A 144179-nucleotide genomic window follows, 5' to 3' on the forward strand; every position below is an offset into this window, starting at 1 on the left:
GTCGGGGGAGAGGCGGTGCCCTGCAGAAATTTGGAAGGAATAACGAAGATTGAGTACATCACTACACAAATGTCAATGAACAGAGCACATGTCCAACAGCTAATACACATATGCTACATACAGAGTCTGTTCTGTGCGATACATCCAGGCCACGTATGGCAGCCAGGTGATACTCCTACCAAGAGTCAGCTACACACGTGGGTGCTCAAGGTCAACACGACATGCCATGAAACTAGCTGTGGGCCAGTGTAAGTGAAAAGCCAGACACATTACAGGAGTGACAGACATCCACATATCAGCATTTAAAGGATGTCATCTCATACAGACAGCTGGCGGGAGTCTAAACGCACAGGTCACATGTAATCTTGAAAAGGACAGACAACACACATTACCATGAAGGGGTACATGTAAAAAACTAATGACACAGACATTGAGAGATTGCAGATATTGCCTCATGTCAGGGAGTCATCTTCGAACCATCATGACACATGTAACGTGTGAGTCCACATGTGGCATGGTGTGCGTATATGTGTGTCATGCACATATGCACACAGACACATGTTGGATGCTACAACAGCAGATGGATTTGACGGAACACCAACGGAAAGCTCATGGGAACACATGACACACACTTGACATAGTCACATCGTGGCACGCTGGGAGTCACATGTGAGGTGTAATTATCCGTGTACCTGGCATCAGGGGACAGTTGTGGGTGTTGCTGACTGTGCCATACCAGTGATGCAGTGCTTGACACGTGTGTCGTACATGCACACATGTGCAAAGTGTGAATGGGAAGTGTGCCACGTAGTGCCCCATGACACATGACATGTGTAAACAGCTCATCACACATCTATTGTGCCACAACATGAGGAGACATGTGCCACATCACTGCCTGACACACCTAGGCCCTGCACATGAAGGACTGCACTGACAATGACTTGATGTACAGCCTTGTGCGAGTCTGACGCCTCCATTCCTTTCGTGTGCGCCTCCTATCACCAGTGTAAGCTGTGAAAGGCAGTACACACTCTCTGAGGGCGTGTGTAGGGCCCGTACTCACACGTGTACGGGCCGTACACGCGTGAGTACGTGCCTATCACTAGAACCTACGGTACCCCCAACTATAGTGATACGGGCCGTACTCACGCGTGTACGGGTCGTACACGCCTGAGTACGTGCCTATCACTAGGACCTACGGTACCCCCAACTATAGTGATACGGGCCGTACTCATGCGTGTACGGGCCGTACACGCGTGAGTACGTGCCTATCACTAGGACCTACGGTACCCCCAACTATTGTGATACGGGCCGTACTCACGCGTATACGGGCCGTACACGCGTGAGTACGTGCCTATCACTAGGACCTATGGTACCCCCAACTATAGTGATACGGGCCGTACTCACGCGTGTACGGGCCGTACACGCGGAGTACGGCCCGTATCACTATAGTTGGGGGTACCGTAGGTCCTAGTGATAGGCACGTACTCACGCGTGTACGGCCCTTACACGCGTGAGTACGACCCGTATCACTGTAGTGATGGTGCCCTAGGGGTACGTGCGAAACGCGCTGTACCTGTGTGGGGAGTTAAGAATTACAATGGGGACACATGAGGGACAAGTATTAGGGCCTCAATGCATGCAGGTTGTCATGGATACCGAGTTTCACGTTCAAAATTGAACATCATGTGGTCTGGAAAAATCAGTTGGCCACATTTAACAATGTTTCTAAGTGGTTGTTGACTTGACATCATGCTGCAAAGTCGAAAGATGCAAAGGCTGTCACTGGTGTCTGTTTAAAGGGATTGGAGGAAACGTATGATGCAAATGAGTCTGACCAATCACTCTGTCCTCCTGTAAATGAAATAGGCCAGCAAGGCAGATGTAAGGCAGCCAGAACCCATGAGAGGGCACTTGCCTGCACAACATGTCAGTCGATACCACTGCTGCTGAATTGTCTCCCTCTGGCACCATGTCAAGGACTGTGGAGAGGGCCCAGCCTTTCACCCAGGAGGAGAACGAGGCCCTGCTGGATGTGATCCTCCCACAGTACCCCATGCTGTATGGTCGACCAGGGAGCAGGTGAGTGCTGACTCCACTACCTTTGCCCGTGCACCTTTCTTGTGTCTGTCACTTCTGGCATTGTGGCCAGGTGTGACAGACATGCAATGTTGGTTGGAGTGGGTCCCAGGGAGGGGGGGCTTATGTCTCTCATGCAGGGCTTGATGTAGTTCATGTGTGCACTCCTCACTTGCATTGTGCTTACTGTGACATTCACTGCATAGTGCATGGCACATTCCGCCAGCCTAATCCTCTTGGGCATTCTTGTTCTATTGTCCTGCGGTGATTCAGTGGTCACCCCGGTGTGACAGGTGACTGCACCCACTGGTGTGTGTGAGAGTTGAGTGGAGCTGTGGTGAGAGTGTCCAAATGATGTGTACGCCCCCTGGACATTGATGTGTGTGAATGTTCCTTGTCATGTGGGTGAGTGTCCATGTGGAGTGTTGCACCACAGCTGCATGGAGGAGGCAACTGCTCAATCCATATGATGTGTGAAGTAAGCCGTGCTGTGTGTCTGACTTGCTGAGGTAGCCCCACACCTGTGACCCCCCCCCTGGCAAGTGGCACATGTGCAGAGTGAGGTGTGCATCTGCAGTTGGCAATGGCAGGTGATTGATGTGTGCCTGTGTGTGTCTGTGTACTCTGCTGAGGTTTTGTCAGTGGCCTGGGGCATGTGACTGATTTTCGGTGCTGTCCATCAGCCTTCTGTTGCTTGGGATGCACAGTGTGTGCCATGATCAGGGATTGTTTCGCACCCCTCATGCCACCTGTGCACTTACTATGCCATGTTGTGCATTGGTGCGCCCACAGTGGAAAAAGTCCCTATGACTAAGGTGCTATTACTTGCCAGCATACTATGCCCTGTTCAACAGATCAAAGATGTTCACATGTGTGTCTCTGTGACATGGTGCAGGTGTAGTGATGTTGTCCCACTTTGTCATCCACACAGGTATCCACCTACCACAAGGGGAAGATCTGGAAGGATGCCATCAAGGCCGTGCAATCGGTGGAGGGTCGCAGGCGGCGCCTGCCACAAGTGAGGAAGAGATGGCAGGACATCCGGTGCTGGACCCGGAAGATCGCCCGGGTCATGCTGAAGGAGGAGGAGCCTCGCAAGCATGGCGGGCGCCTGACCCACCAGATGCGGCGTGTCCTGACGGTGGTCTTCCCTGACCTGGATAGGCGGATACGGGAGTTACAGCAGCAGGAAGGGGGTAGGTACATGTGTGTTTGTTGTGTGTCGCCAGCTTTTTGATCTGCTCAGTCGCCTGGATACACTGCCAGGCTATATATGTGCAGTGCATATCCAGTTCCCCAAAGTCAACCTGTGCTGTTCTTCCTCCCTTCCCCTCCTTGACATGTGTTACATGGTCTGTGTGCCATCACTATTGCACATGGTCATCGAGGCTGCCAGTTTATCAAGGTGCACACTGCTTTCTGCATCATGTGTGGGGGTGGTCTGCCTGTGCCCTGTCCTGTTTGGTCATTTTGGGGTGCTTAATAGTTGGCACTGATGCTGAGTCTCAACATAGGAGTGTGAGGGTTCAAATGAACAGACTTGCAGCATGCATTACCAATGTTGTGGCCTCAGACATGATGTGCATGAGTGGGACATATGCTTAGTGCCGGGACGGTTGCTCCTGCGACAGTCAGCTCATTCCAGGACCATGGAGCAGTGTGCACACTACAGTCCCCTGACACAGCCTGCCCTCCTACTCATGTGTGTCATCCAACACTGTGCACATTCACTGTGGGTACATCATGGCTCTGCCTCTGTGGCATTGTTCCCTGGCCTAGGTTGTATTTTTCACATGTGTGATACATTTGTCCACTGGACAGGGATACACCAGTTTGCTTGTGCATACTCACACTGGGCAGTGCCTGTGTGGCTATTCACAGCAATCTGTTGATGTTTGTTTCAGACCAATATGTTTTGCCAGCCTTACAAGGTGATGTCGTGTTAATGAAGCTAGTTTTCAAGCACAGTTATTGTAACCCTGAATAAGAGGTGTCACTTCTTGATCGGTATCAGTCACATTGACTCAGGTATGGGTGGGTGTGTGCGGGAGGGGCGTACATGTTCAACCTTGATGTTTCATTGCCAGTTCTGACTTGTGTGTGATGAGTCGTAGTACAGACAGTCATCGTGCAGTGCCCCCGTGATGTTGGCCAGTGCTTAATGTTCGTGCGTCATTGCCAGTGTCAGTTTTTGACAATCATGTATCCTGGTTGTACATTTTTGCCACCTGTATGTGGTTCAGATGCTACACAGTTGTGACTTTGTGTGCTGACATCTGTGGGTACATTCTGGCTTGCCCTGAGGGGTAACCCACAGTACAGCTAGGCTTTTTTGCTACACAATTGCAGGCCCATTAGCTTATGCATTGTCCTGGGTGTGGACATGTGTGCCACTCCAGATGACAGTCAGTAGGTCATATGTGTACCAACTGTGTGATCAGGTGACGGATAACCATGTGACAAATGACATGATTCAAGTTGTTACACAGAGAAAATGTCCATTGGCACTCACTACACCTGTCAACATGTCTCAATGTTTCATATGCATGACCTTGTTGTTTTGTTGTGAAGGACAATGATGTGCCTGTATGCCAGATGTCTCCCAAGGAAGTGCACAAGACACCACCTTTACACTTTCCAGGGACACGCTGGCACATTTTACAGTAAGGCACAGTTTGAACAAAACTTGTTTGGAGTTCATACATATACATCTTCCCACAGTTTGCTAGCAATTGGGTTCGTCCTTGGTTGTTGCTGATACCAACTTACGAGTGTCAAGTCATCCAGACCACCCTGGTGCCATGTATATGTACTTACTGATACGCCATTTCTGCCTAACAGTGGCTGATTTGAATGAGTCTGGCAGCTCAAACAATGACTCTGTACATGTAGTTTGGTGTGCACCTCCTTGTGTGACTTCTGCTATACAGACACATGTGTGTTGTGTTCACAGAGTGCCACATTCACACATGCTAGACATGTCCATTATGTAAAGGGTTGTGAATCTCCAAGAGTCACAATGTATTGCTTTGGGGTGTCAAAAGTACTCACAGGTCTCTGAGTGTGGGGACACCTTCTGCATTGGCATGTGGTCTTTGGCCTTCGTTGCAACAATACTGTTTGTTTCACAGTGAACAAGAGGTGGCATGCCTTCATAGTCTCGCTGTGCTCAACTGATCCCAGACACTAGCTTCTCATGATCTTGTGATTTCAAGTTATTTGCTGTTGTGTCCTAATTTTATTTTTATCCAAGTGGCATGGTGGGTCAACCAACTGAGGAATGCAGGGCTTACATATGTGGGGAGTATCCTAGATGTTACTCATGATGCCTTTCCTGATATGCAGTGTTGCCTATTTTGTTTGGACTCATGTGTCAGATGTATACAGGTGACTGATTTTTTCCTGTCTCTTCACCTTGCCCACAGCATCATCTGAGGACACCGAGGGAGACACCGGCACGGACGTCAAGGAGGGATCGAGCAGTCGTGCCACCACTGCTGAGGAGTCGGTGGAATCCAGTGGCACTGAGGGCGAGGGGAGTGAGGCGGAGGACCTGCCCAGTACCAACACAGACTACGAGGCAGACGGGTCCGAGAGGGGGCGAAGGCTGCTCCCACAGCTGAAAGCAGCAGTACATCTCTCGCCGCCCCCTCCATTCCCATCACCGCCCTCCCACTTGCTCGGGTCCCTTCTGTCCGTGCTAGGCGCCCACATGTCTCCTTCGTGCCAGGCACCGCACCCCCTACCCCTGTCCCCCCTACTGCCCTCGCTGCCGAGTCTGTGGACATTCAGCGGCAGTTGCAAGTTGGGCAGACATCGATCCTGACTGTCCTCCATGGCCACACCAGACTGCTGAGACAGATGGTGTCGTACATGGAGGGCATGTCATCAGCGATGTCTGACCAACGGAGGTTGCTGAGGTCCATGGACTCAACACTGACGGCAGTAGCAAATCACCTGCAGCGCTGCGTCCCCCACTACCCCTGCCCCATCCACAAGTCCTACAACCATGCCTGTCCCAGTCACACCAAGACATCCACACACACGCACCCCACCAGACAGTAGCAGCACACCACCACATAAGGGCAAGCGCACACCTCCTGACACGCACACTCAGGAGGAAGCAGGCACACCCACTGGGTCTGGGGCACACAGGCAGGCACGCAGCCACAGTCCTCGTCCACATGACTCACTCCCCAGTCCCTCCGATGTCACTCCCCTTGGCTCCCCTGCCCCAGTTTCGGAGAAGGAGGCCTACTTTGCTGGGCTGGACCTCAGCCCCACTAGTTCACCTGGGCGGAAACGGTCAAGGCACTCCACGGGTAGGGGAGTTAAGTCCCCCAGCCTGTCCACCACCTCCCCCAGTAGCGCTGCAACCCATCCCTCCGACCCCCCCCCCCCCCCCCTCCTTGGGGCCTGTTTTTTCTCCGGGTGCAGGGGAGACGCTTGAAGAACTGTCAGAAGTGTGCAGCGCCGAGCTCGCCTCCACCTTTGGCGCTGCCCCACCCCCTGTGGTGGAGTCGTCTGTCCCTGCACCCACCACACCTACCCTTCCCCCTCCTGTCCCTGCGGTGCCTGGTCCTTCCCCACATGATGCCCCCTCCCCAGTCGACGACACAGTCTTGTGATGTGCAGGCAAGCTAGGGTAGACGCATGGCCATGTGGCCCCCCCAAGGACTGATGTAATGGACTGGCCATTGGCCTTTGTGAATAGTCATGTTTACACATTATTATTTTGCTGCTGAATAAAGCCTTTTCTTTTTCGTTTGGAAGGTCTTGCATTTCAGGTATTGATGTTGATGCTGATGCTACAGGAGTTGGGGATGTGGGCATGTGTTATGTTTCAGGGACATGTTGTACTCTGCTGCTCATGGGGTGGAACCTGGTATCTGCGTGCCATCATAAGGTCTCTGCATAGATTCTTTGTCGTGTTTGCTCTTTGTGTTTGGAGACATTGTCCCAAGGAGTGTTCTTTCCTCTGTGTCACCTGGCATCTCCCCTGCAGAGAGTTGCACACTTGTTGTGTTGCCCTGTGTCTACATATCCTTGGCTGGTGATGGATCCCTTCAACTCTGGCCATGCCTGCTCAGCAATGTGTCCGGCTGCATAGTCTGTGCCATCCTTGGTACTCACTGTACTCATGTATAGAGTGTTTTGCCATGCCTTCACAGAGACATTGTCCCTTTTCCGCAAAATGCATGTGTGTAATCCCAGCCTAGTACACATATGGAACTTGTCCTGCTGGGTATTTGAACACCTGACTCACAATTGTGGCCTTTGTATCTGTGGGAACTCCACCCGATTCCTTCCGTGACAGACAACATCTTGGTGGCTAGGCCAGCACCTGAACATTCCTATCAGTCCTGGGATGTACGTGTCAGTGTGTGTTCTCTTTGGCTCTCTTAGTTTATTAGGCAGTGGCATGACTATACAGTTTTGTGGCTTGATCTCAGTGTGTGTATTGTGCTGCATCTGCCAGGGGTGGTTATGCATGTGTTATTTGTCCTCACACCCACATGTGGTGTGTCATGCAGTGGGGGAATGACATCCATCCTCCTGGGAGTGGGACACTGCTGTCAGTGATGTATTGCTATTGCACTCTCATCATTGTCCTAAGTTATGGATACGTACATTGACCCATGGAGCTGTGGTCATCTGATAATGATGTACACCCCCCCCCATATCTCTGTCCATTGCTGGGAGTCCTCTGCACCCACTCCCATGGCTCTGTCCACTGCTGGGAGTCCTCTGCACCCACCCCTCATATGTCTGGGCACTGCTGGGAGTCATAGCCACCCACCCCTCATATGTCTGGGCACTGCTGGGAGTGATAGGCACCCACCCCTCATATATCTGGGCACTGCTGGGAGTGATAGGCACCCACCCCTCATATGTCTGGGCACTGCTGGGAGTCATAGCCACCCACAACTCATATGTCTGGGCACTGCTGGGAGTGATATGCACCCACCCCTCATATGTCTGGGCACTGCTGGGAGTGATAGCCACCCACCCCTCATATGTCTGGGCACTGCTGGGAGTCATAGCCACCCACCCCTCATATGTCTGGGCACTGCTGGGACACTGCTGGGAGTGATATGCACCCACCCCTCATATGTATGGGCACTGCTGGGAGTCATAGGCACCCACCCCTCATATGTCTGGGCACTGCTGGGAGTGATAGGCACCCACCCCTCATATGTCTGGGCACTGCTGGGAGTCATAGCCACCCACCCCTCATATGTCTGGGCACTGCTGGGAGTGATATGCACCCACCCCTCATATGTCTGGGCACTGCTAGGAGTGATATGCACCCACCCCTCATATGTCTGGGCACTGCTGGGAGTGATAGGCACCCATCCCTCATATGTCTGGGCACTGCTGGGAGTCATAGCCACCCACCCCTCATATGTATGGGCACTGCTGGGAGTGATAGGCACCCACCCCTCATATGTCTGGGCACTGCTGGGAGTGATATGCACCCACCCCTCATATGTCTGGGCACTGCTGGGAGTGATAGGCACCCACCCCTCATATGTCTGGGCAGGATGTATGACATTACAACGCGTGTCATTACAACGCATGCAGTTACATTGCATGCGTTACAACGCATGCGATGTTACAACGCTATGCCATTACAACGCAAGTCTTTACATCGACTTGCACTAGATGGCGTGCTAACATTAGAAAAGTGTAATTTACTATTCCAACTCCAGTCCACGTAACAGTAGGGAAGGTGTTTGGATTGTAAACTACACTATTTGTAATGTTAGCACGCTATCTAGCGCAAGTCGATGTAAAGACTTGCGTTGTAATGGCATTGCGTTGTAACAACGCATGCGTTGTAACGCATGCGATGTAAAAGCTGTGCGTGGTAAAAACCGCGTTGTAATGGCTGTTCCCCGTCTGGGCACTGCTGGGAGTGATAGGCACCCACCCCTCATATGTCTGGGCACTGCTGGGAGTGATATGCACCCACCCCTCATATGTCTGGGCACTGCTGGGAGTGATATGCACCCACCCCTCATATGTCTGGGCACTGCTGGGAGTCATAGGCACCCACCCCTCATATGTCTGGGCACTGCTGGGAGTCATAGGCACCCACCCCTCATATGTCTGGGCACTGCTGGGAGTCATAGCCACCCACAGCTCATATGTCTGGGCACTGCTGGGAGTGATATGCACCCACCCCTTATATGTCTGGGCACTGCTGGGAGTGAAAGGCACCCACCCCTCATATGTCTGGGCACTGCTGAGAGTCATAGGCACCCACCCCTCATATGTCTGGGCACTGCTGGGAGTGGTAGGCACCCACCCCTCATATGTCTGGGCACTGCTGGGAGTCATAGCCACCCACCCCTCATAGGTCTGGGCACTGCTGGGAGTCATAGCCACCCACCCCATATATGTCTGGGCACTGCTGGGAGTGATATGCACCCACCCCTCATATGTCTGGGCACTGCTGGGAGTGATAGGCACCCACCCCTCATATGTCTGGGCACTGCTGGGAGTGATATGCACCCACCCCTCATATGTCTGGGAACTGCTGGGAGTCATAGGCACCCACCCCTCATATGTCTGGGCACTGCTGGGAGTGATAGGCACCCACCCCTCATATGTCTGGGCACTGCTGGGAGTCATAGCCACCCACCCCTCATATGTCTGGGCACTGCTGGGAGTGATAGGCACCCACCCCTCATATGTCTGGGCACTGCTGGGAGTGATATGCACCCACCCCTCATATGTCTGGGCACTGCTGGGAGTGATAGGCACCCACCCCTCATATGTCTGGGCACTGCTGGGAGTGATAGGCACCCACCCCTCATATGTCTGGGCACTGCTGGGAGTGATAGGCACCCACCCCTCATATGTCTGGGCACTGCTGGGAGTGATATGCACCCACCCCTCATATGTCTGGGCACTGCTGGGAGTCATAGGCACCCACCCCTCATATGTCTGGGCACTGCTGGGAGTGATAGGCACCCATCCCTCATATGTCTGGGCACTGCTGGGAGTCATAGCCACCCAACCCTCATATGTCTGGGCACTGCTGGGAGTCATAGGCACCCACCCCTCATATGTCTGGGCACTGCTGGGAGTCATAGGCACCCACCCCTCATATGTCTGCGCACTGCTGGGAGTCATAGCCACCCACCCCTCATATGTCTGGGCACTGCTGGGAGTGATAGGCACCCACCCCTCATATGTCTGGGCACTGCTGGGAGTGATAGGCACCCACCCACCCACTTGCGCCCTTGCTGTGGTACACTGCTGTCCTGGCCATACACCACCCCCAATTTACAGCTGATGTGCTGCACCAAGCCGTACGCCTGCATCCGTGGCGTGTGTACGCCTTGTGTCCATCATGTAATGGGGCTGTAGGGGTATGCGTGTACGGACCGTACCCACGCTATGGGGGCGTGGGTACGGTCCGTACACGCGTACTCCTATATCACCACTACTATGGTGGTACGGACCGTACCCACGCTCCGGGGGTGTGGGTACGGTCCGCACACGCGTACCCCTACATCACCACTACTATGGTGGTACGGACCGTACCCACGCTCTGGGGGCGTGGGTACGGTCCGTACACGCGTACCCCTACATCACCGCTACTATGGTGGTACGGACCGTACCCACGCTCTGGGGGCGTGGGTACGGTCCGTACCACCATAGTAGTGGTGATGTAGGGGTACGCGTGTACGGACCGTACCCACGCTCTGGGGGCGTGGGTACGTCCCATAACACCATTATGGTGGTGACGGGTACGCGTCCACGTCCACTTCCGTTGTGGCGGGACGTGGGATTGGTGGACACGCCCCCCGAAGTGATCAGACCATGGAGGTAATTATTGTGCAGGTTGTATTTGTATTTTGTGGGGTGTGGGTTATGTTTCCTGCCCCTTGCACCCCCCCCCCCCTTTGCCCCTGGAGGTTGTTCAGACCCTCTGCGGCGTCTGCGTCGGTTTCTGTACACGAGGTGGTAGGCTATGAGGTCCGGGATGACGCGTAGGTTGGGGTCCATCGCTGTCCGTCGCGTACCGGTGCTCCTTGTTCGCGTCGTCCTCAATTTCCCGGCAGTTTTTGGCTCCCGTAAAAAATGCTACGTGCGGAGTGACGTAGGCACGAATCGTACTTGCTGGTCCGTGAAACACTGCCTGACTCCGTCCGGACGTCGCGTCTGTGCCGTCCAGTCTCAGATTTGTATGTATTTTTTTGCCGGTCGGTGTTTTTTACGACTCGTACGGAAATGGTGTTTCTGTACGATTCGTACTTGCGAGTTTGTAAGGTGTTTTTCCCGGGTACGGGTCGGACGGAGAAAACGCTCTGTACGACCATTTGTACCCGGGTTTTACCGGATCGGAATCGGCACCAGAGTGTTAATACATAAACCAATACTTATCCACAATCAATAATCAGTAAGCAATTTACAAGCAATAATCACCAAACCAAAACAATAAAAACCATCATACTGCTACCAGAAAAACTGATCCAGCGCAAGACTGGGAACGGGGAACAACATATACCGATATCCTCCCTGCATTGCAGACCCGATGTCACACTAGCGCATTCACACACACATTCATTGGTTGGGCCCATAACACCAACACTCATATGTCTCTCGCACGAGTCTGCACACAGGAGGGATGAGTAATTCAAGCACTGGACATGTGAGGGGAATACCTTATCACCTAAAGAGAGAAAAAGTTATTTTACAAAATATACGTTAACATCCTTCGCCTATAGATCCCTAGTCTCAAACATCAAGGCACTCCACCCACCTGGTCAATGGACCAATTTAGTTGGATTGGTTGATGGTGATTTAGAACCAGCTAAAACACATTTTAAGACTCAGAATCCTTATTTTCCTTAATGAAACCACAAACTCATATTTCTTGTTAATCAATATTTGTTTATCTTAAATTTTCATAATGATTAATATTTGCATTTGTCTCATCAAAGTTTAGAATTTTTAGATCAATTCAAATAAATCGTAGAACATCATATTTACCTAATCTGGCTATTTGAAGTCCTCTAATTCATTGGCTCTGCATAACCAAATTTTGTCGTAAATTGTCATGAAAAGCAGGCGAAAGCTCAAAGTCCTCTGCTCAGCACGCTACAGTCCCAATTTATCAAAGGACCAGTAATCGTGCAAGCATCTATCATTGCCTGTGGATTTAGAAAAAGTTTGCAGTCATCAAGCGGTCGGGCAGCATCTGGATCATCAGGAAAGGCGTCACGAACGAAGGTGAAAAGAGATGAATGGAAAAAGAGAGATCTGAACCCTCCCTATTCTACTACCCTTTTTTTAATAATTCAAGTCAAAGAAGATACAATTTTAAACTTTAGGACAGTCGTGATTGGCTGGTTGAGATCGTACAATTTATATTCCCAGATTTTCAGTACAGTTCGAGGGGTGAGGTCATTGGTCAGCGAAGTGTCGGCCTGTTCCGGTTTACTGTAAGGTTGATTGTTCCCCTGTCTTGGCGAATGTCCCGTTTCATATCCTTGACCGGGGACATGTTGTGCAAAGGTCGCTACGAGTTTTAGGAGATTTCTTGCACATGCGCAGCTCACTCCGCGCCTCATGAGACAGTGGCCACTTCTGCGTGTGGTGACAGCGGCCATATTGGATTTAGGCCCAGATGCCAACTTAAGCGAAACAAACACAAAAGAATAATTAATTCATAGAAATGGAGATTCTAATGTTAACCCCTTGTTAATACCTCTATGTGCTTGTATTTATCTAGCAAATAGCGACATTTAAAGCAATTCTATTCACCTTTTTCGATCCTCCTCGAGGGTGCAACATCACAAAGCAACATATATCATGCAGTATTCTATTACCACATATACTATTGTTAATATGCGTACAGATTTTAGTTATAAGAGTTATTTAGCCATGCAAATAGCAAATCCCATGTGTAGTTTAAGTTTTCAACAATATTGATTAGTATACATGCAACACTCGTTTAATAATATTATAGTTAATAGATTATATAATTAGTATTTTCATGCAAAATAGAGGAGGTATACAAAATTTTGCACTACCTGCTCCATCACACGCACCACAGATGCGCAGAGATGTGAAAGGAAGCACCTACCACGGCACCACAGCTGTGCACTATGCAGAGATGTCAAAGGTCACACATACCACAGCTGCACAGAGGTGTGAAAGGAAGCGCGCACCACGGTGCTGAAAAAACGTGAATGTTAAAAGGTGCGGTCAATTTATAAGCTGTGTACTGTGCAATGGGGGGAAAGGAAGCACTCACCACAGCTGTACACTGTGCAGAGATGTGAAAGGTAGCACGCACCACAGATAAGCAGAGGCATTATTTAGCAGCCGGTGCCAGCAAGCACGCACAAAAAGCAAGTGCTAATAATTAAGTGCCCATGTGCGCACCGGCAGACACCGGCTCAAATTAAACCCCCAGCAAGGGCCTGCGTTACGCCCCTGGATCGAGCAAGCACCAAAAGCAATGTGGGGAAAGGAAACACGCACCACAGCTGTGCACTATGCCGAGATGTCAAAGGTAGCATGCACCACAACTGCGCAGAGGTGTGAAAGGAAGCGCGCACCACGGTGATGAAAAACACTAATGTTAAAAGGTGCGGTTAATTTTTAAGATGGCACTGAAAAAGAGGTGACTATAGAGGCCAACTACAGAGTACAGCAAATGTCTTGACAATAACATACTTATACAAAGATAACGGTGAAGAGAGTGCTGACATAGATGAAATTTGAGTGCTGGAAAAAGAAGCGCGCACTCTTGTGGCGGTGGGGTCTGTCCCTTGGCCTGGGTTGGAGGGGACGCGCCTTGTAAGGAAAGCTGCAAGGTCTTGAAATGAAACATGATCCACAACAGATAGCACGCTGCGCGCCGCTGCTCGCTCCCGACAGCTAAACGCTGTGGGAGTAAACATTTTCAAAAAAGGTGGGACATGCACCCGCCTTTGAGCAATTGCGTGCTTTCATTTTTTAAAGCCACACGCAAAGGCCAATAGCATGTGTGGAAAATTGAACACCACATGCACGAGTTTGCAGAAAGTCTGAAGTGATTCCAAGAGGCCTTCTCCCAGGGCAGCACATGCGCACTGCGCTAGGCTCGATCTAAAAATAAAATAGTAATAGAGTGATTTTATTCCCATTTTACTTTCTGCTCTGCCAGCTGCTGGAGCTGAGTGTTAGGGCAGTGTGGGGTAGGGGTCATTGCTGCAGTGCAGCCAGGGAGCAGGGAGGAGGGGTGCCTGCCTACAGTACACCAGCCTGACATGCGCAGTTTAAACTTCTCCTGCCCAAAGTGTTATACAGCCAGGTGGATAGCCAGCACAGACCTCTAGTGTCAGTAGGAGCGGTGAGCCAGCCTGCTCCATCCAATCGAAGTGCTGCTTTCATGCTGGGTAACAACATGACAGAAGTGTGGGAATTAGTTAGGGGAGTTGGAGCCAGAGGACTGTAGAAAGCACTGGTCTCTGGGTAGGTGTCCCACTTTGAATAGAGTCGGTGCGATACCATTATGACAAACAGCGTTGGAAGGCCCTAAATGTTCCAAAACCTTTGGGTCGAATTCAAGCTATAAAAGTCTGCAAAAAGAAAAAAAAAAGAAGGCTTCCAGCTCTTCCCTCTGAGACCCTGGCTCATCACAGCTTCTGCCAGCCCCAGCCAAAGGAGGAAATCGCAATTATGTGTAAGTGTCCGCTTCCGCTCTCCATGCAGCCCTGCACCGTCCTCGTTGTTAATTTTCTGCAGACTTTGAACTTCGTCACACACGTTTACAAAGTATATTGTAGACACTTCATTCCAATGCAGCTAGGGGTACATTTATTTTAGTGAATTGTAACTGCCCTTCAAGACACCACATCCGGTGGAGTTATCTCCGGTCGCTTGATTTTGGACATCATAGTTTCTCGTGAACCAAAAAAACGCTCGACCTCATTACGGCCTATTAGGGAAGGACGCCGGGCAATAAGGGAGGGGGTATGCATTTGTCTCGGTTGTAATTTAATTGTGCAGGGAGTGGACCTTTAATTCCCAAACCCCCTGCCAATGACAGCATTTATATTTGACCCTGAAGCAGCCTCTTCCGTCGCAGGAGACCAGCGCCACGCGCCCGACTGCCATCGCTCTATTTATAGGACCTGCACTGTGATAATTGACTGTCTCCAGGGAGGAGGGGCTGTGCTTCCTGTGGCAACAGCCGATGCTGCGAGGTGACTGCTCTAACAACCCAATGCCTTGAAGTTTGTTATTCTATTAGAATAGTTCCCTACAGCGTGTTTTGCTGTTGTGCCCAGACACAGTCTGTGAGAGAGGGTGGGCGATATTATGTATGTTTGGGGTGCATACTGCAGAGTTCATCGTGTGCATGTAGCAGATTCTTTCTTACAGTAAACTAGGCCTGGCTCCAGGAATCTTTATTTGGGTGGGCCAAGGATGCATTTGGGTGGGCCACTGGGGGCTCGATTTGTTGCATATATGGCTAGGCAGGCCTGCTTCAGGGCCCTCCTTTATCTCTTCTTAGTCTTACAAGGCCCAGTAAAACACACTCTTTTCCAAATCTCTTTCTAAATATTATCACTCTCAAAAAGTGTTTTTTTCCATGTAATGTTCCTTTGATGGGAAGAGGAGGTTTCTGAGGTGGGAGTATCAGGCAAGTGACACTACTCGGGCTCCCTCTGTGCAAGCCTTCAGGGAGAATCCCTCTTCATTATTACATCCACCTGACCCCGGACTCTGCAACGCACTCCCTTACAGGCTTGATTATCCACTACTCCTCTCCAGTGCACCTTATCTCACAGCTGACCTTGGGCCCCAACCCCATATCAGGCACCATAGGACTCCACTTTCATTTTTCCCAGTAAAAAAATTAGTAAAATCACCTTCAAACTTTAAACATTGAATATAGCAGTAAATATAATAAGCACACACTTTAAAGTATGTTCCACAGTAGCCCTTATGACCCAACTGCTAATTAAACAAAAACAGAAAGGCCATGACAGGGCCGGCTTCAGCGCTGATGTGAAAGTCTTTTTTGGCGCCGTACCAATAACCTCTTTCTCCGTAAATAACCTTTACTACCACCTTCCAACAGTGCCCCTCATTCCTCATGCCCCCCCCATTGACCTCCTCCTCAGACTCCCTCACTGCCTCACGCCACAAGTGCCCCTCATCTCCCCATAGCCCCTCCCCCTCATGACCTCCTCCTCGGATTCCCTCACTGCCACCCTCCAGCAGTGCCCCTCATCTCTCCCTAGCTTTCCCCTCCACCCCATGACCTCTTCCTCGGATTCCCTCACTGCCACCATCCTCAAGTGCCCCTCATCGCTCCATAGCCCCTCCCCCTATTCACCTCCTCCTCGGATTCCCTCACTGCCACCCTCCAACAGTGCCCCTCATCTTTACGTAGCCCCTCTCTCATGTGCATTTCATTTGTTGTACAGCGCTACTCATATCAGTGTAGTGTGTGTCAGTCCTTTACACCACGCACACATTATACAGAGACAATGAATCAAACAAGTATATAAATCAGTCTACAGGGAATGTCACATAAGCCAATGAGGATTACAAGGTGTATGAATATCATGTCATCCATACTGGTGGGCCGGATATTTTAAGAGGGGTTGGTCTGGGGAAACACAACCTTAGGATTTAAAGAGTATTCCATGGGGGTCAGCTTTACTGATAAAAATGTATATCTGCCCAAACATACTAATTTTAGCAACATTAGAATAATAAAAGACTGGGGAAGTTCTAACTATATCACAAAAAAGAAAGCAACGTTCTAACTATACCATTCATGTTTGTATGCAGCTCTTTGATGACAGTTCATTGGTCACTGTCCTATGTTTGGATTGTAACTTCTGAACTGCAAGTAACAAAAGGATCTCTGTGACAAAGGCAGTAACCCAATGAGCTTCCACATAAAATACAGTTCATCTGCATTTAAAAACTACTAACAGACAAATGATTGCTCTCCAGCAGGACCATTTATCACCAGCGTTATCTGGGCATTTTGTATTGTCTTATTGTTGTCCTGCATCGGCCAAGATAATGATAAAAACTGTTTAAATGTAGCACTCACGAAGTATCTGTCCTTCTGGGCCTGCGCATATTTTAAAAAGAAAAACATATAGTAACACATTCTCTTACCTACTCCATTAGTCAAACTTTGTGTCACAGCCTGATGTGATAAGCAGCTGCAGGGATCAGGAAAGGTGAATAGGAATAAACAAACTTATTTTCTCCTGCGCTGCATAGAAAAAGAATTATCCATGTGACGCAGCAGAACATTGTGGCCTTTTCCACGTGGAGAGAAAGGGGTGAAAAAATAAACAAAGCCTCGTTAACATGTAAATGGTCTTGTAAAGACCTGTGAAGTACTCGGGTGCGGCTGCGATAATCTCTAAAACTGTCTGTGTGTGTGCGCGCCCGGGAAGCGGTCTCGGCCCAGGCTGACACACACGACGTGTGCTTTGCGCGCCTGCCTTCAAGCCCCCACTGCGAGGGCCAAGGCTTCTGTTTGGGTGGGCCAGGCTCATGTTTGCGTGGGCCTGGCCCACCCGGCCCACCCGCTAGATCTGGGCCTGCAGTAAACAGTCATTGTGCGGCACCCCCTTCATTCTCCCGGGCCTCTTTTGTCCTCCAGTGTAAGGAGATCCTATTTAAGTGCGGGTAACACGGGTGTCTTTTTTGCCACTTGAGCTGTCGAATCCCTGGGCCTACAGCAGCAGATTAATAATCGCCAAAACAGAAAAGTATAACACATTGACTTTTATATAGCGCTTCATACCGCCGTTCTTGCCATTTCTAAGCACTGTAAACGCTTGGAAACAAGCGTTCCTTTTATCCATTACATTGGCACTCAATTGGGGTTAGTACAAGCCAATCCGGGTATTTCTGTACAGCCTGTTTGTTCGCCTCACCACTTTGAAAGTCACCAGCCGCCACTGAGTTAGGGGTGTAGCCTACATCAAGGCATCTGTAATCGGTAGGACAAAATAAGATACCTTGGCGGTATCAATATTTAATGAGGGAGATCAATTCAAGATGTGCAGCTGGCTTTGCACTTAAAAGGCCAAGAAAGTTCTAGGATCTCTCGTATATTTTTGAGGAGGGCTAGTCTATGAATGATTACTGGTTGGGATATCACTGGTGGTGATTCTATCCCATTATCTTGTGAACTAGGAATAGCTACGAGAGAATCCACTGAGAAAGCTGAACGGGTCCCTGTAAAACCATGGTTTGATTCGAGAGAGGCAAAGGGATTGATGTTGGGATCCATGCATGACCAGGTAAAAGGTCAATATTCTTTAGCATGGATACTGATGTTGACCCCGCACCTCCCTACAAGTATGACTACAACTACTCAATAGAACAAGCACTAAGTATAAGAAGTAGGGAGAAACAGGGAAGGAGGATAAGGGAAGGGAGAAACCCCAGAATGGTCCCACAGACTTCTTAGGAATTCTACCCTCACTTTGTAGTTGTCCATTACCTATGGTGAGGCACAGTATATATTTTCATGTCTGGGCATCAATTGGAAATGAAATAATATTGTTATGTGCCAAGTTGGTAGTTCTCACCACTCTAGGCTAAGAGTAAGCTGTCACCCGCAGCATGATTAAAAACTCCCGCACTGGACTCAGAGCAGAGGAGGCGGTGGCAATAGCAGCACTCCAGGACCAGTGGTCGAAGTGGGGCAAAAAAAATAGAGGAACTGTGGGAGGAGAATCAGAGGGCGGGAATAACCTGAGGATTGGGTCAGTGGGCGGAGTCAGAGGTGTGGCCAGAAAGAGCAAATTAGTACAGTTTATTACGTTATTTAATTTTACAAATGGATATACGTTTGTTTAAGGGTTAATATGAGTTATTGACATAAAATACAATCACAAAGTGGGATATGTTTCCAATCACAGAATAGCCCAAATATGCTTAAAAGTGGAAGCACAAGCTATTTGACTCCGAGCAATGGAGTTTCTGTCATCAGCACTTCTCCTTGCTTTTTCCAGAGCAGTTCAAACATGAATGGCAAAATATCCTAGTTTGCAAATGTTTTCTATAGAATTATGGTTCTGCAATATTTGCCACATAATGCATTATCTGCTGCATAATTTGATGATTTTACCTAATAAATTGTTTGGAGCTCAAACGGATCAAAAGTTACTAAAAAATGTGACTTGTGTTTCTGCGAAGTGGACAGCCCTTTACAAAGGTTGACTGATCACCTTTCTCACTGCTGCAGTTGTATGTTACACTGGTACTATGGCAAAATCTTTGCCCAGACTGTTAGTATGTGTACAAATGTCAAAATAATAAAGTATCAGAAAATATACTGCATTGAGCTACAGCCTTTATTTTGCTGCATAATTTTGTCCTCCATTGCTGCATAATTCCAGTGACCCCAAAGCAGGCAGCACATGTTAAAAGTGCTTGTGCTTAAAGCAGAGAGACCGTGAAGTTGTGACCTTAGTTTGGTGTGTGTGCAAATTCTTCATTGCCGCCCACTGGTGAGTTACAGCTACTACTGCTGAAACAAGGCCAATGGGGGTACAAATGGGTGAGGCCTCAAGGGCAGGGCCGGCTTTAGGGCTGGTAGAGCCTTGTGCGACAATGTTTGTTGTGGCCCCCCAATGACTCACTGTTAAAGGGTGGTAGTGAGGGAATCCATGGCGGATTCCCTCACTACCACCCTTTAACAGTGCCCATCAAGTCTCCATAACCACACTCTCGCTCAGATGCATTTAAGTTGATTTGAAGCGCCACTGTAACCTGTGTAGGGTGTCAGAGCACTTTACATCACACACATTACATAGAGGCAATCAATCATACGTGTGCAAATCACTGTATAGGAAATGTTACATAAGACAAAAGACTACAAGGTGTTGGAGTCACATGACAACCATACTAGTAGGCAGTATAGTTTAATAGTGATTGGTTTGGAGAAATACAAACTCTGAATTTAGAACGTAATACCATGGTTGGGAGTTCTCTTCAATAACGAGAATTGATTTCTATCCAAATTAACCCTTTTTCCAACATTAGAATAATGAATGTCTGGGGAACTAAACATAACACTCCAATCTATACCTTGCAATTTGCATGCAGCCCTTAGATGATAGTTCATAGCTCACTCTTCTATGTTAGGATTTTGACTTATAAACTGCAAGTAACAGAAGGATCTTACTGACAAAAGCAGTAAGCCACTGACCTATTTATATTCTGTGCACGGTGTGATCTGCATGGTACATGTTCTTTGCAGCAGGCATATTAACCCTTGGCGCTTCCTTTCCATGAGTCAAAACTTCCACTTGACAAAACTCCATCTCTCTCTAGGAAGAACATTAATCACTGGAGTTATCATAACATTTTTATTGTTGCAGAAAATTGCTGGAGGCTAGAAAGGAGGCTGCAAGTGCTTTTAAAACAATGATATTCTTGCAAACATTACACCTCCACCCGAAGTCAGCACCCGGTGAGCTCTCACCAGTCTCACCGCCCTTGAGCCACCCTGCTCAAGGGTCCTGTGCCTGCAAGACTGTAGGTGAACTTCAGCATGGATTGTGGTGGACAGGCCTTCAAGGTTAACCCACACTTGCAACCGCTAGGGTTCACCTGCTGTTGCTAAGACACCAGGTTTTCTAAGGTCTTGTGGGGACTTCTAAGGTCTATCATCGGAATGTGCTCCCTCAGGAGAGTGGTTTGATGGAGTGGTCATGAAGGCTGAACCTGATTCCCCAGTTCCAAATTCAGCAGCTCTGGCCATAGTGCCACACCCTCTGCCCTACTAAACACCATACTGCCCTACTGAGAGAAACTCACACTGCCTTCAGCTGCAACACAATTGTGCCCTGCTATAAACACCTCGATGTGATTCAGTTCAAATTATGCACTAAACAAGAGTGATATGCAGCCTGGATAAAAAAAAGTAACAACACATTCTGGAAAAAGCAAACACTCAAGGGAATGCAAGACTAAATAAAGCATGTAAAATGTAAGAAAGAACAACATGGTTACCTTAACGCTTTTACACAAATATTTCAGAAATCAATTAGTGTTTTTGCCTGAAAAAGTTAAGGACATGACTACATTGCTTTTATCCTTACAAAACGTAGGCAGTATGGTTTAAAAAAAACACATCCCTGAACACGGAGCCGATGTACACAACTTGTTTTCCAATCCATCAAGCATGTATTGCACAGTACCTCAAGGAATGGTGAACTTCCCCACCTGGGAAAAACAATGTTGTTCATAGAAAGACGAGAAAACAAAAGTAGCGCTTCACTGGCAAACTCTCTAAAGTGGCGCTAATGTGTTTGGATGCAAATAAAATCAATCTGGCCACTTTATGATCACTCTTCTTGCTATTTTTTGTTATTTTTCACATTTTTAACCTTTTATTTCTCTTCATCCCAAGGCTCCACTTTGCAATAGAAAAATGTCAAAAAAAGACGAACTTTCCAGCAAAAGTGTTTTTCTTTTTTGGATCCATTTCACGGAGGAATAAATAAATGAAAGGAGAGGAAAGAAGACGTAATCAACAGTTTCTTGAAGTCACAGTTTTCAGAAAGTGAGGAGGAGCAGAGAGAAAGAGAGGGAGGAAGAGTAAGACGGAGGGGTGAGGGAGGGCAGCTGCTAGCGGCAGAGCAGTGGTGGACATTCTCCCTTGTCTTCTCTGAGCAAGAAGGAAAAGACAGAGTCCTTTTCCTTCTCTGCCCGCCCAGCCCATCCCCGAACGGCCAGGAATGCCGAGCCTTATCTGTAGGCCTTGGCTATTTCTGCTGTCCTGGGACGTGCGTTTACAATAAAAAAGTAGTGGAACGGAATCTATTAAATTAAATAAGTAGGGCCACGCCATGCCCTGCCGATCACGCCGACTCCGACCACTGCCTAGGATGTGGTTCATACCAACAGAGAACTGTAACAATGACATGCAGAGACTAAGCAAGATATCATCAGAGGGAAATCAAAGGGAGCAATTAAAACAATAAAGGTAGCTATGGAGGGAATAGTGGGTGTGAACTGGGCTGAGAGCGGAGGAACCCACAAAGTGCTCAATTGCCAGGTATGGTGTTCTCAGTTGTTGTGGGTTAAAAACTGTCTTTTCCCCACTGGACCTGGAAGTACTCCTCCACCATCATGGATTGGGAAGTCTTTGTACTCTCTGATGGAATGGGAAGGACACTAACATTGCAGGCACTTCTGAAGTTGCATTATGGAGCTCCACAGTCTCCATGTCTTTTTCTTATGCTTGTGAAGTCTGACATTTTCATGAAAATGGTGAGGCTTCCTTACAACCCAGATGTTACCTGGTTAAACAAAACTTGGTTCTTTTTGGCGCCATACAGAGGAAGCATAATTACAGTTCTCAATTCTTTCACCCAGTTACTGGCTCTAGTAGATAGTATGAAGGCCCGACAGCTTCTCTTGCACAAGATCACTGGGATTCAGTCTCCACCCACTGAGCACTGCTTCTAATGAAACAAAGCAGGAAGGCACTCAGGGACTGTCTGCTCTCCTGCAAATTCTGCAACAGATCAAGACAATATTGATCCTGTGGCTCGTAGCCCATGTGAGAAGTTGGCCTGATATATGCTGTCCGCTAGTTATAGTGGGCACCTTGTATCAGTCCAAACAACCCCTTATTGGTTATAGGTTAAAGGCAACCTTTATTGAAAGCTATCCTAGTGGTAGCTATGGAGAGCAGCCTTGAAGGAATGTAAAGCAGCTTGTTTTACCAGTCTATAATCTCTTGAGTCACTAAATGAAAGATATCCACACCAGGTATATATATATAAAATATATGTATTTATTACTAAACACACCCTCCTAGTCTCTGTATGAGACTAGAGGTCAAAGTACGTAAGTTACACTTCAATAATCACAGTAAAATAGCACAAATACATGTCAGGCCCTAGAGGCGAGCCAAGCCATATACTAAAATAGTGGTATAAGAACCACGACTTAACTAGACACAAGACCTAGAGCCTGTAGAATCGCTGGGACCCCAAGGAACCACCCAAGGTAGTGACACAGGGGACCCATGGGGGCCGTGTGCAGTGTGTGAACACAGCCGCGAGCTCCCGTTAGCTTCAATGGGGAAAGTCGCGGTTAGATTTTTAAAGATTAGGGACACTTAGAAATAAGTCAGGACCAAACCCTTTTGGACTTAGGAAGTTCTAGGGCTAGCACCCACGGGAGCACCGGAGTACTCGTGTTACCTCACCCAGGGAAGCCGGGTACATAGGTGTCTTTTGGTGTGGGTCACGTCGTCGATTTCACTGGGAGCTGGCGAAGTGCTGCTGCCGTGAAGATGCGAAGTGTCCGAAGAGATCAAAGCCTGGATCGAAGGGGAGAAGAACCTGAAAGCAGAGGGGACAGAGTCTGGGTCACTTACAGTGACCAGGAAGGTGATGAGCAGATGCCCACCGATGTCGGGTGATTTCAGGTGAAGGAGGTGAAGCTTGACTCTTCAGCCACAAGGAACAGGAGGCGTAGAGGATGACCAGGAGCTGGATTCGAGCTGTCTCACAAAGGATGTCGAGTGCTGCAGTGTCGGTGCCCGGATTGGACACAACAAGCCTTGGCAACAGCAACCCACGCAGACACAAGAAAGATGCTTCGGTGCAGGCCAGCAAGGTCTGTGGGACTCACCACTTGGATGGGAATCAGGGCACATCTGGAGCAACCAGGAAAGCCCACGGCAATACAAAGTTACCCCCTCAGGGACCCACCAGTCAATGGACCAGGGATCGCAAAGGGAACTCGGATGAAACACAAAATGGCGGCCCACGGGTCACTTGGAATGACCAGGCCAACAATCTTCGGTGGATTCAGTGCTCGAGATGGGAACTACAAGTCAGCCCAAGCACAACTTTAAGGGATGTCGAGAAGTCAATGCACTTGCAGAAATGCACGGTGACCAGGAGTTCTGGTTCAATGCTACTCACGAGGGCTGCTAGTCCTAGCTTTGCTGGGGACTCGGGTCAGCCTCTGAGATGTCTGGAAATCCTCTTCCTGGACTGCAAATACCTCGGAGTCCGGCGGGAGCTTCGATGATGCAGACTGGCAAATTGCTTCGTTGGTGCCTGCCAAACAGGGGAGTCACTCTTTGACCCCAAGGGAGATTTCTTCAGTCCTCTGATCTTGAGCAGAGCGTCGAAAGTCCAGGATTCAGCTTCAGAGTTTCGTCCAGGGTAATCTAAAGTCCTAAGGACAGGGGTCCCATACTTATACTAAGGTAGGAGGTTGGACATACTCTGGGGACCCACCTATGGGAGGGTTTGGAAAGAGGGGTGGCTACACCCATTTCCTTTGTCCAGTTTCGCGCCAGAGCAGGGGCTGGAAGCCCCTGAACCGGTTTGAGCTAGACTATGCACAGGGACACCAAATGTGCCCCCAATGCAGGACTTCAAAGCACTCAGAGAGTGCTCCCACCCAGCCCCAATACACATAAGCCTGTCTGGGAGGTGGTTAACCCTCCCTGTGACAGGAAACCTATTGTCCAGGCCTCCCCTGCCGGAGTTTCGGTCAGCAGCAGGAGGCCAGACCTGTGTCTGTGGCTGCAGCATCCATTTTGTGATGCCAGGGCGCTACTAAGTTTCTACCGGGTATACCAGTGCTGTCATGTCTCTCCCTCTAGAAGGGTGGGATCATACTCCCACACCAGTTACTGGTGTGGGGGTATGATTCCAAGGTGTTTGACACAAACATGACATGTTTCCGTACAGCCAGTCCAAAGTTAGCATTTACCGTTGGGTTATAATGCACTTAAGAGCATATGGTCAGGCTGCACTACTGACAAACTCGGAAAAGAGATTCCGAAGGCTGCAGAGGGGCTCAGCTCATGCCTGGGCACCCTCTCACATATAACCAAGCACCCTGCCTGCAGGATTGATAAGGCCTGCCATAGGGGTGACTCATAGGTTTGTATGTGCAGTATATGGTTAGATATAGTGAACATATATCTCAGTAAGGGGTGCATGCACCACCTTACTCAGGCTGCAGTAGCAGACCTGTGGTGTCCTTTTGGGTGGCTTTCCAGGGATGGCATAATCCATGCTTCAGCCCCTGGTAGGCCTCTGGGGTACCTATGCCCTGGGTACATAGTATGCCATATACTAGGGACTTATAAGGGCACCACAGATCCAATCTGTAATGTACCTAAAGTACATGGAATCATTTTAGAGAGGAAGCAGCTAGGTTGGGGCCCTGAATATCAGGGTCCCAGCCAGACTAAAGTCGAAAAACAGTGAAGCACCAGCAAAAAGTGGGGGTAAACATGTGAAGCAGATCCTATTCTCCTACAGCCCATATGGAAGTCCAAGAGATGCATTGACCAGCCAAACAGTATTTCATACCGTGTATGGTTTTCTGAACATACCTTGGCAGAATATTTAAAGCACTTTGGGCACTATACAGTTTATATCAAGATAGGTAAAACATTTAAGAAAAGCAATGCAAATACACCACTAAAGAACTATAACCCTACAAACATTAGGAAATGTAGAGGGGTCAGATTTACTATTCAAAGTAGAATTTAACAAACATTAGGAAAAATGCAAACAATGTAGGAGTATATATGCTATTCAAAATCCCGTTCAAACAGGATTAGGACAATTGCAAATATTATATTAGAGTGGCTGGGGAGAGGGATCAGATTAACTAATATAACTTCAGTCTAACAAACATTAAAGAAAGTGGATCATGTGTACTATTCTATCTATAGTCCAACAAACACTGGGACAAGTGCACAGTTTTGGAAGTTTGAAGGGAGAAGGGTGAGAATTACTTGTATAGCTCCAGTCCAACAAGAAAAGTGCATGCATTGGAGGGGACACATTTTCTGTTCTGACTTCAGTCTTACAAACATTGTGGGAAGTACATATACTTGGAGGATCACATTCACGACATCCACATAAATTAGTTACCCTTAAATTATGTAAAACTATTTAAGAAACATAAAGAAACTTACATTTTTTAAACATATAATTATATATTTTAAGTATTATGTAATGTAACCAAAAGGTTTATTAAAAATAAACACAACATTTTTAAATAAACAGTGTACCTCTAATCACACATAAAACAAGCACCCTCATAAAATATTCTCCTCAACACAAATAATTATTTACAGAGCATTATTTCTTTAATATAGTATTTACACCTTTTTACTTAATTACAAAATAATATTTTTAGTTAATCAAAAAACCTCAACCCAACCCGCAATATACCCCACAACTTTTAACAAATCTGACTTGAATATGGCTGGGTCTAAACTGGAATTTCATGGGGAGCAAAAAAACGATGGATTTAGGTCCAGATCTATGTACTGGGTTGAATGTTTGACATCGATCATCATTCTCTCCATCAATTGTTCTTTTTGCATTTGCCACACCCAGTGGGATGGGTATGCCCAGATGTGGGTCTTATACTCTCCATGCCTCCGGAGTCAAGCTAGCCTTATGATGAGGGGTGATGCCCCAAAACTGGTCCCAGGATGCTTGTTTCTGGTTCAGTAGAGTAACAAAACAGTGGGTGACCCAAAAGACCCTTGGAGGCTTGGGCAGATAAATTATTAATAGGTAAGGATGCATACAATTCATTCAGTAATCTCAGTCAACTATTGTACAGATTAATTTCTTGTATGTTGAGCCCCAAGAGGTAGCTCAACCTTGAATAAATCCAAACATAAATGAAAAAAATTAAGATATAAAAGAGCTTTTTTCAAACACGGGTATATCTACTTTTCTCAAAGTTACAGATTTTTTATGTAAACCAAAAGTGCAAAAGGGGTACAGTCAGAAACAATAACACACCATTATTGAGGATACATAAAACAACCTACAAATCAATGATGTAAACATCTATTCCAAAAGATCAAAATAAGGAAAAGAATCTAAAACAATAGAGAACAATTCCTCAATAGGCAAACATGCTGGGGAAGTAGATGTGGTAGTCGACGTTTCGGTATGTTGTGGCGTTATTGTCCGTCAGACCATCTTCAGGACACACAATAAGTTATTTTTGAAAAAGATCCTTAAATCATATTCGCTGAGCAATTCGAACCAGATTGATCAAGTATAGAGTGATAGGACCTTTTGAATAGACTCCTAAATTAACCAGATGGTAAAATAAAACAGCAAGGCTGTGATTTGTTTCCGGATCAATTTCACAAAGATGTGGTGAAATACATCCACTCTTCGGGGAGGTGAGAAATCAGTTGTTCATTCTGTCCGCTATGCGCCGTATACCAACAAGACGTGGCTTGTGTTTACGGTTCAGGGAGGACCTGGCCTGGCAGTTCGGGTTGAACTGTTCCCATGGGGAGCAGGGTCAAGACTGATTTGCATATGGCTGGGTCTAAACTGGAATGGCATGGGGAGCAAACAAACGATGGATTTAGGCCCAGAACTCTGTACTGGGGTGAATGTTTGACATCGATCAGCATTCTGTCCATCAATTGTTCTTTTTGCAAGTAATATCCCTTCAGCACTTGAAGCTCAGTGGTAGCGTGGGTCAAGAAGTTCAATGCTCCTTGAGGGAGGCGGGAAGGGTAAGGCATACACAGAGGAAGGCTCAAACTACGAACATTAACCCAAATAAGTTGATTGTCTGGTGAAATACTCACCTTTTTATGTTTATTTTATTTTTTATACATTTTTGCTTTAAAAGATACATAAACATCAGGATCACAACATCCACCCCTCCCCAATTCGCCCAAGTTCAGGCTCTGCAAGCCACAGAGGTAAAGTCCATATCAATCGCTAATCTTTCTTCCCCACACTGACCTTCCCAATTCCCCATAGTGGATGTGTGGTACTCCTTGGAAGCTATTGACTCCTCACTGTTCCCATGCAGAGAACATCCATCAGCCACCTCTTCCTCAACCCACAACGGTCTCCCAACCGGTCCATATTTTATTGAATTTCCTCAGACATCCACTCCTCTTGTTAACTTATTTTTCCGTCATTCTACAATATGCCATTCCAAGTTCCCAGTTCTAATGCGTAGGGGGAAGCCCAGAACCTGACCTCTGCGCAATATCCCTCTTAGCCACCATACAACCTAGGTTCACTAACAGCTTCTGGTAACAGTAGTGATCTGATGGGCCCCATACACCCAGTAATGCTAACTGGTGCCCTATCTCTAAGGGCAGCCCTGTTGCCTCCCACGAAGACCTCTTAACTTCTTCCAATAAGGCTTGCACGCAGGGGGAGCTCCAGAACGTGTGTAAGAATGTACCTTTCGAACCACACCCCTTAAGGCAATGGCCAATTCCTGCTCTACCAAAATACTTACTTTTGTGATAAAAGTGGTATTTAGTACAAATGCACAAAGTATATCAACAGCACACTAAATAATATCCAAAGTTAAGATTAGTGCACTAGTGTCGTCCTGGGTAGTGTCTCAGAGTCCCCCATCCATTCTAACAGGGTTGGTTATTCCATTTTCATTAATGGAGGTGACTTTCAGATGTGGCCCATGCTAGTACCCAGAGACATAGTATTGTTTTGCTTTTAGAGTTAATTTGAGAAGTGCTAAGTGTGTGCAAGTCCATGGAAGGCTAGACAACATAGAACAGTCTTATCCGACCCAAGACAGTCAGCATGTTCAGGGAGGATTGGGACACATCTCAGGCTTCGGCCTTACAATGCGGAGGGCCTTAACGTATTGTGGTATCCTCTACGTTAGGGCCACCAGAGTCTCTGGACAGTCTGCAGCATTGTTGGACATCTCCTCCATGGCTTTCTAGGCTTTTTGTAAGTGTTACAATGTGCATTGGTCTCAATGACAGGTCTCTCTTGATTGATACTTCATCAGGGATCCTCTCTGCACGATGTTCCAGGGATACAGACCTAAATTTCACAGTGGTCCTCACCTAGCATATGGGTGTTGCTGAATTACTCCACCTCAAGGACGACTGCCCCAATCTTCACAGTGCTTCACACCTGGCATACGGGGATCACTGACTTTCATCAGCAAGAGTGACAGCCCTAAACTTTGCAGTGGCCCCAACCCACTTTCCATGAGAGGGACAGACAACCTGTACTCTCTGATACGTGGTACTTGCTGAGACGGAAAAGTATTCTGAATGGTAATGGACGTGCACCCCTGCCCTGAGAGCCCAACTGTACTGATGTCTGGGTCCCTATTGCTGATCTTTGTTGCTGTAGGAAAACACTGGTCATGCGTGTGTGCTATGACACTAGCCTGACTCAAGGATAACACTCTTGTTTGCCTGTGTGGGGCACCCAAAGTGCTACCCTCCTAGTGGTGAGAGGCTCTTGCCTTCATCAGGAGTTAAGAAGTAGGAGCATGGTTGTGACAGCATACAGTGACGTGATCAGTAGGAGTGAACAGGTCCTCTTTAAACATGTGCCACTGTAGTGAGGTCTACAGGCCCACTCATGTTCAAGTTCTGCTGCTGTGTTATTAACTCACCTTTGGTCCTACATTAGTTTGATGTGGCGTGCTGTGCAGCGCCAGAGTGGGGTCTCTGTGCTGAGTGTATGTGTGCCTGGGAAGGATACAGTGCTTTGTAGTGCATGCATGGTAAAGGCATGTACAAGATTTATGTGTGCCTATGAATGGTACAGTTCATGGAGGATACAGTACTGTGCAGTGTGTGTATGCTGTATAAATGTGCTGGGTGTATGTGTGTCTGTGAATGGTACATTACATGGAGAACCCTGGGTTCTATTTTGGAAGACCCAGGCCTGCATGTTGAAAACATGATGAGGTAGAGCAATCCCCCCAAAAGATGTTTGTGGGGGGCGTGGCCAAGATGGCGACCTAAACAGACGTGGACTGCAGAAGCTCCACGCTCCTTACCTCTTCAGCCGGCTGTTTTGTGCTTTATAGTCCCCACACTGGCACAAAATTACCTCCGGAGCGGTGGTGAGGGACACGGCTGTGGTTGAGAGTGGTGCTGGTGGCCCCGTCTGACTGCGAGACCGTCGCTTTCCCCCAGGTACGGTCTCATGAAATGGCGCCCACCCGGACCGGCCGTTAGCGAGAGGCCTCCTGCCTTCACCCAGCGCGCCCACCGACGATCTATCAGCGATCCTGGGGCAGCCCTCTTGAGCATCGGAGGGCATCTGGCGGCGGCGGAGAGGCGGTGAAGTGGCGGCCTGCCAGGTGAGAGTGCCCAGGGATCGGGGGCTCCCCGCGCAGTTTCCTAATACAGGCCACGGCTGCTGGACCTGCGGAGGCGTGGCGCGGGCGGGACATAATTGAGCCGGATTGGGAGCGCGGTGGGGCGGCACTACCTCGCTGCTCCAGGAGTTGAGGCCCTGCGGAGCCTACCCCCCGGATGCTCCACGCCAGCCCGCTGCAGATGGTTGGGACTCGACGGAGGACTGCACGACCGATCGCTCCGCAATTACTGACGGCGGAATGACAGGGCTGGCGGTCAGCATCGTTTACCTAATCAGCGGTTGGTGAGGCCCGGGGGAGTGGTGGCGGGGGACCACGTGGACGCGCCCTAAGGCACTGGGATACTACCATGAGGGGCGGCGGGGGGGCCCCATCCTCCCACTAGCTGATTTTGCCGCCGCCTGACTGGAGCCTCAGTTTGGAGGTTTTCTAAGAGCCCTGGGAGAAGGGGTTGAGCAGGCCTGGCACTTTTGTTTTGACCCATCAGAGTTTCTGCTGCCTCTGTTGCAAGTGGCGGCCCTGCGCAAGACATGTCATGGGTCGCCGGTGAGGCGCTTGGACACTGGGAGGTTGTGGGTGCTTCCCGGGACTTTTCCCCTAAGGAAGTGCGTCTACCTGGCGCTGGTGCGGGACAATAGCTTCTACATAGGCCCAGGGGAGAGGCACGCTGCAACTTTATCACACTACTGCCTGGGGGCCACGTTTTTTTGGCGCAGTCTTCGGCGACCCTCGGGGGAGCTTGGTCATGGCATCAACGCGCAAAAGAGGAGATCGCACGCTGACGGACATGCTTTTCAAAGGCCCTAGCAAGGGCGACAGAGGGCCTCCTTCCCCCACCCCTTCGCAGCCCGACCCAAACCATGGAGATGGTGAGATGCCGATCACCCGTGCGTTTCTGGAGACTCTCTTTAACTCCCTCCGAGATGACTTTCAAGCGCTCAAACAGGAGGTGGCGGGGGAGGTCAGGGAGATTCGTCGCGAGGTGGACGGATTGGGGGAGCGGGTGGCCGCCGTTGAGGAGCATGATCACGCCAGAAGTGAGGAACTAGAACTCCTCCAACAAGAAGTTCTTCGCCTCACGGACCAGCAGGTGGACCTCCAAGCGCACGCGGAGGATCTTGAGAATCGGTCGCGCCGCAACAACATACGGGTCCGGGGGGTTCCAACGGCTGCGGAAGGGACTGATATCACCCAATATCTGCAAGGCCTCTTCCGTGAGATCCTCGGAGAGGGGTCCGACTTTGAAGTCCGCATCGATAGAGCGCACCGAGTGGGTCTGCCGCGGTACACGTCTGCTCCCCCTCCGGACATTTTGGCCTTTCTACCGGACTTTCCCCTGAAGGAGCGGATCCTACGGGAGGCGCGCAAAAACCAACCTCTTCAATACCAAGGCCACTCAGTGGCGCCTTTTCAGGATCTGTCCATCATTACAATTGCAAAAGCGGAGGGCATTCCGGGAGGTCACCTCGTTCCTGAGAGACAAAGGGATACCCTATGCCTGGGGTCATCCCTTCTGCTTGATCTTCAAATAGAATGGGGCGTTGCACCACTTGAAGTCACTTCGGGAGGCATGCACTTTGTTGGGTCTTGAACATAGCGAAGCGGAGGCCTCCCCTACTCGTTCACAAAAACCTACAGGAGATGGTTGGCACCGAGTGGGCCACAGACGCCGCCCCATAGCAGCACTAAAGCCGGGCCCCACGACGATGTCGCAAGAACGAGCTGCGGCCCTCCATGCGGTGCTTAGAGACACTTCCCCTACTGAATAGCTTTCTTCACATTGGGGACACATACGCATGGTCTATTTGCTGGCTGAGGGGGCGGGGGGCTGGAGTTGCTGGTGTATCACGCTCACTTCGGTAACCCTATTGCTAGCCTGTGGAGTACGGAGGCGGGTTTGGACTATGGCTTCTTGTGGGGAAAGTTTTGTTGGGGACAGGGTGGGGGGAGAAGTGGTTTCGGTTCATCGTTTGGTGCGGGTGGTTGGGTGGGGGTGGTGGGATTGGGAGATGGGGGGCCTGGGAGCGGCAGGGGTGGTGGGAACCGGTGTGCCACGTGGAAGGGCGGTCCTGGGAAAAGGCAACATAGAGGCGGGTTCCCCTTAGACGACATTCCCATTCCATGGGCGGGCTAATGGCAGAGGCCACGTTGAAAGTTATTACCCTCAATGTGAGAGGGCTCAACAATCCTGTTAAACGGCACGCTATATTATCATATTTAGAGAACTCCGGCGCCTCGATCTGTCTTTTGCAGGAAACTTACCTCTTGGCCAAGGATTGGCACCGGATGCGCTCCCGGGCGTTTCCTCAACAGCTTTACTCCTCCACCACTGATAAGAAAGCTGGGGTCGCTATCTTATTTACTAAGCATTTCAATGGCCAGATAAGAGATAAAGTAGCGGACCTTAAAGGTAGGCTCCTCGCTTACACCATACGAGTGGGTAGTCTATCCATGACAGTAGGGTCTCTCTATGCCCCCAATTCTGGTCAAGAACTCTTTCTAAAAGACGCTTTGTCAGAAATGTTAAGTTCCCAAAACCGATACACACTGGTGGGAGGCGATGTCAACCTAGTCATGGATTGGGAGTCCGATAGATCTGGCCGCCGTTTCGGTTCGACGGGAGCGCTCTCCCCGGAGGGGAAGGAGTGGATGGCCTGAAGGGGACTGGTGGATTTGTGAGGGGAGGCGCACCCTCACAGCACCCACTACACGTTCTCTTCACATGTGCACCATACTTATGCTCGGCTGGACCACTTCATAGGCTCCTTTAAGGTCCAACCGCTCGTAAGAGACATAGATATTATTCCTGCCGCTGTATTGGACCATGACGCAGTGGTAGTGTCTCTTGCTGTTCCCCGGACTAAGATAGCGGGGGGTAGATGGCGCCTGCGGGAGACCCTCCTACAGCGGAGTGGGTTGGCCCAACAGCTGCACAAACGCATCACGGATTACCTGGCGCTTAATGATACGCCAGACACACCCTTGATGGCAATTTGGGGGGCGCTAAAGGCGGTCGTCAGGGGGAACTAATCGCCATCTCGGCGGCTGAAGCCAAAGAGCATAGAGAGAAGCGGGAATCCTTGACGGCTCAGGTGGTTGAACTTTAGCGGGTGCACAGCCGTACCGGGGCTCCCAGGGTGTGGAAGCAATTGAAGACAGCCAGGGAACAACTAGCTGGCCTCGATATTGATCGAGCCGAATATGCCACTTTGCGGCTGCGGCATGCATACTATGTGGGGGGCGATAAATTGGGACGCCTCCTCGCCAGTGCGCCGCGAGCTTGGGTACAGCAGTCGAAGATCACAACTCTTTATAACGCCCAAGGAGAGAAATTGGTCAGTGATGACCAAATTGCTGAAGCCTTTAGAGTCTTTTATGCCTCGCTGTACAGCACTGATCGGTACCTTGACACTGACGGGGAGGCGTACCTGAGGGGGGAGGCAACGACGGCACTTAATGCGGCCGGGGCCGCTGCGTTGGATGCGCTGATCAGAATAGAGGAGGTGGTGGGGGCGATTTCTCGCCTCAAGCCTTTGAAGTCGCCTGGGCCGGATGGCTTCTCCGTGGGGTTTTATAAAACTTTCTGCCCGGTGCTTGCACCTCTTCTGACGCGACTTTTCAACTCATTCCAGGGGTCTGGCTCGATCCCTCCTGATATGTTGGAAGCCGACGTCATTGTATTGCCCAAACCGGGTAAAGATGCCACCCAATGTGCCGCCTATAGACCTATTTCACTCCTTAAACTGGACCTCAAAATATTCACGGGGGTGCTAGCTTCCAGACTTGGCCCACGACTACCCGGTATTATCGAGCCCGGACCAATCTGGCTTCATCCCCGGTAGACAATGTAGCGACAATACCAAACGTCTGCTGCACCTCATAGATAAGGCTCACTTTCAGGGGTTGGATGCCATGCTTTTGTCTATAGACGCCAAGAAGGCGTTTGACCGGGTGGACTGGGGCTTTTTAGATCAAACGCTGTCCCACTTCGGAATCGGGAATCGCTTCCGTGCATGGGTGGCCAGTTGCTATGACACACCTAGAGCGACGATCCGTGTCAATGGTATCAGCTCTAAGCCCTTTGACATCCGGAGGGGCACGTAACGGGGTGCCCGCTATCGCCCCTCCTTTTTGTGTTGTACGTCGAACCCTTGGCACAGCGGATTCGCGACAACCCTGACATTACCGGCGTCACCTTCGGGGGGGAACTGCACACTATTAGTTTATACGCGGATGATATTCTGGCGGCGCTGGAGAATCCGGAGAGGTCTGTGCCTGCCTTCTTGTGGGAACTGGAGGCTTTTGGGAGGGTTTCTGGGTTTAAAATGAACCGAGCGAAGTCCATGCTACTCCCCTTGGGCAGCAACATACACGCAGTCCGCAACACGGTCTCCGGATATGGGGGTCTGCAGCTCCAGGACTCCATCCCATACTTGGGGATAGTTCTTACCCCCTCCACCGAGCGGACAGTCAGTCTGAACTACACGAATATATCTTCCCAGGTTCAGGGTGACCTCAGGCGATGGCAGAAGCAACCCCTCTCCTTGCTCGGGCGCGTCGCTGCAGTGAAGATGTCCATATTACCCAAACTTCTATATATTTTTCAGACCATCCCGGTGCTTCTACCTCAGGGCACCATACAAAAATTACAAGATGCAGTGCACCACTTCATATGGGCAGGGAAACGGACGCGTCTGCGCAGAGACCTCTCCTACTGCTCTCCGGATGAGGGAGGCCTGGGGATTCCGAACCTAGTACACTACTATAAGGCAGCGCAATTGCGGTACCTGGTGGAGTGGAGCCGACCAGAGTCGGAGAAGAGATGGGTATTCCAAGACAGGGCGCTGGCGCTAACATCGCTTTGGAAGTTACCCTTCCTAAGGTGCCCTGATAGGCCGGCCTACCTGCAGAAGTCCCCCATCACTCGTACGGTAATGCGAGTGTGGGACACAGTCGCGGTTCGGAGGGGGCTCACCACTTTTCCTTCCCCGCTTACACCACTGTTTGATAACCCTGAGTTCACCCCGGGATTAGAGAGGGGGGCTTTTTAGCAGTGGCGATCGTCCCCATGTCTCTCCGCGGGCCATCTGTTTGACCTTGAGGGCTTCATTCAGTTTAAAGATCTGCCAAAGTATCATGGCATCACGGTTCCGCTCCGATATCAGTATTTTCAAATTCGGCATTGGTTGACTCAGCCTGCAATACGCCCTTTAGTTGGTGGAAAACTGACCCCATTTGAAAAATGGCTTCTTACTAGAGACTCGGACCGGAAGTTGATCACTGACTTGTATAAGATGATCTGCCCGATGGTCCCTGTGCGCCCCTCAGCCGGTCAACAGTGCTGGGAACGGGGACTGGGGAGAAGCCTTTCCGCGAAAGATTAGCAGGCAATATATTATAGGGCCTACCATACAAGCAGGAATACTGCTAGCAAGGAGACCGCAGTGAAGGTGGTTACTTACTGGTATTTGACTCCGGTTAGGTTACATAAAGGCAACCCTAGCCGTAGTTCTGCATGCTGGAGGGGATGTGGGGAGGAGGGCACTCTGACCCATTTACTGTGGGAGTGTAGGGAGGTGACAGACTACTGGACAGCAGTTCTCAATGACGTTGATCATCATTTTGACACCGAAATTCCCCGTTTCCCGGCTTATACCCTTCTAGGGCTGCCCAACGCACTCACTTTCCCCTTAAAGTCGCTCTGTGGACCTCAGATGGGCCTGGTCCTGGGCGCAGCGGTACGGCACATTATCTCACTTTGGGGAACGCAAACTCGACCTACTCACACGAGTTGGCTGCATCGATTATGGTATACAGTGGGTATGGTAAGCATACAAGCAACCCTCATGCAGTCCACGGCATCCTTTCAAACAGTCTGGCAACCTATCCTATAACTCCTGTCCACGGAATTTAATGAAGTCACTTGTCCCAAATATCTCCGTCTTTTGCGCCTTACCGATACCTCAGCCTCCAGAGCCGCTCCTGACACTCGATAGAGAGCGGTGCTCACAGGTGATGGCCTTAGGCGACAGGACACGGCACACCGGTTGGGGGGGGCTCCCAGGGAAGGGGGGGTTGCGGTTGGGGTTGTTGGGTGGGGGATGGGGCTTGGGCATTGGAACCATGACCCCGCTTGCACCCAGGGACATTCGGGACTTTATTGACTTATTGCTATGGCTTGCGGTGGTGGAGGCGGGGGGTACCTGGGGTTCCTACGCATTGTATTTGCAGCAGAGTAATAGATGTGATTTACATGTCCTTGTTTTGCTGTCAATTTAATAAAACAAAATTAAACCTACATTTTTTTTTTTTTAAATGATGTTTGTATTACTGAATTCCTCTAAGCTGGGTGGGACACACTGGAGTGAGGAGAGCCAAGCTTCCCATGTACACTTTAAAGGGTGCCTTTTGATTCAGAGAGAGGTCACAAGAAAGGGGCCTGGGCCCATCTCAGGAAGGAAATGTGGCTGATAAGGGAGTCAGAAATAGTAGGGCTGGGGTGATGGCCTAACCTTTTGATAGACATATCACTGTCACTCTCATTGCCTGGTTTGTAGGGTTATAAGCTTTGGAGTAGTACTGTGACAGATTACTTTCAAGCAGAAGGAGAAGACAGATGAGTTGACACTTCAAAAGAAGCAGATTTCTAACATAAAACTTCAGAGACTCAGATCCTAAATCACATTTACTGTCTGGAAATGGACTATAAAAGGGGAGTTTGAAACCCCCAAAATTGTCATTTGTCAGCCAGCCTGCTCTATGAGGAGGGGAAGTTCTGCAAGACTTCTGCTTGTGACCAGTACTGGGGGCCAAGACCTGCTAGTCTCTGTGCTGGGTGAGGTGATATCACCCAGAAGATGCAAGGCCACCTGCCCTGGAGCCTGGAGCACCAGCGCCTGCCTGTCTGCTTGCCAAGACCAGTGTGCTCTGTGAGGAAGAGGGGAGTGTTGGAGGGCGTGAGGGCCAGTAGGGAATACTGTTGCGAGGTGTGCAGAAATGACAGCTGCTCACGTTGCCTGTGTGTAGGACAAAGTCGGTGACCCCTGAATGTCAGGGGAGGGCCACTGTGAAGGGAGCTGTGGTGAACGCTGTGTTAATGTTGCTAAAGTCTGTGTGCAGTAAGGATCGGCAACCTCTATTCCAGGAGGGGCTGCCGTGCAGACACCTGTTGTGCGGAGCGGGTCTGTGCCCATGTACAATATGGATGTGGTGAGCCCTTATGCTAGAGGAGGGGTCCCTGTAACTAGCCACAAGTGTGTTCTGATCCAGAACATTGTCAGAGGAGTGAGGCCGCTGTGGGAACCATTACCGCTTCTGATCCTGGACGAGGGATCAGCTACCACAGGAGCGCGACCGCATGTTAGGAGATCGAAGATCAGTGAGTGCAGCCTGCCTGGCCCAGCGTGCGTCGTACACACCTAGATCAACTGCAACTGCTCCGACACTCACGGAGGGGGTGCGCTCTGTAACTCTGGACCCTCTGTGCCTGCAAGTGCGGGTAAGACTGAATTCAGGCAAGTCAGTTGTTGGCTAGATAGTGCACCAGTGCCAGAACATTTTTGCCTTTATAACAGAGTCATGGTGGACTCTTGAGACTCTGACTACGAGCAGCGCTTACCCTGGATGTTGCCTATAGTGAAAGGGAAATAACCACTATCGCTAGGAGTGAGGAGGGAGTGGGACCTGCTGGAACCACCTAAAGAAACACTAGAGCCTGACCTCAGAGGGACTGTGTAGTTGTGTATACATGTTGTAGGAAAGTACTCCTTTTGGTATGGTTACCCCCCATTTTTTTCCTTCACTCTGAATCCAACTTCGACTGAATGTGCACTGGGTTCCTGCTAATCAGGCTGCCTGTGCTTGTGTTCTTTCCCAAAATTGTACCTTTGTTTCCACAATTGCACACCTGTGGCCCACATATAAACCACTTTGGTGGAGCTAAAAGTAAAGAGTCGACCTGGCACACATCACTGTAAGAGGCATAGGTAAGTCACCTCTACAGCAGGCCTTACAGCCCTAAGGCAGGGTACACTATATGTCTTGTGAGGGTAGAACAGCATGACAAGATATGCCTCTCTAGTGTCTAAGTACATTTTTAGGCATTATAAGTGCATAGTGAAGCCATACTGAGTGCATGGGCTGGGAGATTGTCAATACGAGTTCCATAGCTCCATGATGGTTTCACCAAATCCCTAGATTGGTACCAGATTAATGAGCCCACACTGATGCCAGTGTTGGATTCCAGCAACCTCCAAAACCCTAGGAGGGCTGCCTGCCTTCCCCAAAGACCAAGAACTCCAGAGGACAGCGGCCCTGTCCACAAAGAGACCAACAACAAGAGCTCCAATGCCCTGCTGAACAGCACAACCAAACCCCAGGTCTCACCTCTGCACCTGACGCCTTCGACCCGAGTTGAAGTGGCCCACTGGTCCCAGGAAGGTTCCCCAGTGGTTCTAAGCTCGAATCCATTCCAGAATGACCTCTCCTGGACTCCATGACCCCTCCTGCTGCCTCAACATGAAGGGTCCTCCTTCCGCGACCGGCTCTTGTAAGACTTTTCTGACTCCGGAGATACCCTGCAGCCCCCTGGCCTTGGGGAACTCGACAGACCGTGTCCCTGAGTTCCGCAGCACACCAAGTTACCTCCAGAGCCACCGGTTACCTTCGTCCAGCTCCCAGGTCCGAGCCTGCAGCCTTTGTTCAAAATCTTCATTCTCCATTAATTGTTTTTTGTATGCCGACGCAGAAATTGTAAAAAGAGCTGAAATGGGGTGGACTCCTGAAGCGACCTCTGCTCGTCGCCAAATCACCTGACCTCACTACAACTCTCTCTTTCCCACACCTTCTAGTCCTGTTCATCTTCCTCTGTCATAACTTTCAAGTACTTGCCACCTTCTGCAGATGCTTTCAGTCTCCCTTGAGTATCTTTCACTCCCAGATGGCGTCCTCCCAACCTATGCAGGATCCTTTGTCCCCTTAGGCAATCTTCCCCACTCTTCCCCTTGAGTGTCTGCTCCCTCTAATATACTCTTCGTGACCATTTTACGCTGACACTCTTATATAGCCTCCAACCACCATAAGTACTTTTCCCCCGGTCCACGTTATTCTACCTAAGGTAAACCCCTTTGTCTGACTCCTTTATTCACACATCCCTGTCAGGTAATGTTGCCCCCAAGAGAGGTTTTATGGTTTCCCCAGCGTCTAACAAAATCTATAGAGGGGCAAAGGCTGCTGATTTTTGTAGCTCATGTGCTGTGTTCGCTTGCATGGTTAGCCGTTACATGTGTTCGGCACATAATACTTTGGGAAAATCATTGCTGCGCAGAGGAAATAAAATGAGGGGAGACATTGATTATCATTAGCATATATCTTTGATCATTAGTTGCATGTGATCCTATTACTGTTAATATTACTGATTACATCTAATGGGTGCATTTCAGTGTATGTTATTGGAAACCATTCTGAATTGTTTCAAGGTTCCACAAAGGGAATGTTGAGTGAAAAGCATGTAATGTGTGGGTAGTCAACCCAAAATGTAATGAAGCCAACAATTAATAGCCTTATATCTCAGAAGACCTAATTCTTTGCGGCACCTTACATTTCACCCTAATAAAAATAAAACACTTTAGAAAGAGATTCTTATTTATATATACAAATATAAATATAAATATATATATATATATATATATATATATATATATATATATATATATATATATATATATATATATATATATATATATATATTATCTACTGGCGGTCGCCAGTAGATAGTTATAGTTAGGACCGTGTTTCCATAGGAAATCCGCAACATTCTATTTGGAATAACTTTGGCGCCGGTTGACGAATCCTCGCGAAATTTTCAAAATAGGTGGGGCGCTCCGCTCCGCTCCTACCCTGAAAGTCTCGGGGGGATTCGTCAAGCGGAGGCTGAGAAAAAAGGGTAGTCCCAAAACATGTTTTCCCCATGCAATTTTCCATAGGTACCTTTAGTCCAAGGTACAGCCCGAACGGCTGAACAGAATTACTTGAAATTTGGCAAAGAGGTAGTCCTCAGGTCAGGCATGTGCCTTTTGCATATATGGTGTCAATCTGTTCAGTAGTTCCTGAGACAATCAAAAGTAAAATCACATACATATCTGGGCGGAGCCTAACCACACATCTCATCGTGAGATCTGATTGGCTGTCAGTACTTCATCCAAGAAGTGTTGGCAGCCATCTTGGGACCAATATACATGATAGCACCTCATTAAAAAGCATTGCAGTTAACCCCTTCAGTGCCACGCCCTTTCCCCGCCCTGTGCCGGCCGTTACATTAGCGGGCGGGGTTTATGACGAGCTGGAATCGTCATGGGCACAGCGCAACCGCGGCCCATGACGAGTCCAGCTCGTCATGGGCACTGAAGAGGTTAATAGAAGGATTTAAGACTTTAGTTACATTATAAATCATTTGTTGATGGTACCATACTCATTTTAGGAATTGTGGTGTGTTCTAAGGTGATTTTACCATGTGAAAAAGCCTTCTGCTGTGATATCACGAACCATGTTTGAGAGAAAACTATTTTCTCATACTTTTCCCACAGAGGTTTGGAAGGTGATCTATAAGCTAACCTGAGAGCATATTTTCTGTAAATTCACATTATCTTTCTCAGTCATGTAAGAATGAAGTCTGACATTCTCAGTAAAACATGTACATCCAACAAGGGCAGAGACTGTCAGTTGATTCCTTTGTGTTCTACTGCAGCTTCCCAGAGTGCTCTAAAGAACAACTAGAGCGCTAACAGTCTTACTTATGACAAACGTATGGCACACCTGAAGCCATCTTGATTGGAATAAAGTGGTAACACTTAAAACATTTAATTTACAAAGGAACAAAATGAGGGGGTTCATTTTGTCATATAAATTATAATTAGTGCTGCAGAAAGAAAAACTAGGGCACATTTTGACTTCTGAAATCCTCTTTTATTTCATAAAAACATTCTGACATGCAGACTGAAACATCCACTTTGAATACCAGCAGCAGACTTGCCTGGTGAACAGTAGCTTTACTACAGTGATCTAATGAGCAACTAGAGTGCTAACATTCAGAATTTATGGAAAATGTGTGACACATCTGAATGCCTTCTTGATGGAATCAAAGTAAAAAACTGAAAGTATTTCCTACTGAAGAGACTGCAGTAAATGAGGAAATTAGGAAACTTCATAACAAATAAATCTCCCAAGATGGCCACCAGAGACAAAAGAGCCCAAATGTAGCCCAAATATCACCCAGATGTAGCCCAAGTATAGCCCAATGACAGAATGTCCCAGAGTGTTCTTAAGAACAACTAGAGCGCTTACTGTCTTACTTATGACAAAAGTATGGCACACCTGAAGCCATCTTGATTGGAATAAACTGGTAACACTTAAAACATTTAATTTAAAAAGGAACACAATGAGGGGGTTCATTTTGCCATAGAAATTATGATTAGTGCTGAAGAAAGAAAAATTAGGGCACATTTTGAGTGACTTCTCAAATCCTCTTCTATTTCATTAAAACATTCTGATATGCAGACTGAAACATGCACTTCTAATACTAGCAGCAGACTTCCGTGGTGAGCAGTAGCTTTACTACAGTGATCTAATGAGCAACTAGAGTGCTAACATTCAGAATTGATGGCAAATGTGTGACATATCTGAATACCTTCTTGATGGAATCAAAGTAAAAAACTGAAAGCATTTCCTACTGAGGAGACTGCAGTAAATGAGGAAATTAGGAAACTTCATAACAAATAAATCTCCTAAAATGGCCACCAGAGACAAAAGAGCCCAAATGTAGCCCAAATATCACCCAGATGTAGCCCAAATGTAGCCCAATGACAGAAGTGTGCAAAACACTTATTTTTTATGTATTTGCAGTTTTATATAGTGCAGACTTGTGAGGTATTGGAGTGTTTTACATGCACATTGGTTACATCACACAAGATCAAATTCATTTTGGTTGTAGACATGGGGAGATTAAGTGATTTGACCAGAATCACAGAATGTTGAGCTGAAGCAGAAACTCCAAGCTGGTTCCCCAGTTGCAAAGTCTGCAGCTCTGGAAGTAACACCACACCCTCTCCCCTTGGATGCAACATTTAATCAAGTGGTCAACTGGATAAAAAAACTAAGATTACAAATAATTTAAAAGTTCTTTGTCGCTATTTGAAAACTCAGAAAATATGTCCTCATTTTAGTTTTTTAGAGCACTGACCATAATTTTGATGCAAATAAGACCCTCTCATATATGTAATTTCTAAAGGAAATGCTCTAGGCATTACAGTTTTGATTACATCAAGATGACGTCAGGCATTCCACACTTTTGTAATAAATTTAGAATGTTAGCAATCTAGTTGTTCATTGGGATACTGTTGAGAGGCAGAGGCCAGGGGCACGGACTCTGAAAATTGAAGGCAGGTAGGAGAGTGCAGAGGCAACAATTTGACCAAACTAGGCAGGCAGGAAGGGCAGTGGCAGCACAACAGACTATGGAGGGCAGTGGAAAGGGGGGCAGGGGCAACAAACCAACAATACAGGACTGGCAAGAGAGGCTGTGGCAATATAATAGACCATTGGGGGCAGAAGGAAGAGGCAGTGGTCATACAACCATACATGCCAACAGACCCGTTTAAGCCTGGAAACGTCCAATGTTTTTAAGCTCAAATGGGCTTTACTTGATCTGTTTCCTGTCTACAATCTTCTCTTTTTCAATGTAACTCAAAGGGGAAAATCAATACCCCAGTTTTATTTCAAAATCTCCCTCTTACCAAGTTCAAAATGTTCGCAAGTATGGTACATTGGATCATGGTAGGCAGGAGGAATTGGGGTAGGGACATGGACTTGGATAACAGAGGACAGGAGGGACATTGAGAGGTGCACCAAACTGACCCTACAGGGCAGGCATCAGGGTTTGCAGCAGCACAATTCACCACACAGGGCATGCGGGACGGGAGTGCAGCACAACAATCCATAGAAAGCAATAGGGAGGGGACAGGACCATGCACATGGACAACAGACAACAGAGGGGAAAGAGGCAATGGTAGCTAGCTGACCATAATGGACAGACAGGAGAGAAAGCTGCAGCATAACAGACCATAAAGGGCAGGAGGGACGGATCAGGGGCATTACAATGGAACCGACAAGCCAGGAGGGAGGGAATAGGGGTCTGCACATGGAAACAGAGGGCTGTGGGCAAGGGGGCAGGGCAGGAGCAGCAAGATGACCATGGAGGACAGGCAGGATGGGCACTAGAAACAAGACACACCATGGAGAGCAACAGTGAGACTATGATGGCATACACACAGACCATGGAGGGAAGGTGGGAGGGGGTCAGGAGCAGCTAGCTGACCACACAGGGAAGGTGGGAGGGGCCATGGCAGCACAGAAGACCATGCATGGCAAGCGGGAGGGTTAGTGGCAGCACAATGGCTATGATGGGCAAGAAGGAGGGTGCAGGGGTATGCACAAAGGACCATGGAGGATAGAAGGGAGGGTCAGGACCTGGGCACAGACAAGAGAGTTCAGGGGGAGGGGCCTCACAACAGACCGCGCGGGGCAGGCAGGAGGAGCAGTTGCAGCACAACAGACCAGGGAGGGCAGAAGGGTGTGGCAGTAAAATGGACCATGGAGGACAGGAGGAAGAGGATAAGGGCATGGCATGTGGACAGGCAGGGTGGAGGTGGCAGGGACAGGTTACAGTCATCTGACAATGCTAGGCAGGTGGTAGGGGAGTGGCAGCTCAACAGAACACTCAGAGTAGATAGGAGTGGCAGGTCCATGGAACATGGTGGTCAAAAAGGATGGAGCAGGGGCATGCACAAAGACATCGGAGGGCAGGGGGAAGGAGAATAGGGGCAGCAAGCAAAGCACAGAGGCTAAGCAGGAGGTCAATGATGGGCCATAGAATTGGGCAATGAAGGGCAGGATGAGTGGACTGGTACATCATCCTAATGCAGGGCAGTGGCAGCACATCAGACCATGCATGGCAGGAGGGAGGAGGCTAGTCCATGGATTCAGACAACAGAGGATAGGGAGGAGGTGGATGGGGCAGCAAGCTAACTGTTCATAGAAGGTGGGTATTAGGAACTTTATTGTTTTTAAAATGTGTGTCTGTGCGAACTACTTAAAATATGAACAAGTATGCAGCATAATCTCACTTTTATTCAGGAAGAAGAGGACGTTTGGGACTGTGACTCCGGGCTCACTTGGCAGAAACATCCCCTGACCCTCCACCCCCATCGCAAAATGTAATGCCCGTGAAAAGGGTAGGTGGACGCAGTGTTATATAGAACATAGTCCTGAAAATGAAAACTAGATATATTATATGGTATAAACTATGCACCAAAAAGTGTGATATAAGATGAACCGGGGCGTGAAATATAATATGCAATACATTGTGCGCAATGACAGATTCATTGGAGAGCGCGAGATAGCACAGGCACTAGCGCTTGCTATGTGATATGCGCCTTGGAGTGTAATATGCACAGGGCAGTGTTGTGTAACCTAAGTAGTCTCTAAAGTTGTAATATAAAATATGTGCTGGGTAGTGTAACATTGCATATGCACTGTGACAAAGATATGGATCCCAGATTGTAATATGTATGGCATAGCGCTGTGCTTTATAACATAGGCATCGAGGAAGGCACGTTAGATGGGGCAATATAACCCGTGCGAAGGCAAGTGTGGCATGACATATTCACGGGGTGGTGTTACAGTGCACATGGGCTAGAGAGTGTCATAGCATACGCACTAGCTGGTGGAATACAACACAGAGGTGTGTGGCACTCGGCGGGCACTGGTGGATGTAACACAGCATTGGGCTCAGCCAGGAGCACGCTGTGACTCTCAAGTGAGGTTTGTCTCCTTTCCAGAGAGTAAAATAAAAAGTATTACACATCCGGCGGTGGATGTGTGTTTTATTAACCGTGAGGGGGTTTCTTGCATAGTTTGGTCGAATTTTTGTCGAATCCCCTTTGAATGGCTTGGTGTGCATGTGTATTAAATGTGCCCGTCAATAGCTACCCATGTTTGTATAAATAAACGACATGGGTTTCTACTTGGAGAGTACCCACCAGCGGGGGCGCCGGGATTAGGCACGGTAGGGTGTCAGACATGTCAGAGCTTCACTAGCGGTGTGAATACATTCTACGTGGATTCATTGTATGCATAGTCGCCTTTTAATGAATATCACTCAAATCGTCATGGTGATAGGTACATACGGTTTGTCCAGCATGTCCTAGGTGTTTCTATAAATATATATTTAAAAAAAAAACAAAGGCCGGCCCCGGGGGATGGGGTCCCTAGGGTCCAACTAGACCACTAGGTACCTCCAGTAAGCGCCACAGAGCTGCGTTGCAGAGAGGTGTAAAAAGTGGCACGGCCTGCACCACCTATCTGCAACGCAGAGCAGTGGTGCTTACTGGAAGCACCTGGTGGGCTAGTTGAACCCCAGGGTCCCTCAGGATTGAAAGGGAATTATTTCCCCAACTTAAAAACGTGCCACAGGGCCTGTGGGCGTTCTGAGTTGAGAGATTAAGTCCCCTTGAATCCTAAGGGCCCCTAGGGTCAAACTAGCCCACTAGGTACCACCAGTAAGCGCCACAGAGCTGCGTTGCATGGAGGTGTAAAAAGGGGCGTGGCCTCAGAACACCTGTCTGCAACGCAGCTCCCTGGCGCATACTGGAGATACTTGTTGGGCTAGTTGGCCCTCAGGGATCCTCAGTATTGAAGGGGAATTAATTCCCCAACTTACAACTGGCCAGGGGGCGCGTTTGCAAAGTGCTGCAAGGAGGGGGCGTGGCCTCCGGCGCGATGCCGGTCTTTTATTTATTTTATTTTTTTAAGAAGGAGGGCTGTGTGGCTCCCCTTCTTTTTCTAATTTCTTGGCCATGGGGACCCCATCCCCCAGGGCCTGCACCCTAATTTATTTTGTTGAAAAACAATAAATTTGGCCCTCCCAAGGCCTTAATCGGCCCTTGGGACCCCAACCCCCGGGTCATGGCCTTTTTTTTTTTTGTTCTTTAGGAGGGGGGCTGCGTTGCCCCCCTCCTCAGGCCACTTATGGCCCCGGGGACCCCATTCTCCGGGGCTGCTGTTTGTTTTTTATTATTTAAAAAAATATATATATTTATAGAAACACCTAAGACATGCTGGACAAACCGTATGTACCTATCACCATGACGATTTGCGTGATATTCATTAAAAGGTGACTATGCATACAATGAATCCACGTGGAATGTATTTACACCGCTAGTGAAGCTCTGACGTGTCTGACGCCCTACCGTGCCTAATCCCGGCGCCCCCGCCGGTGGGTACTCTCCAAGTAGACACCCTTGTGGTTTATTTATACAAACATGGGTAGCTATTGACGGGCACATTTAATACACACGCACACCAAGCCATTCAAAGGGGATTCGACAAAAATTCTACCAAACTATGCAAGAAACCCCCCTCACGGTTAATAAAACACACATTGTGAGAAGTTGGCCTGGCATATGCTGGTCACTAGTTATAGTGGCCACCTTGCACCAGTCCAATTCGGCTCTTATGGTAGATAGGATTAAGACAACCTTTTAAAGAAAGCTATCCTAGTGGTAGCTGTGGAGAGCAGCCTTCAGGCTAAGTCTCTGAGGAATGTAAAGCAGCTTGTTTTACCTTATAATCACTTGAATTACCAAATGAAAAGGACACCACACTGGTATATATATCAAATATATATGTATTTATTTCTAGATACACTCTACTAATCTCTTTATGAGATTAGAACCCAGATACACATTCAAATGTCTACAGTTCTCAATAAATTAAGCACAAATATGGCTGTAGCCCTAGGGGCGTACCAGACCATATACTAAGAAAATGGTTTAACAAAGTCGACTTGCAAAATGACAAAGCCTATGGCCTTGGGAATCGCTGGGGCTTCACTACTGCAGTGTTAGCAGGTAAGTAACAAGCCCACGGGAGACGCGTGCAGTGTCTAAACACAGCCGCGGGTTTCCTATTGGTTTCAATGGCGTAAGTCGCGGCTTGTATTTTAAAGTTTTAGGGCACTTCGGAGAAGTCAACAAGCAAGCCACTTACAGGGTAAGTATTTCGAGGGCCAACGCACACTTGGGCACCAGAGTACACGAGTTACCTCACCCAGGGAAGCCGGGTGCATAGGTGTCTTTTGGTGTCGGGTCGCGATGCTGTTTTCAATGGAGATCACTGAAGACTTGCTGCTTGTGACGACTGGAGAGGTGTCCGCTGGAATCCGAAGCTGGATTGAAGTTTAAGAGGACCTGAAAATTGAGGGGACAGAGTTCAAAGCCACTTGCCAGTGACCGGTGGCCAGCAGGATGGATGACCACAGATGTCGCGTCGCTTCAGGTCATCGATGGTGATTTGTCTCTTCGCTCATGAGGTCCAGGAGAGATCGACGATGACCAGCAGCTGGATTGGGAGGGTCCCACAACGTCTGCAGCTGATGACGGTGTTGACAACCGGATTGGAGCCAACAAACCTTGGAAACTGCAAGTCTTGTGTGGAGTGAAGATTGACGATGATGCAGACCAGCAAGGTCTGATGGACTTTCCCAGCAAGGGTAAGTGAGGGCAGGCCCGGAGCAACCAGGAGAGCCCTTGAAGTTGATCAGAAAGTCTTCGGGTGAGTCACTAGCCAATGGGCAAGCAACCGCAAAGATGCCTTTGCAGGAAAAGTTCCACAGAAGCCCACGGTCACTCGGGACGGGGTAGGCTGCTGATTGTCGGTACCAGACCTGCTAGGGACTTGGACTACAGATGGTCCAAAGCACAAGTTCGTAGAACGTTGTTTAGGGTTTGCACTCGAAATCAGTGCATGGTTCCCTGGTATTGCTGCTCCTCGTCACTCGTGGGGTCCAGACGCCACAGCTTCACTGAGGACTCAAAATGGCCATTGAGAGGTCAGGAAATCTACTTCAGGGGATGCAGGGACTTCGGACTCCGGCGGGAGCAGTGAAGTTTGCAACCGTTGATCAAAGTTACTGGTGCCTGCCAAGCAGGGGAGTCACTCCTTCACTCCAAGGGAGTTTCTTCAGTCTTCCAGAGATAGTGGAACGTCGAAGGGCCAGGATTCTTCTTTGTAGAGCGTCGTCCAGGGTTAATCTGAATTGCATTGGCAATGCTTGGTATCTTATAGTGAAGATAGGGGAGGGACTAGCTCTATGACCACTCCTCTAGGAGGGTCAGGGTAGTGGGTGGTTACACCCACTTCCCTTTGTCCAGTTTCGCACCAGAGCAGGGGCAGGTAGCCCCTGAACCGGTTTGAGCTGGCATATGCACAGAGGAGCCTACTGCTCCCCCAGTGCAGAACTTCAAAGCACTCTAAGAGTGCACCCACCCAGCTCCAATACACTAAATCCTGTCTGGGAGGTGGTGATGCTGCAGATCGGAGCATATAAATTCTCCCTACTTCCACGGACAGAGTAATTCCAAAGTCACACGCACATGCACCAATCATACGCTAGGGCCCATCACACTAACATTCATTCTATTACTCTATCCACACTGAATATATAGGAGGAATCCTAAACCATGTGCATCTAAAACGAGGTCAATGCAACCTAAAGAAATTGTCCTGAGTCATGATTTTAAACATAGAAAATGCATTCGAAACTCAATAAATGACAAAGAAATAACCACCCGACACTGTTATTCAAACAAAAGGGTTGTTTATCTAAATTAGTTCAAATGAAAGTCAATCATTAGCAAAATCATCATTCCCATAATTACCTATTCTAGCTAAGTGTCATTTGGGTCAGGACAGGTCTCTCAGTAAAGTCTCCCGAGTCGCCGTCCTCTCAATCAGCGTCGATCCTCTCGAGCATAGGTTCGGGAAGAAGTGGCCTTAAACCCTCTCTAATCTAACAATTTTTATAGGGAAACTAACAAATTGAACGTAACAAACAATCTCTAAACGTCCGTTGAGCCATTGAGCAGAGCGGGCAGGAAAGGATGTTGATTCGCAACATTTAGAAAACCTCCGCTCACAAAAATCACAAAAATAAAAACACGGAAGAAGGAAGCTCAAACTAAAAAATGATACATCCATGAATGCTCTTCCTCGGAATCATAGTGAAGCCACCGCAAGTTTATCAGAGTTCATTGTGGCTTTATTTTTCTCCAAGGGCAATTGGCAGCAAGCCCGGAGCTGCTGTCCTCACGGAAACTTTTAATTCAGTCAGAGGCCGAGGTCAGGTGACTTCCAACCATGTTCAGCGAGGCCTCTTGTCAAATTTCAACTATTCGAATGCAGGCTGTAAATATCGGCCATCTTGGATTAGGCCAAAACGGACCATCTTAATTAAAAGAAATACAAAACAACGTTACTACATCGTAATGATAATACAGTGTTAATGCCCACTAATACCCTTATGTGTATGCAATTATCTAGCCATCTGCAACACAAAGAAGCATTAAAGCACGTTATTTTAAAGCGCAAACACAAAACAAATTGCACTTTAGCCACACATATTTAATTAATTTGCACACCAACTTAGTTCGCGTATTAATAAAGCAACATAAATGCATTCCCGCGTGTAATTCTTTCATTAGTAATGTTGATTAGTCAGAAACTTTAACAAAATTAGTAATTAATAATTAATTATCAGTAATTTTAATTATGACATATAAACATAACCTGGAGTTTAAATCTCAATAAATTTTCAATAGAAAACCCTGCTCCAGCAATCCCCCCTTTGGTGATATATATCACCACAAAAACCAACCCAAAAAATAAATGTAGTCCCCATTTTTTGGAGAAATTGAAATGTCTTTTACGACACTACACACCAGACTCTCTTTCATCATCCCTCTTCGACTCCAAGTAAACACTCTCCCTCAATTCCTCTAATTCTATTTCTTGTGGGTCTCTCTTTGACCTCTTTTGTTTCTTTTCAGTATTTCCTCTAATTCTTCTCTTTTTCCCTCCCCTGTTTTTACAACACAAACACCCTAATCTAAGCATCAATAAGCAACAATTACACATGTCAAAGGAAATAATATTTTACCAATAATGGTACTACCTATTTTAGCAATAAAACTCTTAACAGCAAGTAGCTTATTTGCCATTTTAGTCCAGATACTTTCAGCTTCCAGTGGTACCAATTCTTCATGCAAATCAGTAATATTTTTGATATAGACCTTTAGATCTCTACTTTCGTCAGGAATGTAAGTGCAACCATCCTCTGCTACCAGGAAACTGCTGCAGATCGGAGCATATAAATTCTCCCTACTTCCACGGACAGAGTAATTCCACAGTCACACGCACATGCACTCATCATACGCTAGGGCCCATCACACTAACATTCATTCTATTACTCTATCCACACTGAATATATAGGAGAAATCCTAAACCATCTGCATCTAAAGCGAGGTCAATGCAACCTAAAAAAATTGTCCTGAGTCATGATTTTAAACATAGAAAATACATTTGAAACTCAATAAATGACAAAGAAATAACCACCCGACACTGTTATTCAAACAAAAGGGTTGTTTATCTAAATTAGTTCAAATGAAAGTCAATCATTGGCAAAATCATTATTCCCATAATTACCTATTCTAGCTAAGTGTCATTTGGGTCAGGACAGGTCTCTCAGTAAAGCCTCCCGAGTCGCCGTCCTCTCAATCAGCGTCGATCCTCTCGAGCATAGGTTCGGGAAGAAGTGGCCTTAAACCCTCTCTAATCTAACAATTTTTATAGGGAAACTAACAAATTGAACGTAACAAACAATCTCTAAACGTCCGTTGAGCCATTGAGCAGAGCGGGCAGGAAAGGATGTTGATTCGCAACATTTAGAAAACCTCCGCTCACAAAAATCACAAAAATAAAAACACGGAAGAAGGAAGCTCAAACTAAAAAATGATACATCCATGAATGCTCTTCCTCGGAATCATAGTGAAGCCACCGCAAGTTTATCAGAGTTCATTGTGGCTTTATTTTTCTCCAAGGGCAATTGGCAGCAAGCCCGGAGCTGCTGTCCTCACGGAAACTTTTAATTCAGTCAGAGGCCGAGGTCAGGTGACTTCCAACCATGTTCAGCGAGGCCTCTTGTCAAATTTCAACTACTCGAATGCAGGCTGTAAATATCGGCCATCTTGGATTAGGCCAAAACGGACCATCTTAATTAAAAGAAATACAAAACAACGTTACTACATCGTAATGATAATACAGTGTTAATGCCCACTAATACCCTTATGTGTATGCAATTATCTAGCCATCTGCAACACAAAGAAGCATTAAAGCACGTTATTTTAAAGCGCAAACACAAAACAAATTGCACTTTAGCCACACATATTTAATTAATTTGCACACCAACTTAGTTCGCGTATTAATAAAGCAACATAAATGCATTCCCGCGTGTAATTCTTTCATCAGTAATGTTGATTAGTCAGAAACTTTAACAAAATTAGTAATTAATAATTATCAGTAATTTTAATTATGACATATAAACATAAACTGGAGTTTAAATCTCAATAAATTTTCAATAGAAAACCCTGCTCCAGCAGTGACACCTCCCTGTGACAGGATACCCTTTGTTGGGCTTCCTCCGCTGCGAGTTTCAGTCAGCAGCAGGAGGGCAGCCCAGTGTCTGTGCTGGTGGCATCCATTTTGTGATGCCAGGGCTCTAGAAGATTTCTACCGTTTAGTACAGTGGGTACATGTCGTCCCCTCTAGAACGGTGGGATCATACTCCCACACCAGTTACTGGTGTGGGGGTATGATTCCAAGTTGTTTGACACCAAACACGACATGTTTTGATGCAGTCATTCCAAAGTTAGCATTTACCGCAAGGTTATAATGCACTTAAGAGTATATGGTTTAACCGCATCCACAAACAGCAGCAGAGAATAGACTCTGCCAGCTGCAGAGGGGTCCTGCTCATGCAGAAGCACCCCCTCACATAGTAAACCAAGCACCCTGCCCTCAGGATTGTTAGGGCCTGCCAGAGGGGTGACTGATAGGTTTATATGTGTGTGTATGGTGAGATATAGGAACCTATACCTCAGTGAGGAGTGCTAACACTACCTCACACAGGCTGCAGTAGCAGGCCTGTGGTGTCAGATTGTGAATGCTTCCCAGGGGTGGCATAATACATGCTGCAGCCCCTGGTAGGCCTGTGAAGTACCAATGCCCTAGGTACCTAAGGTACCATATACTAGGGGCTCATAAGGTACCACAGTATCCAATCACTAGTGCATCTAATATGCACACCAAGTTGTTTTAGAGAGATCAGTGAGACTGGGGCCCTGATTAGCAGGGACCCAGCCAGACTATAGTCAGAATCCAGTGTATACATCAGAAAAAAAGTGGGGGCAACATAAGTGCAGATCCTACTAACCTTGACCAGTTGAGTCTTCATGTTCTAAGTGGAAATACCTTGAGAGTCCATCTGCATTGGCATGTTGGGTCCCAGGTCTATGTTCCACTGTATAGTCCATCCCCTGTAGGAAAATGGACCACCTGAGTAGTTTAGGATTTTCACCTTTCATCTGTTTGAGCCATAGGAGGGGCTTATGGTCAGTCTGAACTATGAAGTGAGTGCCAAACAAGTATGGCCTCAGCTTCTTCAGGGCCCACACCACAGCAAAGGCCTCCCTCTCAATCGCTGACCAACGTTTCTCGCTAGGGGTCAGCCTTCTGCTTATGAAAGCTACTGGCTGGTCTTGACCTTCATCATTAAGTTGAGACAGTACAGCTCCCACACCCAGCTCTGAAGCATCTGTTTGAACAATGAACTTCTTTTTGTAATCTGGACTCTGTAAGATGGGGGCAGTGCACATTGCCTGCTTGAGGTCATCAAATGCCTTTTGACAGCCAGCTGTCCACTGAATCTTTTTTGGCATTTTCTTGGAGGTCAGATCATTTAAGGGGGTCACTATAGATCCATATCCCTTAACAAACCTCCTGTAGTACCCAGTCAGGCCCAAGAAGGCTCTCACCTGTGTCTGGGTGGTTGGAGCTACCCATTCCATTATGGTCTGGATCTTGCTCTGCGATGGTTGAAACTGGCCTCCACCTACAAGGTGGCCCAGGTACACAACCTGACTCTGCCCTATCTGGCACTTAGTGGCCTTGATAGTGAGGCCTGCTTTCTGCAGGGCCTCCAGTACATTCCTGAGGTGGACCAGATGATCCTGCCAGGTGGAACTAAAGACAGCAATATCATCAAGATAAGCTGAGCAATAGGTTTCCATACCAGTCAGAACTTTATTCACCAACCTCTGAAATGTGGCAGGTGCATTCTTCAAACCAAAGGGCATTACCACAAAGTGATAGTGCCCACCAGGGGTCGAAAATGCTGTTTTAGCCTTGGCATCCTCAGCTAACTTGATTTGCCAATAGCCTGCTGTAAGGTCAAATGTACTGAGATACTTGGCTGAGGCCAAAGTGTCTATTAGTTCATCTGCCCTTGGTATTGGGTAGGCATCAGTCCTGGTGACTGTATTGAGGCCCCTGTAGTCAACACAAAACCTCATCTCTTTCTTACCACCCTGGGTGTGAGGTTTTGGGACAAGGACTACTGGGCTAGCCCAAGGGCTATCTGAGGGCTCAATAACACCTAGCTCCAACATTTTCTGGACTTCAGTCCTGATACAGTCCCTGACATGGTCAGGTTGCCTGTAGAATTTACTCTTTACAGGCAGACTGTCTCCAGTCTCCACCTCATGGGTGCACCAGGAAGTCTGACTTGGGGTCAGGCTAAACATATGTCTAAACTGATGTGGAGAAGTGTGGCTCAATGATTAGAGCGGCAGACCCTGATGCAGAAGTCTAGCCCGGGACCAGGGTTCAATTCCCCGCCTCGGCGGGTCTTGGGCTCAAAAAATTCCACGGACCTGATAATTCTCGCCTCGGTGCCATTCCAATCATGGAGTCCCACTCTGCAACTCTGGGCAATAGCTTGCTTAATCTCCACAACGGCCCCCACAACGCTAAGGATGCCTGGCCTCCAACTTGGGGGTGCCAGGAGTGGACGCCTCACAGGGAAAGCCAGGATGGGTTCCACAGCGGTATTCGTACAAGCGCCTTGAGACCCTTGCGGGTGAGTAGTGCGCTATACAAGTATCAAATTTACAATTTACATTTACTGATGTAGCACTTGTCTACATTCAGTTTGCTGATGCTCAGTGAGGCTGCTTGCCAAAGCAACACCATCAACTGACCCATCATCAGGGTTCTATGAGAGCAGGTCAGGGAGAGGGTCACTCTCCTCCTCTTGGTCCTCATCAGTTGCCATGAGCAAGCTCATGTCAGCCCTGTCCACATATGCCTTAAGTCTGTTGACATGGAGCACCCTAAGGGGGCTCCTGGGAGTGCCAAGATCTACCAAGTAGGTGACCTCTCCCTTCTTTTCAACAATTGTATGGGGGCCACTCCATTTGTCCTGGAGAGCTGCTGGGGCCACAGGCTCCAACTCCCACACTTTCTGGCCTGGCTGGTAAACAGTCAGGCCAGCCTTTTGGTCATGCCAAGCTTTTTGGGGTTTTTGGCTTGCCTCAAGGTTTTTATTGGCCTTCTTCATATACTCTGCCATCCTGGAGCAGAGACCAAGTACATAGTCCATTACATCCTGTTTGGGAGGTTTGAGAGGTAACTCCCATCCCTCCTTCACCAGATATAATGGTCCTCTAACAGGGTGCCCAAACAGAAGTTCAAAGGGGCTGTAGCCAACCCCCTTCTGAGGAACCTCCCTGTATGCAAACAGAAGGCAGGGAAGTAAAAGGTCCCATTTTCGCCTAAGCTTCTCTGGGAGTCCTTTAATCATTCCCTTTAGGGATTTGTTGAATCTCTCAACTAACCCATTGCATTGTAGGTGATGGGGAGTAGTGAATTTGTAGTTTACACCACACTCCTTCCACATTGCAGTTAGATATCCTGACATAAAGTTAGAACCTCTGTCAGAGATGACCTCCTTAGGGAAACCCACTCTGGAGAAAACTCCAATGAGGGCTCTTGCTACCACAGGAGCTGTGGTAGACCTTAGGGGTATAGCTCCTGGATACCTGGTGGCATGATCCACTACCACCAGTATAAATCAGTGCCCAGATGCTGTTGGTGGGTCAAGGGGACCAACAATGTCAATCCCTACACTTTTAAAGGGAACCCCCACCACAGGTAGTGCTTTCAGGGGGGCCTTTGTGGTGCTACCTGTCTTGCCACTGGCTTGACAAGTGACACAGGAGCGACAAAACTCCTTGGTGTCTTCAGACATGTGTGGCCAATGAAAATGTGGTACAAGCCTGTCCCAGGTCTTGTTTTGGCCCAAGTGTCCTGCCAATGGGATATCATGTGCTAGGGTCAAGAGGAATCCCCTAAACTTCTGAGGAATTACCAACCTCCTGGTGGCTCCAGGGGTAGGGTCTCTAGCCTCAGAATATAGGAGCCCCTCATCCCAATAAACCTTATGGGACCCACTAGCACTCCCAGCAGCCTCAGCAGCAGCCAGCTGCCTGAGGGGTTCAATAGTGGGGCAGCACTGTTGCTCTTTGCTCAGATCTTCCCTGGAAGGTCCCCCTGCCCCCAAGAACTCAACCTGACCAGGCTCAAGTTCCTCTGGGGCAGTTCCTTCTTCAGGCTCTGCTTCTCCTCCCTCAGGAGGGGAATCTAAGATCTGAGACAGAGGGGAAGGCCCAGCCTTAACCCTACTGCTCCTCCTCTTGGGTAGCATCTGGTCCATAGTTTCAGGATCCAGAGCTGGTTCAGCTTTATGCATTTTGGCTTGTGACCTGGTCACAGCAAATACCTCTGCAGGTATGCCCAACATCTCAGCATGAGTCCATAATTCTACTTCAGACCAGGCTGAAGTCTCCAGATCATTGCCCAACAAACATTCGACAGGGAGGTCTGCACTGACTACTACCTTTTTGAGGCCAGTTACCCCTCCCCAGGAGAAATTCACAACTGCCAGGCTATGGTTGGTCCTGGTGTTGCTTGCATTGGTTACCTGGTACATTTCACCCAGGATGATCTGTGTACGGTCCACTAGGTCCTCTGCCACCATGGTGACACCAGCACCTGTGTCCCTAAATGCCAAAGCCTGTTTGCCATTTATGATAGGCTGCTGTTTGTACTTGCCCAGATTACTGGGGCTCACTAGGAAGGACATATCAAGGTCTCCCTCACAAACTAGCAATGCCTGTGTTGGTACTCTGAGTAGGCCAGAGTCCACATCAGAACCCAGGGTCAACCGTACTACACCCTTATTCTGAGTATTACCTCTACCAATGACTGCAGTAGGGGAAACAGTTGCCTTAGGGGCTGGAGTGGTGGTGGTTTGGTCTTTGGACTTTGTACAGTCAGAAGTCCAGTGCCCTTTCTGCTTACAGAATTTGCACCAGGGCTTTTTTTGGCCTTTTCCCTTTGCAGATTGTGACTCCCCACCAGTTGCAGATTTTTGGGGCCCTTGTGAAGACTTCTGATCTTTAGATTTATCCCCACCTTTATCTGAGCCTTTAGGATCTTGCTTCTTAGTGTCACCACCTTGTTTCTGGTTTTTCTGCCTCACCCTTGTTCTGACCCATTTGTCTGCCTTCTTTCCCAATTCTTGGGGAGAGGTCAGATCAGAGTCCACCAGGTACTGATGCAACAACTGGTTCTGGCAATTATTAAGGATCTGTTCTCTCATTATAAGATTATACAATCCCTTAAAGTCAGTTACTCTACTACCAACCAGCCAACCTTCTGGAGCCTTGGTTGCACAATCAACAAAGTCAGTCCAATCCTGAGTCTGTGCTTTCTGGGTGTCTCTGAACTTCAACCTGTACTGTTCAGTGGTTAAGCCAAATCCATCTATCAAAGCACTCTTCAGGGCTTCATAATCATTAGCATCATCTTCTCTAACAGTGAGGAGCTTGTCTCTACCTTTATCTGAAAAGGAGAGCCACAAGATTGCTGCCCACTGGGTCTGGGGGACCTGTTGAACTTTACAGGCCCTCTCCATAGCAGTTATCCATTTGTGGATATCATACCCACTCTGGTAGGGAGGAACAACCTTGGACAGGTTCCTAAGGTCTGGCATGTAATCTCTGCCTCTAGGGAAGTTGCTGCCATCAGGGGTATCTAACCCCTCCTTCTTAGAAGCTCTTTGGAGCTCGAAGGCTTCCCTATCTAAGGCCAATTGCTTGGTTCTGAGGGCAAGCCTAGCTTCCTCATGCTGAAGCATCTTGAACCTTCTTTCAGAGGAGGACTCCCTGGGATAGGTGGAATTCCTCTGGTGAACAGATTCTCTTCCAGAGTGGTATGAATGGTCAGAGTCCCTTGAGAGGGACCTAGGCCTTTCTCCCACTTTGTCAGTTCTCTTAGGGAGAATTCCTCTGTTCTTTTCAGACCCTTCTGGGTCTGGCCCTTCAATCACAGACTCCAGGTCATCTTGATTTTCATCATCAGACCCAGAGCCTATGGCTGACCCACTCCCTGATGCAGACCCACTTGCTCCTAGAGCTTGTTTCAGGTCATCTGCTACTAACAGATCTATCAGGTGTTGTGATGAGGGACTCCTGCCCACCCTCAGTTGTCTTTCAAAGCATAAGGCCTTCAGTTCAGTGTAGGCTATATCTTTGTACTGAGATGGGGTGGACCCACTGGCTCCACCTTGGTGAGACATACTAGTGTTGTGCAGTGTTGTACTACCTACACTAGTTGAGGACTACTGGACCTAGCTTGAGCTGTAGCAAGGGTGTGCTTATCCCTTCACCAACAGCTCTAAGTTAAGTAGAACTTCTTGATACTAGCTTGACTTTATATGTACCTTGAGTACCTTTAGTGGTTTTCAGTTAGTAATTCAAATAGAGATTTTCTGGTAAAACAATGGCAACCTGGAATCCCACACGCTGCCCACCAATGTGAGAAGTTGGCCCGGCATATGCTGGTCACTAGTTATAGTGGCCACCTTGCACCAGTCCAATTCGACTCTTATGGTAGATAGGTTTAAGACAACCTTTTAAAGAAAGCTATCCTAGTGGTAGTTGTGGAGAGCAGCCTTCAGGCTAAGTCTCTGAGGAATGTAAAGCAGCTTGTTTTAGATATGCAGAATTTTATAATACCACATCAGGAAGTACTCGAAGTCATAGGGTGCTACCCCTAGCACCTCTGGGGTCTCAAAAATTGGAGTACTTCAGTTTGGCGCCCACCAGCTGGGCCTCATCAGAGAAGTGACTTTCTGTGGGAGTGATCTTGTCAGGAGACTGAAATCTTCTGGAAGGACAGAACGGGATTCTACCAAGAAGGTACTCTGTGCACAGGGATTCTGGAGATTCTTTGATTGTGTAGTCCGGTATATTTCTGCTCTTCCTGATTTTGATCCTCCACATGATGTCACTCAAAAGGTGAGAAAAAGAACCCTTTTGGCGTGAGTATTATAAAAGACGTTTGGGCATGTAGAACTTGACAATTAGAATTTGGATAACCTTTTGATTATTAAGAATAAGAATTAAGTATAAGTGGGTCGCTCCCAGTCCTTTGGTTCTTTGGGTCTTTAATTTGGTTATCGCAATTACCAAAGCCGAGGGGTTGGTTTCTTGGTTTCTGATTTGGTCATTGCAATTACCAAAACAGAGGGTCTCGCATATTTGCGAGTTTATTGGTAGAGATAAACCCTTGAAGTTTGAAGCTAGATTAGTGAGCTATAAGATGCCTGATCTTAGCAAATTGGGAAATGTAGCTTTTGGTTTGTATAGGTTTGGATATGCGAATTGCAATTTGCGTAGGCAGGTAATGAGGAGATATTTCTCCATTTGGTTTTGATTATAATACTTGCGTTTTCCGCAGTATTTTTGGCATGCCTGTTTGTAAGCTCACATGGAAAAATGTGTTGCTTTTTGTTTTAAAAGGTACCATAGTGTGGGAAATATCTAAATAGGTTAGATTTAAAAACATATTTCTTCCTTGGTGATTTTGTATCCCCAGGGAATTAAAATATGACATAATACAAAACAAGGATCCTTCGTTCTGCGCAGTTTCACGAATGAAGATATGCACAACGATTTTGTGTGGTGTTCTGCTAGGCAGAGCTAGTGAATTGAGCGCATTCACTACTTCTTGGACATGCATCTGTCTGTGGGGCTGTTCATGCAGCCTTTTGGAACACTATTGAAAAGCGTTGCTTGTAAATATGACCTACAACCAGTATTTGCAAATGGTTTGTTTCAAGTATAGTCTGTGAGCTGTTCTTTCTTTCTGTCATGCGTATTGATTTGTAAGTCAACTGTGTGTTTAAATGTCTGTGGTTTTTTTATCATTAGTGCAACTTCTGTAAGTAAATTGCGACGGCGCTATTTATGAAAAATGGCTAAAGCGCGCTGTATTGTCTGTTTAACCCCTTTCTGTTTATGTCTGAAATGAGCTCAATATGTGTTTGTGGGTCTTCTGATGTTTCCAGTCTGTTAAGCAAATTGTTGGTTAATTAATATCAAGTACAAACTTAGAAAAGGAATCCAGAAATGAACCATGTGATGTGCTAAAATAGCTATATGGTGCTCTTTAATTTATAGAATGAGCAATTGTGCACATATACAAAACTGCTGTTAAATACTTAAAGGATAAAATTAGAAACACATTCAATAGATATAAATCAGGCCCCAAAAACGAAATTATCTATTTTTTGCAAAAGTAAATAAATTTACATCATTTTCCTTAGATGCATTCTATTAGATGTTCACAGGCAAACTTTTCAGCTGCATTATATTTGATAGGAATGCTCCTTCAGCCAGCACTTTCCCAGTTAAACACGGGTGGAATTTTGCAGAACCGTCCTTTTAAATGAAAGTGGCGCAAAAATGTGACGCGTTTCAAATTGGGCTTATGCACTTAGGCTTGTGAGTTAAATGTGTCCAAAATGATAGGCAAGGGATGCAGCTTGTTTTTTATACATGGAATTATCACAAAAACGAATAATTGGGATTTTTTAAAAGAAAATTATTAATCATGGGAAAAATTATTTTAAAAAAATAAGTGCTTTTCAAAATCGTTTTTTGATATTTATAAAGCTTAATACTCATACTATGACCTAGCATTAAAATTTGATTTAAGTTGTGTTGCATTACTAAAATGACAAGCATTCGCGCGTACAATTTTCCCTTGGCGCAGGCGCAAACAAGCTCATTTTTATAAAGTATAAGTTATTATTTCCAATGCCTGACTCATGGGTTATGTAATAGACATTCTGGTAATGCATATTATGCAAGAAAATTGTAGGATATTCATTTTTTAATGCTTAAAATATCAAAGTCGAATTTGGGTAAAAAAAACTGTTTCAATTGCATTTTCTTTCATTCAGAGTACTGTTTAAAGTGTCTCAGGCTTCAGTAAATGCATACGTTTAGGTTTTGATATATATTTACAGGTTGTGCCTTCTTATGATTCAATGAGTCAATGTGCCAGTACAAAGGCTTGTTTTAATATCAGGGTTGAAGGTTCTAACTTTAGCTGTGTCTGTCACGATACTACTGAACACGCTATGAAAAACAAGACCTTTTTAAAAACTTGGGGAAATTAAATAAAATATGGTGTCGCAACCCGCAACTATTTGATGTTAATAAAAAACGGCCTTAATGGAGTTAGCACCCACATAGAGAAAGAGAAATGGAGAATTCTTTTTTGATGAAGGGAAAAGAGGATGTTTGTGAGCAGGTACGTGATGAAGTCAGTAATGATAGAGGGGTGGAGAAATGTAGAACTACGGTTATAGGAACTGGGTAATACGTAGGAAGGAGAAGAACAATTGGGAAAATAGAATGCCGTGGAGGGAAGAGAGATGATGAAGGGGAGTAATAAAGACATGAAGAGTACCGTGAGGAAGGTTGTATTGATGAAGGGAATAAAGAGGAATGTGGTACCGGTTTGAGTAAGTAGGAGGGGAAAGATGAGATTGCAGGTCCTAGCAGTAGGGGTGAAAATATTGTAATTACCTGGCGGGAGGCACTGAGTTTCATATGCTAATATGAAAGCGACAAACAGAGCTTGAATAAAGGCAAATGACTAAATGATGAAGAAAAATATCAAAACTCATTGTGAATACAATTCACTTAAGGTTGATGAAATGTATACCATTGCATAGGATTGCAACAAGCATTTATTCTAAAAACTGGTATGTGTGTTATTAAGTTTTGTGAATTATTCACAGTACATGTAGTTTAACAATCTGGGAATAGGGATAATTTTTTAGCGCCTAAAAAGGAGAAATTATTTTTCAACATAGAGCGAATTATTGCAAGTAAGGAGGGATTGGGAAGGCCTTCTGGCTTTGACGAATTCAGAGTGTCAGAAGCTGGGGGTTGGGAGAGCTGCAGAGGCTGGCTCGGTCACGCTGCTGAGATGCTATCTTTCCCATAAACAATGGAGTTGACATTTATGACCTTTTAAATTAGGGCCTTGCCTCTGTGGAATGCAGAATAACCTTGCTACACGGGCCTCTAAAGGTGGGGTTTCTGGTTTCTCCATAGCATCACTAAAACTAAAGAACTTAATTCCACCGGGAAAATATAGCAAAGGGGTTTTCTTTGAAAGTCCAAACATCATGTTAAATGCTTTGCTGATACATTGGTGCTCTAAAAAAGAAAATAGAATGATGCCTGCTATAGTTGCTCTTCTTTAACAGAAAACGAAGTGTTGCATTAAGTCTTAGACAGACAAAAAGATTCTAAAGTTTTTTTAAGGCTACATGCCTAAGTGTGAACGAATTGCTATCATGAATTGTTCTTGCTGGTCCTGTATGTTAGAAGAGAAACAGTAGAGTTATATTTGACAGCAGATTTCCATTGCCTGGTGATCTACTGTCAAAAAGGAGGGTAAGTATTTTAAACCTGACAAATTAAACAGGCCCAAATATTGGGTTTTGGGCTGCAGTTTTACAGTGCATAAAGTACATGACATGGTGTTTGTGTGTCACCGCTTATTACATATGCTATTGTTTTGTCTATGCTTTTTGTGCTTGATATACAGCAAGTATATCTGATGGCTTGATGTTTTGTGCGTTTTTATTATTTTTTGCATGTTTTCGTTGTTTTTGTTGCTGCTTTTTATACTATTACAAGTTTACCTGTGTTGTGAAGGGGATGGTCATGACGATGCCCATCGCTACGCAACAGTTGGTTGAACTTGTTCTGGTTACTAAATTTCACAGCTAATGATATTTTCATGCTGTGAGCATGAGAGACAACACTTCACCAGTGCATGTCTAAATTGGCTATAATGGTATTACAGAAAACTAAAAGAGATCTACAGGATCAAAGTGTGTCACCTGTCACCTGTCACCTGTCACGTTATACTGCCCTTCCCTTAAAGGAACAGGCAGCCCTACATTTATGTATCCTTGATTGGACCTAAGGATGAAATTATAGATCTGTGACTCAAGGTGGCCTAATTTCTATATTACATGAGGTAATGGTGTCCTGTCTCCTAAGTAGCATATGGCCTTTGCTTCTTAAAAGGAAACTAGGTTTTCATTTTTCCCTGCAGAAGGAACTGGAACATTAGCTAAGATTACCGTATATGGTGTAGTCGCCAGTGGTAGAGTTAAAACGTATGTGACTTTGGCCTTTTGTGTATCACCCGTACTCTTGGTGATGTCACATGCCTGACTACCACCCAAGTGAATTCTTGTCCTTCCTATAGATTTTTATTTTTTATTGCTTTTGTTTCTTCCCTGCCCAATGTCGCATTATGCTTAGTGATTGGGGATTTTAGTTGTGTCCTAGTTCCAATTCCCTTTTCCGTATTCCTTTCACCAGCCAACCCATTTATTATTGTAGGTGTATTGTTCAGGTGCATACTTCCAGACTGCAGTGATGCACCAGGAACCCCCATATTATGTACAATTCCCAGACCAGACTGGTTTCCAAGAATTTTCCTTAGGCCTGCTTCAATGTTTTCCAGCCTGACTGTCAGGATAGCGATAGACTGGCTAACTGACTCAATATTATAGTGAGACAAGTTTTCCATACCAATAGGAGATATCTTGCGTTTACCCTTTTGAACACGACAAATTTTCAATGTCTATTTTTTAATGTGGTTTTTACCCTTTTTGTTCCTGCTGCTTTAATTTTCGGTGGGATCAGAAGTTTCTAATCATGCAAATATCAGGACCCTCTAGTTCTTGTCTTTTGTTTTCATATCTGACTATTAGCCTGTGTATTGCCTAGTGCACCTGATGTGAAAGGTTTCTACATGCCTATGATAATCTGTATCATGTGATTTCCCTATTGAAATGTCCTAGATAAGGAATTTAGAAACACTTATATGTAATCATTCAGGAAAAAAAATGTGTTTGCCCTATTAGACAATGCCACCATATGTGAAGACATCCATTTTAGATAGAATTCTCGTGTAGTTATCTACCCTTAGATGATGGAGGCTCTCACACGGAAACCCAATTGAAAAGCTTAGAGGCACTGTTTTGCCTACTGCCTTTTTATTTGTATTGCTTCCTGAGAAAGACAGTGTATTCTGGACCAAAATTGTCCCATGGCGTGTGGCCACTCCTTTTGAAGGACCGCAGGCCACCTGTTTACAGTCCTCTTGTTATACAACAAACTGTTTAAAGCATCGCACTTGCTTCATCAGAAGGCGTTCAACATCAGAAAAGAAGGAGGAGCTGGTTCTGCCACAGAACCAGAATTCCAGTGCAAAAGAGCGCCTGTCATGTGCTGGTAACCTCTGACAGTGTGCAGTCCCTTGAGCCCCTGGGCCTGAGTTTTTGGCCACACACACGCCCTCTTTTCCTTTGCCCCAATGGAAGTGCAGTGCACCGGCGGATCCAAGATTGACAGAAGGCACTACATTCCAGTGCCCATAGAAGAGCAGCCTGAGCGTCCTCTGACACTGAATGACGAGTGTTGGAGTCTGAGAATGGTCCCGAATCTGCACGAGATGACCTGTGCCCTTGATCAATGGGGAGCACACTACCTGTAGTGCCTGCCGCAAAGGAAAAATACTGGCGCACTGCCTTGAGACATTGAGACTTTTTTTCGAGTGAGCTGTGGGTGTTTGCCAGGAGGGCACTCCAACTAAGCAGTACTTTTCTCATGAAAGGCTTGAATGAAGAGGCCCAGGCAAAAGAAAACAACAGAAGAAGATTTGATGGACAATAGAAGCCTGCCAGAGAGGCTTTTTGAACGGACTCTGGGCATAGGTGGTTTCACGAGAGGTTTCCGTGTGATTGTATAGACTAGGTGTTAGAAGACTGTTTGTTTTGCTGGCATTGTCTAGTATAAGCAGAATGAAATCCATTTTCTGTGGAAAGGTGCCCCCTTTTCACCCCAGAGCATTGATGAGGGTCACCACTGTTTCACCTGAACATAAAAATTATTATTTCATTTGTAATAGTGGTCGCTACTTTCTCCCGTTGTCTATATATTCTTAATAACGTGTTTTCTAGTGTTTTTTAAACATGACGTTGTCATTTATGGGTGGGATTGATTTTCTCTACTCATTGACTTCTGCACCCTCTGCCCAACCTATGTCTTTTCCCACTACTGTTTCTTTGCACTCTTTTCACCCTTTTCCTGAACATGAGCAGGTTAAAAGATCAGAATTCGTAAGCAATTCTTCTATACAGCTTCTGCATCGACACTAGTTAGTAGTAAACATCACTAATTGTTGGGGGTGTGATCTTATGCCACCTAGATAGAGGTATTCCTTATTTTGTCCTGCCATATGTGGCCTTTGTGCTACTACATGTGTCCCGTGAGAGTCGCTAAGTAATAGGATGATGCTACAGCAACATCTCCATGACTTCATGTCTGTAGACCTGGACTAAGATCAGTATGAGTATACTGATTGCCTATGTAAGGGCAAAAGGAGGGTCTGTCGTACTTTGATATTTGGGACCGCGTAGGAGACAGGGCCCTACCCCTGTTTTATTCATGTATTAGCAAACCGCGATTGGTCAATGCGGTATTTAAAAGCGCTTTGCATAACGTCCCATTGCCAAATGCACTATGTATACGTTATTATACATTGACTCCGTGGGTTCCATCTTGGAGCGGTGGCCATCTTAATAGTTGCCCTCACATAGACAAACACATTATAAGCAAGTACGGGCCTTTAGAATACATGTACTTTCTGCTTGACTTCTCCATGACCTGGGCAGCTGGTCTCCGCTGCCCCAGGTCAGTCCGGTCTCACGAGCTCCCCATCCTCCGGCCACCTGTGATTAGCATCAGGGCATGACACACCATAAAACCTTTTTCATCCCACACAAGCCTCCGGCTAATCTCTTTCACACCTGACTGTTCCTGCTTTATGGCCTGTTTTTTCTAAACAGGAGATGCCCGTGTTCAACTAGGGCCTGTTGATATCTGATGTGGGATCTGAGCCTTGCTGGGTAAATAATTGCGGGCTGGCTTAACTGGAATGTGGGATGGTCATCATGACTCTGCTCTTTCGTTTGTAATATATACTTTTGAATGACCATACCATAAACTGAAGAATGTGTGCCTGAAGCACAAGAATCTGTATATAAGGGAAGACTGTTTTTTGTTCTGTAGACTTCCTCATTCAGTTGCTAAGGCTTCTGTGCGACGTAGTCTCACTCATTTGAGTTTAATAAAGATGTCTTTTCATATTTCAGCTTCTGTTGCCAAGTTCTTTGTGATATTATCAAGATATGCAGAATTTTATAATACCACATCAGGAAGTACTCGAAGTCATAGGGTGCTACCCCTAGCACCTCTGGGGTCTCAAAAATTGGAGTACTTCACCACACTGGTATATATATCAAATATATATGTATTTATTTCTAGATACACTCTACTAATCTCTTTATGAGATTAGAACCCAGATACACATTCAAATGTCTACAGTTCTCAATAAATTAAGCACAAATATGGCTGTAGCCCTAGGGGCGTACCAGACCATATACTAAGAAAATGGTTTAACAAAGTCGACTTGCAAAATGACAAAGCCTATGGCCTTGGGAATCGCTGGGGCTTCACTACTGCAGTGTTAGCAGGTAAGTAACAAGCCCACGGGAGACGCGTGCAGTGTCTAAACACAGCCGCGGGTTTCCTATTGGTTTCAATGGCGTAAGTCGCGGTTTGTATTTTAAAGTTTTAGGGCACTTCGGAGAAGTCAACAAGCAAGCCACTTACAGGGTAAGTATTTCGAGGGCCAAAACACACTTGGGCACTGGAGTCCACGCGTTACCTCACCCAGGTAAGCCGGGTGCATAGGTGTCTTTTGGTGTCGGGTCGCGATGCTGTTTTCAATGGAGATCACTGAAGACTTGCTGCTTGTGACGACTGGAGAGGTCTCCGCTGGAATCTGAAGATGGATTGAAGTTGAAGAGGACCTGAAAATTGACAGAGTTCAAAGTCACTTGCCAGTGACCGGTGGCCAGCAGGATGGATGACCACAGATGTCGCGTCGCTTCAGGTCGTCGATGGTGATTTTTCTCTTCGCTCACGAGGTCCAGGAGAAATCGACGATGACCAGCAGCTGGATTCGGAGGGTCCCACAATGTCTGCAGCTGATGACAGTGTCGACAACCGGATTGGAGCCAACAAACCTTGGCAACTGCAAGTCTCGTGTGGAGTGAAGATTGACGATGATGCAGACCAGCAAGGTCTGATGGACTTACCCAGCAAGGGTAAGTGAGGGCAGGCCCGGAGCAACCAGGAGAGCCCTTGAAGTTGATGAGAAAGTTTTTGGGTGAGTCACTAGCCAACGGGCAAGCAACCGCAAAGATGCCTTTGCAGGAAAAGTTCCACAGGAGCCCACGGTCACTCGGGATGGGGTAGGCTGCTGATTTTCGGTACCAGACGTGCTAGGGACTTGGACTACAGATGGTCCAAAGCACAAGTTCGTAGAACGTTGTTTAGGGTTTGCACTCGAAATCAGTGCACGGTTCCCTGGTATTGCTGTTCCTCATCACTCGTGGGGTCCAGACGCCACAGCTTCGCGGAGGACTCAAAATGGCCGTCGAGAGGTCAGGAAATCTGCTTCAGGGGATGCAGGGACTTCTGACTCCATCGGGAGCGGTGACGTTTTCAACCGTTGATCAAAGTTACTGGTGCCTGCCAAGCAGGGGAGTCACTCCTTGACTCCAAGGGAGATTCTTCAGTCTTCCAGAGATAGTGGAACGTCGAAAGGCCAGGATTCTTCTTTGTAGAGCGTCGTACAGGGTTAATCTGAATTGCATTGGCAATGCTTGGTATCTTATAGTGAAGATAGGGGAGGGACTAGCTCTATGACCACTCCTCTAGGAGGGTCAGGGTAGTGGGTGGTTACACCCACTTCCCTTTGTCCAGTTTCGCACCAGAGCAGGGGCAGGTAGCCCCGGAACCGGTTTGAGCTGGCATATGCACAGAGGAGCCTACTGCTCCCCCAGTGCAGGACTTCAAAGCACTCTAAGAGTGCACCCACCCAGCTCCAATACACTAAATCCTGTCTGGGAGGTGGTGACACCTCCCTGTGACAGGATACCCTTTGTTGGGCTTCCTCCACTGCGAGTTTCGGTCAGCAGCAGGAGGGCAGCCCAGTGTCTGTGCTGGTGGCATCCATTTTGTGATGCCAGGGCTCTAGAAGATTTCTACCGTTTAGTACAGTGGGTACATGTCGTCCCCTTTAGAAGGGTGGGATCATACTCCCACACCAGTTAATGGTGTGGGGGTATGATTCCAAGTTGTTTGACACCAAACACGACATGTTTTGATGCAGTCATTCCAAAGTTAGCATTTACCGCGAGGTTATAATGCACTTAAGAGTATATGGTTTAACCGCATCCACAAACAGCAGCAGAGAATAGACTCTGCCAAATGCAGAGGGGTCCTGCTCATGCAGAAGCACCCCCTCACATAGTAAACCAAGCACCCTGCCCTCAGGATTGTTAGGGCCTGCAAGAGGGGTGACTGATAACACTACCTCACACAGGCTGCAGTAGCAGGCCTGTGGTGTCAGATTGTGAATGCTTCCCAGGGGTGGCATAATAAATGCTGCAGCCCCTGGTAGGCCTGTGAAGTACCAATGCCCTAGGTACCTAAGGTACCATATACTAGGGGCTCATAATGTACCACAGTATCCAATCACTAGTGCATCTAATATGCACACCAAGTTGTTCTAGAGAGATCAGTGAGACTGGGGCCCTGATTAGCAGGGACCCAGCCAGACTATAGTCAGAAACCAGTGTATACATCAGAAAAAAAGTGGGGGCAACATAAGTGCAGATCCTACTCTCCTACACACATCCACCGCCGGATGTATAATACTTTTTATTTTACTCTCTGGAAAGGAGATGAACCTCACTTGAGAGTCACAGCGTGTTCCTGGCTGAGCCCAATGCTGTGTTACACCCACCAGTGCCCGCCGAGTGCCACACACCTCTGTGTTGTATTCCACCAGCTAGTGCGTATGCTATGACACTCTCTAGCCCATGTGCACTGTAACACCACCCCGTGAATATGTCATGCCACACTTGCCTTCGCACGGGTTATATTGCCCCATCTAACGTGCCTTCCTCGATGCCTATGTTATAACGCACAGCACTATGCCATACATATTACAATCTGGGATCCATATCTTTGTCACAGTGCCTATGCAACGTTACACTCCCCAGCACATATTTTATATTACAACTTTAGAGACTAGTTAGGTTACACAACACTGCCTTGTGCATATTACACTCCAAGGCGCATATCGCATAGCACGCGCTAGTGCCTGTGCTATCTCGTGCTCTCCAATGAATCTGTCATTGCGCACAATGTATTGCATATTATATTTCATGACCCGGTTCATCTTATATCACACTTTTTGGTGCATAGTTTATACCATATACTATATCTAGTTTTCATTTTCAATCGTGCTCTCAGGACTATGTTCCATATAACACTGCGTCCACCTACCCTTTTCACGGGCATTACATTTTGCGATGGGGGGTGGAGGGTCAGGGGGTGTTTCTGCCAAGTGAGTCCGGAGTCACAGTCACAAACGTCCTCTTCTTCCTGAATAAAAGTGAGATTATGCTGCATACTTGTTCATATTTTAAGTAGTTCGCACAGACACACATTTTAAAAACAATAAAGTTCCTAATACCCACCTTCTCTGAACAGTTAGCTTGCTGCCCCATCCACCTCCTCCCTATTCTCTGTTGTCTGAACCCATGGACTAGCCTCCTCCCTCCTGCCATGTATGGTCTGCCACTACCCTCCATTTAGCATGATGTATCAGTCCACTCCTCCTGCCCTCCATTGCCCAATTCTATGGCCCATCATTGACCTCCTGCTTAGCCTCTGTGCTTAGCTTGCTGCCCCTATTCTCCTTCCCCCTGCCCTCCTATGTCTTTGTGCATGCCCCTGCTCCATCCTTTTTGCCCACTATGTTCCATGGACCTGGCACTCCTATCTACTCTGAGTGTTCTGTTGAGCTGCCACTCCCCTCCCACCTGCCTAGCATTGTCAGATGACTGTAACCTGTCCCTGCCACCTCCACTCTGCCTGTCCACTTGCCATGCCCCTATCCCCTTCCTCCTGTCCTCCATGGTCCATTTTACTGCCACACCCTTCTGCCCTCCCTGGTCTGTTGTGCTGCAACTGCTCCTCCTGCCTTCCCCGCGCGGTCTGTTGTGAGGCACCTTCCCCTGAACTCTCTTGTCTGTGCCCAAGTCCTGACCCTCCCTTCTATCCTCCATGGTCCTTTATGCATGCCCCTGCCCCCTCCTTCTTGCCCATCATAGCCATTGTGCTGCCACTAACCCTCCCGCTTGCCATGCATGGTCTTCTGTGCTGCCATGGCCCCTCCCACCTTCCCTGTGTGGTCAGCTAGCTGCCCCTGACCCCCTCCCACCTTCCCTCCATGATCTGTGAGTATGCCATCATAGTCTCATTGTTGCTCTCCATGGTGTGTCTTGTTTCTAGTGCCCATCCTGCCTGACCTCCATGGTCATCTTGCTGCTCCTGCCCTGCCCCCTTGCCCCCAGCCCTCTGTTTCCATGTGCAGACCCCTATGCCCCCCTTCCTGGCTTGTCTGTTCCATTGTAATTCTCCTGATCCGTCCCTCCTGCCCTTTATGGTCTGTTATGCTGCAGCTTTCTCTCCTGTCTGTCCATTATGGTCAGCTAGCTACCATTGCCTCTTTACCCTCTGTTCTCTGCTGTCCATGTGCATGGTCCTGTCCCCTCCCTATTGCTTTCTATGGATTGTTGTGCTGCACTCCTGTCCCGCATGCCCTGTGTGGTGTATTGTGCTGCTGCAAACCCTGATGTCTGCCCTGTAGGGTCAGTTTGGTGCACCTCTCCATGTCCCTCCTGTCCTCTGTTATCCGAGTCCATGTCCCTACCCAAATTCCTCCTGCCTACCATGATCCAATGTACCATACTTGCGAACATTTTGAACTTGGTAAGAGGGAGATTTTGAAAAAAAACTGGGGTATTGATTTTCCCCTTTGAGTTACATTGAAAAAGAGGAGATTGTAGACAGGAGACAGATCAAATAAAGCCCATTTGAGCTTAAAAACATTGGACGTTTCCTGGCTGAAACAGGTCTGTTGGCATGTATGGTTGTACTACCACTGCCTCTTCCTTCTGCCCACAATGGTCTATTATATTGCCATAGCCTCTCTTGCCAGTCCTGTATTGTTGGTTTGTTGCCCCTGCCCCCCTTTTCACTGCCCTCCATAGTCTGTTGTGCTGCCACTGCCCTTCCTGCCTGCCCAGTGTGGTCAAATTGATGCCTCTGCACTCTCCTACCTGCCTTCAATTTTCAGAGTCCGTGCCCCTGGCCTCTGCCTCTCAACAGTATCCCAATGAACAACTAGATTGCTAACATTCTATATTTATTACAAAAGTGTGGAACGCCTGACGTCATCTTGATGTAATCAAAACTGTAATACCTAGAGCATTTCCTTTATAAATTACATATATGAGAGGGTCTTATTTGCATCAAAATTGTGGTTAGTGCTCTAAAAAACTAAAATGAGGACATATTTTCTGAGTTTTCAAATAGCGACAAAGAACTTTTACATTATTTGTAATCTTTATGTTTTTTTATCCAGTTGACCACTTTATTAAATGTTGCACCTAGGGGAGAGGATGTGGTGTTACTTCCAGAGCTGCAGACTTTGCAACTGGGGAACCAGGTTGGAGTTTTTGCTTCAGCTCAACATTCTGTGATTCTGGTCAAATCACTTAATCTCCCCATGTCTACAACCAAAATGAATTTGATCTTGTGTGATGTAACCAATGCTCATGTAAAGCACTCCAATACCTGACAAGTCTGCACTATATAAAACTGCAAATACACAAAAAAAAAGTGTTTTGCACACTTCTGTCATTGGGCTACATGTGGGCTACATCTGGGTGATATTTGTGCTGCATTTGGGCTCTTTTGTCTCTGGTGGCCATCTTGGGAGATTAATTTGTTATGACGTTTCCTAATTTCCTCATTTACTGCAGTCTCCTCAGTAGGAAATACTTTCAGTTTTTTACTTTGGTTCCATCAAGAAGGCATTCAGATGTGTCACACATTTGCCATAAATTCTGAATGTTAGCACTCTAGTTGCTCATTAGATCACTGTAGTAAAGCTACTGCTCACCAGGGAAGTCTGCTGCTGGTATTCAAAGTGCATGTTTCAGTCTGCATGTCAGAATTTTTTTGTGAAATAGAAGAGGATTTGAGAAGTCAAAATGTGCACTAATTTTTCTTTCTGCAGCACTAATCATAATTTCTATGGCAAAATCAACCTCCTCATGTTGTTCCTTTGTAAATTAAATGTTTTAAGTGTTACCACTTTATTCCAATCAAGATGGCTTCAGGTGTGCCATACTTTTGTCATGAGTAAGACTTTTAGTGCTCTAGTAGTTCGTTAGAACACTCTGGGACATTCTGTCATTGGGCTATACTTGGGCTACATCTGGGTGATATTTGGGCTCTTTTGTCTCTGGTGGCCATCTTGGTAGATTTATTTGTTATGAAGTTTCCTAATTTCCTCTTTTACTGCAGTCTACTCAGTAGGAAATACTTTCAGTTTTTTACTTTGATTCCATCAAGAAGGCATTCAGATGTGTCACACATTTGCCATAAATTCTGAATGTTAGCACTCTAGTTGCTCATTAGATCACTGTAGTAAAGCTACTGCTCACCAGGGAAGTCTCCTGCTGGTATTCAAAGTGCATGTTTCAGTCTGCATGTCAGAATTTGTTTATGAAATAGAAGAGGATTTCAGAAGTCAAAATGTGCCCTAATTTTTCTTTCTGCAGCACGAATCATAATTTCTATGGCAAAATCAACCCCCTCATTTTGTTCCTTTGTAAATTAAATGTTTTAAGTGTTACCACTTTATTCCAATCAAGATGGCTTCAGGTGTGCCATACTTTTGTCATAAGTAAGACTGTTAGCGCTCTAGTTGTTCGTTAGAACACTCTGGGACATTTTGTCATTGGGCTATACTTGGGCTACATCTGGGTGAAATTTGGGCTACATTTGGGCTCTTTTGTCTCTGGTGGCCATTTTGGGAGACTTATTTGTTATGAAGTTTCCTAATTTCCTCATTTACTACAGTCTCCTCAGTAGGAAATACTTTCAGTTTTCAGATGTGTCACACATTTGCCATAAATTCAGAATGTTAGCACTCTAGTTGTTTATTAGATCACTATAGTAAAGCTACTGCTCACCAGGGAAGTCTGCTGCTGGTATTGAAAGTGCATGTTTCAGTCTGCATGTCAGAATTTTTTAATGAAATAGAAGAGGAGATAGTAACGGCACAAAGTAGGCATACACCTATACGTCAAGACACATTGAGATTGGAAACTGTTGGGGGAGCACACTGGGGGGAGGGATGGGGGGGTAGTAGTTTGGTTGGTGGGGAAAGTTGAGGGTAATAGATATCAGAATGTGGAGACTGTTAGCAGTCAGTGAGAGACAGGGCACAGGATCTCGGATAATAACGTACACTCTTATGGATATGTCGCATAATAATATTGTATGTGAACTAAGAAGAGCAATGTGTTACTGTGAATTGCATGTACCAAATGTGGAGAGGCTGAAGTTATGAAGGAATTTGCAAGTAATAAAAATGTATATAAAAAAAAAAAAATGAAATAGAAGAGGATTTGAGAAGTCACTCAAAATGTGGCCTAATTTTTCTGTCTGCAGCAGTAATCATACTTTCTATGGCAAAATTATGCCCCTCATTTTGTTCCTTTTTAAATTAAATGTTTTAAGAGTTACCACTTTATTCCAATCAAGATGGCTTCAGGTGTGCAATGCGTTTGTCATAAGTAGGACTTTTAGCGCTCTAGTTGTTCTTTAGAACACTCTGGGAAGCTGCAGTAGAACACAAAGGAATCAACTGACAGTCTCTGCCCTTGTTGGATGTACATGTTTTACTGAGAATGTCAGACTTCATTCTCACATGACTGAGAAAGATAATGTGAATTTACAGAAAATATGCTCTCAGTTTAGCTTATAGATCACCTTCCAAACCTCTGTGGGAAAAGCATGAGAAAATAGTTTTCTCTCAAACATGATTCATGACATCACAGCAGAAGGCTTTTTCACATGGTAAAATCACCTTAGAACACACCACAATTCCTAAAATGAGTATGGTACCATCAACAAATGATTTATAATGTAACTAAAGTCTTAAAACCTTCTATTAACTGCAATGCTTTTTAATGAGGTGCTATCATGTATATTGGTCCCAAGATGGCTGCCAATGATGCAGCGCGGAATGCAAAATCCCTCCCTTCGTCACAGATCATAGATCACACACAATCACTACATCCGCTAGTGGGGCCCATAACACCAACATTCATCCTTCTAATAACCTGTTTCCAAGGAGGCGATTGTTCCACTCGCTGTAATGGAAGGAAGTACTCATACATCCCTATTTATAAGGCCTAAACTTCACCTTTTAGTACTCCTCCCATGAATAGGCCATGGATCAGCTAGCTGCAGGTTGGAGTGATAATGAAATCTATAACTTATTTACATAAATACTTTTTCATAATAACGACCCAACACAGTTCTTGTAATGAATCTTAAATTTTTATCTAAATAATCAAAATTGAGTCTCTGGTTTAATCAAGCAATAGACCATCATATTTACCTATTCTGGCTAAAAGGTCGTCCTCTAAGTCAAAATCTTGGTCATCAGTTCATACTGTCAGAGTCTTAGGAAACAGCTGTCTTGCAGTGTCACCGTCCTCTCCGTCAGCATAACGTCAGGAAATCAAAAATCTTCTGAAGGGTCTCGCCTATCAACCTCTCTATTCTACCATTTTTATAGTAAAATTACATTCCACAAAGTAACGAACGATATTTTGAATGCATCTAATTGGTCCGTTTAAAATGGTTCAACAGCTTTCCCATACGGAAAATGTGTCTTTAGATATAGTTCGTTTTTCCCTTCGGAGATGTATCTTTTATTGTTTCTTTCAGAGCAGCTGGCTGGTAGCCCGGTGTGTCCTTGTGTGGCACAGTTGAGTTAGGGTCGTCCAAAGGCCACTGCTGCTGATGGTGACGCATGCGCACTTCACCCAGAAACCTTCCTAATGGAATCGTGTTCGTCAAATAGGGATGTCGGCCATCTTGTGGCCACCAAATGGTCAACTTAAGCAAAGAAACACAAAAACGTAATTAATACATAGAAATGACTAATAAAATGTTATCCCCTTACTAATACCCATATGTGTGTGTATTTATCTAGCAGAAGCAACACTTAATGCGGGTTATATTCACATTAATAAAGCACACATCACGAATATATCACGAAAGCAACATATAATCATGCAGTTTCTAATTGTCTATAATTAATATGCATACGAAAATTAGTATATGTATTAATTAGGCCATGCAAAAGCAATTCCCACATATATTACTTATATTAGTAATGTTGGTCAATTCACACAGCAAACAATTAGTACAATTACTATTAATTATGTATTCTTATTAATATAAACATGCAAAATGGAGAGGGTATACAATTTTTTAAGAAAACCCCACTCCAGCAATCCCCCATTTGGTGATTTTATCACCACCACAACACTAAATTTATTCACCCTTTTACGGAAATTTGAAATGTATTCTTGCTCTTAATTATAATTCAGTTTCTTCTTCATCTCTTTTTGCCTTTTTATACAAACTTTCTTTCCATTCTTCTAAAGTTATCTCTGTTAAGTCTCCTTCTGGATCCTTTTTCTTTTTAGTTTTCCTCTTTTTATTTTATTCTCTGTTTTCTTGTTTTTACAACACATACATCCTAATCTTAATATTAATAACACGAAAATCACACAAGTTAATGGGAATAATATTTTACCTATAAATGTACTACCTATTTTCACTAAGAAATTTTTAATAGCAGCAATTTTCTTCCCAATCTTTTCCCAAACACCTTCAACCTCCAGTGGTACAATTTCGTCATGCAATTCAGTAATATTTTTAATGTAAACTTTCAGATCTTTGCTTTCGTCTGGAATGTAAGTGCAACAATGTTGAACTTTCAGCATTCCACAGACTCCACCCTCTTTTGCCAATAAGATATCAAGGGCAAGTCGATTTTGCATTACCATAGCACGCATGGCAACCACTTCAGTATTAACCAATAAGAATCCTCCAGCGGTGCTTGTTGACAAGCGATCCACTACTGTTGATAATCTTCTAATATTATTCGCATTCAGAGATATTCCCACTGCTGGTATCAATGCTCCAAAAATGTCACCTACAATTTCTGCCCAAGATTCTCTTTTACTACGTGTTAATTGATTACCTAACCTATGTACACCATCTTTACCTCTATCCATGTGAAAGATTTTTGGAAAAACCAGGCCTACGTAACATGTGCCATACCAATGGTCTGGCAAGCGATAATATGCCTTATTCCCACTGATAAAATAAAGTCCAGGAAAAATTGGATCTCTTCCACCTTTAAATCCCCATCCACCTATGATTCGGTATGTATCATGGCACTCACTATTCCCTACAAAATGATTATCGTACGCCGTTTGATTTCTTCTTATACACAGTTTCCCTTTCTGAGGCCAATCTAGAGCCAAAGTTGGATTAGACTCTCCCTTCATATGTTTTTCCATTTCTACATCCCAGACTGTTTTCTCCCCTTTTCCTTCAGATGCCTTTCTTTTCATTTTCAATCTCCTTTCCTCGACCATGTCTAGGAATGTCCTTTCTTCATTCTTCAAACTGCATGTCAAATTATTTTTAAATATATACTCTAATGTTAGCTCCTTAGTTACTAAGAAAATTTGCCTAATACCTTAGCAGGTCTTACTTTGTTTAGTTTGTTATTAGCAGGTACTTGCGCAAAAATGTTATCTACATCTGAAAAATAATATTCTAATTTACCTGTCTCGTAAAATAAGCTAGCTATCACACTACACGCTATTCCATACGTTGCTGGAAGGTGATGATAAGTCACTCCCTCTGACACAGATGCAGGTAACTGCATGCATACATAGCAGTCCCTTACGTCCATGGTCTTTACATATTCATACAATAACTTTGAAAACACATTATTTGAAAAATCATTAATAGACCTATCTTTATGTAAATAATTATTATCCATTCTAGTTGGAACTACTTTTTCAATCTTCTTAATGTTAGTAATGTTCTCAGTGTGTCCTTCTAATGTATCTATAATAACCTTAAAAGAAATCAAAAGAGCAAGTATGCTCCATAGAAGCATTAATAATCCTGTACAACAACAACAACACATTTTACACCATCTCTTCATGACTTAGCCTCTTTTATTTCACAACTAGTTCTCTAATCTTAGGCCTCTAAGGCCCTACTTAGTTCTACCAGTATCTATCGTTTGATTCAATTGTTATTTCTTCATCAGTAGTTTTCTAGATTTTCTCAGTTTGGCATTTCATCGTTTTTCACTTCTTTCTGTTCATCCAAATACAGAATTTCCTGATCTTCCGTTTCTTCTTCTCCGATGTCGGATAAGATAACTCTCAGGATTCCTGCTTCTTCCTCTTCTTCAACCACTTTCAGTACAGCCTCCTCTGGATTTCCTTGACTATCTGCCTCTTCCTCCTTTTCAGGCAGAGCCACGTTTGTCCATTACGGTGACTTCTACTTCTGGTTAGGTTTCCTTGTTCTTTTTCCCTCTTCCTTATCTTGATTAGTCTCTTCTTCTTTTGATTTTTCTTGGCTTGTCACTTCATTCACCTGATCTGCCCTGGGTGATTTCACTCGTGTCAGCCGATATGTCAATCTTCTTATTTTGTTTGGCCACACTTCGTCCTTTTTGACTCTTTTCTGTTTACTTTCTTTATTATTCTTTTCTTCTCTCCAAGCCCTTTTTCTTAGAACTCGACCTTCTGGTATCTCATGTTCACTCTCTTCAGATTCTGTTTCAACTTGCTTTTTCTTTTCGACAACTTCTTTTTCCACCACTGTTTTCCCTACTTCTGTCCCTCCTCGGGTCTCCGACACGCAATCTTCCTGCTGGCTACTTGTCCCTTCACCGAGCTGGATGTTGCAGTTCCCTACACCTCCTCGGGGGTCTTCCGCAATCTGTCCCTCTCTCTCTGTACCTGTCCCTGTTTCACTTTGATCTATTATTTCGGGTGGAATTTCTCTTAGTCTTTCATCTGAAACTTCCTTCTCTCGAATTTCTTTTACTGCTTCTTCGTTGTCTTTTCTTTTTTTCTTTCTGTGTTCTTTTCTGGGACCTTGTCTCCCTTGTTCGTCTTCAGAATCTGAACTGATATCAGAAATCTGCAATCGTCTTCTCAGAGAGATACTTCTGGGGACTAATATTTGATCAGATTCTTTTTCCCCCCTTTCAGGATTTTCTTGTGTTTTTGGCTCTTCGTTATCTGATTCAGTACTTGACTCTGATTCGTCATAGTACTCTTTTCCTTTGCTGTCAACTGGATTTGGTATCCTCAAAGTATGGCTGGCATGGATCCAGTTTTTCACTCCAGCACACTTCACAGCTGTTGTTGTGGTCAGAATGACTTGTCTTGGTTTTCCCCACCTTGGAACCAAACAATTTCTTCTTCTGTGGACTTTTATCCTTACCCAGTCTCCTGGGCTCAGATCATGGGCTGGCTTCCTTTCAAGAGTGGTGGCATCCGCTCCAACCTGATGAAACACAGAATGTACTGCGTCAGCCAGGCCTTTACAGTATTCCAACACCATGTCATCAGTTATTGTCATCAGCTTGTTGACTGGAATGTACACATGCCTCATCGCTCGTCCCATGACTATTTCACGAGGACTTAACCCTGTGGTTCTGTCTGGTATTGCTCGAATTGTCATTAAAACTAGAGGCAAGACATCAGGCCATTTCATACCAGTGGCTAAACACATTTTCCCAATTCTGTTTTTGATTGTACCATTCATCTGTTCAACCACACCAGAAGCCTCTGGTCGGTAGGCACAATGCAGTTTCTGTTGTACATTCAGTGCTTCACAAATCAATTTTACAATCTCGTTATGAAAATGTCCTCCTCTGTCTGATTCAAGAGTCACTGGGAACCCAAACCTGGGGATGAATTCTCTCAAAAGTAGCTTTGCCACTGTCATCCCATCATTTCTTCTTGTTGGAAATGCTTCCACCCACCTGGAGAATAGGCAAACTATAACCAGAACATACCTCAGTCTGTTACATGGAGGCATTTCAATGAAGTCAACCTGCATTCTGGTAAAAGGTCCTCCTTCTCGGCCTATGGTTCCTAGACTCACCATTGTCTTTCTCCCAGGATTGTATTGCTGACATATTAGGCATCTCTGACAGAGGCTTTCTGCTACAAGTCTGAATTTTGGATTGTACCAGGTCTGCTTAAAAGACCTAATCATGGCGTCTCTCCCTATGTGTCCCTGGCCATGATACATCCGTGCCATGGTAGACATCATGCTATCAGGCATCACTGGTCTTCCATCTTGATAGACCCACACTCGGCCCTTTTCTCTTGGTGCACACCCTACTTTTATCCACTGTTTCATCTCCTCATCTCCTGACTCTTCCTGCAATTGCCTCACTTCTTCCCAAGTTCCCACAGTGTTAGTAAACATTACTGAGCAAGAAGACATTTCTCTTTCCTTGGCCCGATTGACCGAATTCTGGTTCCGTGCACAATACTGTGCCATATCATTTGCATACCTGTTTCCAGTAGTGATGTGATCACTACCTTGACTATGGGCAGCACATTTTACCACAGCCAATTGTTTAGGCAGCTGTATCGCCTCAATTAACTTTCCAACCACTTCAGCATTCTTAATAGGGGTTCCACTTGAGGTCAGGAAACCTCTTTGTAGCCAAAGCTGGCCAAAATCATGGACAACCCCGAAGCCATACTGGCTGTCAGTTATCACAGTCACTCTCACACTTTTCCCGATTTTGCATGCTTTGGTCAAAGCAACAAGTTCAGCTACTTGGGCTGACCTCACTCCTTTCAAATAAGATGCTTCCATCACTGCTGCAACCGTGCATACTGCATATGCTGCACTTAGCACCCCTTCATCTGTTCTCAAACATGACCCATCAACAAACAACACAAAATCACTCTCTGGCAAAGGTACATCTTTTATATCTGGTCGTGGCTTTGTCCAGTACTCAAGCACGTCCAAACAATCATGATCTGCTTCATCTCTCACTTCCACATTCTCAGCATCAGGTAACAAAGTTGCAGGATTCACATTCACACATCTCGCAAGGCTCACATTTGTTGCACCTAAAATGACCTTCTCATACTTAGTCAGCCGACTATGTGTCATATACTGAGTACGACTCCTTGTCAAGAGAATCGCCACATCATGAGGTACAAACACTTTCAACGGATATCCCATTACAATGCCTTTACTCTGCTCCAAACTTCGACATGTTGCAGCCACTGCTTTCAGACACCCAGGTAAAGCTGCAGCCACTGGGTCAAGCATTGATGAGAAATATGCAATTGGTCTCCTCAACCTTCCATGCTTCTGGATCAACACAGAGAGTGCACATCCATTTCTCTCACTGCAATACAACTCAAACTCTTTCTCATAGTCAGGCATGCCCAGTTCTGGGGCTTCACACAAACCTTCTTTCAATCGTTTGAATGCTGCCAATTCTTCCTTGTTCAATTCAAGGGGATCTTTTACATCACTCCTTGTTAGTCGTACCAAGGGTTTTGCAATCAGGGAGAAATTGCTAATCCACTGACGGCAGTACCCCACCATTCCCAGAAACATTCTCACCTCTCTTTGGGTCATGTGGGCTCTCATTCCTTTTATAATTCTGATTCTGTCTATTGTTATTTTTCTCAGTCCTTTCTCGATTTTATGTCCCAAATACTGTACTTCTTTCTTACAATGCTGTAATTTTGCTGGTGACACTTTCAACCCTCCGTCTGCCAAATGATTCAGTAGTGCTATTGTGTCTACCTCGCAAGCTTCACGCGTTTTCGACGCCACCAAAAGGTCGTCGATATATTGCACTAGTACTGAACTTTCAGGCATATGCAGACTTTCCAAAGATTTCTTCAACAATTGATTGAATATTGAGGGGCTCTCTGTATACCCCTGTGGGATTCGGCACTATGCCAAAATCCGCTCTCCAAAACAAAATGCAAAAATTTGCTGACTGTCATGGTGCAATGGAATAGAAAAGAAAGCATGGCATAAATCAATCACTGTATACCATTCCGCATCATGGGGAATCTGGTACAGAATTACTGATGGGTTTGGCACAATAGGACAGCATGATACCACAATTTTGTTTACCTTTCTCAAATCTTGCACTATCCTGAATTTCTCATTAGGCTTTTTTAGTCCCATTATCGGTGAATTACATGGACTACTCATAATTTCTCGCAGAATTCCTTGCTTAATCATTATCTCAATTATTGGAGTAACCCCTTCAATTATCTCAGGTGTCAATCTGTACTGAGGGACATTTGGATAGCTTATTCCTTCCTTCACAGTTATTTTGACTGGATCTACATTTCTCATTAACCCTACATCTTCTCCAGTAAAATCCCACACTTCTGCCTTCACTGACTGCTTTAGTTCTTTAAGAAGTTCATCAGGGTTGAATATTGCATAAGTCTCAGTAACCTCATTTTCTCTGTTAGCTATGGTCATTTTATATAGCACATCCTCATCTGGTGTTTCAAATGCTATTCCATCTGGAGTACAGAATATGGTGCAATTCATTTTGCACAACAGGTCCCTACCTAATAAATTCACTGGACTGGTGTCGCACACCACAAAGCGGTGCATCTCTGAAAATTTCCCTATACTAACTTTCACTGGTTCTGTCAAAAACGTCTTTATCTGTCTGTTGGACACACCAACCACTTGGATTGTTTCATCCAAAAGAGGAAGATTCTTAACATCAGCTGATCTAACAGTTGATCGAGTAGCACCAGTGTCCACTAGGAAAGTAATATTTTCATCATTAACCTTCCCATCTACAAATGGTTCTGTCTGGTCTACTTCTAGAGTTGCGCCAAGTACGCACTCTTCTTCCTCCTTTCGGCACCGTCAAGAGCTTTCCTCTGAGTCCCTCTCATCGCGTTGCAGCCAATACTGTGAAACAGCGCGAGCGCGTGGCGGTTTATTTACCTGTTCTTCATTGTAGAATCCCGATTCATTACTATACTTCTGAGTGTTTCTGCTCTGCGGGAAAGGTGGTTTTGGCTCCTGATTCTGTGAGGTAATCACCTGCTGCTGTTGCTGCAGTTGACCACTCACCGCATTCTGGACCTGCGGATTCAATGATGCATTTTCATTATTAGTACTTGGAGGGAATTTACACTCGGATTTCCAATGCCCTAACCTACCGCAATTATGGCATGGGAACTTCTTTTTAGCTTCTTCTATATTACCTTTCCCCTTTCCTGGGCCAAATCTCGGTCTAGTTCCTGGGTTATTTGCTTGTTCGACCAACTGAGCTTCCTGCCTTTCAGCTACCTTTACTTGTGCCCACATTGCCTTTTCTTTTAATTTTCGCTGTTTGGCCTCAATTTCGTCACTGAAATATTTAGCATGTCTCAATACTTCATCTATTTTCTTATTCTGCCAATCAACCGTATGCTGCTTTATCATGTCACCAATTTCTGGGCGTAAACCATATACAAATCTGTATACGAAATTACTCAAATCCTTATCACTCAGGTTCTCATCTCCACTAAACTGCTTAAAGGCTTGTATCAGTCTCTCATAGTATGCATGTACTGATTCTTTACCTTCCTGATGTGTTCGATCAACTTTTACCCAATCTGTCTCTTTAGGGGGCACTTTGTTTTTCAAAAATACCATAACCTGTTCGTACTTCATTACCTCCGGGTCCGGAGCTCCTGTCTTAGGATCCCTAGGATACTCCTGAGTCGGCCAGTTGATCATCAGCTTGCACTCTGTCCACAAATCTTCCGGTACTATTATATCAAATAGACTATTCAAATCTATCCATAGTACTTTTGACAATTTTACAAATCTGTCTACCTGCCGGTACCACTCGACGGGCTTTTCATGTAGTCGAGGAAAATCATTCGTAAATGACAATGTCCTGTCTTGTCCATGGGAGGTGTACATATCCTCCTCCTGGAATCTCCCTCATGGGGTATTCAGTTACTGCCTTTTCTTTTTCTCCAACAGGGAATGCCAAAGCTGTCTTATCTGAGGCATCATTACGTTTTCTATACCATTTACTTCTCCATTTATCCACATCTCCCCATTTTCTCAATAAAATGATTATGTCCTTAATCTGACCTATCTGTCCTGTGGTGTTCAGATTTTCAATGTCTTTTTCAGTAAAATCAACTCGATAGGGTTTCTGTAAGGCTTTTACCTTATCAATATCTATACCCATTTCATTCGCAACTTCTTCTAGTCTTTCATGCAGATTCTTCGCTCTCCATGTGACGCTTTTGCATAGGAATAACAGCTCCTCATCCTGATAAATTTTTAATTTTTCTACAGGAATAGTCCCTACAATTAATTCTTCCAATACCATCCGGAATTTAGCCACATCTATTGACTGGGATTCTTTATCTTGTCTCTGCAACCCTCTTAACCATTCACTCAGTTCTTCCACAGACGGTCCTACCGGGTTTTCTACGCCAATCTGCTCTGGATTTCTCTGGGGTTCCAACAAAGTTTCTACCGTCGTTCTGCTCCTTTCAGCATAATTCTGATTTATAAAGGGATTATTTGAAACATTTGGCTCAAACATATTTATTGTCGGTCCCCATGGATTCTCAATTTGACTCCGTTCTGGACTTTCAACCAAATTATTGTTCCGGTATGGTACCGTCAAGCAATGTTCACTATCCTTTTGCTTCTCGAAAATGGGCATTACTGGACCTATAGTCACTGGAACTGTTACAGCTTCTAGATTCTTGGTTAATTCTCTTATTTTCTCTGTTAATTCTAGAGTTGTTTTGGCCAATTCTGCTGAATTTTCGCTATCTATTCTATTCTCCGATTTCTTTTCTACCTCTCGGATGGAGTTTCTCTTTCCTAAATCTGGTGACATAGTCTCAGTCTTGATAATTCGTAATGTTTCTCTCATTGGGGCATTTGGTGTCAACATTTCTGGTTCTGGTCGGTACGGTGGTGGATTTTTATAAAACACATCATCCAATACATCATCATCCGATTCATTTGCTCCGTAACCTCTTAATTCCACATTATTCCTTTTTTCTACACATTTTCTTCCTTCATTCTCTCCTACCGCTCTTACAGGAAACATACCCTCAGTCATACTTGCATTCCTCCATCTTTTCATTCGATCATCATAATGCGTTTTATGTCCATATGACCTTCCAAACAGATATCTGTTACTTCTACCATTTCTTTGCTTTTCTCGCTCATGCACTTCGTCTTCCCACTCTGTCAATGCCTCAAACTGCGTTGGTCTAGGTCTTGGTTCTAAGTACATCATCTTTTCGCGCAGATTCCTTAACACCGCCAAATTAAAGGAACCATGTTCTGGAAATGCCAGGACTCCATCGTCCTTGGTATATTTTACCCAATTATCTACCCAAATACAAGTATGATATCCATATTTCGCAATCATTAAAGCTGCGGGAGTTTTCGGTGGAGGAATTAACTGTCCTTCCCTTGTTTTGACCTGTTTATGTTTCTTGAACCACTTTTTAACTTTACCAAACCAGGATTTCTTTTCCCTATCTGGTGGCTGGTAATACATTTTCTTGGTTTCTGTGTATCGCTAGTCTCTTACAACTGTACCGCTAATCTGTCCACTCACAGCACGACTTTACGCTAACGCACCAATCAAGAGCGTCTACGTCACTGTCACAGTCCTCTAATCCCAGCGCGACTTACACTAACGCACCAATGGGGAGCGTTTACGTCACCCTGTACTTCTCCAATCCTAGCGCGGCTTTTCACTAACACACCAATCCGGAGCGTTTTACACTTCTGACCGACTGTCCAATCCCAGCGCGGTCGTTCTGACGTCAGCAGCCGCTGCGGCAGCTCTGCTCCTATCTACCCCTCCTTCACAAGTCCGCTCTGTGAACTCTTATTGCAACTTTTACAATTCTATTAGTAACAACACCAAAACATCTCCATTGTCCGCTTCGCTAACCAAAGAACAGCAATAGACCTTTCTCACGAGAATTCCGTCTTTCCCGAGAGCAGCGCTTACCTCTGCCCTACTACGGAATCATTACTTCCGTTGATAAAGTAGTACATCCCTCTACTTCACCCTTCTAACAAGCATTAGCTAATTGTTTCTCTAGCATTTAAGACACATATTTGGAGACCCAATGCTCCTGAGAAAGAAACCTAGAGTTTCGCAATCAACCCGAATGCCTTTACATTCACACACTTTCACACAAGAAAATGTAGTACATACGCACAGAATCCTGTCTTTCCCGAGAACAGCGAACAGTCTGTCCTACTACAGAATTATGACACACGTTAACAAAGCAGCGCTTCCCTCTACTTTGTCCATCTAACAAGCTCAGAGAACACCTGCTGCCTTTTCAGTGATAAGTGTTATCGGTATGCCATTTGGTTTCCTGGTACTTAAAGACCAAACTTTCACAGGTAACCTTCGCTATTATACACCCTTCTCTCACACAGAGAATATTTCTAATGGCAACACACAACGATGCTGCCGAATCAAACCCAGACAATGCGCCATGCAACTTCACTTGTCACACGTTTCCCCTGTTTACTTACAGGGCAACAACAATTCCGTCTTTCCCGAGAGCAGCGCTTACCTCTGCTCTGCTACGGAACTGCTTACAAACTTCCGACTTCCTACATCCCAGAAGCCGTGCTAACAATATATAACTCAACGTAACTCAACATATAGTGTTAGTACATAAATCAATACCAATCAATAATCAATAAGCTATTACAAGCAATGATCACTTAAACCAAAACAGTAGCTAACCATATCTCTACTACCAAGAAAACTGATGCAGCGCGGATTGCAAAATCCCTCCCTTCGTCACAGATCATAGATCACACACAATCACTACATTCGCTGGTGGGGCCCATAACACCAACATTCATCCTTCTAATAACCTGTTTCCAAGGAGGCGATTGTTCCACTCGCTGTAATGGAAGGAAGTACTCATAAATCCCTATTTATAAAGGCCTAAACTTCACATTTTAGTACTCCTCCCATGAATAGGCCATGGATCAGCTAGCTGCAGGTTGGAGTGATAACGAAATCTATAACTTATTTACATAAATACATTTTCATAATAACGACCCAACACAGTTCTTGTAATGAATCTTACATTTTTATCTAAATAATCAAAATTGAGTCTCTGGTTTAATCAAGCAATAGACCATCATATTTACCTATTCTGGCTAAAAGGTCGTCCTCTAAGTCAAAATCTTGGTCATCAGTTCATACTGTCAGAGTCTTAGGAAACAGCTGTCCTGCAGTGTCACCGTCCTCTCCGTCAGCATAACGTCAGGAAATCAAAAATCTTCTGAAGGGTCTCGCCTATCAACCTCTCTATTCTACCATTTTTATAGTAAAATTACATTCCACAAAGTAACGAACGATATTTTGAATGCATCTAATTGATCGTTTAAAATAGTTCAACAGCTTTACCATTCGGAAAATGTGTCTTTGAGATATAGTTTGTTTTTCCCTTCGGAGATGTATCTTTTATTGTCTCTTTCAGAGCAGCTGGCTGGTAGCCCGGTGTGTCCTTTTGTGGCACAGTTGAGTTAGGGTCGTCCAAAGGCCACTGCTGCTGATGGTGACGCATGCGCACTTCACCCAGAAACCTTCATAATGGAATCGTGTTCGTCAAATAGGGATGTCGGCCATCTTGTGGCCACCAAATGGTCAATTTAAGCAAAGAAACACAAAAACGTAATTAATACATAGAAATGACTAATAAAATGTTATCCCCTTACTAATACCCATATGTGTGTGTATTTATCTAGCAGAAGCAACATTTAATGCAGGTTATATTCACATTAATAAAGCACACATCACGAATATATCACGAAAGCAACATATAATCATGCAGTTTCTAATTGTCTATAATTAATATGCATACGAAAATTAGTTTACATATTAATTAGGCCATGCAAATGCAATTCCCACGTATATTTCTTATATTAGTAATGTTGGTCAATTCACACAGCAAACAATTAGTACAATTACTATTAATTATTTATTCTTATTAATATAAACATGCAAAATGGAGAGGGTATACAATTTTTAAAGAAAACCCCACTCCAGCACCAACACTTCTTGGATGAAGTACCGACAGCCAATCAGATCTCACGATGAGATGTGTGGTTAGGCTCCGCCCAGATATATCTATCTTTTTAACTCTAATTTTCTCAGGAACTAATGAACGGATTTACACCATTTAAGCAAAAGGCATGAGTCTGAACTGAGGACTGCCTCTTTGCCAAATTTGGTGTAATTCCGTTCAGCAGTTCGGGCTGTAGCTGTGTCAACAGGTCCTATGGGAAAATGCATGGGGAAAACGTGTTTTGGGACCCCCATTTTTTCTCGGCCCCCGCTTGATGAATCACCGTGAAATTTTAAGGATAGGAGCGGACCGGAGCTGGCTAAAAGTTTGGAAACTTTCGTGAAGATTCGTCAATCGGCGCCAACGTTATTCCAAATAGAATGTTGTAGATTTCCTATGGAAAATAGGTCCTAACTATAACTACCTACTGGCGACTGCCAGTAGGTAATATATATATATATATATTCCAATCGCAATCTGACAGCAGGAGCACCTCAACCTCGCAGGTCGGGCCTGTTTCAGGTGTGTCAGACACCTCAAATATGCCAAAAGCCAACACGCTCTCCATCACCAACGTGTAAACAGGCCACTTCCAAACGCGCTTTTCAGTTTCTTTATTCTGAGGCAAACTGGCAGGCAGGCATTACGCGTTTTGATTTATGTGAATCTTAATCATATGCCACTGTGCATTTGGTGGGTTCGTTAGCATTTAAATAACGTAACTTGTAAACATTGAAAAAGGACTAATGTCCACTCTTTCGTGTTTTAAAGCGGCAGTCAGTTTTCAAAATCTTCATGATACAATTAAGGCAACAGAAGTAAGTACATTTTCTCATCCTTACTCCGGTTCAATCCTTGAACAAATCGTGTTCATGCTGTACATGTTTTCCTCTTTTGCAATATGTACTTATTAGTTGCTGTCATTTCAGGCACCACAATTCCCATAATGCAACTGAACTGCCGATTTTCCTCTTGTTTCACCTTCAATGTTAGTTGTTGGCAAAAACTGTCCTTGCTTCACTGTGCCCCAATGCAATCACTGCTTTTAACGGAATAGTTCCATGTCGAGCACAATATTTCACAAGAAAGTCCTGCTACCACCAAATTATTTGACAGCTTATTACTTGCCTTTCACGCTGGTACCCTCGTAGCATGCAGTGCTAAGGGAAATCCCTTCAAGCAAACCCTGGCTGCTGCAAAGTTCACTCTCAAAGTTGAGGTGGGCCTCACATCGTGGCCCTTCCGTCAAAACTCCAGTCATGTCCAGTATCGCAGCCAGTGGGCACTCCTTTCTATTAAATTTCAATCGTAACCTGACAGCAGGAGCACCTCAACCTCGCGAGTCGGGCCTGTTTCAGGTGTGTCAGACATCTCAAATATGCCAAAGCCAACACGCTCTCCATCACCAACGTGTAAACAGGCCACTTCCAAACGCGCTTTTCAGTTTCTTTATTCTGAGTCAAACTGGCAGGCAGGCATTACGCGTTTCGATTCATGTTGGTGTGTTGGTGATGGAGAGCGTGTTGGCTTTTGGCATATATATATATCTATATATATATTCACTTAAAAAACCATAGGTTTCACACACGTTATAGTTAGGAATTAGCATTTAAAAAACCTTGCAAATTCACTGAAAAAAACATAGGTTTCACACATGTTATAGTTAGCTGGACATTTCACTCGTAAAAAACCATTGAAATTCCCCTGTTATAGTTAGTTCAGCTAACTATAACTCGCGCGACCGCAAACCACTGCTGATGACGTCACATATTACATCACTGTATTCACTAAAATACTGTTAATAAGTCAGTTATACAATTAATTTTACAAAAAAACATCCATTTAGACACTTATTTACCCATTTATTCTTCCATTAACCTTTAGATATACATATATAAAAAATATTTATTTTTCAGAAAGACACATATTCACTGGATGATGTCATCAGTGATGTCATGAGTGATGTCATTTGAGATGTCATCAGTGATGTCATGAGTGATGTCACTGACCATGTCATGAGTGATGTAATATATGACGTCATCAGGAGTGGATTGCGGTCGTGCGAGTTATAGTTAGCTGAACTTACTATAACGGGGCAATTTCAATGGTTTTTTACGAGTGAAATGTCCAGCTAACTATAACATGTGTGAAACCTATGTTTTTTTCAGTGAATGTGCAAGGTTTTTTAAATGCTAATTCCTAACTATAACGTGTGTGAAACCTATGGTTTTTTAAGTGAATTTGCAAGGTTTTTTAAATGCTAATTTCTAACTATAACGTGTGTGAAACCTATGGTTTTTTTAGTGAATTTGTAAGGTTTTTTAAATGCTAATTTATGTATGTATCATTATATTTTTTATATATTTATTTTACACTAAACTACCTATGTATATAGTTATAGATTGACTGTATCCTGTAATATGGAATGGCTCAGCTCTTTTTTTTTTAATTTGGATAAAGTTGAACAGCATAGTTAATATCTTCTATAAACTTATAAACAGTTTAAAATGTTTTTTTTTTTTAAGGGTTTTTCATCGTGCGCGCACCTCGCGATTTTTTGAAAAAAAATTAAATGTTTTTTTCACCCTTCGGGGTCCTTCAGGGACCCCCTGACAAAGGCTAGGGGGTCAGGAACTCTTTACACTGCCCCCTTTTCACGTTCTCCACCTTTCTTTTTCACTGCCACACACAAAATGGCATCCGACACTTCCTGATTTCGACCGATTCGAATGTTGACTGACATCTAACCACCAATCAGAATTACGCTTGCGTACATTTGGTGCGCGCACGGTGCGCGCACGGTCCGCGCATATAGATATTTATGTACTTTTAACTGCAATTTTCTCAGGAACTACTGAACAGATTGACACCATATATGCAAAAGGCACATGCCTGACCTGAGGACTACCTCTTTGCCAAATTTCAAGTAATTCTGTTCAGCCGTTCGGGCTGTACCTTCGACTAAAGGACCTATGGGAAAATGCATGGGGAAAACACGTTTTGGGACCCCCCTTTTTTCTCAGCCCCCGCTTGACGAATCACCCCGAGACTTTCAGGGTAGGAGCTGAGCGGAGCGCCCCATTAGTTTTGAAAATTTCACGAAGATAAGTCAACCGGCGCCAAAGTTATTCAAAATAGAATTTTCAGATTTCCTATGGGAACTCGGTCCTAACTATAACTATCTACTGGCGACTGCCAGTAGATAATATATATATCTATCTATCTATATATATATATATATATATATATATATATATATATATATATATATATATATATATATGTATATTGTTGGAAGTGCCTGTGCTAAACAGAGAAAGTGAAATGGAAACCAAAGGAATTAATATAGACTCAATCGCAGCTATATTTAGTGGACTTGTCCAGCCGGACAGAGGTCTGATATTTACTTGTAGGTTTAGGATATAATCATACAAAACAATACATAAAATGGGACACAATCCTGTGTCCTACTTAGCCAGTAGAGTAGATAAACGAGGGAGAAAATGAACAACAGGGGGCTGAGGCAAAGCTTTTCCGGTTTGTTACACAAGGAGTATATACAGTGTTACAAGAACAAATCACTACAAAACACCTTTATAGCGGAATGAACTAAAGGTTTTTTGCGTATAAGGTGTATTAGGGTGTCGACGGCGTTTTGATCCGTTTAAAGGATGAGCGGATCATCATCAGGACTTTGATAACATGCCTGTTAAATAGAGCCTCATTAGCCGCAATTCCAGAATGAGGGAACTTAGGCGGGGAGACGAGGGCTGCTATAATGGCGGCTCCAGATATGATGAATTCTAGCACGGATACGGGGGGAGTCGCCTTCGCGTACTCTAACGGCTTAGTCGCCAGTATGTTGCAGGGAAGTTGCTGAATAGCAGGATTTTTCCGGGTGTGATTCCCTCCCGGAAGAATCCTGCTATTCAGCAACTTCCCTGCAACATACTGGCGACTGAGCCGATAGAGTACGCGGAGGCGACTCCCCCCGTATCTGTGCCGTTCATTCCACTGTAAATGTGTTTTGTAGTCATTGGTTCTTGTAACACTGTATATACTCCTTGTGTAACAAACCGGAAAAGCTTTGCCTGAGCCCCCTGTTGTTCGTTTTCTCCCTTGTTTATGTACTCTACTGGCTAAGTAGGACACAGGATTGTGTCCCATTTTATGTATTGTTTTGTATGATTATATCCTAAACCTACAAGTAAATATCAGACTTCTGTCCGGCTGGACAAGTCCACTAAATATAGCTACGATTGAGTCTATACTCATTCCTTTGGTTTCCATTTCACTTTCTGGGGACCACTGTTGTTGAAAACAATTGTGTCCCAAGGTCCCTGGTCGACTTCTCTTGGGCTCCCTTGTTGTTACAGAATATGTGCTAAACACAGTCGCCTACAGTGTTGCTGCCTTTAGGGTAGCAAATAGGCTGTTTGTAAAATCAGGAATCAACCAAAATTATGGTGCAACAAGTGCATAAGTGCAATGGATCGATGATACATTTAGAAAAAAGAAATGCAAAAGCCAGTGGATTTGGCTTGCATCTTGAGTCCTGAATAAAACATTTAAAAACGCCTGCAGAAGAGAATAAATAAAACAAACAAGCATTGGAAAAGCCAATAGATTGGGCATAGGCTGCCCTCATTTCAATGGTGCTGGATAATTTTTCAGAGCGGGGTTGCTGGCCATCGCCATCACATGACGTGCCTTGATTGTTCTTTTCCATACTGCTGCTATACATATATATCAAGATATGTGTACTCTACCTTCTAAAGCAAACAGGTCTTTAATTATGTACTTGTTAGAAAACCTCAGACTGCTGTGGCATTCTTCTGTCACCTGTACCACAGTAAGAGTGGTAATATATGAAATTACAAAATACCCTAAATATGCAGTAAGAGAAAGGCAGAGTGAACCAAGCTTTCAATTTTAAAAGAATTAGCAGCACTTTGTAGAAGTTGCCTTTTACGGGAGAGTTTGCGCTTGAAAGTAGTCCTCTTCATCGTTAAATCCCATCTGAATTCCACCAAGAATTTACAGGTGTTCTGCAAACAGTTAAACAGACTTAAATTTACTAAGAACCCAGCTTTTGTTAAAGCACAGATTTGTGTTAGATGGGACAACATTGTCATCTCGTGGGCACCTTCTGTGATACAGTTAATGATGCTTTAGTTAGAAACGATCATACGATTCGAAGAGGCACACGCTCAGGCAAGATTAAAGACTTGTTTGTACCAGATACAGACTTGCCTGGGCAGGCGTAGTCACAGGCCAGATAAAGACTTGTTTTCTTGAAAGTCTCCATAACTATAGGTTGCTACTTGAAAAACCTAAATAGGGCGTGATGCGGGGGCCGTTTGAAGAAAATATGTTTTTGTTTCAGTACTACTAAATCCACGTTCTCATTTGAATAACAACGACACATTGTGCTGTGCCTTACCCCTTTTGTATATCCACGCATAGTCATATAACTTTCCTTATCCCTTCCTTTAATGTACTGAAGTGCATTGCCTTGTTTGTATTAGTGGTCAGAACATGCAACCCCTACAGATAAAGCTGGGGACAGGCTGTCCTGGACCCACAATGCAGCCACAGACCTGCACAGCAAAGCATCAAGCTCTGCTCTCATGCTACACCAAAGACATAGAAGCCAATCCAGCATTTCCCTACCCCATCTACAAATATTTCCCGATTTGAAACAGGAGCAGACAGGACACACACAGGTCCTTGTTTAGAAAGCTGTGGTAAGGAAAGAAAGTGCAACAAAACAATTATCATACATTTCTACTGTGGCCCTGATCAAGAGTCCTAAAAAGACTTGATAATCATGATTATTTTATAAAAAAAACTACTACCAGTAAAAAGTTGGTTGCAACAATTGTAATAATTGAGGGCCCAATTCACAAAATTAAACTGAGATGAAAGTCTAACTTTACAACTTTTGGTATTCACAAAGGGCATTTACGAGTAGTAAATGCCCTTTGTGAATACCAAAAGTCATAAAGGTAGTCTTTTATCTCATTTTACCTTTGTAAATCGGCCCCGTGATTGCAGTTGAAGCAAGCAGGTGAAATTGTGTGCATGTGCCAAGCACCTAATATCAATAGAACTGCTGTTGTACATAACCCTCCTCATCACATTGAACAATCATCTGAGCTTGCTTCAAAAAGCATAAGAACATGTGGTGCAGCAGATTCGGCTTTACCACTCACTGTTCTGCCTGTTTAAACCAATAAAATGCAGACTAGTGTGAAGACTGGGTTGCCAAAATGCTAGGTGTGAAGGTCGATTGCGGCTGCTCTCCAATGCCACATGGTCATGAGTAACCATATGGTTAAACTCCACTTACAGAAAATTCACTTCCGCAATCTGAACCATAGCCCTCACTTTAAGACACTACTTCAGTAGATTATCCGGCCTCAGAGGACACCTGCATTAAATGGCTGTAGGCTTGTGCTACACACACTTACTGAAAGGCCATGTCTAGTTTCTAAAAAAAATGTGGCGCTGCGCAAGATGCAGAATTACTCTACAAACTGGGCATGACATTTGGGTGGTAAGTATGAATGGAGTAAACCAAAATGAAAAGTAAAAAATGTAATGCAATGCAGGTAGGGTGGAATAAAAAGAGAGAATAAAATAACATCAAAAGTCAAAAATAAGACAGCCACAAAAAGTGTCAGCTAGCAGTGACAATCGGAAAGGAAGAGCTTAGGCAGCCCCTGCAAAGAAAAATAATAAACAATACTTGAGGTAGCTGCACAAACAGATCACAAATGTAATTCCAACATCAGCTAGCAGTATTGACTTTTGGTTGAAAAAACCTGCTGTGCTGATAGCAAAGAAAAACAAGCATTTACAATGCAATGGTCTCGGCATTGGTAAAGTTAGAGCTATTGGCATTGCTCATGACATTCTTTTTGTTTATGTTTTTGTTTTTAAAACATTTAAAGAAACGGCATTGTCATGAGCAATGCCAATAGCTCTAACTTTAACAATGCCGAGACCGTTGCATTGTAAATGCTTGTTGTGCCTTGTTATCGCGGACCTCGGACACACATACGGATCTGGCATCCCGCGCATTTTGTAATTATTCAGTAACATACCATCACCAATCGCATAAGACGCTAGGTAAAAAAAAAGCAACCTAAACACACTCAAGAATACATACACAAAGGGCCGGGATCGAACCCTTACGCTCTGGTATGCAATTGTAAAGTTAATATTTAGTAATATAAACACTCCGACCCCCCATAAGGAGCTAGAATAAAATACACGTTTTGGGGTTCCTGTAAACCCCAGGGATAGACATGAGCACAGGGCTGGGCCGAACGCACTGGTCCGGTTATGAAATGACACTGTAAATATGCAATAATTAAAGCCCACCACTCTCCGTCAGGTTCTATTAAAAACGTGTTTTAGACTCCTTTAAAAGTCTCAAACATAGAGCAACCGTTTTTTTCTATTTCAATATGTTGAAAAGTTTGTTATTTTAGATAATGTTTTGCATGATTTGGATGAGAAATGTTTGTACAGATCTGGTCGCGATTTCGCCCAACCAAATGTATTTAAATGTACAGAAAAATGTTTCGAAGTTGAGAAAGGGTCTGAAGGGGCGCACGGGGGCCCTGCACGCGGAGACCACCGCTAAGACTTCGCTGAAAGGGAACACACATGTTTTATTTAATAAAATGTAGATTTGGCCCCTGAACGAAGCGCATTGAAGCGTCTGCATGTCGTTCCCACAGCGCTAGCTTCCTTCATGGCGCACAGAAGATGCACAGGCCCCCACACCACCTTCCTACACCCATACCTACGCCGTACGAGGGAATACTATTTTTAAAACTAAAACTCAATATTGGGACTAATTTGCAGTTCTCTAAGCCCGAGCTCTACCCCAAGGCACTGCAGCGTGTCACAGGAGCAGCAGTTACCTTACTTGATGGGTTTTTTTTGCATCTTTTATATAGCGCGAACTCGACCCGAAGGTATTGGAGCGCTGTACATGAGCACCGTATTTACATTACAGATTCAGGCACGTGGAGATTAAGTGATTTGCCCAGAATCACAGGATGTGGACGCGACCCCGAGGCTCGAACCCTGGTTTCCAGCACCAAAGTCGGCAATCTAGCCGATGGATCACGTTAAAGTACATGTTTTTGTTCAGGCTCAGCGGGGGTGGAGGTGGCAAAGAATCCCACGCGTTGAGCCCGCAGTCAGTGAGAGACGAACTAGGGAGAAAGTTCAGAAGGGAAAAGAGAAGAAGTGAGAGAGAGCAGGGGAGACAGCGGATGGAGAGGGGGAGGGACGGATGGGGCAGGAGGTTTGTGTCAGCGAGGCTCTCGGCTCCTCCCTTGCATCTCCAGCCGGCTCTCGGCTCCTCACTTGCATCTCCGGCCGTATCATTTGTAGATAAATGGTCCCCATCCATTTTCACCCAAGTATTGCGGTATGTTTCCGTGCCTCTTCTGGGGCGACGGCCCTAGGGTATGATAAAAGAACGACCCCCGGGAATGGGGGGTCCAAGAACAGCTCCAGGGCAACGGGACTCGTTGCACCCAGGGATAAGAGTGGGGGGGCATTCGGGAGGTGAATGAGAAGGGGATCTCTACTCTGCCCACACCACCATCTGCTGCTGGCGAGTGGAGATCGGTGCACAGTCCAGTCCTTACCGCCGTCTCGCTCCACGCCAGGGCTGCCCGTGTCCCGGAACGCGGCCATCTCCAAGTCTAGGGGGTTCTGGTGGCTTCCTTTTCGGTCCACCTCACGCCCTCTGGTTCTTGCTCCCATGACAGCCATCTGCGCGGAGGGGACAGGGAGACCACAGGTAGCGGACATCAATGGAGAATGACTAAAAGCGACTATCTCCTTCTGAGCCTGCGCACAAGTTTACCAACGTCACTTCCTGGCGGATCGCATGCCCTAGAGAGGATTTCAGGTTTACTCTCCTCTCCAGGGCCGGCTGTGAACGGAAAGCAGCCCTGGTAAATTGTGAAACCAAACCAGCACCCATACGGTGCATGGCAGCAAGTCTGACCACTACAAGGGGAGTTCGACAACAGTTCAAACTCCCCCCCCCACCCCCAATGAGAAACAAGGCAGAGCAAAAGGCACACCACTGCCTTTCTCCGAGGCAGAGCAGAAATGCCTCGGAGAAACGCAGTGGCGGTTTCGAATTCGGGGGCGTGTTTTCCTTTACTCTCCTCTTGCCATTGGCTGGAGGAGCTAATTAGACTTCTTGAAAAAAACACGCCCCCGAATCCGAAAAGGACGGGGCCTGTTCAGAGTGACGGACCTCTTCTCCAATGGCTGGCCAGCATTCAAGAGGCCAGCCAATGGAGAACAGGGGAGAAGAGGGGCGGGTTCAAGCCCCTCTTCTCCAAGTCATTAAATCTCGGATCGAGACTGCGCAAGCGCAGCCTTCGAGCCGAGACCTAAAAAGAGCCATAAAACAGTACTGCTACATTGAGCCACTACACAGGAGTAGACGTTAAATACAAATAATAGTACAGCAAAACCAAAATAATTAAAAAAGATTCACCTTGCAGAAATTAAGAAGATAATCACCTACATTTGCAGCAAATATCAACCACAAAATGAAAAAAAAGCAACAAACTTTTATATTGTCATATAAACTGTAACTTCAAAAAGCAACCCAATAACTGCATACTTTACTTTACCTGACACCAATATTTTGTGCTATTTCCAGTAATCAACTCTCAAGCCATGCATGCAAAACTGTATTACTATTCCAAAATGTTCAAATGTGCCAACATATAATAGAGCTGTTACACCAGAACACCAGGCCTCACTCAGAATATACACAATAACTCCATGATGAAAAAAGGATCACCCATTGAGCTCCATTACTCTCTTTTACTGTAAACCAGTGGTTCTTAACTTGTGTTCCACGGACACCTGATGTCTACCTATTCAAGAGGTTCACAACTGTTAATAAAGTTAAATAAAAATTAGCAGATTCATTTTGGGACAGAAAATGGCGATGGACATGCACCTCTGCCCTGAGTGCCACAACTGTACTGATGTTTGGATACCTAATGCAGATGTTTGTTGCCACGGGGGAACACGGATCGTCCGTGTGCACCATGACATTGGGCTGTCTCGCAGACTGCAGTCTTTTTTGGACTGGGAGGGGCACCCGAAGCATTACCCTTATTGTGGTGAAAAGCGAATGCTTTTGCCAGGAGTTACCATTAAGTATAATGTGGTTGCCCTGTGTCCCTCAGAACTTGGTTATACAATTATAAACTACAAGTGGTTCTGTCTGGTGCCAGAATTCTAGCCAGAATTGTGAGAAATGCTATTTACTAAGCATGAATATTAAACGTCAGAAAATGATCTGTATCAGGCAGAGTACAAGAGCTTCTATTAGTGACACGTTCAAAGCCTCTGCACAATGAAATTCTTATTGCCCACAAACCACGACACAACCAGCAATTTCTCAATTACAGGTATGGTTCAGCTTTCCGTAACACATATGATAAAATAGATTAAACTCACATATATCATTTGAAAAATCAAACGCTTACAGTGTTCACATATACAAACTTGAAAACATAAAGAACACATATAGTCAAATGTCCACATTTATGAAGTTCAAGATATCCTTGTATTGTTTCTTTTTATATTTGTAGGATAGCTGACGCATGACATAGGATAATCACGTTGACCTTTCAACCCTCCGATAACGTATTAATGGTTATGCATCTTAGCTGGTTTTCCTCAGGACTAAAAAAAAACGAAAACAAGAGGAAGGATGCCGCCATGGTGACTGAAGACCGGCACCAGGATCATTGCACTCCCTCTATATGTGGGAAGGAACCTGGGCAACTCATCAAGCATCGAGAACTCCTCACCTGTTTCAGGACTGCATGTGAGGAACTCAAGGACAAATGACTGCGGCCCTCCTGGGGATGCATGTGTGAAAGAAATACTGGAGGCAGCGCTGCAGCTTCAGTGCCCGCAAAGTAGGCAAGCTCAAAGACTCTGGTTGCTTGGATCCTGCTGATGCGGGTAAGACTGATTTTTGGGCCAGGTGGCCCCAGGGGAACTTGCTGCAGATCAGAGCTTCCGAATCCCCTCTACTTCCACGGACGGAATGATTTCACAGTCACACACGCATATACACATCATGCGCTGGTGGGGCCCATTACACCAACATTCACCCTAAATCACACTATCCGTGCCCTGTTCACATATGCTCTATCTAATCTGCCTGTACTTTGAGGTCAATGCGACCAGCTGATTGCTGTGGATCTAGCAAAATACATTTCACAGAATTCACAGTAAAATCAATAAACATGACCATAAATAATCACCCGAGACAGTAATTCAAACAGATTATTCATTTATTTAAAATTTCAAGAAAAGCCAATTAAATGCAAATTTCATTTTTCTCATATTTACCTATTCTGTCTAAATGTCAGATCCTAAGTCAGAACCGGTCCTCTGTAGAAGTATTAGAGTCTTCTGTCGTCATGTAGAGTCATCGTCCTCTCCGTCAGCATAGGGACCTCGCATCATCAGCTCGGGAAGAAGTGGCCCTAGACCTCTCTAGTCTACTATTATTTATACTGAAATTTACATTCTAAAAAGTAACATTTCTTTATTCAGAACGGATGAATGGCGGAAATAATGTCATCTTGGTACTTTTCGATATTATACGGGAGGTTCTCACACATAGATTGTCCCAAATAATGAATAGCAGAATTGAACGTCCATGACTAATTCGCTACATCTACGGATGTCTCTACTAGGTGAATTTGTTTCAAAATGGGTTCACACTGAGTTCGGATCAACTTTTCCGTCTTTCAGGGGCTTTTGGCAGATATCCCAGACTTGTCATCATGCTTATGGCTTTTCAGTTCATCCGAGGTGCAAGGTCACAGGCAGAGCGAAGCCTTTCTGTAAATTTCCAGCAACTCCAATGCAGGCTGCGGGTGGTGGCCATTTTGTGGCAGGTCACAATGGACAACTTTAGGCAAAAATAGACATAAAACAGAATTACTGCATAGAAATGATTATACAGTGTTATTCCCCTGCTAATACCCTTATGTGTGTGTATTTATCTAGCCATTTGCGACATCAGAAGCTATTAATGCATATTAATTATAAGCGCAAAACACCATAACATCACATAAGCAACATCGTTTTCTGTCAGTTTGCTCACCAACTTAGTTCACTTATTATTTAGCCATGCAATAGCATTCCCACGTGTAATTCTCTTGTTAAGAAGGTTTATTAGACAACATTTGACAAACTTTTAATACTTAATAATTAATCAGTAGTACTTTTAGTTATAACATGCGAAAATGAAACAGATATTCGGTTTTAGTGTAAAAACCCTGCTCCATGAAACTCGCTTCAGTGCTGGAATTTTTTTTAATTAAATCGAAAGCTGTGGTGGGACTCCTGAGACTCAGACTACTAGTGGGGCTTATCCTGAATGTCACATGTAATGAATGAGGAATAACCACTACAGCTAGATGGGGGGGAGTGGGACTCAGGAGCCCGCCTATAGAACACCAGATTCCTGATCTCAGGGGACTGTGTGTAGTTTTTGTGAACGTTGTATTTTACCTTGTGGTCGTATATAAATGCTTATATAAATACTCATTTTTTCATAAAAGCATGCATTTGACTGGACAACCCTTTCTTGCTGTTGTTGCACATATTTTGAGTTGTGAGCCTGTGCTCACCCCGTGTCTACCTCCTCCTTCATCCCTGAGAAGCCTTGGCATGCTCGAACCACACTACCACTGAGAGTCAAGTGCTGAAGGGTTACTTGACCCAGTTGCTCAGGATCCATAGTAGATCGGTCCCCGGGACATCAGGAGTAAAATGCCTTAACCCCCACGATTGGGCCTAGTAACTTTTGCTTGACCCATGGGCCTCTGAACGGGGTTCAGGCAATTAATTAAATACACATAAAAGAGGGAATAAGGATTTGGACACTTTGATAGGGCTGGATGATGGTACGAGGCCTGGTCAAGTCATGCTTTAGTTTGAATCCCAGTTGTTAGATGATTTGATTGGTGTAGTCTAGTATCGAACTAGCAGAACTCGCAACACAGGGACACGCAATACCTACCCAGGGGAATCTCTGATCATTCACCTATCATGACAATGCTACTGCCCGGGTTGGGAGGGGAAAGGGGAATGGGAACTAGACTCATGGGAACTTACCAGTTGGGACATACGACAACACATTACAGAGGCCCAAAAAATGTAGGCTCTGTGACTTGGGACACAATCATATCAGAAGACTAAAACATCCACTGAAGGGGACAATTAATATACCATGTCCATTGTAAGAAGTGGATATATGTACAAAAATCGAAGACTTAGAAATTAAACTGGGGAAACTGGAGGTAGAACATATAGAGGCCCCAGACCCCTGCATGATGGGACAAATTGAGCTGGTTAGAGGGAATAACAGGCAACTTCAGGACGAGGTGCAAAAATATTACAGAGTCCAGCAACACAGGATCTACAAACATGGACAATTAGGCAGGGAAAATGCTGGCCTGGCTGGCTAATTGGAAGAGGGCCAAAGAATGGTTGCAGAACATTCGTCTGGAGATGGGGGAGGTTGTCTGGACTGTGGAGGAGATAGCTGAGGCATTCAAGAAACACCTCAGGAACCTTTATCGGTTTACGCTGCAGATAGACAAAGAGGAGATGCGGGGATTCATTAAGTGTGTCCCTGCCCCACGTCTGGATGGGGAGGATGTGGTACAACTAAAACAAGTGATAGGTGAAAGGGAGTTGGCAGAAGCAATCATGCAAATGAGGAGTAAAAAAACCCAGAACAGATTCCCACTGAAATTCTTTAAATGCCTGAAGAGAAAAATAATGAAGCCTATGTTAGCGATGTTCACAGACACCAAAATAATGGGGAGTCTCCCAGAAGATCTTAGGACAGCACAAATGTGGTAAACCTAAAGATAACTGTGTGTCTTATAGGCTGATCTTCCTGCTTAACATGGAGGTTAAGATGGTGGCCAAGATACTGGTACACTGCCTTAGCATGATCATCCATAAGATGGTGGATCCAGACCGATCAGGTTTATGCCACAGAGGGCCACATGAAACAACTTGACAAGACTCTTTGGATGCCTGGGAAAAGGGCAGGCAACCCAGGAACACGCTATCTTGATTGCACTCAATGCTCTAAAGGCCTTTGATTCCCTGGAATGGCCCTGACTGTAGGCCATCATTCGGAAAGTGGAGTTTGGACCTGAGCTTTTAGCCTGGGTGCAAGTACTCTAAACAGGTCCGATAGCCTGAGTTAGGTTTAATGGTGCATGCTTGTCCAGCTTCACACTCTCCCCGCTTCTCTTCGTTGTTGCCCTTGAGCCGCTGGCTGAGTGGGGGAGGAAGGACACACTTATGAGAGGGATCAACTGGACACCTAACTGGAGAAACATACTTTCCATATATATTCAGATTACATGCTTATGTATCAGACAGATCTTGCCACTTCCCTCCTTGGAGTGCTGGAGATACTAGCTACGAGAAGCACTTGGGTATCCATATCAACTGTGTTAGCACAGTGAAATACCCAATCACCCCCTGGGGAGGACCTGACCTGTGAAGGAGGCCCTGTGTGGGCGAACCTGTGGTGCAACCCCCAGGGGCTGGGGGGTTCTGATATCTAGGTGTACATGTTACTACAGACCCATATGACTTCCACAGGCACATCATTAGAAAGGTAAATGAGGAATTCAAGAAACACGTGGCCCTCTGAAGAAAGTTGTCCATTTGTCTATTGGGCAGAGCCACACTATACAAAATGATCACACTGCCAAATGCCCTCTTCAGGGCAGTGGAGTCCATCACCTGTACACTGCTATGGGATGGTGGGGCACCACGGATAATCCACCTAACCCTACTGAGAGGACCCTACAAGGGGTATTACTCTCCCAAATGTAAAATACTGTTAATGGATGACCTTGCTGCTGAGAGCAAAGGAATGAACCTTTGTGTCCCAAATGGAGCTGGTGCTGATGGGGCAATAGGCGAAGGGAGATACTTTGGCATACTGTATGAGGGGGCCGACACCCAAAAACTCCCAGCACAAGATCCCCAAGGTGTGGAGAGCAGCCATGAGAGAGATGGGTTGGGGGACGAGGCTGACACTAAAAACACCACTATGGGAGGCTGATGTTCTGGGTAAGATGAAGAACCTTGAAGCCTGCCGCCAGTGGGACCTGATAGGTTTTTCAAAAGTGGGGAATATCTGGGAGGAGGGTAAGACGGTGCCATTTGAGGAACTACAGATAAGACTTGAGCTGGCTGATAGGGAATACCCATGATAGCTACATGTGCGATCGGTGCTGAAACTCCATTGGAGTTTGGATTTTGGTGGCACCACTACACAAACATGCAATCACACACATATATATCGGACACGTGTGGTGAATTGTCAATGGCCACTAGACATATTGAAAACTGTATGGGAACAGAATGTATAAATCCTAGAAGATGTTGACTGGGCAGAGGTGTGTCACTGTCCTAGGGAGACTGCAATAAACGTGTGGTTTCACCTGGTGCAACTCAAAATTTTACATAGAGCTTATGCAGGATGGGTAGAGCGAATTGCGACAGGTACCTCAGGGGTTGTGGTAGGACAGGGATATTTGTCCACACGCTGTGGAGTAGCTCCCGGCTGCGGACATTCTGGGTTAGTTTGGAAGAATGTGTATCAAAGGTGGTAGAGGACCAGACCACACTTGCGCCATCTGTAAATCAATCAGCATTTATATAGCGCAGCTTCTCACCCCGTGGGGCTATCCAGGTGCTCAACGTATTATTAGGACTGTGGGAAGATTTAACACTATCCAAATATGATCTATTGTTTTGTAACACAACCCGGTGGCAGCAAAAAGGGATATTGTATGGCTATGGCGGATAAAAACTACACAGAACACAACCCAAATGGATTAACAACATGAACTGCTGTCTGCAAGCGGAAGCCACAGAAGATATGGTCCACATGGCAGAATAGACAAGACAATGCTCTGTGAGTCTGAGGGGCAGGAGGGACATGCATGAAGAGTAGGGTGTGTATGTGAGGAAAATGACAGTGCAACAGGAGCACAGCACAGATCAGATGACAAAGCCGCAGACGGTCCAAAGGGCTGCCAAATGTAAAAGCAAAATATGGCTTAAAGCCAATCCCTATGTGTGTAGAGATACTGTGTACCTGTACTTATATCTGCATACTTTTTTTTTTTTTTAAATATGATGATATCCGTCAGTGGTGCCCCGCCCATCTTGTGATGTTGTTGGGAAAAAACAATTAAAAGAGATTAAGAATATAAAATACATGCACATACAAAAGCAAAATTGAAAACTGAAAGTGTTAAAATAATCTGTAAATACATAGGAATTTTAAATATGAATCTAAAAATTAAGTTGGTATACTTATCTTGATTTGTGGGAGTAGCACAAATACATATATATTTATACCTACACAAGAAGAGAAACAGAGGTATAACTGCGACATGCCCTCCTAAACAAAATACGCAAATACTAGAGGTACAGTGGTGAAGACAAGCAAAACATATCTATTTGATCAATTCATTTAACCACTAGTGTTGCAATCCAATCTTATTGGATGAGGAAGCATCACCCACATTTTTTAGCATGCTCCATCATCAGCAACTTCACCCCACCCTGGTAGGATAGTACTACTAGGGCGGTCTCAGTCTTTTGGGAGGAAATTCTTGATAAAGCTTCAACTAGATAAATCTGGGTAAACCCCAAGGAAATACCTTTATTCATAGGTACCTAAGGTATGACTAAAATAATAATTAGGATGAATTTGGGTACTGTACCACATGCGCAAATCAGCCAACATCAGGGCTTAAAACAGATTCCTTTTACAACACAAGCCTGTTCAGTCACAAATGGAAATTGGATTATCATACATCCAAAATGTCAAATTCAGATCCCAGACATAGGTCTATTCAAGCGTCAAGGTCTAACTGGAGAGGCAACTCCTGTAGTCACACATTCATCAAGTTAGTTGCCTACACCCTCCTTGGTGGTCAGCAGTAGCACAAGAACATAGCTTGTATGGCTGATCAATGGCCTCAATTGAAGCAGCATTAATATGCTCAGACAAAAAGAGAGCATACATTAGGAGCAGATGGCCTTTACAAGACGGGCTGAGTCACGTGTGCAGTTTTCCCACAAGCGTAACAAAGCTTGCCTGAGCCATGCATCTGCTTTAACCACGCATATGTGTTGTTAAGGCAGATAGCGGTCTAGTGGGCAGGGAGAGGAACAGGAAGCTCCAGATGGGGACAGGTAAGTGGGGCAGGTTTGGGGGGGGTAGTTTTTAGGGGTGGGGTTCGGTTTTAGGGCTCAGGGCAGGGGGGGCTCGGGTTGTCTTTTTAAAGGTGGCAGGGCTTTAGGGCTCAGGGTGGGGTGTCGAGGTGATTTTAAGGACTGGGGCTGGGTTTGGGGCTAGTTTTCAGGGGTGGGGTTCAGTTTTAGGTTTCAGGGTGGGGGGTCAGGCTAGTCTTTTTAAAGGGGGCAGGGTTTTAGGCCTCAGGGCGGGGAGGGGAATGGCTAGTTCTAAGGGTAGGGTGGGGTTGGTTTTAGGGCTCTGGGCGGGGGGGGGCAAGGTAGGGGGTTTGGATATTAAGTCTTAGGGTGGGAAGGAGGGGTAGGGGTGGTGGTAATTTACAACGCATATCCCTTTAGCAAACATGCCTTTTAACAAAATTAGTTGGAAAGGTATATGTGGTAAAGGAATGCATGGTTAAGACACATTTGTGTTGGGACCGCGTTGAAGAGGCCCGTGGGGTACAGAAAATGTGGGCTTCAGTCATACAATCCTAGCGTAGCATAATGCTTCACTTTTTAGAAATAAAACAAAAATGTGAAAATCTACAGCGTTCCCATAAAAATATTTTATTGTTTGTGAATTAAACATATTCCATAATATGTGTATTTGTTTGATGTATACTTGTTTTTGTAGTTATGTGCAGTGTTTTGAGCTTTAAACCCTAGAAATTGCTTAGGTGGGGGTCCCAGACTTCCAGTAGTGATTCATTGGGGTGCTCGGAAATAAAAAGAACTGCTGCTGTAAACAATTCTTTTTATTTTTATCTAAATTTACATAACAACAATAAGCATATAACAGGGCATGTTAAAAACCTATGATCAGTATCAGACAATCTGAGGGAACATGCATGTTCATAACATCTTGGTCAAGGGGCAGTGGTCACATCTTTTAAAGTAGATCTCACAAGGTCTTTATTTACATTGGAAACAGTAGCAGAGTTAGCGTAGTCCAACACAATCAATATCGGTGTCATTCTAGTTTCAGCATTATAAATATTACATCGCCTAGCATTGCTTGAAGGTAGTGGTTTAATTGATTCCCAACCCATAAAGTTCCCCCAGATTTTCATAAACGTTTTGGTGCAACCCCTGCTTACATACACCACATTTTCAGCACGAATGCACCAGTCCATCACTTTTAGCCATTGTTTCCCAGAGCTATGCAATATCCACTTACGCCACTGCTAAACCTAGCATGCAAAATAAAAGTTTCTTCCAAGTACGATCAACATCACTGGGGATACCCAAAAGCACAAATGAATGTGGATGGGTGATCTCATTTTCTAAATCACTCAATTCCTGCAGTATAATTTTCCAATAGCCTTGAAGCTTAAGACAGCCCAATATTGTGTGGAAGAAGGTACCCTCTGGCGCCACCTTCCAGTCAATATCTTCAAGATTGCCTAGATCTCTCTTCCCCCTATGCCAGAGGGCCAATATGTTATCCAGCATATTGTTGACAAGCGTCTCATATATGAAGGATACTGTGCCTTTCCCAAACTTACTTAACAAAATATGATTTTCAAGTGTGGCATATTCGGGTACTTGTGCCCAGTGAAGTGCTTCTGCTCGTAGGCGTGAGTAAGTTGTATGCATTTTAGAGCTGCGTTTATGAGAGTTCATGGTCAGCTCACAATTGCTCAAAGGTTTTGAAGATTTTGGAGATGTAGATTACGTCCCAACATGCATAACCTTGTAACTTGTTCACCTCCTTCAGCATGGTACCCTCCCATAGGGGTGTTAAATGGCGGCCTTTCTCTGTACCCCATGCAAGCTACTAAGCCATAGAAGCCATGGCAAATCCAAAATGCTTCAACACCGGTAGGAGTGTACCTTGCTTTACCAATCAACCAATCAGGGGAATTGTAAGCGCGCTACTCACCCGTGAGGGTCTCAAGGCGCTGGGGGGAGGTGAGGGGGAGGTGTGCAGCTCTGATCAGTTAAAGAGCCAGGTCTTAAGTGTTTTCCTGGAGCTGTTCAGTGAGGGGATGCGTCTGATGTTGGTCAGGAGCACGTTCCAGGTCTTGGTCACGATGTAGGAGAAGGCTCTTCCACCTGTTCTGGCTCTGCGGATGCACAGGATTTCGGCGAGGACTAGGTCGGTGGATCGGAGGTTTCTTTTGGGTACGTGAAAGGTGATCCTCTCATTGAGGTATTGGGGTCCGGTGTTGTGGAGGAATTTGTAGGCATGGGTAAGTAACTTGAAAGTAACTCTCTTCTCAGCGGGGAGCCAGTGGAGGTCTCACAGGTGTTGGGTGTTTGTGTCAAGGGATGCCGAGTACGAGTCTGGCTGCGGTGTTCTGTATGGTCTGGTGCTTGCGGAGCAGAGACTTGTTGATCCAGGTGTAGAAGGTGTTTCTGTAGTCCAGTCTGCTGTTTATGAGTGCGTGGGTGACGGCCTTTCTTGATTTGGGGGGGGATCCATTTGAAGGTCTTTCGGAGGATGCGGAGGGTGTTGAAGCAGCTGGAGGTTACGGCGTTGACCTGTTGGGCCATGAAGAGGGAGTAGTTGAGTGCGATGCCGAGGTTTTGGCCGTGGTCTGTGGGGTTGGGAGGGCTTCCGAGGGCCACCAGGTGTTGTCCCATGCAGAGGGGGAGGGCCCGAGGACGAGGGCCAATGTCTTCTCTGAGTTGAGCTTCAGGCAGCTGCTGCTCATCCAAGATACAACGCCCTTCATTCCTTCCTGGAAGTTGAGTTGGTGGTGATGGAGTCCTTGTTGAGGGAGAGGATGAACTGGGTGTCATCGGCGTAGGACATTATACTGAGTCCGTGCTGTCTGACGATGGGGGTGAGGGGGGCCATGTAGATGTTGAAAAGCTTGGGGCTGAGCGATGATCCTTGGGGTACTCTGCAGTGGATGGGAAGGGTAGCAGTCTGATTCTTTGGGTTCTGCCGGTGAGAAATGAGCGGATTCAGTCAAGGGCGGTTCCTTGTATGTCAGCGTTGTGGAGTCTGGCAGTGTGTGTGCGGTGGGAGACGGCATCGAACGCTGCCAAGAGGTCGAATAGGATCAGGGCCGTGATGTGTCCTTGGTCGAGGAGGGTGCGGATGTCATCTGTGGCGGCGAGTAGAGCAGTCTCGGTGCTGTGGTTGCTGAGGAATCCGGATTGGGAGGGGTCGAGGATGGAGTTTTCTTTGATGAATTGTGTTAGTGTGCATTGACAGTCTTCTCTGTGACTTTAGCTGCGAAGAGGAGGAGGACGATGGGTTGGTAGTTCTTGAGGTCCGTGGGATCTGTTGAGGGCTTCTTTAGAAGGGGTCTGACTTCTGCGTGTTTCCAATCCTCGGGGAAGGTGCCGGTCTTGAGTGTGGCATTGATTGTGTGTCGTAGTTCTGGGGCGATGGTGGTGGCAGCTCTGTGGAAGATGTGTGGCGGGCAGGGGTCCATGGGGGCTCCGAGTGGATTCTTTTCATGATCGAAGTGGTGTTTTCGGTGGTGACTGGGGTCCAGGAGGATATGGTGGAATGGCTGGCATTGCTGGAGGAGGAGGTGGTTTCGGAGTCAGGTGTCTGGTCATTGAAGTTGTAGAGGGTCTTGATTTTCAGATGGAAGTAGGATCTAAGCTTTTTGCAGAGGTCCTGGGAAGGGGTGATGTCCGTGGTTTCGCTGGGGGGGCTTGGTGAATTCCTGGATGACGCTGAAGAGTTCCTTGGAGTTGCTGATGCGTTGGTGGTATTCTGTCATGGCTTTCTTTTAGTTGGTGCAATTTTCTGATGATTTGCTGCTTCTCCAGTTCTTCTTGAGACGTCTGCAGGTGTGTCTGGATTCTTGGAGGTCGGTGGTGAACCCGGTGGCTTTCCTGGGATGCTGTCTGTCGGGGTTGCATAGGGGTGCCAGCCTGTCTGCGCAGTTGGAGATCAATCTGTGGAGTTCTTTGACTGCGAGGTTGGCGTCGGTCGAGGTGGTGGGGGTGCCACGGTTGAGGGTGGAGTTGAGCTGTTTCTCAGTGACTTTGCTCCAATTCCTTCGTGGAGGGCACGGTGCAGGTTTGGGCAACATCGGTTTGTTGACGTGGAAGTGTACGCAGTGGTGGTCTGTCCATGGAGTTTGCCTAGTGTGGCTGAAGTGGATGTTGTTACCTCCTGCAAAGATGGGGTCGCGGGTGTGTCCTGCCTTGTGGGTAGGCAAGGTGAAAAGCTGTTTCAGTCCGATGTTGGCGAGGTTGTCCAGGAGGGTGGTGGAGTTGGGGTCAATGGGGTTGTCCAGGTGGAAGTTCAGGTCTCTGATGAGTATGCAGTAAAGGAGGCGATGGCGTGTGGTGCGATGAAGTCGGGGATGGTAGTGGCGAACGAAATGCAGGGTCTGGGGGGTCTGTAGGCGAGGGTATCGCAGAGTTTGATTCTAGGGCTGGTCTGTATCTGGAAGTGAAGGTGTTCGCTGGTGGAGAAGGAGTCACTTGTGGTGGAGGTGGAGATTCAGAGGGAGCTCTTATGTGCGATGGGGAGTCCTCCTCCTGGGTGGTTGGGGCGGTCCTTCCTCTGGATCTTGTATTCATCAGGGATGGCGGTGGCGATGTCAAGGGTGAAGGAGGCATTGGTCAAGGTTTCTATAAAAAAGGTGACATCCAGTGAGAGGGTGTCGAGGAGGTCCCAGATATCTATGGCGTGTCTGTGCAGGGAGTGCACATTGAGGAGGATGCATCTTAGTGCTTTGGTGATGTTGGCGTTCGGTGCGAGGGCGGTGACCGTGGGGGTGCGGATGGTAGTGAAGGTCTGGTGGCAGTGACGGCAGGATAACTGTCCATGGGTGGTGCTCGGCTCGGACAGCTGGCAGTTGTTGCTCCTCCTGGGGTTGAGTATGAGGTGAGCTGCTGAGTCGTAGTGGTGTATGGCCAGTGGGCCAGGACGGACGCAGATGGGTGCAGCAGCCGCCATTAAATAGGGGAAGGGGGGACGTGCAGCTGGGAGCCAGGAGTGGGGACCGGCAGGGGGAGGGGCTGCAGGGGCAGCAGCGGTGGGAAGGAAACAGGCATGGAGCAAACAAAACTAACAGGGCACAATAAACTGGCAGGCACAATAAACTGAAGCAGGCACAATCACGGAAAAATAAACAGAAAAACAAGACCAGAACAGCAAGAGAACAGGCACAATACCGGGCTGGGGCTGCCTCGAACACCTCCTCCTGGAGGTCCTGCAGGTCAGCGGCGGCAGCACAAACGATGGGGCTGCTGGGGAGAGAGCAGGTCCTAGACCAGAAGTCAGAGGTCTTGCTAGCGCTCCCCGCAGCGGCCAACATTAAATAGGGAGGGGGAGGGACATGCAGTTGGGAGGCGGAAACAGAGACCGACAGTGGGGAGGGACCGCAGAGGCAACAGCGGTGGGGAGGAAATGGGCACAGAAAAAACAAAACTAACTAGGCACAATAAACTGAAGCTAGCACAATCACGGAAAAATACAAAGAAAAACAGGACCAGAAGAGCTGGAGAACGTGCACAATACCGGACTTGGGCAGCCTCGAAAACCTCCTCCTGGAGGTCAGCATTGGCAACACAGACGGCGGAGCTGCTGGGGAGAGAGCAGCTCCCAGACCAGGGTCAGAGGTCTTTATCTATCCAATGGTGTAGGTGCTGAAGGTTTTTCTTGGTGAGCCATTGGCCACAAAATCCTTTTGGTCCCTGTATACAAAGGAGGTCACCACTCTATTTTTCCTTTGTGCTAGAAGTTTCATCTCCACGTTTAACATTGATATTGGATGATATGCAGCAAAGTGTGATGTAGGTTTGCCTTTTTATTGTATTACCATTATGATAGCAAGTTGTAAGTCTAGGGGCAACCTACCTTGATACCGGGCCTCCCTGAACACCCACATGATGTTCAGCCCCTCTAGGGATGGAAGTCTTGTATACAGTTCCATGTACATACCATTGGGTCTAGGAGTCTATGAGTTTATAATAATAATAATACCAGTATTAGCAAAGCGCAAATAATTACCAGAGAGTGTCAAGGCTGTGTGTTGTTAAATAATGGTGCCAAGCTGTGTTTCCTGTCTCAATTGGGACTCTGTTGTGGCTACTTTTAGAATTATAGTTCTGTCCATATCAAGATGTGCCAAAGCCAGACTTTCTAGTTCTAGTATTTGTTTTTTGAGGGCTGCCAACGTTAGTACATTTCTTATGCTTTTTCCATGCTATTATGATCTGCAGATTATTGCTGAGCACTGATGTATAGGCTTCCCTAACTGTATTTGAATATTCAACCAATTCAGTATTTTTGTCAAAATAGAGCAGAGAACAGACCTCTGCCATGGTTTCTGGGCCCCTCAGCTGCCATGAATTAACTCTCTAATAATTCCCTAAGGATTTAGATGTTATTTCTCAGGATCACGATTATCGGTGAGTGGTTGGAGAGCCCCTGCACCAAGTAAGATAAACATGAACATTGCCTCTCTTCCGTGTTTCTATCTGTAGAGATTAACCGGGCCCAATGCACTGGCGAACTGCGCCGCTGGGGTCTGCTGGGATTCATATTTAGCGAGTGACCTTGTTCTGGCTAATTCTGAGACTGTGACGCCAATGGAATCTTCCTCTTGTAATTGGTAAGTTGGACCCTATCCAAGAGGATTGGGAGAATTTTCTCTAACAATGTTTTTTGTGCGTAAACATTAATAGAAGTGTAAATACGATTTTCACTGATTCCCTGCACCCCAATCACCCTGCCACTAGGATCTGACCAAACTTCGGTAACTGGAAAGGAGGGACATTTCCTATCCAAAATTACTACGTCCCAGAATCCTCTGGTATATCCTGCATGTGCCACAAGACATATTGACCTTTCCCCAGGAATTTCGATTCTGTCCCCTGCAAGTGTGTTTCCTGGAGTAATATTACATGTGGCATTTGTCTCCAAATTTATCGGGCCACAATCCCTTGCTTAGTTTTGTTGTTGAGACCATTCATGTTCCAAGAGCAAATTTCAAGTCTCTCCCATGGTCCCTCAAGCATTGCCAATAATAAAGTCCACTCCACTACAGGGTATCACCCACTACCCCCCTTTACCTCACCTTGTCTGTCGCACGTGTAATCCATGATATGCCTGTGTATGCCTGAGAACACCTTACATATAGCTACCCCAGCCGCACCCCCATCCCACTTTTCCACTGTACGAGCTTGAAGCTGCACATTAACCCAACTGAGGAAACATCTGTCGTGCGCCCCACCCCAACTACCAAAAAAACCTACAACTGGTAGATTAGCTACTCAGTTCAGTTAAGTGTAACAATTCTCACTTATGGGAAAGATCCGTCCCTCTATTACTATTTGGTAGCCAAGCTGCTGTATACTTATGTCATCAGTATCCTATGCCAAGGACAAGCGCCGGAAGGTGCAGACGCGAGAGCTTAGGTGCTCTTGCCACTTGCACCTACTTGCTACATCGTCTCTACATTCACCTCAGTGCCATCTATCTCACTTACTTCTCACCCATGTCACCCTGCTATGAACTGAGCCAGAGCCCTGGGCCCTGGCAGGAGTTTGGGCCTATGTCTTGACAGACTGCTGGTGTCAGCAATGACATAGGCTTTAGTCTTGCAATATACAGAAAACACAGAGAGCAGTGTCTTGACATCCAGAAGAGGTAGGCAGCATCACACCAAAAAGAGCAAAAAGAGCCCAGTAACACCCCTCCACGTAACACCCTGATGTAGAGCAAAATTAATTTTTCATTTGTAGGTGTGCTTCATAATCACGAGTAGTCCGAACCCACATATATTCTTTTGTTGTATTAACATGAGACATTAGAACATGAACTGCAATAATGTGAATCGTGGTGTATTAGGGACATTTTAATGTAAAAGTGAAGAACTCAATTTCGAAACTAGATGTAACTAGCTGAAATCATTAACGTGCAGAATTTGAGTATACTGCTGACAGTTGTTCATGTATTTGATGTGCTTACGTAATGTGCTCATTTAGAAGTGCTTAGTAAAGGGTGTTCATTTTATATGCAATTTCATAATGCCTATGTGCCATTTTCCTTATGTTAGCTGAATTTTGTAGGCCTGAAATGCATTTTCCCTTGAAGCTCTGCCATAAGTTTCATTAGTTGAACTTCATGTGCATGTTGGATTTGTTCTTTCTCACATTTCAGTTGCAGGTGGAAGAATCATTCTTGTTAGCTAGAATAACATCTTTCTTTTATGAGTTAGGCATGGAGAGAAGGGGATACATTGAGCGTTGATACTGATAGTGTGGAACTGTTGAACTTTCTCATCGAAGGGAGCCTGGGAATCAAGGTCATCTCACCAAGCTCGGGAGCATCGCTGCTCACTGGAAAAGTACCTATGAGGAGGTGTCCTGACTGGATGGCGTGATCCACAGAGGATTCTGGGATGCTGCCTGTACTATTGATGTATCATAACTAGGGAAAGTGTCAGGGGGACTTCTACCTTGCCTTGAGAGAGCAAGCATCTTAGAGCAAGCTCTGTCGTAGTAACTTTATGCTGCTTGATCCAACTAATGTGGGGAGACTTCTTAGGAAGTCTTCACACGCTGACACCTAACCGATCTTGCCCCGGGAAAATGCTATGTATGGATGTCACGTTAGTGCTAGAGTAGGGATAGATTAATGTTTTATTCCCATGATCTTTCTATGAAGGGAAATCTGGACGTCTGCTCAATAATCTTTTGTATCCTGATTCCCAAACTAATCATCTTGTGCATGTTGTACCACCTTAATTTCATCCGTAGATTTGGTTTTGTATTAGTCCCAATATATTTCTACCCCCTCATCTTGAGGTACCTGTACGTCCAGTTATTCCTGGCTTTGTAATAAATCAACTAATTGTATTTGGTAGTCTGTGATCCTTAAAAGTCAGAGTCATAGTGAATTGGAATTAAAATGATTGACCTGCTAATGATTTCTCTCCCCTCCACGCTTTCAAGCTGAGAAAAAGTACCATTGACTCGAGGTTCTAGAGCAGATCTAGAACGTGGAACACAGCTCCCTCAACCCCCACAAAAATTCTGTTTCAACTTATATAATGACTTATCCTTCTCAGTACTGTCTCAAAAAGCACATGCAAGAGTAGGTCTTCGACCGCTGATGAACCCAATCGCAAGTGATAACACAAGGAGCAAAAATGGGGCAACGTACGATACATGAGGGGTTGCATGGAGATTGCGCTGACTTCTATGGACAGGTATAGCCCAATTACTGAACTGCTACTACATACACAGAACACCTCGATTCAATTTCTCCAAGTACATAATTCAGAAAACATGGGATGCCTGCCTTCAGTGGGAGCAAAAGACACTGAATTTAAAAGGCATCACAGTGGTGCGAGCCCTATTGACAAACTTCCGCCTGACCAAATGGCATAACTTAACAAGTCTCTACAGGAGGTTGACCTAAAAAATCAGCTAGTATGTAGTGCTTCACATGTGTGCATAAGGAGACAGCAGTGGTCAAGGATAGCTACATTCATATGGAATCTTCAATATTGCAGGTTACAAGGGACATCCAAAAAACATACCAAAGATTTCAACAAACTATAAGCTAAGGAGTATGGCTAGCAAGAGAGACCGGAAAGGGTTGAAAGCAACAACTAGCACGCACAGGTGCTGATAAGCAAACAAATAAATTGACTGGTGGGACCCATGATAAAGAAAGAGAACAACTACAAGGTGCCGATACCAATAACAGAGGACAGGTAAACAACATAACAGGCACCTAGGTGATCCTATTAAAAAGCTTCCAATCAATTGTGGATGTCCTCAAAATGAACTTGCTAAACATACTGGTAGTGTTTGCATCCAGGATAGACATTAAACATAGCGACTTAGCAACATGGTACAGTGTATTCAGGGAAACAGAGATGTTCAGAAAGAAAAATGCTTGTGCTCACCTATAGATTAACTCAGCAGCCTTCTAACAGTCCTAAAAACATTTATCATGGAATTTAAAATTTAAATCAGACTTGCGCAAACCATGCCCGGCCTGTGAGAATAAGCTCCAGGTAAATTACAACCCTGAAATACACAACTCAAAACTAATGCAGCCAAAAAAGGGAGTAATTAGGTCACTCCTTCAGTTAGAAGTAGAACCTACCACAGATCACAAAGAATTGGTAATAGTTCATCAAAATATTGCAGTCAACTAACAATCAGCACCTAGCCAGTGCTAAACATGTACAGAACATATAGAGCATACAAGCAGATATTCATCATCCACCATTCAATGTAAACAGCTCTACCTTGAAAACTTCAAAAGGCAGCAAAAAAGGCAAAGAAAAAAAAGACATGAGAAACTAAATCATACAGTGAAAAAATACCAGGCACAAAATGTGTTTCTAGTCTTCAAATACACAGGGAGGCCCCTGTGAAAAAGCAAAAGTGAAGAACAAACAAAAAGAGTGCACTTGCAGGAAATGTCAAATGAGGAACAGCAAACCGCAAGAGCAGACTTTCAAAAATGTTCATCCCCTCTAATGATAGAAAAATGATAGATCCTCAACAAAAACAAACACAACAAGCAAGTGTCAGCAAACCAGCAAAGGAAGTGTAGGAAAGTGCCCCTTTTTGCATGGTTGCCCCCACTTTTTGCCAAACTGTTGATGTGCCCTGAATGAGTGTGCCCTGGGTTCCTGCCAACCAGGTACCCAGGGCCTATGTTCTTTCCCTAAACTGTACTGTTGCAAAACCCAATTGGTAACTCTGGCCACATGTAAGTCCCTTGTAAAAGATACCATAGGTACCAAGGGCACTGTGATCAGGGAAGGCCTCTAAGGGTTGCAGCACTTATTGTGCCACCCTTACAGACCCTGTACCTTTACACACACACACACATTGTCCTTGCAGGCTACGTGTTTTGGTGCACAACAAAGAGAAGAGTTGACATGGCACATATCCCTGTGTGCCATGCCTACAATCCACTGCCCGGGCATAGGTAAGCCAGCCCGCTAGCTGGGTGCACTATACCAGTGGTGAGGGTACAGGTGCAGGAGCCCTGTATCCCTACAGTGTCTAAGTCCATTCTTAGACATTGTAAGTGCAGTAATGCCATAACATAAAGAGTATATGGTGCTGGCAGTTTGTCATTACAAACTCCACAGCACCATAATGACCTTACTGAAAACTGAGAAGTTTGGTATCAAACGTCTCAGCACATTAAACCCACACTGATGCCAGTGTGGTATTTAATGAAAAATGCACTTAGAGGGCATCTTAGATATGCCCCCAGAAAAGCAACCGAAGTCTAGTGTCCTGACTGAGTGGCTACTCGCCGGCTGCCACCACCAGACATGTTTCTGGACCCCTGGGTCGAGTGCTGCCGTTGGGGTCCTGAAACAATGCCCTTCCTTGGATGAGGTGCCAAGCCTCCTCCACCAGGATTGGCAGGATCCACGAAAGGGAAGCTTGAAAGGCTTGCCGCCTTCGTGAGCTGCCCCAGCCATTTGCTGCTCCCAGCAACTGGCCCCCACCGTTTCTGACCGCCACTTTGGGTGGGAGAATCGGCGGGAAAATTAAGTTAGGAGGAGAGGTGTGCCCACCTTTGCCAACCCCACTCCTCAGGTGGGGGAGGCAAGGTGAAGCACAACTATCAGTCCCCGCCATCTGGCAGATGGGAGGACCCAGCCAACAAGAGTGAGGCTTATGCCCCCCTCTCACTGGAGGGTGGCATATTAGGGGGTGTACCCACCCCAAGGAAGGGACCAATTGGTCCCAACCTGTACCTACCTGTAAAGCTCCTAAATCTAGTATTTAGGGGCGATCCCAAACTTTGCCTCCTCAGACAAGTAGAGAGAGGAAGATGGACCGAAGAAGCCGTGCTGAGCTAAGAAGATGAGGACGCCCACTGGGCCCCGACCCTACCAGCCTGTCCCCGCCTCAAACCTGCTCCAGTGAAATCCTGGCATGTTCTGCGGCCAGCAGCCCCAAGAACCCGGAGGACCTGCCCTGCCTTCCCAAGCCAAGACTTTGTCTCCAGTGAGCACCGGATTTCTTCTCCCACAGACTCTGGCTCCGGCCAAATCTGCAAGTCTGCACCACTCTGCACCCGACGCCCACAGCCCAGGTTTGAGTGGCCCAACACCACGAGGAGGTGTCTCCGGCGAACCTTACCTGAAATCTAGTGATCTCTGACCTACCTCGAATCTCCAATCGATGTCTGCAGCACCTTTCTGGAGGATCCTTCCGACCGCAACCGAAGCCAGTAAGAAAAACCTGACGCCTAAAGACACCCCTGCACCCAACGCCCCACCGCCTTAGGTGGCCCAACCGACAGTGTCCCAGCATCCCCAGGCATCCCAACTTACCTCTCCAACCAATGGTCGCCTCCAGAAGATCTACGTCCCAGAGCCTGCAATGATTGTTGCAACTGGAGAATCCCCTTTGAAATCAACAGGGCACCCAATGCCAAATCAGCACCCTGCACCTGGCCGCTACTGTGCCGCTCTGGGTGCACCTTGTGTGCTAAATTGGATCCCCTTTTTCCCTGAGCCTAACACCAGGAGCTTTGCTCCCACAACCTTGTGGCCTGCTTGTGAGCAGCCACCAACCGAAGGCCCCTTCCCCCATTGGATAACATTGGGCCTCAGCACTCGACACCCGGATGACCTAGTGCATTGAGGGTGCTTTGAGAGTGCATCCTCAACCCTGGGGGAACCCTGGTTTTAACCTCAGGAACCCAACTCCCACAACCAAGTACTTACCTGTAAATCGATTACTCCATTTCCTCCCATAGGATTGCATTGACTGCTTTTCTTTGAAAATTGTTTTAAGTGTGGATTTGGTTTGTATGGAACACTAAGAAATTGAAAATATTCAAAAACTGATTTACTTACCTTCTCTCTAGGAAGTGTCCTAGTGTGATACCTAGGTCTATCACACTGAGTACAAAAAGTAATCTAAAAAGTAATCTGAAAAGTGATCAAAAGTAATCTAAGAGTAATCTAAGAGTAATTTCAACTGCATTCATAGTATTTACAAACCTTTAGCAAAGTCATTTTCATTCAGCTTGCTGGTATTGTTCAACCTGCCTTGAAAAGTACCATTTACACTTACCTGTGCAAGGCTTGCTTGGTTCTAGAAATAAATACAACTAAATAATATTTTTATATAAACAAATTGGTCTGAGTTCAGTCTTTGAGTGTATGATATCATTTCTTGATTGAGTGTGGACAATAAATGCTTAACACTACCCTCTGATAAAGCCTTACTGCTCGCCCACACTACCACAAATAAAGAGTAAGGTATTATCTACTTTTACCTCTGCCTACCTTTGGGGTTCCACGGAACTCTGTGCACACAATATACCTTACTTTGGTATAATATATATACAACCAGCTTCCTACATGAAGGACAAGTAGACCCTCTGGACTTAGAGACCAGTAATTAAATAGATGAATCCTTGCACCTACAGAATGAAAATGAGGATAGAAACACCGCCATAGGTATGCAGCCCTTGAGGATACTCAATACCTCAACATCAGACAAAAAGTGGATAATGGGAGGGACGCTGGAAGTAGGGTTCAGCAGGAAGACTCTACTGCTCTAGAGGGAGCCACAACCTCCTAAACTGAAGAAACATACTGAGATTGATGCAATCATCTCAAATTCTAACAAACATAACCTCGAGCGACATCGAATCATTTGAGTTTCAGCCCCTGCAAGGATACAAACAATATGGAGCTGATGCTGAAATTGAGACTCTGGTGTAGCTCTACAAGGTTTATTTCCACATCCACGGGTGACACAAGTGAACTTTGTTCAATGCAACCAACGCTTGGATGTGAAACACAAGTTATTGTAGTCCCGCCCGACCCCACTCACGACATAGTTGAAGTGGCGTAAATGCTTTTTGGTTACTAATAGAGAGCAGTGGTAATTGAAATGTTGCTCATTAATGATTTTCACACTCAAGTTCACTAGAAACAGAATATGCTTTTCCACATCTTTATTTTAAAATAGTTATTTTAAAACTCCGGGACATAGTGCACACAACATTGGTATCATCACATAAGATACGACTTAAAAGCAGCTACATTTTTCAAAAACAGTGAAAACAGAGAAAAAGCATAACATCACAATTTGTAGCCCTTGACACCCTCACTGTGCCATGTCTAAGCACTATGCTAGTTCTAGCAGATAAATAAATAATAAGCCTGAGTTTCCCATACCTGGATAACATGATTTGTTGTCTATTTGGTATAGCTTGCCAGATAGTTTGAGCGGAAGGGCAAGGAGGTTGTGTTTGTGTGAGAACACAATCCTGGCACAAGTTAGTGAAGGCAAAATGCTTCACAGAGCATCCGAGAGTGTTGCTGGAGGCTTCTTCAGCAAGATGGAATCTGGTGCAGTGCTCATCTGGATCTGCAACCTGGGTGAAATTTCTCTCTCCCGCAATGGGCATTTCAAGAAGCTTTTGTAGTATCATCCACTAATATTATCTCCCCTGAGGAAATTCTAATGTAATCTATATCCAGCAATATGTTTGTCTTAAGCAGCATTAGAAGAAACAAATGTGGCAATACAGACTACCTAGTCTATGACACTGTTATGTGACCTTGAAATATAGATAACAAGGTACTTGTCTTAGACTGATTTCACATTAGGTGAATTTATCAATGTCATTGTCTGAATGATTTGACACCTTCACAGGTTCTTAGAAAGACAATGATACACAGTATCAGTGTGAATCAGTGAATTTTTAACTGGGGAATTTATCTAGGCACACTAACATCTCTGCAACACGCTGATTTTCCTTTTCTCTGCCTCGCCCAGCCGTCTTGTGTGATTTGCTGTTGGCGGCGGTGGGCGCCATTTTAGGTAGGGCTGGGGGTGCGCTCTAGTCGCGCCGCCCTCCCGCCCTCCCAGGCTATTTAGAGCTGCTCATTGAAGCCCTCGCTGCCTATTTAGAGCTCTCCCTAGCGAGAGACACTAGGGCTGCGAGCGTTTTTATCTGGAACCTACTTGCTGGCATATTTACTAGTGAAACTGTGTTTTAAAGCTGCATAGAGATCGTTTTTATGAATTTTACTTGGGGGTTTCTAAATTGAATTTTTAACTGGGGAATTTATCTGGGCACACTAACATCTCTCCAACACGCAGATTTTCCTTTTCTCTGCCTCGCCCAGCCGTCTTGTGTGATTTGCTGTTGGCGGCGGTGGGCGCCATTTTAGGTAGGGCTGGGGGTGCGCTCTAGTCGCGCCGCCCTCCCACCCTCCTCACACCCTATATAATGTGTATCCCGGCCAGACGGCGCAGCGGGCTGGCGCAGCGGGCGCGCCGGATGCGCCCCGAAGCCGCGCCTAAGCCAAGCCCGTCTGCGCCCGTCCGCGACCGGATACGGCCCAGGGCCCCAACCCCTGGCCCGGATTGTAGATTTACCTGGAGCAGGAGTGAATTAGTAAGTTTTTCCTCTAATGTGTGCACTCCTGGTCACCACAGCGTAAGGGTAGGGGAGAATGAAGGGTGTAGTCACTGCCAATTCCGCTTCAGCACAGCGCTAGCAGACACCAGGGCTAGCAATTCCTCGCTGTCCTGCGGCCTCATTAATGTGAGGTCGCTTAGCTGTCATAAACACGATGTATATGACCTTCTCATTGATAAACATCCTGATCTGCTGTTTATTACAGAAACTTGGCTTGATGCCAACTCTGATCCCGATATCATTCAGGCCTTACCAGATGACTATCAGATGGTGCGCCTGGACAGACCGGTAGGCAGAGGAGGCGGAATTGCGATCGCCTTTAAACAGCAATGGGCCTGCAAACTAGAACTAGCTAATTTGGCAGGATGTGAGGCGGGTGTTTTCACCATAACAATCGACGGGAGCATGACTGTAAAGGGTCTGCTAGTTTATCGCTCACCGGGACCTATGTCCAGATTTAAAGGCAATCTTTTAGAGTGGGTCACAGAAACAGCGATAAGGAGGGACAAGTTTTTGTTGTTGGAAGACTTAAATATACACCTGCAAGACTCACTAGACAAAGGAGCGGTGGAGTTCCGGGAAGAACTTCACACCCTACAGCTAGAGCTAAAGGGGCAGCTTCCAACACATAATCGTGGGCATCTGCTAGACCCTATATTTGCCAATTGGGAGGATGTCTTAGTTGCTCCCCCAGTGCCCCTGCCCTGGACAGATCACTTTTTTGTTCCATTCATTATTCACTTGCCCAAGCATAAAGCTAGCGCTCCCACCCCTCTCAACTACCCTCGACGTAGGTGGGCAAGATTCTCCCTGATAGAGTTTAACAAGGCTCTTACCGCGGAAGGGCCCCCAGGAGGCAATGACGTGGCAATGGCAAATAAATTGCTCAATGACCGCATCACGGCTGCTCTGGACTGCACAGCCCCATTGGGCCGGTCAACCAAAGGTGTCCACAGACAAAGAACTGCTCCCTGGTTCAGCGAGGTGCTGCGCTGCGCCAAAAGGGACTGTAAACGAGCAGAAAGACAATGGAGAGTGGCATATGATGACCGGATGAAAGAGGCCTATCTCATAAAGAGACAAACCTATCATAACAAAATCCGGATAGAGAAAGCCACATACTATGCAGACAGAATCCACGGGGCAGAAAATTCCGCCAGGGAACTGTTCAGCATATATAAGTCCCTATCCACCCCAAAAACCTTTACTCAAGATGAAGACCACTCAGTAGCAGCATGCAATCGCATTGCTAACTACTTCGGAGACAAAGTGTCTAAGATTTATTCTGCTTTTCCCGACATACCACCTGTAGCGGAAGAGCCTGCAGACTCAGCAGGAGATGAAGCCGATCAAAATCTGCTACTCCATTTTACTATCCCCTTACCGGAGGATTTAGTTAAAATTTGCAGATCTGTCAAATCTGGCTCCCCTCGAGATCCCGCATCCCCAAAAAGGTTGAGTGACAGTCTGGAGACACTTGAACCCTACATCAGGCACCTGCTAGATGTCTCCTTTCGATCCAGTTCTATACCTGAGGATTGGAAACAGGCTGTGGTGCTTCCCCTTCGCAGAAGCCCAACATTAGCTTTGAGAAGCTGGACAATTTACGCCCCATTTCTCTGCTGCCTTATTTCTCTAAGGTAGCGGAGAAGGTGGTAAACAAACAGCTAATGAAATATGTGGAGGAAAGCAACCTTCTTCACCCTACCCAATTTGGGTTTCGGCCCCGTCATTCCACGGAGTCTGCCCTTCTCAGGGCTACCGAAACCCTCAGGCAAGGTGCTGACGAGGGACAAACCATGGCTTTAATCCTCTTAGACCTCAGCGCGGCGTTCGACACTGTAGCACATTCCATCTTGCTACAGTGTCTGAACAAAGGTGGGGTGAGAGGGGCAGCGCTGAAATGGATGTATTCATTTCTTGCAGGCCGAGGCTTCCAAGTGAGGCAAGGTGACCATTACTCTGAGCGAATCGCTTTGGACCAGGGGGTGCCGCAGGGCTCGTCCCTGAGTCCAACACTTTTTAATCTCTATGTTGCCCCGATTGCCACCTTAGTAGAGAGTCACAGCCTCCGAATGGTGTCTTATGCCGACAACACGCAGTTGGTCATCTCCCTGTCGCGCGCACCCGATCTTTCGGCGGACATCTTCAGAGCTTGCATGCAAGATCTAGCTGCCTGGATGTCCGCCAATTGTCTCAAGCTTAACGGAGGCAAGACCGAGGTGCTGGTCATGGGGGGAGGCCGATCGGCATGGACGTCGGCATGGTGGCCACCATGCCTAGGTCCAACACCCATCCCGTGCCAGAAAGCAAAGAACTTGGGCATCTGGTTCGATACTGACCTGACCTTTGGCCCCCAGATCAATCGGGTGGTCGGATCATGCTTCGGGACCCTCAAAAGTCTCAGGAAGGCATTGAAGTTTTTACCTGTAAGAGCCCGTCAAACCCTGGTGCATGCACTAGTCACATCAAAGATGGACTATGGCAATCTTTTCTATTTAGGGACCTTGGAGAAGAATTTGAGCCGCCTACAGGTCTTACAGAATGCCGCTGCCCGACTAGTGCTTAGACTACCCAGAAGAGCCGCATCTTCAGCGGCCCTCCGGTCTTTGCATTGGCTCCCGATCAAAAGCAGGGTAGAATTCAAAGCACTATGCACGTGCCATCGGATCATCAATGGGAGGTCTCCTCTCCCTTTGAAAGGACTGCTGACGTCTTATGAGCCGTCCCGCTCCCTGAGATCTTCCGGCTCAGGACTCCTGGCTATCCCCAAGGTGTCTAGAGCACGGATGGGCGGAAGATCCTTTAGGTACCTTGCAGCTTCTAGATGGAACACACTACCCATAGCATTGCGACTAGAACCATCAGAACTAATCTTTAGAGCCAAGCTTAAAACTGCACTATTCGAACAGTAAGGTATTCCACTTCTGTAGGTTCCAGTAAGTATCTGCTCCTCAGCGCGGGGACACGCCGCTGGGCGTCACCAAGCGCTTTACAAAACCCCCTAAATAGAAATAGAAAATCTAGGTCAGAGACAGACAGGCCAATGATCAGACAGACAAAAGTATAAAGCATCCAATCATTTGCATCATCTTTAGCTCATGTTTACTTTTAAGCGTTCACTGTCTGACCTCGAGTCAGGGATAACAGGGAACTTTTATCAGACGTATGTCACCTTAGGTGTTTGTAAAGTAATATTTTACATAAATAGACACTTTTGCAAGATAATGACGTGCAGTATCTGAGCCAAAGGCTGGACAGACTAAAATGGAAACTGCAGCTAAAATGGAATCTGTCCTGTATGTGTTTAAGAACCTAAAACTTAAGTACCGAAGCCTAAAAGCAAGTGATTAAAATAGATAAAATAATAGAATTATGTAGGGAAACAGTCATAACATTTATGCCACTCCTGGAATAAACTCTAAACTATTCACTAAATATTTACTGAAAGTTGTTTTTGTATGATCTGGCTTATCATAACTTAATGACATATTCATTACACATTTACAGACTAAAAGCACATTCCAGAAACGGGCATTTGATGAAAATAGCAATTCATCAATTGTTATATGTTCACTAACACGCTATCTAACTGGATTGAAAAAGATGTCTCTGCACTGGAAGACATGGTCTTTACAACAAAGCAACCTTTATAACATGGCCCAGTCACAGATCTGGGTTGAATGCATCATCATTCTTTAGCTCACTTCACCGCCCTAGTACAGACCCCGCCATATGCAAATCAGTCTGGACCCTGTGCCTCATGGGAACAGTCCAGCCCGAACTGCCAAGCCAGGTCTTCCCTAACCGGAAAGTATCCTGTGATGTGTTTGCCACTAAGATCATGGCAGAAGAATCAAAATTCAAATCATGAGGTAGAAACCTTTCCCAGTAGGAGAAACCAGGTTACCCACACCCCCTGGAACAATGGTCAACTCCCCAAAGGAAACCAATGCACAATGAAGGGACGCCGGTTTATTTTGTACTCCGTAATGTATTAGGACAAGCATTTGCAATGCAATAGGTCTTGCATTTGCAAGAGTTTGAGCTATTGGCATTGCAAATGACGATGCCTTTTATTTATGTGTTATGAAAACCTGCAAGCGGTGCGTAAACACGCACTTTGTACAGATAATCCTTGCTTACGAGAAGCAAGGCTGGCAGTAAAAGAGGCGCAGTTATTGCTCGCCTTGCACCTCGTAAGCAAAGGCTATAAGTACAGAGTGCATGTTTACGCACCTCTTGCAAGTTTTCCAAACACATAAATAAAAGGCATTTTCATTTACAAAGCGATTAGCTCAAACTCTCGCAGAAGCGAGACCTATTGCATTGCAAATGCTTGTTTCCTTTGTTAGTATGAAATGGGTGTTTTGCTTTGTGTTTTCTGCATGGTGGGCACACTATAAAAATAAATACGTTACCTTATACTGGCCAGAGTGCTACCCCTTCTGTTTTTTGAAGGAAGTCTGCTTGGAAATAAACACACACACACACACGAAAATATCTGAATCTATCTCTCTCGAAAAATGCATTCTGACATGGCTAGTCATGTTTACACTTCGTGAGCTACTGTTTTTTATGTGTATGGGTGCATGTATATTGCAAGCATCAATACTATATTTTACAATGTAAATATTTTTTTAATTATCAATAGTGTACTAACGTATTCTATTTTCTGTGTGATCAGTTTGGTTTACTGAAATATTCTCGCCCTAACGATGTCATGATGACTGTGTCTGTGGACAATGCATGTGAAGCGAAAGACATCCAAAATATCGTGTTATTTGTGAGATTTGCGTGGGAAATGAAGTCAAAGCTATTTAGATGTACAAGGCACAAAACAAGCAATGCGTGGAGGGCAAAGCATGCAGAGCAGGGTTCTATTTCAGGTGCCTGGGAATTATATTTTACACAGAAAGGATAGCACTAAAGAGATTGTATGTATTACTAAAAGTCATGCATGCATACAACGACGCTGGTTATTGTATTGGAGGAGGAGGGAAACTATGTATGGAACATACACAGTCACCGACCTCGACGCACCCCGCCAACCCACGTAGATGATGATATACCACAAGTTGCCAATGAATCCTGGGGCTGTTGGTCAATATACAGAGACTGGTTTCAAAAGAGATTTCTCTTACATGTCAATCAAGGGGATGTGTGGAATAGACACTCTAGGTGTGTTTAAAAGACACATTAAATTGGAATTTACAGATACATGAGATTTTGACTGGCAAAACAAATTAAAGACCACATGCTACCGAGATTTTCATTTGGGTATAAGCGAGGCATGTATTTCTGAACAATGAACAGTGCGTTTTTATTTTAAAGTTAACAAGACTTCTACATGATGAACCCTGCGTTGATCATTTAACAGGTTATGCTGCTACAGAGTTTGAAAAGATTTTCACCAAATTTGGTATGAATGTATCACTTCGCTGAATAAATCGTTATTTTTGTTGGTTGTAAATCTGCTCAGTAGTTTTCGTGAAATTCGTAGAAAAACAGATGTCACGCAGCCCTCAATTAGTTCGTTTTAAAGTTCATGAACTGTGATCTGTGAAAGGTGCATTTAAATTAAAAATCAATCTGACAAGCTAAGAAGCTGTTTCTTCCATTGGGCAGTTCACTGTTAGCAAAACACAGATATCGGTTTGTGAGCAGCTAAATTCTGATTGGCTAACAAAAATTGAAAGGATTTTCGAAAGGAAACCATTACATGATGCAGTGACGAGTTATGACCCAAGGCTAATGGAAAAAAATACTGACGACCAATCCCAGGTGGCACCGCAGAGGGATGAGAAATATCCACTATAAAAACAAGGGAAGGGCGCCCAGGCGCTGGCAGGGTGAGGTGCCCAAGCAGGGTAGGCGCCCGGCCCAGGCAGCGGCAGGCAGTCTAGATAGCGCATGGGGTACCCAGTGCTGAAAGTTCAGAGGGGGCCAAAGGAGAGGACAGAGAATGCCAGAGGACCCGGTGGGAAGGGGTACTGAGCAGTGTCAGAGTCCATGAGCAGGAACGGGACAACGACGAAGAAGGACAAGAGACCCTGATGGGGTGCAAGGGTTCAAGGATAATTCAGGGGCTGTCAGTTGTCTATTATCTCATTCCCACCCCCTTTCTTAGGGCTTTAAACATAGCAACACTGCCATGGTTTAGTATTTTACTCTGGCTCAGTAAATGACACTAAAGAAAGGCTCATGTGACACGTGTGGGCCTCAGCGCCTGGATGCCGTCTCTCTGGCACTGCAGCGCTTAGGCCGGTCACTCGGCAGGGCGCTGGGGCATGTCTCTGTACCAGTACCCATGCTTTCATTACACGTTCAAGTGTATAATTACAGCACTCGCCCCGACAGAGCCTAATGCGATGGCCCGAAGCTGAGAGCAGACCCCCGCGGTCTGTCGCCGGCCCAGCTTGGGGACACAGTTTGAAGCGCCACCACCAGTAAAATGAAGGCGCGTATGCGCAGGCAGGGAGGGAGAGAGGGAGCGAGCGAGCAGGAGTTGTGCTAACGGCGCGAACCATGCGCGTGCACATCTCCTGTCCTCCTTACGAGCACATCTGCTGTCTCTTGTGCTAATGCCATATGCATGCACATGTCCTGTCCCCCTTCCGGCGAAAAAGCCACGACAATAGATCTCGCCAAAGGCGAGACCTAAAAAACAATAACAGCGAAGCAGGGGGAATCTAACCCAAGTAATAACATCAACAGGGAAACAAACTTGGCTTGGGGATCGCTACCAGTAGCACCGCAAGCAAAGCCCCACAACTGAAACAAGGCTACAGTGGATACCCCTTCCAAGCCTACCCAAACCTTGTTGCTAATATGCTCATGGAATATAGGTGTCGTATCAAACAAACTTCATAATACAGACCTAATAAATTTACAGACTAAAAGCGCATGCCAGAAACATGCATTTGATTAAATCTGCAATTCATCACTTGTTACATGCCCATTAACACGTTTTCTAGCTGGAATGAAAAAGGTGTCTCTGCACTGGAGGACATGGTCTTTACAACAAAGCGATCTTTATTACATGGGCCACAGAAAGGATGGCCAGCCAGATCATGGCAGAAGAATCAAGATTCAAATCACGGGGGAAAAAACCTTTCCCAGTACGAGAAACCAGGTTACCCACACCCCTTGGAACAATGGTCAACACCCCAAAGGAAACCAATGCACACTGAAGGGACAACGGTTTATTCTGTACTGCGCAATGCATGAGGAGAAACAATAACAGCGAAGAACTCAGGTCAGCAGGGGGTATCTAACCCAAGTAACAACATCAACCGGGAAACAAACTCGGATTGGAGATCACTGTCAGAACAAGTAAAGCCCCACAACTCAAATAAGGCGTAAAACTTCGAAACGTGGCTAGGTTGATCTTGCGCAAAATCAATGATTGTCTGAGAAGAGCGGAAAAATTGCTCGAGGGAAAAGAAAGGGAAACGGCCACCCACGTCCCAATACTCCTCCGGCACAGCAGGCACACAGAGGATAAGTAAAAAGCAAGATATCGTTCCCGAGCACTAACAAATGCGTATTAAACAAATGATATTAGTGTTTCAAAGAAGATTCAGTCCATATATTCAGAAATAATCTTCTTTTATTCTCTTATTCATTCCTCAGGATCTCCCTTTGTGATCATAACACAATGGTTCGTGATAACAGGTACACATAGATGTTGCAGCCAACACGTGTTTCGTCTTGGGTAAGTGGCCCAACGACTTCCTCAGGGCTACAAAAATAATAACAACATTTTCTATTCAAAACAGTATATCATTTACATTTTAAAGATTGTCATGAAAATGATACTTAGTGCAAGAATAACAAACAACCTTTGTGAATCTAGCTTAAAAGACATCTCAAAAGAGAAACCCAAAATGCTCAGAATAAAAAGTAAATCAGATTTACACCCAGTGACAGAAGACACCAATTAGACGGTGCAACCAAAAGGTGAATGAAAAAGGAAAAGGAAAATCAAACAAGAGTGAAGCAGAAGGCCACATCAAAGTGAATCAACATAGAACCAAAATACGGTTCTTAGTCTTGAGAAGTCTATCCAGACAAATCCAATGCAGTTAAAACTACCGTATTAAAGAAGTGTAGAAACACAACAGGAAGAACCACTATTGTTCAGTTAAGAATAGACATGCGACAGATTATCATGGGCAAAAATGCAGAAAAATCAGCCTACTCGTGCAAAATAAGAGCAACAAAGATAAATTCTTGATATAATTATTATTACTCACCAAAGGCAACACGCCACACATTAGGTAAAACCTAAATGTGGTCCCATATAGTATGGGTTTAAATATAAAATATATCCATCGTAAATCAAAAATGCAATATATGCAAGTATCTACAAGAAAAGCATGGAATGGCATTAACATATATATTTTTGCCAAGATGCCAGAATCCACAGTTAATTGAATATATAACAATTGTCACGGAATAAATATCACCCCGTCTCATTAGGTATACCCCTTATTAACAACCTATAAGTGCACACCCACACACTTATAGTATACAAAAAAGAACAAACTCGAAAAGAGCATAACAACAGCCTTCATTTTAATACATTATTCCAAAAAAGACCTCAACTCTCAAACCGTATTCTGTGAGACAATATTAGAATAATTTCACACATAAGTGAATATATTAAGAAGTTACCTCACTCAACAAGTTAATCCAGTCGGCGCATCTCATGAAAGGAAAGAATTGTATATCTAGAATCAAAAATATATATAGTGAAAAATCACTCCAAAGTCCATTAAAACTTCAGATATCCTGAATATATATCACAAAGCAATAGCTTGCATATTCTACATCATAAGCTAGGAGCATATCTCCAGCCATTCATCAGGTCCTCAGTTGAAGCAAAATAGTATTTACATAGACTTTATAAGAACGACCTATACATTCTTCCAAGACTGAAACCAGCTTATTCAATAATCACTATATACTCGCTAAATGTTCTCCTAATTTAGAAAAATAAGGGAATACACAATATTAATAAATCCCAGGGTGGACAAATAGTGTCCCAATCTAAAGACTAGCCTCCATATTAGTAGAACAGGATATTAAAGTCAAGTTCAATAAAAAAATCTAAAAAAGCTCGCAAGGACTCTCACCAGAAAACGGAGAGTACTCCGATCGTAATCGACACCTAATATTTGTGTGAACCCCGGCGCCATTCATTTCCCGTACTTATACACCAATACGTAAGCTCGCGCGTCTCTATTCAGTGATTAGAAGACGGACTGCGTGTCAAGCGCAAGATACATTCGCCGCCATCTTAGAGTGGTCAATACTAACAAAACCGGTCCTCATTACAGTATTTATCCAAAGGTATCAAATGCAAACCTCCACAAACAAAAAATGATCGTAGAGGCCAATAAAAGTGAATTAAAGAAGGAATATATGTCCCAATTGAGAGATACAAGTAAACTATAAATAAAAATGTCTCATAATTACCACAGCCTCAAGAGGCATGTTTAAACCACTCGTACATATCGTTGTCATACAGTGAATAGAATTTTCGTAAAATATCGGCACTTCACCAACGTTGCGCTATAATTGTCTAATAAAGCGCTCAAGTTACTGATCCAACTAAATAGAGGCATTATATCATTATCTTATAATTTCATTCTGATGTCTCAACGCTAATCCCAACATATATAACTACCTTCATGGCCCAGGTGGATTAAGTTAGTAATTCACAGAAATCCCCAGTAAGACCTTACTTAAAAGAACACACCAGAGAACAGAGATTATAATAAATCATGCAAAGTAAAGAAATACTATATCCAATAGAGTCATGACAACAAGAGCCAAGCGACCCAAATAGTATAGGACCATATCATTTAAATAATAAATAAATTAAGGTTTTTGAGTAGTTAATAATCTAGATAAATGAGTTTAAAAATTATGACGAAAAAACAAAACACAATCCACAAGCATTGATCTGAAAACTTACAGAGCTCACAACAAGCACAAATTCAATTTTCATAATATTGCAAAGGAATTGCTAGAATATTAAACAAAGAGAGATATTTAGTCTATTCCCAAAAATATGGGAAAACCTACAAATTTGCTTACATAATACATATTTTCAATACAGCATAGTTCAAGAAAATTGAAGGTTAACAATGGAATCTCAGACATACATGTAAAGAAGTCACAGAGCAAAAGTGTAATCATCATAACATGATAGTTATTCAGACATCTAAGAAATAATGTAGTTCATGATCGACATTAATTCCAAATTCCACTGCCCATAGTTTAGAAATCCCACGTGCCTCACACTGTCGTAATCTGAACTCTCTATCTCCTCCTCTAGGGTCAGTCTTAACAACTTCAATTCCATGAAATTGGAATCCAAGTGATGTTCCCTGTTCTTGACACATTATGGCATGACTACCTATTGGGTATCTAGTATCCAGATTCTTCAGTGCAGGAAAATGTTCAGCCATACGTTCTTTAAGTGGGCGAATGGTACTGCCCACATACATTTTTTTACATTTACACTGAATCACATAAACTATAAATTTTGTCAGGCAGTCCATATGGTCATGAATCTGGAATCTGCGTGAACCGTTATATTAAAAGTCTTTTGTCCCCTTCTTCGCAAACCTGCACATACTAGAATTGCCGCATGCGTAGGATCCAATATTCAGTTGTCTAAGCCACGTCACTTTGGTTGGTGACTGTTTGGGATAACTGGGACTAATAATGCTCTGAATTGTTTTACCCCTCCTATATGTGATACTTGGAGATCTAGAAATATATCTTCTCAGTTTTCTGGTAAGCGTCCTTGCGAGCTTTTTTTTTTTTTTTTTATTGAACTTGACTTTAATATCCTGTTCTACTAATATGGAGGCTAGTCTTTAGATTGGGACACTTTTTGCCCGCCCTGGGATTTATTAATATTGTGTATTCCTTTATTTTTCTAAATTAGGAGAATATTTAGCGAGTATATAGTGATTATTGAATAAGCTGGTTTCAGTCTTGGAAGAATGTATAGGTCGTTCTTATAAAGTCTATGTAAATACTATTTTGCTTCAACTGAGGACCTGATGAATGGCTGGAGATATGCTCCTAGCTTATGATGTAGAATATGCAAGCTATTGCTTTGTGATATATATTCAGGATATCTGCAGTTTTAATGGACTTTAGGGTGATTTTTCACTGATAACCTTTTTGATTCTAGATATACAATTTTTGCCTTTCATGAGATGTGCCGACTGGATTAACTAGTTGATTGAGGTAACTTCTTAATATATTCACTTATGTGTGAAATTATTCTAATATTGTCTCACAGAATACGGTTTGAGAGTTGAGGTCTTTTTTGGAATAATGTATTAAAATGAAGGCTGTCGTTAAGCTCTTTTCGAGTTTGTTCTTTTTTGTATACTATAAGTGCGGGGTGTGCACTTATAGGTTGTTAATAAGGGGTACACCTAATCAGACGTTGTGATATTTATTCTGTGACAATTGTTATATATTCAATTAACTGTGGATTCTGGCATCTTGGCAAAAATATATATGTTAATGCCATTCCATGCTTTTCTTGTAGATGCTTGCATATATTGCATTTTTGATTTACGATGAATACATTTTATATTTAAACCCATACTATATTGGACCACATTTAGGTTTTACCTAATGTGTGGCGTGTTGCTGTTTTAAAAATTGCCTTTGGTGAGTAATAATAATTATATCAAGAATTTATCTTTGTTGCTCTTATTTTGCACGAGTAGGCTGTTTTTTCTGCATTTTTGCCCATGATAATCTGTCGCATGTCTGTTCTTAACTGAACAATAGTGGTTCTTCCTGTGGTGTTTCTACACTTCTTTAATACGGTAGTTTTAACTGCATTGGATTTGTCTGGATAGACTTCTCAAGACTAAGAACCGTATTTTGGTTCTATGTTGATTCACTTTGATGTGGCCTTCTGCTACACTCTTGTTTGATTTTCCTTTTCCTTTTTCATTCACCTTTTGGTTGCACCGTCTAATTGGTGTCTTCTGTCACTGGGTGTAAATCTGATTTACTTTTTATTCTGATCATTTTGGGTTTCTCTTTTGAGATGGTTTTTAATCTAGATTCACAAAGGTTGTTTGTTATTCTTGCACTAAGTATCATTTTCATGACAATCTTTATAATTTAAATGATATACTGTTTTGAATGGAAAATGTTGTTATTATTTTTGTAGCCCTGAGGAAGTCGTTGGGCCACTTTCCCAAGACGAAACACGTGTTGGCTGCAACATCTATGTGTACCTGTTATCACGAACCATTGTGTTATGATCACAAGGGGCGATCCTGAGGAATGAATAAGAGAATAAAAGAAGATTATTTCTGAATATATGGACTGAATCTTCTTTGAAACACTAATATAATTTGTTTAATACACATTTGTTAGTGCTCAGGAACGATATCTTGCTTTGAACTCAAATAAGGTTACAGTACAAACCCCTTCCAAGCACACCCAAACTCAGTTGCTAAAATGTTTAAGGAATATAGGTGTCCTATCAAACAAACTTCATAATACAGACCTAATAAACTATATGGCATTATATCATCATGCTCTAAGAAATATGGTCAACACATCTGATATCAATCCCAGGTTTCATAGAATTTACAAAACAAGCCTTAAAATCTCAAACGTAAGGTCGACAGAGAGGACGCCTGAGAACATATATCAGTGCATCAATTCAGGCCAAATGTGTAAAAAGGCCGCATGAGGATCCTGGAAGTCTGGTAGTAATAATGGAAAACTGAAACTTGGAAACTGAGGCAATTCCTGTGCTGCTAAATGTGTGCATACATCCAAACCAGAATACAAAACATGACCTAACAGAGAAATTAGTATCATAAATAACTGCTTTACAATAACATCTGAGCTCAATAGACCTCTTACTATCTGGTGACTTCAATATGAACATAGTTTGAAACTTACTGGAAGACACACAGTTACTAATGTAAGATTAATTGTGGAGTGTTTATGCACAGGGATAGTTTCACTCAAAACAGATAGACACAAAAGGGGAACTTTTTGCTACAGAGGTATCTCAGCTGGGCCTGAGAACACCGAATGGCAGACTCCGAGCTGATAGCCCTCCTGCCTCAACACACTACACAAGAAAAATAAATTCAATAATTAATTATACAATCATATCTCTACCCCTTTTTGGGTCCATAATATTATTCTCAATACAACAAAGATTTGAATTTGATCGCTTTTCCCAGTGAATCGAATTACAGACTGTTACAACATTTCTTGGCACAGTAGCTCATCGGTAGGAACCATCTACAGCTCGGATTGCAAAAATTTGTAATGGCCTGAAAACACAATAATCACACTAGAGAAAGAAACTGAGAAACTGTTAAAAGATTGCCAGAACACAGAGCAAATCCCAAAAGATATAGGGGAGAACTTAATAGGCAAACTGCTAACCATGCCAATACATTCCAATTGAGCAAACATACAACCCACCATCAATGTGTGCCTCCTAAAACCAAATAAAGACCTATCTAAAGCAGGACTGGCAGCCAAATGAAATGTAACCTGGGCATGGAGATCCTTATGAAAGAATAAAGATGTGATAAAATACTTTTGGGAACGAAGGTTGAAATACATGAAACTAATCTGGGACTAAAGGAAATTGAATGAAGACAACCTCTGGGCAAATTTTCTACAGTCGAGTAAAAATCCAAACTCAAGGAAGTTTTGACTGACAGTCAATAGCATAGTTCGATGCTCTCATAGTATAAACAACTAAACAATCTCAGAGGACGGATGGGTAACCTTTTTTAAGAAAACATTAGGATACACAGGTGTACTCAAGGCTAAGGCAATAAACGGATGATGGGAGGCCAGAGAGTATGGGAATAAAAGGGATGCAATACACCTTATGAAAATAGCACATTACAGTCCAGAGTGGGTGCAATGTAATGTCGAAAAATTCAACCTTTATCCGGAGCGCAAAATTATAAAAATCATCAAGGAATATCGTCAGGAGGGAGCGCCGGGACCACAGGGAGTACCTCCAGTAATCTATAAGACCACTCCAGAGGTCTGGGCAGTATAACTGACTGTTGTCTATACCTTTGTCCTTCAAAACAAAGTGATACTGGACTTATTGAGGGGCTCGGTGATCAATCCAATATATATAAGGTGGTGACAGCATATTACTGAGAACTACGGCTTCATCTCCATGGTGGACAATGAGGCCAAGTACTTTGCCTCCTTACTGCTGCAAGACCTCTAAGTAAGTAGATATTTATTGTTTAGTTAACTAAACCTTACAATATAAAACATAATGATACATTTAAAACCACCTAAAAATCAGTCATTCTTTCACTTTGTACAGTAAGTTTTGAATTATATCAGAGTATTCTCTCTTGTATGTTGGGCTTGTTGAAAATACAATATGAGTGGAAGACCGCACTCAGTATTCAGTTCTGATGGCAATTTGGAGATTAAAAGTCATTTCAGATTTAAAGTGCCTGTGCTTCATGATGTAAACATGGACTGCGCAGTCTAGCCAACCAGTCGCATGACCCGATCGAATGTGCGAATTAAAGGTGACCCAATGTTTGAGTTACATAATAACTATTTGTTGTTCACTGATTGCTTTGTGGCTTACGTTTGAGTCTTTTTCCCACTATATCAAAAAACTTTGTAAGTCTGCAGTTTAACTGAGTTTCAGCAGGGTTGAAGCAAAGCTTTATTGCCTGTCTACAGGTCCTGGTGCCGCTTTGTTTGAATATTGGGTGGAGTAAAGTGCATCTTATGTCCTTTAGACTAGGGCAGATACAGATGACGTGCACAAGGTCCTCACTTCCTGTTCCACAGAGGCGGCAAGTCTGCTCCCCTGGTCTCCATTTCCAAGGCGGCAGGTGCGGGTGGATTGGTAAAATGCCAAGACGTAACCTTAGGAATTTTTCTTTTGTCTTCGTTTTGACTCCTGTTTTAAATACATTTGTGGTTTGAGAGCTTTGTAGTCATTGAGCACTATCCAGCCATGTGCCCTTTTAGCCCGTGTTTCTTTGTCATCGGTGATAGATTTCATTCTTGTTACTTTAGCTACAACCTTTTTGAAATTCTGGTGAGCTATAGCGACTGGCCAAAGGTTGGTTAGTCCCAATCTTGATAGGGAATCAAGCAGATACTCTCTAGCAGGAGATTTTTCATGGCATGACAGTTCTCTCCATATGTGCGAGTTGAGAGTTTCTAGTTCAGCGCCTCTGATCTTATGATAGCTTTTTATATATGCCCCCGCCTTTCCACTGATTGTTTCTGTAGCCCAAATTCTAAGCGTATATTTGGGCGGGGGCACGAAGGCCGGTAGATGAAAAATTGCTCTGTAAGTGCTGCTGATTGTTTTATTCAGGGCCATCGCATCTCTCCCTCGCATTGCTTCACTCCCATATGTTAGCATTGGTTGTAGTTTTGCTCAAATTACCTGTAGGAAAGGGTCGAGGGTTAGGTCTGGCTGGACTTTTCTCACAGGCTACATTGCTAAGGAGCTTGTGGTGCCCTTCCGTCGCAGGGCCTCCAGTTAGAGTTTGAATGCGCCTCTACTGTCCAATAAGCTCCGAGGTATTTGTAGTTGATTACCTGGTCTAGGCGTTGCCTGTCCAAATACCAGTTTCTTTTTTTTCTCCTGTGGTAATTCACTGTCATGATTTTCGTTTTCTTTAAATTGATAGTTAATGCGTTACAATGAGAAAAATTGCTAGTGGTATTCAGGAGGTGTTGCAGGTCAATTGGTGTACGACTTATTAACACCAAGTCATCTGCATATAAAAGGTTGGACAATTGTATTTTTTCCAGTCTTGGGGCATGTGATGTGCCCCTGTCCAGCTCCCCAGGAAGGTCAGCCATGAAGAGGTTAAAGAGTAAGGGTGCTAGAACGCACCCTTATTTTAGTCCTTTGGAGGTGTTGATTCGCCTTGAGAGATGCGTCGAGCTCCCAGCTTGATCTTAATCCAGGTGTCGTTATGAAGCAATATCAACTGGTCTAGGAGAGCTTTTGGAATCCCCCATGATTCCAATTTCTGCCATAGTATGGCGCGGACTACGTGATTGAATGCTGCGCATTAATCTGTAAAGCATAAGTATAGGGGATGTTTTGCCATCCATCAGCAGAGCTAGCGCCATAATATTAGTAGTCGTTTCTAGTCCTCTACAGAAGCCAGTCTGGTTTATGGGGATGATCGATTTTGATGATGCTCAGGATGTTTGTTCTACCAGGACCAATCCCGCATAGTACTTGGTATCTATGCTCGATTAGGGTGACAAGTCAGTAATTGTTAAGATTGCTCTTGTCACCCTACTTATAGATTGGACAGATCGTCGATCCTTTCCAAGATTCCGGAATTGTTTGTGTTTCCTCTATGTCCTTGAAGACTGGGACCAGTGCTTTGCTCCAATAATCTACATCATGTTTGTACAGTATTGGTGGTATTCCATTGAGTCCTGGGGCTCCTTCTAGCTTTCCTTTGGCTATTTGTTTCTTAATCTGTGTTGCTGTTATTTCGATGCGATCTTCGTTGCTATTCAGTGGTGATTCTGGGCCTGCTGTGGTGCTGTTGTCTATTCGGGGTTGCCTCGTTTCTTGGGCCCTCAATGGGCTTATGTCTGTTTTTTTCCCTAGACGAAGCACCTCGGCCCCTTAGGGAAGTACGAGTTCCTTTCCCAGCTGTTTTCTCCTCTAGCATGTTCTTGTTGAAATGATTATGTAAATATTTTGCCCAGTTGGCCTCTGTTATATGTGAATCTATTCCTTGATCAGTTGGTTGTTGAAGGCTGTTGATCGTCTGCCAGAACCTGGCTCTGTTCTTGAGTTTAGAGTCATGCAATATCCTTGCACACAGATCTTCTTTCGCTTGCCTTTTTTGTCACATTTCTTCCTTTTTAGTGCGGCCTTCAATAGCCACAGGTCACATCGCAAGGCTAGATTTTGAGGGGTTTGTGTAGCTGCCTTAATGTTTGATTTATTGTGTGTTTAAGGTTCTTTGACTCAGGGGTTGTTGCCTTTCCCGGCCAGAATGCCGCTGTTTTTGCAGTTTTTATTCTTGTCCTGGTAGCAAAGTTCTTCCCAAGAGCCATTGTGAAATTCTCCCACACTGTTGTCGGTTGAGTTGTCCTATCATTTTCTTGGCAGAGGAGTGTCTTTGCAATTTTGGATAACTCTTCAATCATAATGGGCTTGCACCTTATCCGTTTGAAGTTTGAGGTGTAATCTGTGCCAATGTTTTTGCAAGACCTGATAACCTGAGCTAACGACCAAGAGATAATACTGCTGAATCAAGCAGGTGTTTGCCAATGTGCAGGTACTTCTACCAATATATTAGCTATATCCAACAGTTGAGAAACTTATACAGTGGTGGCTAGTATGGAATTGGGTGGTGGGGGGTTCCGACGATGGTGGGAGGGGAGGTTTGAAAATATATATTTTTTAAACGCACTTACCTTTTCTCCACCGGCTGCATTGCTCCTTTGTCTCTCTGCTCTTCCTGACTCCAGTCCGAAAGAAGCTGCAGAAGCTTCCGGGCCCATAGGCTACCATGAGCCAATCACAATGCTGCTATGCAGGGTTGCGATTGGTCTGAGCGCCATAGATCTGCGTTCAGATCAAGACAGGGAGCCTCTGCATATTCCCTACCAGACTGCCCATTACAACCTGGTAGGGAATATGCAAAGTGCACATGAGTGCTTGGGCACTTAATGTGCATAGTCCACTTCTCCTCCAACCCTGAGAATTCAGCCCCGCCCGCCCCGCCCTAACCCAGCCCGCAGAAACCAAAATTAAAACGATTATAACCCTATTATAATTTTTTTTGTTACCCCTTTTCACTGCTCTAAAAACAGTGGGGCTATGCTCCTCAGCGGAGGAGACGGCTCTGACTTTATACCCATGCGTTGTAGACTTCAAAGCAGCATTCAACTTTGTGCGGGGAGAGAAACTATGGGGCAAACTAGTCGGTTGTTAAATATCACTGCTGTTACTAAGGCAAATTCAATTGTTGTATACTAACACCCGGATAAGGATCAAAATTTGAGATTGGACACGTTTATCAAGGTAATTCAAAACATACTTTTAGGCCTGAAGCTGGGCCACGTGTTGGCCCCCAAATTATTTAATCTCTGCCTAGCAGACCTGAAACCTTAGCTGAACAGAGTCAACTTCCATCCTCCTTACCAATTACCAGGTATCTAATGCGCTTTATGCTGGTGATGTGATTTTAAGAAACCAAAAAAGGTGGGCCTTCAACCACTGATCGGTTCTTTAGAAATCTACAGTAAAGAAAATGAAATGAAAATAAAGGTGAATATATTGAGCAAGAAACGGGGAAATTCTCAAAAGTGGCATATGGGAGGTTCCCAAACTGAATCCATGAATGAATAAGTACCATGGGGTTTTATTTAATTCCAGAGGTTCATTTACACCACAGGTGCGCCAACTAAGAACAAAAGTACTGGCATTAATGTCAGCATTTCAGACACTGCATATGACCTTGAGAGGACCATCCCTTCTCCCAGTTTTGAAAGTATTGTCTGCCAAAATACTCCAAACACTGACACACTGCAGTGGGGCACTATGCGGGTGCCAACCACACTCTGATCGTAGGACCATCATAGGCCATGGTGCCAGTCACCATTGCGTGGTGCTAGCTTCAGCTTATCATAAGACCCTGCTCCTTCTGCAGAAAGATGGCTAGCCAGGTTCCGAGTTGCCCGATCTCAAACGGGCCAGAAGCAAGAAGATATCAGATCGCAGAGTGTGAAAAAAGAAGTGGGAGTGGCTACTAGCTCCTCACCTCACCACCTCAATGCAACTTAAGGCACTGGTGCGTATGTCCTGCCTTCTACTGGCAACTTGTTGGCCTCTCAGTCCTGTGAGCCTCCTTCGTGAACTGTACCCGGTTCCAGCAGGCCTCAAGCCTGCTGCAATCATACTGTAAACAATTTTGGATCTCAGATTGTGTCATTAACAATTTCCCTAAGGACTAAGGCGGTGTGAATCCTGTCCAGTGCAAGGTGGGAGGAGTGTTCAGTCAACACTTTGATATCAATTTGCACACTGGCAGTTTCCCTTCAGTACAATATCAAACAAGGAAACCACAACAGTAAAATTTCAACCTCTATGCGGGACACATGTTGTTCCAGCTATGGCATTCAGAACTTCATGATTACTCAGTGTGCAAATTAGAGCATGTGTATGAAAGCAGAGATGGAACAAATGTGATCAGAAAGTGCATTCAGTTGCATTTACATCATTCAAAGACACAAATAAGCAATCGATCAAACAGACCTCTCAAGATGTCCCATGACAGGCGTCTGTTGCACCGCAAGTCCTGGTTCCAGGGCGGACTGTCCGTAGCAGGCACTGGGCATTTTCCCGGTGGCCCGCAAGGGCGGGACCGTTTTTGGAGAGGTGGAAGCCGTTTTTAGGTTGAGTATTTGAGACCTCTTGTATATACTTTAGTATATACCTGTTAGACCCGGCATTTCTCGGCGTGATTACCCCTGACTTTTTGCCTCTACCTCCTCTATTTTTGATGCTGTGATGGATTTCATTTTACTGGCTTAGATGCTTTGGGCACTTTGCCACTGCTGTTCAGTGTCAAAGTGCAAGCGCTCCCTGTGTAAAGTGTAATGGTAATTGGTTGTCCATGATTGGTATGTTTGCCTTACTAGTAAAGTCCCTAGTAAAGTGCACTATGTGTGCCAGGGCTGGTAATGCACATGCTACTAGTGGGCCTGCAGCACTAATTGTGCCACCCACACATGTAGCCCTAAAGAGAGAACTCAGGCCTGCCATTGCAGGGCCTGCGCGCAGTTTGTTAAACTGCCATGTTGTCCTGACAAGTGCACCCAATTGCCAGGCCTTACCCTTCCCTTTCTATGCACATCAGACACCCATATGGTAGGTCCAAGGTACCCCCCTGGGCAGGGTGCAGTGTATGTGAAAGGTAGGACACTTACTGAGGTGTGTACCATGTCCTAACAGTGAAATACTCTCCATTTCGTTTTTCACTGTTGAAAGGCCATCTTGCCCATAGGACAGAATGGGAAGCCTGTGTAATATGTTTTCAGCCTATCTTCCCATAGGCTTAAGATGGATAGGTGAACTTAAGTGTGCCTGACCTCACAATTTACTAACACATATTTTTGTGAAGGTGGTTTTTGCATTGTGTGTTTAGAAACGACTCTTTTAGAAGTGGCTGGGTTTGTGCTCTAACATTTCTGTGTGTCTAGTTGTGGATTGACTGTCTGGATGTGAATGTGATAGGCTCTGGGGAATGTCTTGACCCAGGGGAGGAGGTGAGACAGCAACAGGCTGACCTGCATCTGGAGTGTAGGGGGGAGGAGTAGCCCCTGGAAGTGAAGAGGCCTGGGCTGCTGCCATAAAACAATGGCTTAATCTCCTGCTGAGTAATTAAGGATCCAGACCCCCACTATCAAAGGAAGAAGGTGTCACTGGCAGCAAGACATCCAGAACTGGTTTGGACAGGGGTCAGTGCACCCCTGAACACAAAGACTTCAAAGACATTTAGGGGTATAACTATGAGAGCTGAAACCCCTGAACGTTGGAATGGAGTGGAATGGAACTGTTCAAGACTGTAAAGTATTGAAACTACTTTGTGGTCAAGAGGAGCCTCTGCCAAGGAAGAAACAGCTGAAGAGACTGAAGGAAAGGACTGACCCTTGCTGTAAATTCTGTGGCTGGCCTGTACTTTACTGATTTAACCATGGAGAGGCTTAAGGGACTTTGCTGTGTGCTGTGTCCCCCGGCTTGAAAGGACTTTGCTGTTTGCTGTGTCCTGAAGTAACTTATCCCCAAGGGCCCCAGGAGAGCTGTCTCCCTGTTGTGGAAACTCAGGAACACAAAAGTTTCCAGGTGTGTCTCAGCGATGCTGTGTGCATGTGATTTTTGCAGCCTGAGACCCTCGTAAGAATTGCCCTGTGATCGTGGGCACCTGAGGTCCAAGTGAGTCTCAGCGACGCTGTGTGCATGTGCCCTGTTCCAGCCTGAGACCCTCGTCATTGCCATCAGCCCGGACCGGCATCCCCAGAGGAGCTGTGCCGCCAGCCCGAGCCTGCCCAAAATCAACGAAGTCGCATCAGAGGCCCAAGTCGCGAGGAGAGGAGGTCGCTCCCCCCAGGTAACGCTCAGTGAGCGTGTGTGTGTTGCCGCCTGGGGCGTGGTGCGTGCTCCGAGAGGAACGCTCTCGGCCTTTCCCATTCTCACAGCGCGAGCCTCCGCTCAAGCTCGTATCGCGGCCCGTACTTGCCGAAGAGTGGCAGTACCGGGGCCGGAGTGTGGAGCTGCGCGTTGTTTTCCACCATCCCCGTGTTGGGGGAATATTTTGGCAGAAGCTGACCGCGAGTCAGTAAGAGTGGCATAGAGACCGGCCAGAGCACTGTGATCAGTGCCGGAGTACCATATTGTTGCATTACGCATTGCATTATTTTTGCATTACGAACTGCCTGATTGTTGCACTACGCATTGCATTATTTTTGCATTACGAACTGCCTGATTGTTGCATTACGAATTGCATTATTTTCGCATTACGAACTGCCTGATTGTTGCATAGCGAACTGCTTTATTTTTACATTACGAAGTGCCTGATTCTTGCATTACGACAGCATAGCATTGCATAAGGACTGCATAGGATTATCTAGAATTGCTCATTAATACTGCAAGAACCTACAAGGGCTTGCTGGCCTAATAACCGGCAAGGTGAAATATTGCAAATATGCATATGTTGGATTTTTATCATGTGGTCTCATCGTATATCTTTTTATATAAACATTTAATTGTTTTTATGAAACTCGTGTGGAGTCCATTTGTGGTGTTACCATTTGGTAACTGAGAGCGTGGTTGCAAATACTTTACACACTTGCCTTATAGATAAGCCTGGCTGCTCGTGCCAAGCTACCGAGGGGATGAGCAGGGGCTATCTGAGAAGGTGTCCTTCCTTTCCCTGACTTAGAAGCAAGGGTCCCTATTTGGCCTAAGGTACCTACCTCAGCCAACTAGAGACCCCCAGTTCTAACAATACCTATATATGTATGTACTTTGTGGGCTCTGGAGATCAGCCCTAGGACTTGTCTGCTTCCGCTTAGGGACTATTTTTTCTGTTCAACTGCCTCTATTTAACTGTCTTGATAGAAAATGACCAGTAGAGGTCAGTTAAATACCAGAATTGCTTTCTGCTTGTTCAACTGCCTCTATTTAACTGTCTTGATGGAAAACGACCAGTAGAGGTCAGTAAAATACCAGAATTGCTTTCTGCTGAGTGACTTTCTTTTTTTATTGTTCTGGCAACTGCCACTATTTAACTTTCTTGATAGAAAACGACCAGCAGAGGTCAGTAAAATACCAGAATCACTTTAGCATTCTCTGGACATCAGTCCATAGAAATTGTCTTTCTCAAGCACCCGTAGACAATAATATTTTTTTCAAATCTTATATTTTCAGTGATATGACCACCAAAGGCCCTGATTTTATATTAAAAACAGAGCTTTGGACTATACCATTTCCCGCTGAATGGCAATATTTCTCTCCATTTGTTCCCATACCAGGCATGACACGCAGTTTGGTGCTTACTTTCCCTTTTGGCCCCCTGTAACAAAAGCAGCAGCAGTGTTTCCCACCAGCTCCCCATACCCACCCCATCCCCGGGCCGGTCCGATTTCAGACATGGGTATCTTTTCTATATACCAACACCACTGCAAGGTTGGCGACAGGTACCGAAATCTCAGAGGCTTACCAGGTGGGTAGGGGACCGCATCAGGGCTACTTCTCTCCCCTCTCCTCTTTGGCATCATAACAGAACCATTTGCTAATAACCCCAATCAAGGTACATTTTTACTGGCATCAGGATTGGCACTAAATGCACTATTTTTCCATGTATGCTGACAGTGTAACCCTGTATCTTGATGGCATAAAGTCACATAGTGCACAAGTACTGGAGGCTTTAGAGAATTTCAGCCAGCTGTCAAGTCTTTGAGTAAGTTATTTAAATCCAGTATATTCCCAGTACAATCAGACTTCGAGATAGAGTCATTGCCAGAGAAACCACACAGCTTGAAATGGGAGGAAAATAAAATATTATATTTAGGTGTACAAATTTACCAGACTGAATTGGACACACCAGAATGTAAAGTGAAGTGGGCAATGACTGCATTAAGAACCGGGACAAACTTCTGGAACACACTGACCATCTCGATGGCTGGGAATAAAGTTATCTCCAAAATGACCTGCTTTACTATCAAATCAAATCAAATCAAATCAGATCAAAATCAGGTGTTTGTTAAGCGTGACTACTCACCCGTAAGGGTCTCAAGGTGCTGGGGGGGTAGGGGGGGGTTCGCAGGTTCCAGTCCATCAAGGAAGGGGTCTGTGGAAGAGCCAGATTTTGAGGTTTCTTGCGAAGATGGGGAGCGATGTTAACTGTCTGAGGTGGAGCGGAAGGTCGTTCCAGGCTCTGGCCGTGCAGAAGGAGAAGGAGCGGCCTCCCGATCTGGTCTTTCTGGTGCGGGGGACCACGGCGTAGGAGAGCTGGGCTGATCGTAGGGTCCTTTGGGGTGCGCGGTATTTGAGTTGGCTATTCAGGTATGCTGGTCCGGTGTCGTGGAGGGCCTTGTGAGCGTGGGTTAGCATCTTGAAGGTGACTCTAGCTTCAATGGGGAGTCAGTGGAGTGTGCGCAGGCGCTGGGAGATGTGGGAGTGTCTTGGCAGGTTGAGGACCAGTCTCGCGGTGGCGTTTTGGATGTTCTGTAGCTTGCGGGTGAGGTTTTTGTTTATTCCGGCATAGAGTGCGTTGCCGTAGTCGAGCCTGCTGGTGACCAGGGCGTGAGTGACGGTCGTTCTGTGTTTGAGGGGGATCCATTTGCAGGTCATACGTAGGAGGCGGAGGGTGTGGAAGCAGGAGGATGAGACAGAGTTGATCTGTCGATCCATTTTGAGCTCTGAGTCCAGGATGATTCCCAGGTTGCGTGCGTGGTCCGTGGGGGTGGGCGGTCTTCCGAGGGCGGGGGGCCACCAGGTGTCGTTCCAGGCATCTGGGTTTGGGCCCATGATAAGTACTTCCGTTTTGTTGGTGTTTAGTTGTAGGCAGCAGTTTTTCATCCATTTGGCGACAGCTTCCATGCCTTCTCGAAACTTGTGTTTGGCGGTGTTGGGTTTGTTGGATAGGGCGGGGATGAGTTGGGTGTCGTCTGCGTATGACACATTGTTGAGTCCGTAGGTTCTGACGATGGGGGCGAGCAGAGCCATGTAGAGGTTGAAGAGCATAGGGCTGAGGGAGGACCCCTGGGGGACTCCGCAGGTGGTAGGTGTAGGATCTGAGAGGAAAGGGGGGAGTCTGACCCGCTGCGTTCTGCCGGAGATGAAGGAGTGGATCCAGTCGAGGGCCTTGTCTTGGATCCCTGCGTCATGGAGTCTGCGTATTAGGGTGCGGTGAGAGACTGTGTCGAACG

This window comes from Triturus cristatus, chromosome 1_1 (genome assembly GCF_964204655.1).
Source record: "Triturus cristatus chromosome 1_1, aTriCri1.1, whole genome shotgun sequence".
Classification (NCBI taxonomy): Eukaryota; Metazoa; Chordata; class Amphibia; order Caudata; family Salamandridae; genus Triturus; species Triturus cristatus.